Genomic DNA, 112,165 nt, shown 5'->3' on the forward strand with positions numbered 1-112,165 from the left:
AAAAGTTAAATTCAGTGTCTGCTCGTACAAAAATGCTGTACATGAATGAATGAATCACTTAAGGCCTATTTCAATAGTGAAAAATAGCAAATGGGATGTGTTCTGAGCTTGTAGAGTGTCTATTTTCACTAAGAAATATTTTTGGGGATCCGGATCCACAGTTTGGGAAACACTGCGTATAGAAAGACAGCTGCATGCTGCTGAAATAATCTCAGCTGACGAGAGGCCGACGGGCCCATGACTTGTCCAGTCTCAAATTATAATGGTTGGGCATTGGAAAATGTTCAGTAAAAAAATACAAAATATGAACAATATGTTGTAAAGTATTAAAAAGGCACATTTCTTTTGATGCATGTACTGTCTGATTCCTTGAATAAGCTCACATAGAAACTCACTCGTTATCGCTCTTACTGTGCAGCTGTGCTGTGAAATAATAACATTGCTTTGATGCTATTTTTTTCAGAAGAAGTATGAACTAGCCTTTGACTACACATTGATTGCCAGGTATTAAATAATCACTTCCGGTATCTTGACGAAGAGCGCCCTCTAGCGTAATCAGTGAAAACACTGCCATTGACGTCCCCGGACGTCGATGGCAGTCAAGTGTTTGAATTGGTATAACGTCGAGGGACATCCATGGCAGTCAATGTATTAAACCAGTGCAGTAGACAATTTGACGCAGTCCTTTGAAAAGAGTGGTATTGTTTACATTCGGACGATCGTGATAATGTATACTGCACCTTGCATATGTTCCCAACAATGTATAGATTGAGGATTTACAGCAGAAACGTATATTTTGTTTTGACAAAAAATGTTTTGAACAATGCAATAAAGTGGTATGTTTTGGAAATGTTGCATGGTGTGCAATGAGGTCAGGTCACGTTTCTCAACAAATAAGAGTATCATCATAATCGTTGCTGTCGGGCAGAAACCATGTATTTCCACATTTCAACATTTTATGTTTGGAAATGTTTATACAAGCTAGGATACAATTTACACCAGTATTGCTGCTGAGCAACCATATAGTTTCTGTCGGGTGGTATAGCCTCAGAAACCCATGACGTTTTTATTTCCAGGTTGAGTCCACTTCAATTCGGCATAGAGTAGCACACTCTCTGCTGACTTCTGATCGTCTGCACCTTTGTTAAATTGACATACACACACACTCCTCTCTCTCTCTCTCTCTCTCTCTCTCTCTCTCTGTCGCTCTAATGAATTAGTCTCATGTCCTGCAGCTGTGCCTAGTTTCTCCCGGATCTTGCCTATGCCATAAAAAGCATAGGTGAGTTCCAGTCTAGTCGGGACTCGGGTGGAAACCTCATACGGTATGTTCAAATCAGTTTACTATTCAGAATTCAAAAGTAGGGCGTTAATTTTACTAAAAGACACCTAAAGTTAAAACATGTAGATAAGAAGTTTCTGCCCGACAGGCAGCAACGATGTACAATTGTGCTTGCTTACGTTTCCAGCCACTCAGGTTTGAGGAAGAACCATGGTGGCTCGAAATGATACCAAGTGAAGTTGCACAATGGGAGTGGCAATACTATGTGTATACATTGTTGATAGTGGGAATGAAAACATAGGCGCACCACAGGAAGAGGAGGGCTGTGGGCGGACCAAACGAGCCAACATCAGCTGTATAATATAGAGCGTCGCAGTCCCGCCCCCTCGAGAGACCCGGAAAATAATTCCCCGTTTCCTCATAGACTTTTCAAAAAGTATTTATTTAAAGACGTTTACACCGTGGACAAAGCCAACTCGAGTTGTGACACATCATGACAATAAACACAATGTTTTGGGCTGATCAAATAAGAAAAAGGCAGGATATACAACACTTTTTGTTTTGTTTTTCTTCTTACAAATTATTTGATCGGCCCAAAACATTGTGTTTATTGTCATTATTTGTCACAACTCCAGTTGGCTTTGTCCGCGGCGTAAACGTCTTTAAATAAAATACTTTTTGAAAAGTCTATGAGGAAAATGAACGGGGAATTATTTTCCGGGTCTCTCATCGTCATGAAAGGGGGCGGGACTGCAATGCTCTATTGGGGCCAAATTCAAAGGAAACAAACGGTAGAGTGTGCTGTTTTTCCTTTTTCTTTGGCCGATGGGTTTCCAGATTGGCTTCTTGATATACTCATCTTGAAAAAAATGCACACTGCTGTTTTCTGTGGTCAGTTGGGTGGGCAGAGAACAGCCTTGGTGATTTTCAAGTAGGCCCCTAAATAATCCAGAGAAGGTTGAGAACCACCGGCCACCGCGGGTATGAAAAGGAGAGTGTGGATATTGAGACGGCGTTGCAACGTTGCTCGGTTACAATGGAGAGAGAGTCAACATCACCGCCTCCTCCTCCATCCGTGCATCACTCAAATGCCTCACTTTGCAAATATAACCTTTAGAATGGCTCCTCACGTACCACCGACGACTTGCAGTCAGATCACGTCATCATGGCTCACAGTCAAGAAATGAGAGTTGTGCGTCAATAAAATATATCGCTGTCGGGCAGAAAACCTTGTATCTTCTTCTAGATCTTACAGTATTTCATATGTTTATGTTTTTCTTTTATCTTTTTCATAAATCAATGTAGGATTTTATACTTTGTCGTATGACAGTGTTGGTTGCACAACATTGGGCAGAAATAGCCGACCTACGCTTCTACTATTTCTTTGAAAGGTTTTTTTTAATTTGATGGAGGTACCTGTCATGGATTCTGTGAGAGGTCCATGACGGCCGTTCAGTGCTGTGAGAGGGGCCTGATGTCAGTCGTGTGACACGGCCTGGCATCCATTATACAATACTTGTATATAAGTATCGCAAAAGTTTTTGGTGTTCATAATTTATCCAGTGTAATGTCAAATCTGATATTTGGAAATTAATTAGATGTTTTCTAAATTACCGTATATGAGAAACACAATACAAATAACGTTTTTACATTTTAATTCACCCGGCCCGACCCGGCCTCTCCCACTTTAGACATTCCCACTTGGACACTTTCCAGCCGGGATAATTCATTCCAATGTAAATATCATGGATTTTACACATTAAATCATTCATTTTTGGAACCAGACCTTCAAAATCTCTTCCAAATCCGTCAACAATAAGCCTGCCATATGCACTGGAGAAATATGTGCGTGGCATTTCTCTTTTTACAACAGTGTGTGTGTGTGTGTGTGTGTGTGTGTATGCTCTCTGTCTGTGTGTGTGTGTGTGTGTGTGTGTGTGTGTGTGTGTGTGTGTGTGTGTGTGTGTGTGTGTGTGTGTGTGTGTGTGTGTGTGTGTGTGCACGTGTGTGTGCATGCGTGCATGTGTGTAAACAAAATATTAATCAGAGCAGAGTATATTTGCATAGCCTACTAAACATGTCTGAGACTGGGAGGAATTGGCAAATAGACTATAATAGCAAATGATGAGTAGGCCTAATGTGTTGTGTATAAAATCCCCTCTCTGGCTGGGAGTGGGTGGAGTTAGATTATGTGGTTGTAATCATTTTGGCACTGCATGGTAGGCGTTAGCCTAATCTGGTACACCTGAGGTAGGCCTACATAAACAGGTAGAACTCCCAGAACAAACTTTTGGTCTGAACTGCAGTGAACTCAGGGTGAAGACGTAGAACATAATGTCCTTGTCCACCGTTTGATGCATTGTCATCATTTCTATCAGTGCCAACATTGTTCAAACCCATTTTATGACAACCTGAAAACCCAGCTGGGTCCTAATGCTTTGGCTGGCATACTGGTGTAGGACTTTGAAGTGTATATAGCCAGTGAACTTTACATGTTTAACTCTCAAACAGTAACACCCTGTTCTATAAAATGGAATCTGTTCCAGTCTTTATTACAATATACAGTACAGTACAAAGTGTATCATTTTCCAATTACAAATATAGCATTCATTTAGAAAAGCACCAATCTACTGGGTAACACTGGTCTGCGTCAAGTCAATATATTTCAGTTCAAATTTTCAATAATTTAGGAGTGTAAATCATAACCCTACTGTATATCTGGCACAGTCGGCCTATACGTACAAATACACCATGAAATCTATGATGAGTCACACTGAAATAAAACATCCAATCTGATACAATTTAAACCCAGTCATGAGACAATAAGCATTTACAAGACCAAGCTAAATCAATACTGCTTTGGTTGGATTGTGCAACATGTAACACAGTATAGACAGAGAACAAGCCATCAGACATGTTAGATAGCATGTACTGTAGCACCATGGAAAACATTGTAATCCACAATAATTCAACTCCCATTCCTGGCGAAGAGTCTGAATTACACGAAAAATAAAAATAAATGAAACTGAATGTGGTGAAACCTTTAAAGGTCTTGTGGGTGCAGTGCCTACTGTAGAATACACATATACATTCCATAATAACACTCAAGAACGAAGCATGAAAAACAGATCTGGTTTATCATGAATGTAACATTGTAACATATCGTTGCTGTCGGGTGGAAACCTCATACTATTATGTTACTTTTCAGGATTCAAATAACAATACAAATAAAATAGAAATTGCCGAAGTTGTGTGCTATTTTTGCTGCTTTTGTGGGACACTGTAGTATGACGAAGAAGTGTATTCATTTACAAACAAATCAAAAAGTTGAAATAGGCGGTTTCTGCCCGACAGCGACAATGTACTGTAAAATGTATGTATTTTAATCTCCACTCCGTATTTCTTTAGAGGTCAGAAGCCGTCGCAAGCTGAAACTCACAAAGCCCTGATCAATTTATCTATACTGTAAAACCTCAAATGCCCCTCATAAAAATACCGTGGTTGGGTTCCCTGAAAGATTTTCCTCTTTCTTCTGTTTAAAAACCAAGCACATTGAGGTTTCGGGAGAGGGGAGTAAATTGGTCCAGGCGGGACATGAGGGCAAGACATTGTTCAGAATGCTTCACACAACAATGGTCCGCTCCATCAGCATTCAGGGAAGGAACTCTCTAATTTTGTGGCTCCGAGGTACAAAATAACAAAAGCGATGCCGAGAGCGAAGAGAGCACGGAGCCTGTCTGTGTCACAGGGCTGCTGGTTAATGAGCTACACACACCAGAAAGGAAGTGGCAAATCCATAGAAGAGCAGCTTGGAACAGGGAGCTTTTAAAGTAAAATGTGAACAGAGGCAGAAAGATAATAACCCAGCTTTCCGTCAATAACAATCTCGAAGTTCTCTGCTGCTAAAGCTGCATGCTAACATGAACTCATTTTATAATACATAAAAGAAAGAAAGAAAAAAAAACTTAAACAAAAACAGAAATAGGTTTCTCTTCTTTTATCTTTAGATGATTACTCTCCTGAATGTGATCAAAGTTTCTTTGCTTTCTGGAATAAGCAGTGACAATATCATGTTAAAGCTGCAATCTGGGACCTTTTTGAATAAATAAAATGTTATTTTAACAAATCTGTATTGAAGAATACAGTATATATGTTAGCTACCGCAACACATCAGAACACTGCGCACTCTGTCCTGTGCTGGACATTTCAGGTCCTCAACTCAAAGACAAGGAAATGCACAATTCTTTCAGCACAATTATTTCTACAACACACTCCACCGCACATCCCATCACTGTCGGGTGATTGGAAATTATGCTCCTCACCGTTCTTCTCTTCTGGACTGATCGAATTTGGATTGCCTTGATTGGATAATTACCAGTACACTCACCGGTCGACCGTTTTGCGGTTATTTATGCGACTGAAGCTCAGCTCGAGGCAGGGAAAGATGCACATAAACCCCAGCAAGAGACATAAAGGGAGGGGGGGGGGGGGGGTATTGGTGGGACGTACCTTTGAAATAAATACTGACATGATACAAAACCACTCCCCCAAATCCTCACTCCCAGGGGGGTGGATTGAGAAGGAATTGTTGGTCTAAAAAGCCCTTGTTTCTTAACATGGCGTCCCCCAGGGGTGCTTTGGGGGTTTGCAGGGGGTCCCCAGCAAATTGATCAATATTTAGGAGCCAAATAAATACCCCATACATATGCTTGAAAATAGTTCGACCGATGTCCGAACTTATTTCGGACGGGCCTGTCCGCAAAAACTTCATGGAGAGACAAAATGCAGATACTGCCACCGAACTCTTGTGAGTTCTGAACACCAGTAATCTGAACAATTAATCTGTTTGTACCGGAAGTTCGGCTTATGAGACTCAGTACCTCTCCTCCGCAGCCAATCATGTCTCTTCAAAAGAACCACTTTCACTAGAGAACAAAGCCTTATATGGGCTTGAATGAATGTGGAAACAAAACGAAAATAAATCACTGCACATCCCAACTTCTGACCAATCATTGAACTTCCTCTGGATAGAACATGTCGGGGATGTAATAGCATCCGAAGACAGTTCTGAGAGACCCATCCAAAGTTCTGAATGACGTGGTTTTGCCTTTTGATAGCGTTCGGGCGTCGGACGGAGTATGTTATGTATTGGCCTTAAGTCTGAGGGTGTGTACACATACACACGGCACCATATATGCTCCGATGTGGTTCCATAGAGTTACATTAAAAACCCAATAAGACCTGAGGCAGTTTCTACGAAGGCCTTCTAAATCAGTATCACACTTTTCAAGATTTTTTCCAAAATAGCAGATCCACAAGCTTGCAGCATGGCACGAAGTGACACGCTGTGAGCTTGTAGATCTCCTATTTTTGCATAGTCAGCGAAAATCTAAAATGACACTGTGCTTTCCCATTTTTAAATAAGGTAAGGTGGTTGAATCAATGCATATCAAAACTGGGGGCATTGATATGATAAGGTTGAGACTCAGTGGTCTAAAAATGATTAAACAAATCTCTCAATAATGTAATTATGGGAAATACGAGAACGGAGGGAGGGAGGGGGGGAAATAATCCAAACCTTCATACACAAACAAAAAACAAAAGAAATAATCTGACCGACCGGCAGCTCCTCATATTGCTTCAGCCTCTAATTCCACATTGAGGTTATCATCCTTACAAAGTAAAAAGTTCTTGATCCAACATCGTGACATGTCCAAGTTCATAAATATAGCTGGACTTCAAGCCTCCTTGTGTCTGTATGTGTGTGTGTGTGTGTGTGTGTGTGTGTGTGTGTGTGTGTGTGTGTGTGTGTGTGTGTGTGTGTGTGTGTGTGTGTGTGTGTGTGTGTGTGTGTGTGTGTGTGAGTGGAGGGGTGTTTTTTTGTGGGTTTTTCTTCATTTCTTTTAATGCCCCTTGACGTTCTTGGTGTGGGGTCTGTTGGCCAGGCTGGCATAGTAAGCACACTGGCTGGGGTCACACTGACCCGTGGGTCCGGTGGGGCCGGGTGGCCCGTGGGGCCCCTGGTTCCCTGCCTCTCCCTGCGCTCCGGCTTGTCCCGGGCTCCCGTCCTTGCCGTAGCCCGGCATGCCAGCGGGACCTGTAGCGGGCGCAACACAGAGGTGGAGAGAGACTCAGCCTGACATAGTGACATAACACCACGCACGCACACACACACACACACACACACACACACACACACACACACTAATACAGGGGTTCTCAACGTCTCAAACTCTTCATTTCCATTTTCCAGACATTCAGTTTGAAAATAATTTGGCGACCCCCCGAGGGGTCGCGACCCACGGGTTGAGAACCCCTGCACTAATACACTGACCAAAGATCATAACACCACCACAAGAGCTACAAATCAGACACATGTCCAGTAGGGGTGTGTGATCTTACTGTAGCTTGGAATCCACGATCTCTACGTTTGGCAGATAATTTCTTTTCTCCTCACTTCACTATTCAGTCTGGCCAGGTTCCTATTTGACTAATTCCAAATGTCACCAATTATGTAGGCAAGGGACTCGAGTTTTACATAATGGAAAACACTGCCACATTGCATTGAAAAATTATAATAACATCTGCTGAACGTAGTGAAATCAGTCTGGATTCATTTCCATGCAGGCTAGTGTGATCTGGGCTCTGATTAATCTTGTAGTTCACTTGGCTAAAATCAGCTGTCTTTAACAACAACAACAACATGCTACGGAGGTTATTAGCTGACCAACAGGATTTGGCATCCAGGAAAAGGAGCAGTAGATTGGAAAATGCATTGTCCACATAAGAGAATAGTACTATGAATGAACAGTAAGAAGGTTGAACTTACCCATAGGACCAATGGGGCCTTGCTCTCCTCTGTCACCCGCACCGGCCTCTCCCTTCTCTCCATGGGATCCCTTCTCGCCTGCAAGGAGTCAACAAACCAACCATGATCACTATGATTACTGCATTACTGCCTACTGCACTAGTGTCAACGATGGACAGCCATGATGAGTGATGCAAAATGATGTAGATTTGGTTCAATGTTAACTAATGTAATTGTGAAAGGTCTATGAAATCTGTATACAATCTATGAACATGAACCCATTAAGACCTGATGGCCTATTCTATTCTACAAATGTCTTCTAAATCCTAACAGTAAAAAAAATAAAAAAATAAAATAAAATAACATGTTGCTAGCATATCAGTGGTGCTCCCAAAAAACTATTATGTATTTGGCCGTGGACCCAATCTCAACTTATTTTGATCCATGCAGTTACCGTCAGAAACAAAGTTTTGAGTAAAACAATAGGCCTATGCTTTAAAACATATGTGACCACATTTTACTGCCATTGGATTTTTCTCAGGGAATCATAGCTTCAAATTGACATATTGGTTGTTCAGTTTGACCCACCGGTTTTGGAGATATGGCTTATAGAGTAATGTCTTGCAGAAAACAGCGAGTTGAGAAAACAGGCTTGAAATGTTCACTTCTGTGGTCTCTAACATTACACCTAGCTACATGTTTGAGCATTTATTTCATATTTACATGTCGATTTCAGCTCTGACACTTATTTCAGACATGCTCTAGTATACAGTATGTGAAGAGTCTGCCAGTGCTATTAACTAATTTAATAACACTGGTGAAAAGCTGGAATTTGCACGATGGCAGTCTCTCAGTCAAATCTGGTCACATATATATTAAAAGATTTGCAAACATTTTATACAAGATGTTGTATAAAATAGCAAATCTACAAGCTCATAGCGCAGCACGAAGTGACGTGCTATGAGCTGGTATATTTTTTCATTTTATCGTGACACCACTATTTAAAATGACTCTTTTCTCCAGACTGGAACGGGTTCAGCTCTGACCTTTAGGGCCCATGGGTCCTCTGATTCCGTCTCCTCCGTTCTGTCCGGGCATGCCAGGCTCTCCCGGAGGGCCCGGTCGCCCGCTGGTGCCGTCCTTGCCCGATGACCCCGGCGGCCCTGGCCGACCCGCTGTGTTCTTCACGTGGGCCGGCTGGATCTGAGCCATGATGTACGCCAGTTTGGCTAGAGAGGGATGCAGTGCACGCACACACACACACACACACGCATACACACGCATGCACGCGCACGCACACACACGCACGCACGCACGCACGCACGCGCGCACACACACACACACACACACACACACACACACAGTCACACACGTTTACTACAGGTACAAATGGAAGTCCTGCGTGCTTCAGCCAGTTGAAGGTAGAAGGGCTTTGTCGATCGATGCTCAACAGGGACAACTTGAATCAGAGAGAATAATACATGGGGACTTCACGAGAAAGTCACCGCTGCAAAATAACAAAATATGTGCAGACCGGTCGAGTGCTCCAGCATTGTATTTGGGTAGCTCTCTCCTGACGTGCCCAGCACGGTAGTATTATTTTGTTTGTCGTTTGTATCACTATACTTATGAGGACATCAACATTTTAGGACAGCATTGAAAAGGTTGGTTTGTGATATCAGCGTACAACTAACTCACTATGTCCCCCCAACAACCGAAAACCTAACTAACTAACTAACTAACCTAACTCTAAATGTCCAATTCTTATATCCTAACTAAAGCTACCCTGAATAATTTCCACATTTGTAATCCTAACTTTTAACATCTTTTATTTTTAACATGGGGACATTTGTCCCTCACACACACACACACACGTATGCACGCATACACAGACGCACGCACACACACACAGATAACACACAAAGAACAGACGTGCCGTGACCCTCAAATAACACTATAAAAACATCATAACAAGACGTCACAAACCACAACGAGCTCTGACTGTGCAGGTATAATTGAATGAGGCGGAGGTCACATGACTCCTCTTACCGTCTAATTGTTTGGAGAGCTCCTCCTGAATGAGCCTCCTCATCTGTTCCAGTGATACCGACTCTCCCTGCACAGGGTCACAAGGTCAAAGTTCAATTATACACAGGGTTGTTAATGCAGGGCACAAGGTCAAAGTTCAATTAGACACAGGGTTGTTGATGCAGGTCACAAGGTCAAAGTTCAATTAGACATTAGGGCTTTCACTTCTAGTCATTTTTACTAGTTGACTACCTATTATGTAAAAATAAATATATATATATTTGTACATTTAAAAACTGTGTGCATTGGGGACTATAACTATAATCTAGCTGATCTTGAGGCCTATTAAATCTGGTACTAGTTGGTACTACTCAACTAGTTGGTACTAGTCAACTAGTACCAACAAGGTGGATTTAGTCGACTAGTTCAATAGTTGCTTAAAGCCCTATTAGACATTTCTGCTTTCTGTCCTAAACTGTAATAAATCCCTCTCGTCTCTCATTATAACAATACGAATCTGAAAATAGTTGCATTTATTTAGTTATTTATTTTGAATTCTTTTGTTGTGATTATTTTTTTATTTCAAGGGCCCCGATTTGAGTAAAAGCACCCTAATCTACACTGTAAATTCCTCTGGGACCTTTTTTGTGCAGCGACACACTGTGCACTTGTAGATCAAATATTTTCACTATTTTAAAATGTTTTCCCAAATAATAGAAATTGAACTATAAGATGCCTAATAAAATAGGGCCCTCTGTGTTAATTTAACTCTGAGCGTATACAGGTCCATTTGGTTCCATTTTGTACCCTCTCAGAGTTAACTTACAGACCTTACAGACCTGAACCTGATGGTTCAAAAGAAAAACGAGGCTGAGAATGCTGACTGTGTGTGAATGCATGTGACTCACCCTTGGCCCTGGTTGACCAGGGTTTCCAGAAGACCCCTGTGACCCCGGGGGCCCCATATCTCCCGGGGGACCTGACATGCCCATCATGCCCGTGTGGCCCTTCCTGCCAGGCATGCCCGGGTTTCCAGGCATACCGGACTCTCCCGCTTGTCCCTTATCGCCCTTTGTACCGTGGTCGCCCTGAAAAACAGATACATGTGATGAGTGACCAGTTGAACATCGCTGTGGCGATCTCATCCGAGGCAGGAACCCCTTTTGGTGTTTTAAGCATTACTTTATACTTTAGCTATTGAAAAGTAGCAGATCTACAAGCTAGCTCGTAGCGCAGCACTGAGTGCCGCGCTACGAGCTAGCTTGTCGGTCTGCTATTTTCTTTTAATCGAGAAAATGTGGCGCAAATCTTTCAATATATGCTTTCAGAGCGAGCGTTTTTAACTCAAATCTTTGTTTCTGGGGGAGTCCCTGGAACAACATATTTTCAGATGGGGGTCGATGGCCAATTACATATATTTTTTGGGGTCCTTGACATGGAAATGTTTGAGAACCACTGACATAGAAACATGAGGTTTTTCAGAAAACTGATTACTACAGAATGTTTGTTCTATTACTGGAGTCTATCCCCGTCTCTCCAGTTCTTTATAGTAAACAGGAAATACATGATAGGATATTTTACCCAGTCAGGAGAGAGAATTTATACAGGATACAGGGTAACGAAATGAAATTGGAAGCGATGAGCAGACGGAAATTGGAACTGGAATACTATAACGTTGATCAACAACACCTCTCCTGCTGGGATGAAATTGGCAAACCCGTCTGAAAATGTACTTTCTGTTTATTAAATGCTGGAGAGACATGAAGACCCTTTACTGAACTCAACGCACAAGCCACGGCTTTCCAATTATAGCAGCGGGATGAGAATATAACAGTAGCTTGCCAGATGACAGTTGGTTTGCGGCCATGATGACAAATCACCTTCAAATGTTTCACCCTGTTTGGAGGATAATGAGGAACCAGGATCTATTCTACGCTCATGCACACATACTCACCCTTTCTCCTTTGAGGCCCCGGTCGCCAGGTCTGCCCGACATCCCCTGGAAAAACACACAATAAAATAAATACAGAGACGAAATCATTTTAAATGTATGGATTCACAACTTTGTCAGTGGTGGGAAAAAAAAGTACTCAAGTTATTTATAATAAGTACAAGTAGTCATCAATACTGCTATGTAGAAATACTCTGTTACAAGTCAGGAATTCTACATTTACTTGAGTAAAAGTATAAAAGCATTGTAAAAAGCTGTACTATTTTGAAATAGCAGAAGCATAGGGCTGAAGTTGTTAATGTTTTGTAATAATAATAATACAAAATCTATAAGGCACCTAGTAGCTAAAGTTTTCAAATAATTGTAGTGGAGTAAAAGTATGGTATTTGCCCCTAAGATGTAGTTGAGTATAAGTAAAATATTGAAAATTGGAAATACTTGGAATTAAAAATACCTCAAAATATTACAGTACTTGAGTACTGTAGCCTACTTTACTTGAATACTTGTACAATTTACATTATAGGCATTTAGCAGACACTCTTAATCCAGAGCTATTTACAGTAAGCAAGAACAACACAACAAAGGTAATACTGTACATCAAATGCATAGAAATAGTCATCTAGTCTAGGCTCATAATAAGTAAACCAAAAACCTATCATCCGTCTAACAGTAGAATGTCCATTAAAACTATGAACTGTAAAACTCTAGGTCCTGCTCACCTGCTTTCCCTCTGGACCGGATGGACCGGAAGGACCCTGAGGATTGAAATAAACACTCAAGTGGAGAATGGAGATGGAGAATGGACCAGTGTTGATTTCGTCGAAACTAAATGAAAACTAAGCTATGGTGACTAAAACTGAGACTAAATATACGGACAATTTCGTCAGCAAATAAAAACTAGACTAAAATGTTAGGAAGGGACAAGAGATCCACTGTAAGTCATTTTACAATTAGCTGCATGCTGAAAATAGCCGATCAACAAGCCCACAACGCATTGCAGCGCGACGTGTTGTGGGCTTGTAGATCGGCTATTTTTAGCAAGTGAAAAAAAAAACAGTCGTTATGACGGCATCAAGGCCCGCCAAAATACATTTTGTTCGACTAAATCAACTGTAGATTTAGTCGACTAAAATCTTACGATGTTTAGTCGACTAAAACTAGACTAACCCTAAAACATTCCAAGTGACTAAAATGTGACTAAAACTAAATGAAAACTATTCAAGAGACTATGACTAAAATCAAAATGTGCTGCCAAAAACAACACTGGAATGGACACAACTTTATTTATTTTATAAACGGACGACTTACCGCAGGGCCTTTAGGTCCACTGAAGCCAGGTAACCCTGGACTCCCTGGCTCTCCTTTGGTTCCCAACTGACCCTGTTATGGAAGCAGACAACATGGCTGCTCATCACACTGCATCCCACAGTCATTACACACTAGGATTGAGACTGATTAACATTTTGGCTGTTCTCATCAAAAGATCTTAAAATAATCTTGCGGTGGGGACATTCCACCCTGTAGCAGATGGATTATATATATATTATATGCAGTGTACATTTATAATGTACACTGCAAGGGACTCCATTGACCTCATGCAGAGCGCAGCCATCTTGCCATTAAGTTAATTAATTGCAGGGTGGCAACTATTGACAGACCACACATCCAAACAGAAAAGTCTGATTGTATTAAATGACGTCAAAGTCACCAACACTGCAGCTGTATGAAAAGCTTAAATTATCCTCTTTCTATCTGCAAAGTGTTTGTTTCATAAAAATCCACCGTAGACATGCTATGAGCTACTTCCTGTCAAGAAATTCCTTGCAGGTGATTGCAAGTGTTTGCAAGTGTATTTTGGAAGTGCTTGTTGGTAATCACTTAGTCTTGCGTTGCCAGACTGTTGCCTCTCGCAATTTCCACTCCACACTTCTGCTTCGTCTTTACAGGCGCGCACATTTATCCTAATATAAATAGAAATAATCTAAGCATATAATAGCTTGCTGCTCAGCAGAAATGGAAATGAGATAAATAAGCTCTAAGGATATTTTTAAACTAAATGTCAGATTCCTTACTCAGATTTCGGGAGGTGTAGTTCCAGACTCTATATAGCATTCGGAAATTGTGGAATAGTTGTCTGGATACGCAAAACTATTGATCACGCTACGGCCCTGCATAAGCCCTGTTTGCAACGGCCCTGCATAACACCTTATTATTATTATGTCCCTAATAATCTAACCTGTACCTCTTACTGATGTAATGTTGCTGCTACGACACCTGAATTATCTCATGGGGATCAATAAATGTCTTATCTTATTTTGATTAAATGCTCGCTTGGATCAAATCAGTCACTGGACTAATATGTTATGCACATTATACTGCACATCTTTCTCAAGGCATCTCTCTCTTTTTAATAATATAATCGACTCCCCCGGCCTATAGCCTCTAGAAATGTATATATATACAGTAGGACTGAAGTGGTTACTGTATGTTTTGTACAAAGTAACTACCGGTAGTACTGTAACTAACAAACGTTTTCAAGTAGTTGTAGTGGAGTAAAAAAATACAATATTTGCCCTTGAGATGTAGTGGAGTAGAAGTAAAAGTACTGAAAGTTGGAAATACTTCCGTACAGTACTCAGTAAATTTGTACTTAGTTACTTTACGCCACTGCCCTCCCCCCCCCCCCCCCCCCCCCCACACACACACATGCTGTAAACCCGCTCTTCTTTCTGACTACTGCCTTCAGTTCCTCTTTGATCTTCTGCTTTCATCATTGTCATGAATAATAATTAGTTCCAGGAGCGACCATGACACCTTGACATTCATTCCTAATTTATATTGCGAGATATAACTTGCGTCATGTTGCTGGTTTCAGAATTGTAAGCGCGCTTGAACGACACCTCCAGTGCTCGATCCAGGCGGATGGAGCACTGGCCCTGCGTCCCCACATCGTTCCATCTCCTCTCTAACCTCAGACGTTCCCCCGTCTTCTCAACAACTCCCAATTCCATCTAAATGAAGCAAAAGGAGATGACTCACCGGAGGTCCAGCCGTGCCTGGCTTTCCTCCTGGCCCGTGTTCACCTGCTTTGCCCTGAGGAGATGGGAGAGAGAGAGAAAGAGAGAGATTCAATGGGACATCAGTGCTACTTACTGTCATTATGTGTCTGTCTTTAAGACATGTGCGCTTCACTCACCGGTTCTCCTCTCGGACCGTTCATCCCCTCCGGCCCTGGAGGACCCTTACTGCCCTTCACAAGAACACAAAGACAAACCATTACAATGTGTTGCTTGACGTAAATGCAGATTTAAAAAATAATAATTCTATACGGTACTACTGCAGTGGTTTTCAAACTTTTTCACGTCAACGATCCCGAATTTGATATCTATTAGAACCACCCCCATGATCTGAAAACATTCTGAAAACATTTTGAAAACATGTTTCAAAATCAAAATCACGGCGCGTCATGGCGTTGTGAGATTGCTTATTTCCGAATAGCTGAAGTATTGAAATAGGATTAAAGTGGTTAAACTGTTCCTCATTTTGCTGGGGACCCCCTGGAACTCCCCCAAAGACCTCTGGGGGTCCCCCAGACCCCCTGGAACTCCCCCAAGGACCTCTGGGGGTCCCCCAGACTCCCCCAAGGACCTCTGGGGGTCCCCCAGACTCCCCCAAGGACCTCTGGGGGTCCCCCAGACCCCCTGGAACTCCCCCAAGGACCTCTGGGGGTCCCCCAGACCCCCTGGAACTCCCCCAAGGACCTCTGGGGGTCCCCCAGACTCCCCCAAGGACCTCTGGGGGTCCCCCAGACTCCCCCAAGGACCTCTGGGGGTCCCCCAGACCCCCTGGAACTCCCCCAAGGACCTCTGGGGGTCCCCCAGACCCCCTGGAACTCCCCCAAGGACCTCTGGGGGTCCCCCAGACCCCTATTTTCCACCAAAAGAACTTTGGTTCTAGAACTGGTTCCATACGATGAAAATAAAAATTTGCTGCCAAAAACAACACTGATTGGACTTACTTCTTTCCCAGATTTTCCCTCGCGCCCTGGCAACCCAGGCTTTCCATCTTCACCCTGTTTGAAAACCAAAAGAGAGAGAAAGTTCGGTGAAGAAGTTCAAGTTAAAGTTCAGGTTCTTCTTTATTCGACAGCATGGGACGAAGTTACAATGACTCTGTTGAAAAACAGCACAATTCTGTGACCTCAACTGAAATGAAATAGAATAAACTCTAATAATAAATCACTACGGTAGCACTAAAATAATTGGCCAAACCATTTAAAATAAAAAGATTGACTTGACGTATTATACATATCCCTATTCAATTAGTGTGTGCGTGCGTGTGTGTGTGTGTGTGTGTGTGTGTGTGTGTGTGTGTGTGTGTGTGTGTGTGTGTGAAAAAAAAGAAGAAAAAAAAAAAACTTTTGGGCAATATCTTTTCCAATACCAAATAAATCACACAGTCAAAGTTTGTAGTGCGGGGTTTCCAAAACGATTTCCGCCACATAAATCAAAGTGAACGAGCTAAATCTAATCGAATACTGCATCAATTTGATTGACGTTAATTGGATCAAATTCGCAAAAGGGGAACGGGGTGGATTCTGCCACAATCTACAAGACAGGTTTTTGGGTGAGAAGAAACTCACGTCACAGCTAGTTTCTCTAGTTAAGTTTGCCATGCTGTCAGAGAGCTGTAACCATCCTCGTTGCACAGAGCTCGCTCCAGGGCTGAAGTGTCTGTCTGCCTGGCACGTTGTGTGACTCAGAGCTGGCAATAATGAGCCGTGCTATTGGTCATGGTGCGGTGGCAGACATCCTGAGGGTTCCTGATGGTGTGTGTGTGTTGACAGTGTGTTTGTGTGTGTGTGTTTGTGTGTGTGTGTGTGTGTGTGTGTGTGTGTGTGTGTGTGTGTGTGTGTGTGTGTGTGTGTGTGTGTGTGTGTGTGTGTGTGTGTGTGTGTGCGTCTGCGCTGAAGGGCAGACCAACCCAGCAGGTGTGATGCCGCCTCTCAAAGAGTAAAGTATGTGTAAGAACGAACAGTCTTGAAAACGTCTTGACATGGTTTCATCTTGACATGTGATGATAGCCTAGATGCCCGATGCTGTATGCACACATTATGGGTGTATGATTCTGTTCTCATTCATCTGCATTGGATGATTAACTGTTAATGGCTCTTAAATCTACAATGTGGGATTCATGTTAATTGTTAAGTGTTTTATTTAACTAATCTACATGCATGGCTGAGTATATGTTGTGTAAGACAATATAACTAGTGATTTGCAGCGGTTGTTGTTGGTGGTCTCACCTGCTCTTCTATTGAGAAAGTTAGGTCCTACTGGAGACCTATTATGTACTGTACGCTCTATGAAGCTTGCATCTCCACTAGAGGACATGCCTTAATAACACATAATCTGTTGTATGTGAGGGTCCTATATGGTACAAGGACAAGCTTACAGTAAGCCTAAACAAATTGTCGTTGAGAGATTTGAACTATATTCGGTTATAATTTCCATGGCCTATTGGCACGTGAAATACGATGCTGATCATCAGTCAACTTATTTGACTGAAATAAGCTCTCTTGCTCTCACCGGAGGCGGTCTCGAGATGCAAGAAAGCTGAGGGCAGCGCCGAAATAGGGCTGCAGCTATGTAGTAGTTCTAATTGTTGTCTCTATCCCCTGTTACTGCAATGGGTGCCACTGAAACAAATTCCAATCAACTCTGTTGACATGGCAATAAAGTATTGAATCTTGAATCGTGAACACAGACACAGATACAGGGACAAACGTAAGATCCTCCGCTCTGGTCTGGCTTACCTGACAAAGATAATAAAGCAATCTGTAGCAGATGGCTGCGCAGTGTTGTGCACTGGATTGAACAATACAGTAAGTCTGCTTTATTGTAGTTCAGACATCTGAACCGAACATATCAGGAGAGATCTGACAATACAACCTGTGGATGGTAACTATAATATACTGACCTTTGATCCAGGAGGGCCGGGCTCTCCTCTATGTCCCTTGAAGCCCTGTATGGACACAGTGATGATTACCACTCCATCCATAAATGCTTTCACGGTTCAATTTGCATCGAATAAGAACAGTTTGTGAGTATATATACTGTACTTACTGGGAGACCTCTGAGTCCAGGGTTTCCTTGTGTGCCAGGCTCTCCCTGCTTGCCCTGAAATGACAGCAAAGGCATTGTTAGTGAACCTCTGAAGATATGGACTGTACTGTATCGCTTCTAGTGCTTTTGCACGACACAAATAAACAGGGCATTCAATTATGAAAACACATGCAGTTGAAATGGAGAGATGATCAGAGCACAGGGGTCCAGATCCACTGTGATGGTTTTATATTATAAGGCAGCTCTTATCCCAGGTTGTTGTTGGTTTCAATCATAAACTGAGCTTTCAGGACAACAATGAACATATAACTGGAGCAAAACTAACTTTAATGATGTTGCTAACTCATAAGCAACATAAGCAAGAACAGTAAGAACAGCAAGTACTTATGTACAGCCTTGAAACATGCCGACTCAACTTCCTATCTCTGTTTTTTGCCTCGCTCACTGGTGGTGGCCACCTAACGTCGTGGAGAGTGTACAGCTCCTTCAACTACACTGAATTGAAGATAGTCCAGGGCCTAACCAACATAGTTTTAATATATAGTATGGACATAATCAATGGAATGAAATAAGGCTGTCTACAGAATGTGTGATTCTGTCAGTTTTCTGTTTCTTTTAAATGCCAGATTGTGTCAACAAGCTTCTCCATTGGCATAATTGTGTGATTGGTTGCCTACTGTACTAGTACTGTATCAACTGATACACCCGAGCCAAGGAGGACTGGAATGGATCGGCTTACAGTCGACTGTCCTTGACCCAATTAGGACAGCTAACCATCGTTCACTATACTGTATCAGTGTCGCACCCACAGCTGTAGCTGAATGGTAAAGGGGGATGGGTTAGGGGAAAGGATGATATTGTGATGTCACTATATCACTGTTTTTTTCATTGGCATGTTTGACTGTCAAGGTTTCAGCCTCCAGGAAGAAACCCTAAATACAAAGGGAAGACATCATTGCACATAACAACCATACCAAGGGGTCTAATGAAGTACTGTCTAACTCACATAGACACGTGAAAAACTGGAAAAAAATACAAAAATCACAACACTCCATCTTTAATGAGGGGTTCAAGTTCTTAATGAGCGTCATTGAGCGAGTGGTTTTCGTTGCATTGAAGTTTACTCACCGACTCTCCAGGTTCTCCGGCTCTGCCATCTTTTCCCATTTTACCAGGCTGACCCTGAAGGACAAAGACAATCACTTTAGCTCAGTGGTTCCCGGCCTGGGGGGCTGAGAGGATCGCGCAAGTGGGCCCCCAAATAACTGGCAAATTAAGTAGTAGTAATTACTAATTATGTAGTAGTACAAAAAAAGTTTTCTTTGTGATTACAGATAAAAAGGATATTAAGGTATACTATAGAGCAGAAGAAGGAAGCGCTGCCTGGGTTCAGTCACAGTGGAAAACAGGTTGATAAAACATCTACGGAGCAATGGAGGCTGTGACAGTGACACTGTTTAATTTGCATTACATCTGTGCATCAGATCCATTTCCCTCCACATACCATCACGCCAGGGAGACCTGGAGGTCCTTGGATTCCCTTGAGACCCTCCTTGCCCTAGTAAATAAAGAAAAGCAGACCAACAAACACAAAAGATCAGCGCAAAAACAAACAACAACAACCGATGATGAATGGCCACTATTACCCCAGCCTGGTTGGCCTCCGTGCCAGAGGGACCGCCAGGTCTGGACAATAATGACACATATGGGTGACGATGTGTTCTCTGGGGTTACAGTGCACATGGCTAACCTTCTCTCCAGGGGATCCCGGGGGCCCCAAGGGGCCAGGCTGTCCATCATTTCCCTGAAGGGAGAGAAAAGGTGGATCGCGTTGGAAGGAGTGGGGAAATAATCATGGATGGAATAACGTTACATCGCTTTGTGTTTTTAAAGGAGTGAAAAGTTCCTGACATTAGCAGACAACCAGGGGCGCCGGAGAGGGGGTCAGAAGGGCCAAAATGCCCCCCCCCCCCCCCCCCCTGCAAACAAATAAATACAAATTGTCTGTGCTCTTTTGAGAGCGTGACGGCGCCCCTGCAGACAACGGTGTCTTGTTTGCACAGTTCTTCATCATCGTCATCATTTTATTTAACTCACGGCCATGATCTGGTCAGGTATGGAGCACAGATTCATAAATAGTATACAATAAAAAAAAGTATACAATACAATACACAATATACATAGACATATTCTACACACAATAGGCCAGGAGGACAATATGTCACTTACAGGTTGTCCCATCAGGCCAGCAGCTCCTGGGTGGCCCGGCGGCCCTGGGTGTCCCTGTCAAACACACATGAAAACCAGAAGACATTTAGCACAACTTTCAAATTCCATAATCATGAATGTAATCTGTATATTTACAGTACAGTATATGATCAATGTTCAGACCTTGTCTCCTTTGTCTCCAGGTCCGCCTGCAGGGCCTCGGTCACCTTTGATGCCCTGCGGTGAGAAATGAGGCAACATGTAAGGAGTTTTATTCCAGGAATAGATAAGACACTGTGGCCGTTTCAAACGGCTAGACTTAACAGGAACAATCATTGTGTTGTATTCAATAAAATATCCTTTTATTGTTTTCAATACAATATATTTTTTACTAGTGCATTCAAGAAAATATCCTTTTATTGTTTTCAATAAAAATATATTTTTACTAGTGTATTCAAGAAAATATCCTTGTTATATCCTTGTTTTCAATGAAGAAACATTTTGTAAAAAATCATTCAAAAGCAACATTCAAATAAAATACAAATAATTTCAAGTACATTGAAAGTATCCAATTCCCTACAACACCCTGTGTTTCCCTGTCCACAAAATATTCAAATATTCCAACATACAGCCCCCTAATTGGCTTTTTGGGGACTCACCTTGGCTCCTTCTGCTCCGGTAGGCCCTGAGGGTCCGACCGGCCCGGCTGGTCCCTGTAATAAAATGACACAGAACACGCTGCAATCAGCGTCCTATACTACTATTACAAGCAGTTTCATGTCATTAACAGCCTTTTTGTCATTACTTGGTAGCCGTCTTGTCCACTTTTCCCTGCTGTTCCGGTTAGTCCTTTGTCCCCCGGTATGCCAGGGAGACCGGGGGACCCGGGGGGTCCGGCGGGGCAGTCATTACACACATCCTAGAAGACAGCAGCAGAAGCATGGTGATAATGCTACTAGTGTCAATAATAACGTTTTTTTTTTTTTTAATACTTGACCCGACAGAGACGATACTATACAATGCATGTCACTTGAATAACATGTCAGCTTCATCCTTAGACAACACACACAATAGTACACACACCCCTTACACAAAGTGCTAGGCCTGCAGTGGCTCTTAACCCATTTCGACCTGAGGACGATTCTACAAAATGTCTTCTAAATCCTGACAGTTTTCTTTCTTTCAAAAATAGCAGACCTACAAGCTTGTAGCGCGGCACTTCGAGCTTGTAGATCTGCTATTTTTCAATAGCTAAAGTGTAACATGATGTTAAAACACCAAAAGGGGTTCCCGCCCAGAATGTGGGTTTCAGGGACCCCCAGGGTTCCTTGAGGGGGCCAAATTAACTTTGTAACCTATCGTATAGCATCGTCCTGATGGCATGCAGAGGAATTGGTTGTACAGTCAGTGAGTGTGTTGAGTCACTAGTAATAATAACTGTCCTTTTTTGTAAGGTGCCTGCTGGGTTATTGACATCATACTGTCAACTCTGATGATTGTAACTGAATGACTGATTACTAATTATCATCAGCTTGTGTGAGAGAGGAACGGGTGGAAGAGCTCCTTACCTTGAGGTTCAAGTCAGACAGGTCTGCTCCTTTCCCCTGAGAAACAGGTATGGATGAACACATGAATGGATGAACACATGAATGGATGAACGCATGAATGGATGAACACATGAACGATTAATTCATGATTAATTCATGAATGATGAATTAAATCAATTGTATCAATACTACATTTTTGTGCGTGGTATTTAGCAATTTTTAGAAGATAAAAGAAAAAGAGGGGTTTAATTACTTAGTTTAAAATAATGTCAATGAATTTTAAATGGATACTGTATCGATTTCAAATCATTGAATCGTATCTGATCGTATGGCCATAATGAACCAATATCGCCCATGTATCGTATCGTCAACCATGTATCGTGATACGTATCGTATCGCTGTTAAAATGTATCGTTACACCCCTATAGTCTACTATATCATTCTAATCTTGCACTTGTGCCTGTTTGGTGCTATTATACGGTACTTCAATAAATGCGCGATAATCATAGTGGTACTTGTGAATGAAGACTCATGGTTAAAGGTGCAATGCCTCCAGACACATTTGAGGAGTTGGTCGTGGCTTTGAGGTAGAAGTGGGGGACAATGTCATTACTTACAGGCTCTCCTTGCGATCCTTTCTCTCCTGGTCTGCCCGGCAACCCCTTCATTTGGGACAAAGACAAGATTGTGGTGTTTTCATGACGTGATATGCAACAGATTAAGGAACTACTGCTTAGGATTCCTTTCAGACCTCTAATGCAATTTAATTAAATAACATAATAAGACAATATAGTACAACATAATGGTAAATGCTCATCATACTGTATATTATCTGAACCCCAACAGACATCTTAATAATTTACGGTACATTATGTTTACTCAGCATTGAAAAAACATAACATTTCAAAGTATCAGATTTGCAGATGGACAGAGAGACTGTTCTGGACTCCTCTCAAATCTCGCGAGAGTTTGTTGTTGGGATAAAGAAAGGTCGATAACAAAGTAGATCTTCTCCTGATTTGTCTCGCTAAAAGAAGCCATTTTAGTATGAATATCTTTGAAATATTGTATGCCTTGTGATGATTTGTGTCCAGCATTTAGTTCAGTGACTATGGAGCTAAAGAATGGATCATAATTGCTCTGTTCACATTCATTCTTCCATTGGAAATATAGACTCCAACATTCTTCCCGTCTCCTAATAATGTTACCGCCCACCTCACGCAGATACAGGAAGTAATGCAAAGTTGGCCCCTCTTGCAATTGGCCTCTTGGGTATAGTTCTGGTGTTCTGTAGTGTTTCCTGTCCTGTATGTATTCCTGAGTTTTGGGTGAATAAATCCCATTTATAAATCCCATTTGACCTCTCTTGCCTTTACCAGTCTGTTCTGCATTTTGGGTCCTACATCTGAGTCGCATCGTGACCACGCTGTGGTATGATCAAGGAAATAAGAGGTTTTTTGCCCGACAGCAACGGTAGGCTATTCTTTGTCTGTATACTCACATTGTGTCCAGCGGGACCCTGAGGTCCAGCGATGCCTGCCGGACCCCTCTGGCCCTAAAGCAGAAAATAGCCAGAAAGGCACAGTGTTAGAGTAATATTATCAACTTTAGACACAGCTAGTTTTGTCAAAGTGGTAAAAGTGCTTACAGCAAGTCCAGTATTCCCTGCAGCTCCTGGCGCGCCCTGTGTGTGAGAGAGAGATGCCATAGATTACACATAAGACCACAGGCATCATTTTACTACTGTACGTGGTATGATGGTATCGCTCACCAAAACAATAATACAGTATATATCAGGCTTAAAAATTGTCAAGTTAATTTAATTCATAAAGCACATTTAAAACGAAGTGCTGCACAGCATGACATTTTATTTTTTAAACAATTAGGAAAGCAGTAAAATGATAATGATGTTTTTAGATTTGAGAGTTCTTACCGGAAGCCCCATCTTGCCTTCCCCTTGCTGGCCTCGGTCGCCGGGCAGCCCCTGTAGCCCCTGTGATCCTGGTTGACCCTGCAGAAGACAGGACAGACAGTTCAACCGGGGAAACCCCCCCCTGTCAGGTGAAAAGAAGCAGCTTGGAATCCTCCTCATGCATAGAAGGAAGCATGCCACCCCCAGGTTGGCAGAGGAAGTGTAGTGCCCAGGATTACATTAGATAATTGACACTGGGTGAAAAAATGGGTTGCAAAATCGGTCTTCAGGTACTCAGAAGGTCACTGCTTCGACCGCCGGGGCACACGCTGGCGCCTAAATGCGGGTGTGTGTCCCTGAGCAAACACCGATCACCGAAGTCATCCGAGCATAGCAGGGTGAATGCAGAAAAGTAATCAAACACCTCTGGCTTAGAATCGATTTGGTGGGGATTCTGTCGGATCCCTCCCAAACATTATGGAAATAATTCTGTACTGGCCATATATGGAGCGTGTCTTGAGTGTACAGGGTTTGATCAACATACATTACGTATGGAATGTCAAAACAGGTCAGCTCCATATATGGATTTCTAAGGGAGGCAGCAGGGGAAGTGTCTTGAGTATACAGGGTTTGATGAGGGCCCTGAGGGATCTGCATATTGAGACGGCCATATTGTGAGCGCGTCACAAGGCGTGATGGACTGACGGCCATATATGGTGGCGTGACGTGTTCGCAAGGTGTGATGTCACGAGGCGTGACGGACTGACGGACCCGTCGCTCCGTCAGTCACGCCATATATGGCCTGGTTTTGCAGGTTTTCATAGTAATCTGCGACCTACAGTCGCAACAATTATTTGTATTATTATTATTATTATTTATTATTATTATTATTTATTATTATTATTATTATCGATTCATAAGTTGTACTGAGTACACTCAGTGTTGTGAGGTTGAACAATTTAACACCATAAATCTAGAAAGTAATCTTTGTCTTGACTTTCCTTTCCCATGACCCCAAGATCAAGCTCTTCACAACAAAGCTGTGGCTATAATCAATGCAGCGGCCACAGCATGCTGCTCATAGAAATTGCTTTTGGTGCGTGCCTCCAACGAAAAAAAGGGGGGAAAAAAAGAAAAAAATTATTCACCCCATGTGGGTGGTAGTGCATGATTAAAAAAAAGACAAACACCTCAGGAAACCTACATAAATCACACACGCACGCACACGTGCACACGCACACACCAGAACAGACCTTCAAACATGCATGCCTGCATGCAGAGTGCAAACGCAATGTTAACACACACACGCGCACTGCACGCACGCACACAAGTACGCAGGCAGGCACACACGCACAAACACAGACACACATCCACCATTGAACAAACGCACGCACACACGCACAGTCGCGCACACACACACACACACACACACACACACACACACACACACACACACACGCACACACGCAGTCGTGCACACACACACACAGTCGTGCACACACACACACACACACACACACACACACACACACACACACTAAAACAAACTCCCTTTACCTTTAGCCCTGGAGGACCCTGAATTCCTGGAGGTCCCGGTTCCCCCTGTAAGAAGCATGACATCCATCAATTCATGACAGCATCTAACTACTGGAATTATTATTATTATTATTATTATAAGCTCCTCTGACAATAAATCAATTGCATTTGAACCTCTGTATAGGTTTAACTGTATCATTCTTTACTGTAATGCACATAATTGCATGGCTGGGGGGGACCCTAGGGGTCCTTGACAGGGTTTCATGGGGGGTCCCCAGCTAAATGATTGATAGTTACTTAGGAACTAGTTTCACATAGCCAGACTCTGAGAGTGTGCATGTAAAACCAAATGGACCCTTACAGGTCTGTAACTCTGAGAGTGTGCATGTAAAACCAAATGGACCCTTACAGGTCTGTAACTCTGAGAGTGTGAATGTGGAACCAAATGGACCCTTACAGTCTGTAACTGTGAGAGTGTGAATGTGGAACCAAATGGACCCTTACAGGTCTGTAACTCTGAGAGTGTGCATATGGAACCAAATGGACCCTTACAGGTCTGTAACTCTGAGAGTGTGAATGTGGAACCAAATGGACCCTTACAGGTCTGTAACTCTGAGAGTGTGAATGTGGAACCAAATGGACCCTCACAGGTCTGTAACTCTGAGAGTGTGAATGTGGAACCAAATGGACCCTTACAGGTCTGTAACTCTGAGAGTGTGAATGTGGAACCAGATGGAGTATACTCCTGGAGTACAGTTTTGATATAAAACATTTCATAAAACATAATGTTAAATTTTACACTTTTTTTCTCACGTGCCCCATGTGGGGCTGCGGGGGTTGTTGAAATTCTAAAAAGTTTGAGAACCCACCATGTTACAGTAGTCAGATAATTGCATGGCACAGCCTGAGGGCTAGCACCTGGCAACAGTAAAGCACACGCACGCACGCATGCACGCACGCACGCACGGATCTCTGTGGTGTAGCTGATAATCTTAACAATGTTCTTCCTGTTTGCTGTGTCAGCACATTGACCACATGTCTGAGCCTCAGAATGATCAGCAGACTCGTTGCGCTGCACTGCAGTGCAGCAGCAGCTGCAGTAAATGTGCCCAGGTGAACGCGACGAAGGCACGGCCAGCTGCGCTCGCTTATTGGGCCTCCATTGTGATTACAGAGCTAGTCTGGTGTAACCACTCTATTAAAGAATAAATCTAAATGTAAATAGCAGATTTGATATCTGCTATTTGACATTTTGGGGAGGAAAGGTAAACATACATGAAATGTTCGCTTATAATTCACCCGTGGCCATACGTGGAGAAGATTACATCTTATGAAATGTAGGACACTATACGCCTACGGTATGTTGTCACTGTCTGTAATAGATAACTATTCTAGTCTAGATGTGCTACTTTTAACAAGTTTTCTGAACAACATATATAGTCTGAGCTTTATCCTTACCTTCTTTCAAAAACAGCGGGTAAATACTAAGTGAGAACCATCAGTTTGAAATAGAATGCTCCATTCAGATTTAGAAAACTGTGGTTATAAATGGAGTGAGAACACACAAAAAGCTACCACAGATGCAAGGCCATCACATTTTCCTAGCACTAGGGGTGTCCCCAAAATAACTATGAGAATTATTCCCCCCAGTTGATACCGATGACCCCAATTCCGGGGCTCTGGCTCACGGACTAAAGGCTCATACATAGTCTGGATTTACGGTGGTGGGGTGACCACCGAACTACAACATGACGTCACGAGCCGCGGTGAAGAGCAAACAACCGCCACCGCTCCAGCCCTTCTCTCTGTTTTTACTCACCACCACTCAATGTTATTTCAGCTCCGGTGGTCAGCTCACCACCGGAGCGGTGGTCACCTCATCACCGAAAATCCAGACTATGAATAGGCCTTAAGACTGGATCATCACCTAGATCTGCATATATGGAGCCGGGCAGCAACTCTACATCTGACCAGCAAACTGGAACCACTTTTTTCTTTTCTTTTTTCAGTATCCGTGGCCTAGCCCTAAACACGGATTTTGAAACGAATACCCGGTTTTCCTCCGTGGTGGAAGATTTGGTGACATGTGAGTGTCATGGGACATGCTGATTGGCCAAAATGTATTTTAAGTAAAAAAATGCACGGAAGAATTGCACCCGTAGACACTTTTCTAACTTGAAAAGACATTGTTTTTGATGATACATCACATGACACTTCATCGCCGGAGCATAAGTCAGGCTTTAACGTGACACGTCGTTTCCATGTGAATCACACGGGGAGGGCGTAGACTAGAGCAATACAAAGTGCTAAATGGCAGGAAGAGCTAATTGACAGACGTACTTAACCCATTTAGGCCTGACGTCGAAATTAAAAAAGACCCATGTTTCTGTATCAGTGGTTCTCAATATTTCATGTCAAGGACCTCAAAAATTTATGTAATCTGCCCCACCGACCTGGAAATATGTTATTCCAGGAACCCCTCAGAAGCAAAGACTTGAGTTAAAAACGTTCGCTCTGAAAGAATATATTCAATGATTTGTGCCACATTTTCACGATTAAAAAAAAATAGCAGACCTACAAGAGCTTGTAAATCTGCTATTTTTCAACAGCTAAAGTATAACATAATGTTTAAAACACCAAAAGGGGTAACCGCCCAGAATGGGTTAACACTGCGGCCTATTCCTTAATTGGCTAATTGGAAGTGAGCCAAGCGAACGTGTTCACATTTCTCCAGTCTTGACACAAAGTTCCACTCAACACACTACAGTGTGCCTACATGAGGGACAGTCAAAGTGTATTGGCATTTTCAAATCGACTGCAATAGAAATGAATTATCCGTGCTTACATTTTGTCCATCCTTGCCCTTCCCTGTTGGTCCAGGAGGTCCGGTCGCGCCTGGGTCTCCAGGTGGTCCCGAGGGACCCACTTTCCCCTCTTTACCCGCTTCACCCTAGATCCAATCACACAGTCATTTAATAATAGCATTAATCACTTAAATCACTTGTATTCTGTACTGTGCTGTTTTGTTTTGCTGTGGGTGTTGAGACCTGTGAACATGAATATCCTTCGTGACAATAAAGATTATTATTATTTCGGTGGTCCTCAGAGTCACCCCACAGGGGCCACCGAATCTTGGCCCAATAGACCAGCCAATCTAAGCTAAAAAGGGTCGTGGCCCAAAAATACATTGCAAAAGTAATGTGATATAGTTTTTATTGGCCCTAATACCCTCCTACATCATTATATTAAAAAGTGTTTTGTTTTTCGTGCCGGCTATGGCTGTTTTTAGGCCAAGGAGTGTTTTTCAAGTATCCACTAATAATGTTATTTGGATGACCCTATAAAAAAAAAAACCTTGAACTTACTATTGCAATTCAAATGTGAAGATTATCTTGTTGAACAAAACGTGTGAATATCATAAGCTTTTGTTTGCTAGTAGTCTACAGGGCTTATCGTCTGTCTGCCTGCCTGCTTGCCTGTCTGCCTGCCTGCCTGCCTGCCTGCCTTGCATTACTTGTGTGACCTCTAACTACTTTTGACTCATGATTTATGTTATACATGGAATATGAATGCATTGTCATGGAAGGCTATCCATGTCGTCTCTGTCGGGTGGAAAACTCATACGTCCAAAACTGTTACTTTTCAGGAGTCTAATGCAAAAGTAGCATCAGTACATCACTGGGTCAGCTATGATATAAAATGATGTATTGGTAAAAACATTCATACATTTTACCACCTCATGAAAAGAGCAAAACACACAAGATTGAATATCACATTTCATTCTGAAGGCCACGTCTATTGATCAAAATTATGGCTTGAAAGAGATTTGAGAACAAGCTCTCCTGAAGGCTCAATGTCTCAGTGCGTAAAGCTTTGAGTAAAACACTTTGAATTAGCCTAAACCAATAAATCTGCCTTCCCTTGAAGGACGTACAAAGTCAAACATTAATTTTCATTGAAGTTGGACTCTCTCCCTATTACTTTTAATTTCCTTGTGCTATACAAATAAGCATGCACTGCCTTGAAGGACAAACAAGATGGAACACTCAAGTCTCTCTCTCTCTCTCTCTCTCTCTCTCTCTCACTGCGGTGATGTAACCACATTGAAAGCCGTCTCGGATGTGTTGTTCAATACCAAAACATGGCCTCAGCCTTGAGGAAAGTGATGGGTAACTGACCTTGTCTCCTCTCTGGCCAGCTGGGCCGGGGGGGCCCATGATTCCAGGGATGCCCTGCATGGAAGAAGACAGAACAGTGTTATTGTCGGTCGTCATCATCAGTCACTGTCATGTCACGCTTGCAATAGACGATCATGGTTCATCAGTTCAATTATCCATCTATCAACACGACCCAGGGGCTAGAGGCTGCTTTCTGAAGGTAAAAGGGGCAAAGCTTTGCTAAAAAGAGCAACAATGCAGGGGGTGCAATTCAGGAGAGATGATGCTGGTTGACATATTGACTGACATATGTTTTTTTTTCCCCAATCTATTTGTCGTCAATCGCCCTGGGTACTGCAGTGTCTGTCACTGCTTTCACTCCCAAGAAGTCACAGTTTGACTGTGAGGGGGGGGGGGGGGGGGGGGGGGGTTTGACTGTGACGACTCACTGCGTTGCCAGCGCACCTCTGTCGTTTTAACAGTTTATTGGTGGACCCGTCATCCTTTTACGCCTTGGCTTTGAGAACTGCACTTCTCTGGGTACCCCTTCTCAGGGTACACCTTCTCAGGGTACACCTTCTCAGGGTACACCTTCTCAGGGTACCCATTCTCAGGGTACACCTTCTCAGGGTACACCTTCTCAGGGTACCCCTTCTCAGGGTACACCTTCTCAGGGTACTGCACTTCTCCAGTCAAACGTTTGACGTTTGGCCACATGAAGTCACAGTATGCATTTTGGGGAGTGACATTTTGGTAGATGACCACATGCCCTCCACTCATACACATGGAGCTGTCAGACACAATCCCCTTTGTTGGCTTCCCACCTATAGTCCTACCTGAATGGTTTGCCTCTATGCGGCTTTGTATGCCAACCAGACTATTTTCATGTCATTGTAACCCCCCCCCACTGTTATTAATCCCTCAGCACAAATTAATGACTCACCACACTGCCTGGCAATCCACGGCCACCTTGAGCACCGGTCACTCCAGGGGGGCCCTATAGAAGGAACACATGATTCATTGAGATGACACCAGTATATCAGAACATATGCATGTGTTCAATTAATGAAAACAGGTGTGACAACTCACAGGGTCACCGACACGTCCCGTCTCTCCTTGGGGTCCGGTTTCACCTTTTGGCCCCTGATTTTAACGAGAGCAATCACAATATTATGCAGTAATAGCACGCATTCTGTAAGAGTTCGGGGGAAAACGTGTGATTTCAGTTTACAAATTGAAAATATGTATTCTGAGGGCTGGAGCGACGGGGTGGAGCTAGCCTTCCTTACCTGAGGTCCTGGAAGTCCCTTAAAGCCTTGTTCGCCAGGTAACCCTCGCTGACCCTGTATCAAAGACACACCACAAGCAGTGGTCCAAAAGGTTTTTACTTAAGTAAAAGTATCAATAATGCAACGTACGTAGCTGCAGTAAAAGTCCGGAATTCAACATTTAGAACAAAAGAATTGGTAGCAAAATGTACCAAAAGTATAAAGTAGGTTTTACAGGTTCTAATTCTAATGTATAAAATGGCAGATTACAAGCTCACAATGTGTCGCGATTTTTGTCAACAGAATCAAGTCTTTAGTCGACAAAAATCATATGATATTTGGGAAACTCACGGCACACACCAGCAGTGAGTGCACATACGGTTCTACTGTGGAAAGGACACATTTTCTCTCCTCCTATAATGGCAGTAATTTGGTGGTATATATAGGATCACAATCACATTGCAGAATGGTAATGTAAAATGAAGGGGTGTCATATACCATAATAGTAACACATAATAATGTCCACATCATATGAAAGGCCTGTGTGAGGTGGTCCGTGACAGGAATAATCATTACCTCCCACAGGGTTCCATCACACCACCAGAGGCAGTTTGGGTTTGAAATTAAAAGAGGTTGACATGTCCTGTTTTTGAGCTTTGCGTGTGTGCGAAGCAGTTTGTTGTGTTTATTTGGATCTCTACTGACATCAGGTGGACTTTTCAGCACATTACAACTTTGACCATTATCCCTCTAACACCCGCATTAATTTCTACTTGCAAAAAATTGATTTAAACCTTACTACTACTTTGTACTACTAGGACTAAGACTAAAAAATATGTTAAAAAAAAAAAAAAAAAAGTTTGATGAAAAATTTATAATAATTATATAATAATGATATAATAATATAATAATTTACATTTTGGGGATATCTTTCACAATAATGAATAAAACATGTTCTAGACATTCTAATGATCACAAAAAAACATATATTACAATTATTTTACCTACTTTTATTAGGGTAAAGGTCAAAAGTCTTAGGTTAAAAAATGTTCAAAAAAGTCCAGACATTTTTTATTTGTGTGAATTTCAGCCTCTGTGGGGGGTATTTATATGCAAATATCATGACCAATGGCATTGAAATGGCATTGCAATGAACATCACTGATGACGTTTAGGTGAAAAAAGAACAGAAAAAAAAAAAAAAATAGTAATTAAATTAAATATAATTGTTGCTAAAAAGCAACGCTGGGTCTTAGAGGGTTATAGGTCTAAAAAGACAGTTTGGCATACTGTATAAAGCAGCCACAACTCACCACTAAACCAGGTCGTCCTTCGTCTCCCTTCTCTCCCTTTACTCCAGGTGTTCCCTGAAGGTGGAGACAAACATTAATTAACTGAGTCGAGGTATCAACCGATATCGGTAGCAACCATCAAATTATATCAAAAATAGCCTGCACAGAAAAATCACGGTGCAATTACCTGTTTTAACTGTTACAGTCAGTGTACCTCTAACATTACACCTAGCTACATGTTTAAGCATTTATTTCATATTTACATGTAAATTTCAGCTCTGACACTTATTTCAGACAAGCTCTATAGTATGTGAAGAGTCTGCTTGTGTTATTAACTCATTTTGGCAAATGAACCAGATCTTTTTACAAAATCATTACAAAACACCAGTACCACAGGAAAGTAATGTGAACTTTTAGGCTTAGGCTTTTTGTTTTTCAGGGCATTCATCTCATTTTACTGGCCCAAGTGGGCAAGTGGACGTTACATTCTGCTGGCCCAGAGAGTCAGAAAACTCTAAATAGTACTTCTTGGCCGGCCAGCGGGTCATTTATAAAGTTTATCCCTGGTTTGTTATTACTGAGCAAGTTTGGACAAGAGACAAAAAAATATAAGTTGAATACTTACTGGCTCACCAGGCTCAGGCGTAACACTGGCCACCTAGGAGGGCAATGATATATTACAGCAGCGATTCTCAACCATTTTCATTTCAAGGACCCACAGTTTCATATGCATTAGGCCAATGACCCTCATTTATACCCTCATCTACACTGTGAAATCTGCAGTGTAATGCTGACAGTGTAAAAATAATGTACATTTGTACTCTCTCAGAGATACAGGTGCTAGTTGAGAAAAAGTGTTAGTTGAGGTTGAGTGGTTCTCAACCTGTGGGTCCCAACATGAGTGAAGGGGCTTAAAACATTAAAAAAAATCTAATAAAAAGACCATTGTCTTTATATGTATCTGTGGAACTGAGTCAAACTAAATGGAATGGCTCAACTCCTACATTTCCAAGCGCTTGTCAGGGACAGGTTTGAGGGTCCCCAGTTCAAATATGATTATTTTGCAGGGTCACAGCCTGAAAAGGTTGAGAAGTGAGAACCACTGCTAATACAGTATCACACAGACATGACAGTCATTATTAATTTGTAACAATTACAAGAAAGGGCAGCAACTTTTACTCACATTTCCTGGTACACCGGGAACCCCCCTGCCACCAACGTCACCCTGAGGGGAGAGAAACAGAGTGTTTCATTCGCTGCATGATAATTACCTTATTACAGCCTTGTGTACCTCAGGGCGGCCATTACTGTCACAGAGTGATGAGCGAGGATGATGTCTGGTGCATAATGACCCGGCGGTACGATGCGGAACACGGGTTCTGCCATTAGCGCAGCATATGCTCCTCGAATTAATCCACCTTAACCCATCAAAGACCTGAGGCCGATTCTACTACATTAATGCCTTCTAAAATCAGTAGTTCTTGCACTTTCAAGAGCTTTAAAAAATGTTCAAAAATAGCAGATGTACAAGGAGGTTGTATATCTGTTTTTTTAAAGTAATTTCTCTCTTACCTTGTCACCCTTGTCACCTTTTGTCCCGGTTGCTCCGTTTATGCCTCTTTCTCCCTGTAATGATGCAAGTTTTCAGAATAAATTCATACTTTAGCTCTACAGTATAACTCTATATTCGTAGCACAATGAATAGCGAATATAGCCGCTCTACAAGCTATCTTTTTTTACAACTTTTTGAAAGAAGTTAAACTTTATAAAATGTCTTATTTTTTTTCCCTATATGTCCCAAATAGGTAGCCTGGAATCTAGACATAGGCGCTCGTTCAGCGCTTGATTTGTTCCGTTCTGCAGAATTTGTTTTTATAGTGGAAAAACACCAGTCTGGCTTTCCCGGCTACCAAAGTTAGGGAAGCCAGGTTGAAATGTTCAAGGACCCCCATAACGCTGAGTGTGCAAATGTGGTTCCATTTGTACAATCTGAGTTACAGACCTGTAAGGCAGATATCTGGACTTCTATATCATGCTCCCTTGTTTTTTATTAGATGCAATTGTGAACAATAAAAGTAGGATGATGTATCCATTGGACAATCATATGGTTCACTGCAGCTCAGCAGTCAGTGTGAGGGGTGGTCAGGAGATGTTTACTAACTCTGCGTATAAAGCTGCTATAAGCAATAATATGTAAAAATAAAAATAAAATCCGACAGCCGACAGTCAATGAGTAAAACACTCCCAAAAAAGTCTCTGTGACACATCTAGGGTCCGCAATCTGCATTCAAAGATTTTCCTAGAAGCTTTGTCATTGGTCTATTTGCCTGTCTACTTCCTGATCATTGCGACCGGGTTTTTTCGACCAATGACAAAGCTTCTAGGAACATCTTTGAATGCAGATTGTGGCCTCTAGATGTGTCACAGAGACTACATTTTTTGGGAGCCTTTTACTCATTGCTGGCTGTCTGAATACCAAAAAATAAATATAAAAAAAGTTAATTAAAATTTTGACATATTGCTTATAGCAGCTGTAAAGCCTTGAAGGCCATGGAATGGAGGATTGAACTTCCTGGAGGATCTAAATACTCGAGGGATCCCATGAGCTATCTAGTGCCACCCTCAGAACAAGATTTTGTGCAAGACATCTCATAATCTAATTGACAGAATGCAGCATAAGCCCTACTGATTTTGGCACCTCCATCCGTGGTCTTTCCTCTAGTGCCACCCTTTGGCCAAAATATCTGGTTGCAGGGATGTGCAAAGAATGTTGGAGAGGAAGGAGCTTATATTCCCTAAAAGGACACTTTTAGTAGCCTCGGTACCAGGCTTTCATTTTTGTTGGTGCAAAAATTTAAAGCCTGGAGGAACACATTGGCCGCTCTGATCTAAAAGTGTGAGTCAACCCTTCCGGGTGGGCGTCGCTCCAAATGATGTGACGTAGCGCTGCACCAGGGGGGAGAGGAGGGGCCGGGGGTGACGGACAGATCGATGAGATCCAATCAGGGCGTGCGCAAATCTGAGCCGCGACCCGCCCCTCTAGACCAGAAACCTAACACGTTAGCTCAGGCTACACTTTTAGCAAATTATTGCAAAAATAGCTCTTTAGCTACTGATCGATGTAGCGTACAACATGGATTTCTACACAGAGGACAAATTATTTCAACACAAAATGCTACATTCAAGTTCAGGCGAGAAAGGAAATTCTCCTGAATACAAGGCATGGAAAAAGCTGCATTCATGGTCTGGAGAGGGCAGTGTTTTACTGATGGGTAAAAGGTCAGGGGCTCAAGCCCCCTTTGATGTCTATGTGTGGACATGCCTGTCTGGTTGTGTGTACAAGGAGCTGCTTTAGGCCGGCCGTAGTCACCCAGCAATCAGAAGGTCACCTCCCCCTGGGCGCTCATCATAACCATAGATATATCTTTTTTAAATAGATGCCTCATTGGCCGCTGCATTTCTTTGGAGCCATGAGTGTCGACGGGAGGGCAGCGCATCTTGTCCGCGCATCTCGTCCGGGACTAAGTCAGCCCCGGACATACACTCTGTGATGCACACGGAAGCTTCTCTGAAGCACCAACACGGAAGCTTGCCCTCTCTTTCTTGAGAGCATTCGCCCCAGAGCCGGAAGAGGCGACTGTATACCTTTCTATGTCTATGATCATATCCATCTGAGCGACCCCCTACTGGATGAAGCTGAAACTGTTCCCATTGCGGGACTAATACAGTAATCAAAACAATTGAATAAAATTGCCTCTAGGGGCTGCTAGTGGGGCTTTTAGACTCTTTGACTGGTTTTTATAGTTGTAAAACCTTCCTTTCCCCAAAGCACCATAATAATAAAAATAATGATAGTAGTAAGTAGCCTTGCCGAGCCATGAGGCCCATAGGGGAGGAGCCTATCTCCTGTTTCTCCGCGAGGCAGCTTGATGTACAAGTACACCCCCTGGACATGACACTAGTACCCCCAATCCAACCCTTGATGCTGAGTGTCAAGCAGGGAGGCACTGGGTCCCATTTTTTGAGTCTTTGGTATGACCCGGCCGGGGATTGAACCCCGACCTCCCAGTCTCAGGGCGGACACTCTAACCACAAGGCCACCGAGCTGGTAATAATAATGATAACATACTGATAAAAACACAACCCACCGGCATTCCTCTGTCTCCTCTTCCTCCAACAATTCCATGTTGTCCTGGCGGCCCAGATGCACCCTGTAACACATATGTTCATATGTGAATAATATAATAATAGTGCACGACATGACAAAACATTATGAAAGAATGAACAAACTCACTCTCTCCCCTAGAGGTCCTCTGGGCCCAGGAGGTCCCTCCTCGCCCTGGAAACAAGACAAGAGCATCCAGCAAGTCAATACCTCTCTTCCACATCCTTTCAACCTGCATGAAGACCTGAGACCGATTCTACAAATGCAGTCTGTCTAAACCAGCAGTTCTAATACCAGCAGTTCTCACACTTTATTTTCTCCAAAATGTTCACAAATAGCAGATGTACAAGCTCGCAGTGCTGTGAGCTTGTACGTCTGCTATTTTTGAATAGCCAACGCATTAATCTAAAATGACACAACGTTGTTCTCGGTTTTATTTACACCTGTGGCCGATTCTAAAAAAGCCCTCTCCTGACTTCTGAAAAACCTTTAATTTGTATTAAAAAGTAAAAGAAATACGTTGCTATAATAGTATATACTGTATATAAGAAAAATTGTGTTCCCATCATGAAAGGTATAATAATAATAACGTCTTGGTGTTCCAGGTCTAAATGGGTTAAAAGCTGTTTGGATGCAGGATATTATTTTCTTTTTGTATAATTTTTTAATAAAAATGTTATCTTCAAAATATCAAATACACCTTTTCATCATTAAATCTGCTGCTGCAAAAAATTTTTACTGCCTCATCTCACTCACATTAACCTTGCATCTTATATGTTTTTCACCCTGCTATATCTGATATTTTAAGACTTTCTGTTGCTTTCCTCTTGCTGCCTTTCTTGAAACTGCCAATGATGCATTCATGTGTACAAGAATCTAAACCTGTGATGTGACAACGAGTTGAGTTGAGTTACAGTGTACTTTTATGATGAGGTGTACTTGTTATGCGGAGCACATCGTGCCTGCACTCTGTGGGCAAGTCACCAACCATACCTTAGGGCCAGCTTTGCCAGGAAATCCATCTGTTCCACGCTGTCCCGGTGGTCCCTTTGGAGACACAACAATTCTATCAATATTAAGTGTATAATACAGTTATACTGAACCCTCCAGAGGGGTGGAGGATGACACATTCTGTCACTGCAGCAGTTGGAGGGAGAGGAACGGAGGGGTAATGCATAACTTACTGTATATACCCCGTCGTACGATGGTGTCGCGTGCCATAAATAGCCGATCTACAAGCTCACACCATGTTGCATCGCTTGCTGCGCCGCATGAGCTTGCCTTGTTGTATAGATCAGCTATTTTCGGCATGCGACACCGTTGTACAATGTAGTATAAATAAATCACTCAAACTTCGACACTTTACTGCACACATCTTGTGTGCAAACATATTTTTCACTGCATGTGAAAATATGTATTTTTGTTTCTTTTTACTGAAATATTGTCTTCCATGTAAGGACATTGGAGGATGGCTGTTTGTTTCCAAGCTGTTCAACTGAAAAGACTGATGTCCACTGAAGGATATATTGAAAGCAGAGTCACTGATGGGCACACTGTTGTTTTGTCATGCAGTGTCATTGTCTTATTCCTGGAGACATATTTGGAGCATGGCCAAATCCAGGCATCTGTAGCACTGTGTTCTGTTTGTGCAGGTCGTATATCTTTTTCTGTCCTCATAGAGCCTGCAACCACCACCATTATGAAAAATGAAGATGGTGTAAATATTCGTTTTTCAATCTCCTGGGCCACAAAAAGGATCCAAATCCAAGCAAATCCTATTTACACGTATTATCCAAATTATTGTAACTGTATGAAAAGGTGTCATATAATCCCATGAGCGATGGGCCACGAGGTAAATAAAGTCATTCATTCATATTGTATACTGTGCCAGGGTGTGACGTCACTGTACCTTAAACTAAGAATTGTAGGCTACCACGTTTCATGTGGTAAATTAATACTGGCAGTTCGCAAACGTGGCACAAAGTGACGTGCTGTGAGCTTGTATATCTGCTATTTTTTAATCGCCAACACTAAAATCTAAGATGCTCTCCCGGTTTTAAGGGGTTAATGGGAGTTTATTATCCTTGCCTGATTGAGGGTCTATCTATGGACAAGCTGCCTGGATGTTGGTTGTTTCCTTACTTTAAATGTGTGTAACAGTGACTGAAGATTGAAGTGCTGTCCACATCAAGAACTATATAACAATTCATAACTAATACCGGTAAATATTGTTTTAAAAGTGGTTCTAACTCAAGTGGATGGCAGACGACAGTGTTCAACAATATCGTTGGGATCAGTTACAGAACGATTTTGGTGAATGAGATGGAGGATGCCTGATTTAAGCAGTCACACCTGTCAAACTAGAACTGGACTCAGAGCAGGGTGTGGCTGCGCACCTGTTGTGCATGGACCTGATCAAGGCACGACAGGATAAATCAGTCATCTCCACAGACACTCAAGAGAGTGCCTCTGTCCGCACAGTGGAGAGCCATATCTGTTCTCCTGTGTAAACATTATTCCCTGCACATGGAGGAATAAAGTTACAAACTTAAGGAAGCTGCCTTGTGGTACTACTAGTCGGGCACAGACAGAAATACTGACAGCCATTAAAATTCCATTAAAATGTGCAGGTTGTTACAGGCAGCACATTGCTCTTGTGCTCACGCCTCATGGGTCTCTGAAGTTCATTTAAACTAGACTTTATTGCCATTTGCACAAGTGCATAGAACATTTGGTAGCAGTGCTGGATAAAGTACTATCAATACTGCAATGTAAAAACACTAAAAGTTGGGTAATCAAATTTGACTTGAGTAAAATTACAAAAGCCTTGGTATCAAAATCATTAGGCCCATTTCACAAGGTATACTGTATGTACCGTAATTTCCGGACTATAAGCCGCGGCTTTTTACCCATGATTTGAACCCTGCGGCTTATACAACGGTGCGGCTAATCTATGGATTTTTACTAGCCTGGTTAATAAACCAGACCGAATCAGCCGTTGGCAACAAAAATTGCCTACCGGCGGATTTCGGTCTGGAGAGGCTCAATTTTACGCCCATTTCCTACACACGAGAATGTGGGCGCCCAATAGGGACACGGTATGCAATATGGGCAGGCTTTGGTACAGTGACGTTCAATGCTTGAGACCTTTGACTGACAGTAGCTCTGACCAATTGCGTCAAAGAGAAAATGTTTCCCTGGAAATGAAATCCAAGCTGAGCCTCCCCAGACTAATATCCCGCGGATCCGTGCGATATTAGTCTGGTTTATTAACCAGGCTAGATTTTTACAGCTAACACAGAGCCATCTAAGGCTCTGAGCTAACGTAACGGCCACTAGGGGGCCACCTGCGGCTTATAGTCCGGTGCGGATTTTCCCTAAATTTGGCTGGTGCGGCTTATATTCAGGTGCACCTTATAGTCCGGAAATTACGGTAATTTTTTAGAAAATAGCTCACAGTGTCTCGTTGTTGTGGTTAATGTATGTTTTGTAATAATTCTAATCAAATCTAATCTAAGTAACTTCTTAGTTTTCAAATAATTCTAGTAGAGTAAGAAGTACAATATTTGCCACTGAGATGTAGTGGAGTTGAAGTATTGTATTGAAAATTGGAAGTACTCCAGTAAAGTAAAAGTACCAAACTTTTACTCAAGTACAGTACTAATAATTAGAATACTCTCCACCACTGTTTGGTAGCTTACTGATGTCCTCTTTGACAATTGGCAGCTCTATACCATCAAATTGATATGGACATTTATGAATAAAAGTATATACTGTAGCCTATAATCTCTAATGTGAGTTTTCACTCAGGCAGTGCTAACAGCCTACTAACGGCCCACAGAGAGAGAGAGTGGAGGAGAGAGATTGAGTGAGTGCTACAACTGATACGATGACATCCTTTTACATCCTACTACATGCAGTATTGGCCTCGACCTTCCATCTGTCTCCTTTATCTACTCCACTGGCACCAAGCGTAGGATGCAGAAGGTGATTGCCCACCCTGCCAGTTCTCTTTTTGTACCCCTGCCCTCAGGTAAATGACTATACGGTCTCTAAAGTGCAATACCTCCCGCTTTAAGAACATCACTTATCCTGAGGCTGTTCGCCTCCTGAATGCTGACCCTCTTCTCACTCGCACTTTACAGCGTGAAGCTGCTTTGTAAGAAGGATGATCTGCGAGGAATTGCTATTCATTTACCATGAATTGTAAGGTTGCATTCTTCCTATTTATTGGTCTCTCTCTCATGAATTGTAAGGTTTTGCATTCTTCTTATTTATTGGTCTCTCTCATATGATGTTTGTACTTTTGTATCTTTTTCTACCGTCTGAATATATATATTGAATATGTGATGTTGACTATGTGTCTATTTGTATGTCTGTTTTTAGAGCACTGAAACAAATTCCAATCAACTCTGTTGACATGGCAATAAAGTATTGAATCTTGTATGATAGATTCATTTCCTCTCACACAGGCAGGAACAGAGCAGATCCAAAATTTGAGAGAACCTGTGATGTCATGACATACTTTTCTTTTAGTTCTTGAGTGGTGCAACCACTCCAAGGAACAGCAATGTCCGTGTGTCTGTGTCTATGTGACCCGTGTCTGTGTCTGTGCACCTATCTACAGTATGTGACGTTAATGAGCACCAGTATAATGAGTACCAGTAGGGGCGCTGTTTTTCAGAAACAGAGAGAGAGAGACAGTGCCAGGGAGTGTTTTTTGTGGAAAGCTTGAATGCTTGGAATGGATTCAGAATCATGAAAACCCCCTAGTTTGACATGTCACATTCTACTTAAAGTATGATGAAATGTTGCTTTATATTGGTTGTCTATGCCATAGAAAAAGGTTATGGACATATTTTATACCACACCATAGACTCTATGGTGTGGTATACAAAAATGTCCATAACTCTTTTTTTCAAGATGTTTTCGGCAAAGCAGACCTCTCATTCTGTGGACCTTAATGACCAAGTGAATAGAAAAAACACAAATAAAAAGTATGTCATGACATCACAGGTTAATCTCTATTCCTTGAGCTTTTGGGCCTGTGGCTCCCCGGCTACATAGCTTTATGGTCTTAATCATTCAAGTTTGCTCATTTATTTAGTTACAATACTTATGTTTAGTTTTGGAGAATGTATTTGTTTGGGTTTCCCTATGCTATCAATAGTCATACCTCTCCTGGGTCTGACTTTCCCTACTCACCCGTCTTGTCTTGCCTTGTCACTGTTGTCAGTCCTGTCCTGTGTTTTGCCTGTCACACCCCCTAGTCCGCTTGTTACACAATTCTCATGTTTCGCAGCTAATTCTGGTCCCTGTACACTCCAGCTGTATAGTATATACGGTATATCCCTGAGTGCTTGTCAGTTGGTTGTCAAATGTTCCAATGTTCTGTTTGTTTATGTTTCCAGTGTGCCAGTAGTTTCTATTCTCTAGGTCAGGAGTGCCCACACTTTTTTTTTTTTCTAATATATTTTTTATCCCACGATTCTGTAACCCATTTTTCACCCCTGTGTCAATCATCTAATGTGATCCTGGGCTCTACACACCCTCCACCAACCTGGGGAGAGCAACGGACTTGAACTCATGCTTCCTTCATGCCTGAGTGTCCAAGTTGCTCCTTTACACCTGACAGGGGGGAGTTTCCCTGGTTGGACGTAGCGCGTGGAAGGAACACGTTATTTAAACCAGTTCCTTTCCCCTCCATCAGGCGCCCCGGCTGGCCAGGGGGAGGCAGTTTAGTGACCAGGATTACTGCATGTTTTTGTGAGGGTATCTACCCTAGGGGACACGGGGAGAACATGCAAACCCCACATAGAAAGGCCCTTTCGCCAACCCCGCCTTCGGGTATGGGCACTGATGACGCGGAGGAGGAAACACGCCGCCAGCACCCATCATTTTTTTGACTTGAGAGCTACTTTCAAAATGACCAGCTCAACAAGATCTACCCACCGAAAACATTATAATACCATTGCTGACATTGCTTTGGAATAGCAGCGCTGGCTTTACATTTAAGACAAATGCACTTGGAATGGGAAATAGAGGGGGAGAAATGGAATAGGTAGAGTTTTTTTGTATTTCATTTGTAATTGTGCGCAGCAACACTCTTGATTATTATTATGGGTTTGAGCTGACAGGCCCTTTTTTATGTCAATCAATCAAGTCAACTTCAATCAAGTGGCTAGAGTCTAGGTTCACGACAGCCTGAACTCCATTAGCTGTCTCTACTTGGGTCCACTGAATTGGACCCAATCAGTGTGGAATGGATGCGTCATCGTAGTTATCGTTGTAATTATAATTCTTGGTGTGGAAAGGCCTTTAACCACTTGAACACTAGCATACCTACTGTGAGGCAAACATTGTTGATGAATTAAACCAGGAGATAAGGGCCCAGTATAGAGCCCAAAGGGAATTTCGGTGAACTAAGTAAAGTGTTTTTTTTAAGGAAAAACTGTTCTGAATTCTGAATTGCATCCGTTGGCAATGCAGTAATGCGCCATGCTGGTCAGAACACAGTGGTAACTGACAGGGCTCCCAGCTACAGACTATAGTCTCCTGTCAAGTCATGTTTATTTACTTATATTATAGCCCATTTCATACGACAGGCATCTGCGCCTGTAATACCAACGTGGGCTGCAAAGGCAGTGCTACTGTACTCACTGTAGATCCATCGTTTCCAGAAAGGCCATCCAAGCCGTCTTTGCCAGGCATACCCTTTGGAAGACAAAGATAAATGTTACTACTGCACAGTCATGTCAGCGTGATTCACTTCATGCATGAAAAGAATAGCGCATGTTTTTGAGGAGACAGGACCAACTCACAGGCTTTCCCGACTCTCCTGGTTTGCCCGAAAATCCAATCTCACCAGGGAGGCCCTTGGTAAAGAAAGAAAGTATTAAATAATATTGTCATGTGTTTTGTAAGATAATTTATATACAGATAGTTTTGTTAAACTTACGGGAGGTCCAGTGTGTCCTGGATTTCCTTGTGGCCCAGCAGGCCCCTGGGGGCCCTAACAAATGAAGAAGAGAAATATTATATGTATGTGTATGTATGTATGTATGTATGTATGTATGTATGTATGTATGTATGTATGTATGTATGTATGTATGTATATCCATATATAACTCTGGATACTTTTGGCATCAAACTACATGCAAAGTTAAGGACGCAAACAAAATTGGGCTGATAAAAACACCCCAAATGTGCCTATATGTATGGCTGGAGAAGGCCATTCCAGATTTCACCAATTCATTATACTAGAGCGGCACTGGCCTATTTGGAACGATGCAAGTTGGAAATGAATGTGGCCCCACCCAGATTTGTGTGTGTACTTTTATGCCCATATATGGAGTTCTTTGTCAGGCATGCCAAATATGGAGTCTATGCAGATGTCAGAATGATGTCAGGACAAGCCAGCTCCATATATGGACGCTGGGCAGGGCCCTGTCCAGAGCCCGAGCAGAGGCCTTTTTGGGGCGGTTCTAGACAACCGTGGGTCCGCCCGTCTCGACACCGGGCACTGCACCCCATGTGGCGATGTGGAAGTCTGTGAAGTCTGTGACAAGCTGAACAAGTTTCTTTCTAACTTCAGGGGCATGTTATGAAAGAAAAATGTGAACAACGCAAGTTTATAAACTGATATTGATATTAACTTAATGTTGTGGTAAAATATTACAGTAGCAATCACATTCAGTCATAAAGCAGAGTAATAGAGCAGAGTAGCCTAGAACTGGAGAATGTTGAGATTAATACAATAAAGAAAATGTGCAACACAGTGTACTGTACTGTACTGTATAACTAGCTATGGTGCAGGCTTGCAGCAAAGACACAGCATCAGTGCAAAGTAAATGAAGCAGTACCAAGCAGTAGCCACTAGAGGGGGATATTGGCCTAATTTGGAAGTTCAGCGCGCCTGCATTCATTTTGCCTAATGCCGACATGACCCATGACTAGGTCAATTTCCCATGTCTATCATGCACACGGCAGCCACATAGGGGGTGTGTGTGTGTGTGTGTGTGTGTGTGTGTGTGTGTGTGTGTGTGTGTGTGTGTGTGTGTGTGTGTGTGTGTGTGTGTGTGTGTGTGTGTGTGTGTGTGTGTGTGTGTGTGTGTGTGTGTGTGTGTGTGTGTGTGTGCGTGCGTGCGTGCGTGCGTGCGTGCGTGCGTGCGTGCGTGCATAATTAAATGTTGTTCTTACAGGTGGTCCAGGAAGCCCGTCCACTCCAGGTAACCCACTTTCACCTTTCTTTCCCTAAAAGACAAAGAAAGTTGCACATTTATATACCTTTCAAGTTAAGTACCAGTAGCTGTTTGTTTCTTTGCACAACAGTCAGGGGGGGCAGCGGTGGCCGAACGGTTTGCGGAGCGGTCTTGATATCGGAAGGTCGCTAGTTCGTATCCCCGGACCGGCACGTTAAAATTACCACCGTTGAAGTGCCCTTGAGCAAGGCATTGAACCCCTACCATGAAATGTTCTATGAATTGAGCAGGGCCTGGCTGTAAACAAGTTCTTGAGCTTAGTCCAGTTACCCTGGGTAAACATGGTAACTTTAGTAGCAAGCTAACATGCTATTATAAATCTGTGTTGGGTTAGGGTTGGAAATACACTGCCATCTGCTGGAGACTCCCCGCACTGCAACTGAGATTGCCCGTGGAGAGGCTGTGTGTGTACGGTACGTGAAGCAACAAGCTTGAGCACAACAGTTGTTTGAGCTTGTGGTAAAACAAGCAGAAAAAAACAGAATCTAGGTCATTGCTCATCTGTTTCTTTTTCACCCCTCCAACAGACCGTGTGGTGGATTCACTTGGAAAGCCCTTTGGAGCAATAAAACGCTGGGCTGAGACCTCCAGTGAAAACTACAAAAATAGGAGGAACGGACTGGGGGTTGGCCCGGGCCAAACACGCCGCCGCAGAGGAAATAGGGTGTTTTTCTAATCTAAACACACTGACACTGTAGCCACACTCACTGTAAATTTACAAACTGTAAAATCCACTTGATGTCCGTGGGGGCATGCTTCTGAGAATATAAACTATTATATATATATCTTCATTCCAAGAAAAGAATGTACGGCACTGTATGCTACTTGTATGGCCGCATCACTTGTGGTCAGCTGAGCTGAAGTTCCTGGTGAAATTGGTTTCACAGCTGAGAAGCGGTTGAACAGTGCATGTTGCTGACTTGAACCTTGTCGCTAACAGTACACTTTTCAAGGACCCACAGTTCGATTAGAGCATTAGATTAGAGCGTGTCTGATGAGAGTGTATACAAATGGAACCAAATGGACCTGTAAGTGACGGTGTGCCGTACATTCTTGAGAGTTACAGACCTGTAAAGGGTCCATTTGGAAACCCCTCAAGGAACCTTGAGGGATCCTAAGCTGGACCCTATACTTAAATTGGGAACCATGCACTGCATTAGGCCACGGAAGCCCAATCAATACCGTTTTCATCTCTGATCGACCGCAATCTACGCATCTGGTTCCATCTGTATACACTATCAGAGTTACAGACCATTATTTGTTCCCAAATATCCATCATGTAGCTGGCGGCCCCCTGGAACCGCCTCATTCTGGACGGGAACCCCTTTTGGTGTTTTAACTAAGCATTATGTTATGCTTTAGCTATTGAAAAATAGCAGATCTACAAGCTTATAGTGCTATACGAGTTTGTAGATCTGCTATTTTAGAAAAATCTTAAAAATGCGGCACAAATCTTTTAATATATATTCTTTCAGAGTGAATGTTTTTTTTTATTTCGACGTCAGGCCTAAATGTAGGGGGGGGGGGGGGGGGGGGGGAGTACTTGGACCGCATGTTGAGAATATGGAGATGAAGCCCACAAACAAGAGGCAGCTAAATATTCTGACATTTAAAATGCACAACCTTAAAGAGCTCCAGCTGTTATTGTCTTATAAGCATCAAGAAGAGTTGTTAAAAATAGTAAATAAAGAGGCTAATTGGAAACTGCTAAAAATAGCAAAGCTTTCGCTATAGACTCTATACCAATTACTGCGTACTGAGCTGTAAAATCTAGGACCACAGTACTTTAATATAAAGTAGCGCGCCAGCTAACAGAAGCTTTACGGAACATGTGGCCTTTTATGATAATAGTGGCAGTGAATTATCCACTTCTCTGAACACTCCCACCGATGACCGAAATGATTGGCTTTAGGAATGTGACAAAAACAAAGAAATCTCTGCGAATTCAAGGCTTCATGGGGTGGGTAAATGATAGAAAATAAGTATGGCCCAGGCCGTGGCGTAACGGTCTGGGCACCGGACTGGTAATCCAGTCGCAGTGTGCCGCGGGTTCGACTCCCGAGCCCGACACGGCCTTTACTGCATGTCATCCCCCCCATCTCTCTCCCGTTTCCTGTCAGCCTACTGTCTGTCCCTTCAAAAATCAATAAAAGGCGTAAGCCGCAAAAAAATATCTTAAAAAAAAAAGAAAATAAGTATTTTTTCTCCTTTAAAGAGATGGAACATGGAACTTTAGTTTAGGGACTCGGGGGGGTTCACAGGGGGACCTGTCGACGGGTCACTGATTAGGAAGGAGAGGTGTTTGACGGGTCAATAATCGAGACGGGAGATGGTGATGCTTTGTGCTTTGAATTCAGTAACTGACTACATGCGTACACTGCAGGGAAGCCATGCATGCTTATTGCTTACAGAACCATGACACCATATTGTTGTACCAGGATGAGCATCTTACCCTCTGTCCGAACTCTCCGGGTTCTCCGGGTAAACCTAGTTGACCGGGTGGTCCCTGGGGGCACAAACAAACATGTTCACAGTCAAACACAGTTCATACCATGCACCAATGGTGGAAGAAGAAAGTGCTTACATTTTGGACATAAAAGTATAGCCATACCATACTACTGCATTCAATAATATATGTACGTACTGTAAGTAACAATTACATAAATATATCATGTTATTGAAAAAGAAAAATGTAGTTGTGATCAACACTTTTATTAAATATTAATAGTGTAAGGGCTCCATTTTCGTCACCGCTAAAACCCTTATCCCTAAACTTCTTTGTCTTTTTTTTTACTATTTTGAAAAACATTTTTGAATAGTTCAACTAGCCAATCTACGTTGTGAGCTTGTAGACTGGCCATTTTAACTATTCAAAAATGTTTTGCAAAATAGTAAAAAAAAGGCAAAGAAGTTTAGGGATAAGGGGTTTAGCAGTGACGAAAAGGGAGCCCTAAAATCTACAAAGTAACCGGTAACTATAAAGCTGTCAAGTACAAGCAGCATGAGTAAAAAGTATACATTTGCCCCCAGAGATGTAGTGGGGTGGAAGTATAAAGTATCAAGAAATGGAAGTACCTCCAAATTTACTAGAGTAAATGTACGTAGTTACTTGCGTGCAGTGCATTTAGGACACATGACTGCATGGCCTGTGTGATGAACCTCTCTGTTGCAACATGCAGATGAACAGGTGGTTTTTCTACAAAGCGAGACGACGTGCAGGTCGTGTCCAAGAAAGACATGCACAGAACAGGAAGCGTCTGGACAGGAAGCAATAGATCAAGATGCTTACAGGTGGTCCCGCGGGTCCTTCGGCCCCTGGAGGTCCGTGGGGTCCGGGAGGGCCCTGGAGGAGAGGTCACAGAGAGGTCAGGTACATGGAAAACATGTTTCAGCGTTTCCTCCACTAAAACTAAGATGAAAAATGTTTCGTCAACGACCTTTTTCCACTGACGAAAACTAAATGGAGACTAAATAAAAACTACGCTATGATGATTAAAACTAAGACTACGATATACTGACAATTTCGTCAACAGTTAAAAACTAGACTAAAATGTCAGGAAGGGACTAGTGGACGAGAGATCCAGTCATTTTACAATTAGTTGCATGCTGAAAATAGCAGATCTACAAGCTCAAAACGGGTTGTGAGCTTGTAGATCGGCTATTTTCAACAAGTGTAAAATCACATCAAATCACCAAAATACATTTTAGTCGACTAAATCAACTGTAGATTTAGTCGACTAAAATCGTATGATATTTAGTCGACTAAAACTAGACACTAACACATTCCAGTTGACTAAAATGTGACAAAAACTAAATGAAAACTATTCAAGAGACTATGACTAAAACTAAAATCAAAAGTCGCTGCTAAAAACAACACTGCAGCGTTGTGATATATTTAACACAGTTCAAGTTCATTGGTTGTCTTGTTCCCAACACTAATAGCCCCCCCCCCCATCTACTTTCACATTACGCTAAATATTTTCTACTATGGCGGGTATATTTTGTGTTGAAAAATCATCCAATTAACATGGGGGCACTCCACGTTGCTATTCTGAAAGAATACAAGGGCACAAAATGTAGGTATATGTACAGGATATTTGATAAATATTATTAAATAATTCCTCACGTTTGCTCCTTTTAATCCCTCTTGCCGAACCTAGAAATGAAAGCAACAATATGCAGGTAACAGTCAGTGCAATATGACGTGAATGAACAGCACACGTTTACGTTAAATCCATGTGAACATTTTAGCTGGTCCATGTATTATTGGCTCTATATTTGGTACTCACAACATCCCCAGGCATTCCGGCAGGTCCCCTCTCTCCCTGTGAGACGATTCAGAAATAAATAAAATAAAATAAACACAATATTAGAGCCAATAATGGACAATATGGATGACAATAGCATCCCTTTGGTGATGATAATAATACTAATAATAAGGAGGTGTGTACATTGTTTATCTCTCACTGTAGGCCTGATGGGTGTGTATAGCAATATTAGGGGTGTGTGTGCGTGCGTGTGCGTGCGTGCGTGTGTGCACACACATGTGCATGTGGGTGTGGTACATGCATGTGTGTGTGTGCGTGTGTGTGTGCGTGTCACTGGCACCATCGTCACTCAGTAATTATAGACAGGCAAATTAACTCGGCTATAATTTTTATTTTGTCAGGCAAACGAGTGGGCCGTCTTTGATGGCAGATGGGGAGACAGAGGAATGTCTGGAAAGTAGAGACAGTAGCCTAGGAACCGAAGATAATGTCTTTCTTCTTGCCGTGATTTATGACTGCACGACTTTAATAACGCAACGATTCAGTCGTTTGTCTTTCCTGGATGTATCAAGGTGCCGGGCGAACGTTTACACAGTACACACCGAAGACAGTCAGACACTGTACCTTTTCCAGTGGTGGAAAAAGTACTCAAACGTATCAATATTGCAATATAGAAATACTATATACTACTAAAAGTACTCATTATGCAGAATGTATGTTTTCAAATCAAAATAAAAATCTCTAGTAACTAATGTTTTCAAATAATTGAAAAAGTACAATATTTTGGCTCTGAGATGTTCTGGAGTAGAAGTATTGGAAATTGGAAATACTCAAGTAAAGTACAAATACCCCCAAATTATACTTAAGTACAATACTTAAGCAAATGTACTTTACACCACTGACCTTTTCTCCTTTGACCCCACTGGGCCCAGGTGTGCCAATCAGTCCTCTTAAACCCTGAGAATAGTAGAGAAGATATGGACCGTTAACATCACAGACAAATGGCAGGTGTACATAGATTCGTTTTGAGGGTTCGTTTTGTGACATTAAAATAATTAGAGGGGATGGGGATGGATGGGGGGGGCATTTTCTTAACCACTTAAGCCATATTGATTGATCGGATACTTTATTAACAGGCTTATATTAACAATACAGGTAGTACAGTCAAAGATTATGCTATAAGAGGATCGCACAAAAAAAGGATCTGTATCCATTGTGGTCCTTTGTACTCAATTCATTAGTATGATACAGCCAATACGATACAAATACAGGGATTCTAACAAGGTGTTCAAGGAGTTAAACCATGTTCACTAGCTTGTATTTTTGACAGTGGTGAAAAAAGTAGTCAATTGTTTTACTTAAGTAAAAGTACCAATACTGCAATTTAGAACTACTTCGTTACAAGTAAAAGTACTGAATTGAAAATTGAAAAAGTATCGGCATCAAAAAAGTAAAGTACTAAAAGTAAAAGTACTCATCCATTTCCAAGTTCAAAATGTGTACAAAATCTATTGAAAATAGCAGAGCTACAAGCTCACAATGAGTCGCAACGCGACGCATTGTGAGCAAGTACTGGAAATTGGAAATACTCAAGTAAAGTTGTTTACTTAAGTACAGTACGCCAGATTTGGTTTGATTTGTTTAACACACGTCAGTCTGCATTTCCCAAAAGGGGAAGCATGAGCTTCGGTCTGACCAGAAGCATGAGGTAAAACATAATCCCCCCCACCGGCTGTATGAATGAATGACCAGAGGGGGGATGTCAAAAGCAGAGGGCCTGACAGCATTTAGCTGTCAGGTTTAGAGCTTCAAAACGTACATCTTTCCCCGAAGTGCCGGATTTCCCAGACACTCCATCCACGCCTGCCGGCCCCTGCAATTTGAAACAAAAGTACAACAAATTATGTATTACATCTTGAAGCCGAGAGGGAGAGAGAGAGAGAGAGAGAGAGAGAGAGAGAGAGAGAGATAGAGAGAGAGAGAGAGAGAGAGAGAGAGAGAGAGAGAGAGAGAGAGGTGGGGGGTCAGAATAAAAGTCCAAAAAATCTCCAGAGGTCAGAACAAAGTTTAAACAGTTGACGACGTCAAGACAATGTGGCGTTTGTGAGTCACATCCCGTTCAGGTGTGGGACGGGTTGTTTGGAGAGCGGTCGGTCACCTTGGCTGAACAGAGGTGCTGAACGCATGGCACCTGTCTGTCAAGCACATCTTCCTTCCTTCACGCCTCGTTCGACCGACAGCGCGCTGACCCCATCCTGACACCCCCCCCCCCTCCCTCCCTCCCTCCCCCCAAGGACGTGGGCTCAGCTAAAACCACCACTTCCCCTCTCTCACCTTTACTGAGGTAAAGTGTTTTCACAGACAGGAAACTTTCACTGAACTGCTTGCAACGAGTATACCTGTCAACTGACAGCTTGTGACGTGACAGCTGAAACCATCCATAGCACCTGGCTGGCATCAGCAGCACATTATAGCATCGTTATAGTCCGGCAGAAACCTTGTATCTCCCATTATTTTCACGTTTTCAAGTTTTATGTTTTGCTCATAAATGTAACGCTCTACTACTTTGTTGTATGTATGACAGTGTGTCATGCATAGTAGTGCATTTCACTACTACAAATAGTAGTGAAAAAAATCTTTAAGATGTGACACGTTATAATCTTAAAGATTGGCTATTTTTGAAAAAAAAATATAAATAAAAATAAATAAATAAACAATTTAAAAAAAAGAATGTAAAGCAAAACTGAATGAAAAGTATTAACAAGAGCTTGTAAATAATAACCACATTAGTTATTTTTTCCATTTCCTGAAAAGCGATTGTGTTGATTGGGGAACATACAAGATTTATAGAAACAGTCCTCAATCACAAGGTTGATTTATTTTATTTTATTTACTGCAGCAGCATGACAAACCGATGCATTATGTTCAGCATTCAAATGCTGTTGAATGCCGGTAAGCAGAAAAAAAACGTGTCCATTAAGTGAAGTCATAACTGATGCCGCAAAGAAAATTCACCTTCACTTCTCTTAATTAATTGACAGTAGAGCACAATCAGCTTGGGACTTCTGTCCCATAGTATTTGGGAACATACAAGGTTTCCATAGAACAACAACAACAACGTTATCGTAATGGAAAGCCAACCTCCTGCTTCGTGCTTCAGAACACGGGGGTCAGAGAGGAGAGAGAGAGATTGCGCAGACATACGGCAAACCAATCCCCGCAGACAGTGCAGCTGATGTTTATATCTGCAGGTGAACCGAGGAGGACATTCACAGCCACCATGACATGTCCTCATGACAGAACTTTGGACACACTCTGCCTGTGTTGCCAGATGTTGTGAGAGAAACCAGCGGGAAGCAAGCCTAAAGGAAGCGACTGCAGGGGTTCAACAACAAGTGTGAAATATGTTTTTGAAACATTTTAACTAGGCCTACACAAATCTAGTCAAAACTAGTGTGTGTGTGTGTGTGTGTGTGTGTGTGTGTGTGTGTGTGTGTGTGTGTGTGTGTGTGTGTGTGTGTGTGTGTGTGTGTGTGTGTGTGTGTGTGTGTGCGTGCGTGTGCGTGCGTGCGTGCGTGCGTGCGTGCGTGTGTGTGTGTGTCTGTCTGTCTAGCTCGCACAACATATTTTCAGATATGTGTCTGTGGAAAAATGCCTAATAAGTTGGGGGGCCTTTGACATTTAAATGTTTTAAACCCAATGGTTTAAATAACCTTTAAGGACGCAAGAACCAACAAAAATACTACACTTTAGGAACAAGCCCAAAAAACAAAAACAACCCATAGTGTGTGTTCTGTACCGTGACTTTACAGAAAACAAACACAACCCAGTGTGTGTGTTCTGTACCGTGACTTTACAGAAAACAAGCCCGAAGTCGCTCATAATAAGCAGACTTTGCAACGACTTGACTCTTTCCGTTTTGCTCGTCCGTCCAGGTAATGTCATGGACATGCGAGCCACATCAAACAAAAAAATCGAATATCGCCCGCGCCTCGGAGGTCATCGAACAACGCTGGGAAATAAAACGCTTGGCTTTGATTTAGTGGCGCGTCGCTCCGTATTGCACTCTGGACCCCCGGGACGGAGGGAAACTATCGTTTTTTGGAAGTCTCGAGGAAAGACATCAACAAAAAAGCTGTGTGGTGCATGCAGGCCTTCAATGAGGTGCATTATGGTCCAAAAACGCCCCCACAGGTTCCCAGACAGGAAGCTTGGAGAGTGAATGAAGGAAGAACCACATCTGTTTGTGCCATTACAGCCTCTCAGCTCTCCCTCTCCTCTGAAACACATGTTAACCCTGTCTTCAGTTTAACGTCTGACGTGTGAGCACTCCATTCACGCATTCAGTGCAGATGGAACACTTAGAGAACCATTTTGTAGTCAGTGGTTTTCTAACTTTTACATGTCAAGGACCCCCAAATGTAGGTTTGGCTCCCATCTCACAAATATTTTGTGCCAAGGGACCCCCAGAAGCAAAGCTTTGAGTTTCAAACACATACACACAATGTCATGTACACACTTTGAGAACCAATGCTCTTACTAAACTTGACCAGGGGGTTGGCTCTATAGTCTGTATTTTGTTCCACTCTTTCCTATACACCACATCTCTTTGGTCAGAACGTCTCTTTGGTCAGAACGTTCAAGGAGCATGTGAGGGCTTGATTAAATGAAGATTGAACCAGTTAATAGAACATTATATCCTGACCCCAGTGAAGCCAAAAAAGGACATATTATTTACCCTGGTTCCAGGAAGTCCATTCTGTCCGTTGGTTCCACGCTCGCCCTGGGGAAAGAAAACACGACGTAACACACAGATTATAGTGTCATTCATTATTTGGTTCTCTAATACCCGGTCGGGACCCATGGTTGGGTTGCAGACCAATTTTTTCTTCACTGACGGAAACTAAATGGAAACTAAATTAAAACTAAGCTATGATGACTGATGACTAAGACTAAATATACTGCCAATAAAATGTTAGGAAGGGACTAGTGGACAAGAGATCCAGTATTTAAGTCATTTTACAAATAGTTGTATGCTGAAAATAGCCGATCTACCAGCCCACAATACGTCTCGCTGCGACGTGTTGTGGGCTTGTAGATCGGCTATTTTCAGCAAGCGAAGAAAACAGCCAATACGTCGGCATCAAGGACCGACAAAATACATTTTGTTCGACTAAATCAACTGTAGATTTAGTCGACTAAAATCTTATGATATTTATAGTCGACTAAAACTAGACTGACACTAAAACATTCCAGGTGCCTGAAATGTGACTAAAACTAAAATCTAAATTTGCTGCCAAAAACAACACTGGTACTCACAGCTACACCTTTAGGACCGGGACCACCCGCACGCCCGCCATCTCCTTGCATGCCCTGTAGAGCGAAAACACCAAATCAGTTCAAATCTGAACTTAACAAAATAACTTTTTCATGCTGTTTATTATAATTGTGTGTTGCAACCAGGCCTGGAATCTCATTCTTTTAGGGGAAAGGACACTTGGCCTTTAGTGTGGTCAACTTTTTGAGGGCACAAGGCCAAGTGCCAGGGCATGAAGGCCATCAATTAAAAAATGATTTTAAGTCCCTGGTCATAATTATTTTAGCTTAAATGTTAAGGATTACATTGGCGAACATTGGTTCAGAACAGTGCTTCTTAAATAAATAATCACAGCATTAAATAACAAAATATAAGTAGCTACTGTTGTAAAATATTGTAAACATGTTTTGGGGTCCCAGTCGAAAATCATAATGAAATGGCCTAGGAGTTGCAACTATGAGAATTATTAATTAATTTCCCTGTAAAAAAAGATGAGACCAATTAATGCACTCTTACGGAGCCCCCTAGGGGACATTTCTAGGTAGATTATTTAAGAGATGGTGGTTTATGTTTTCTGGTATGGAAAAACATTTTAGATGTTGGCAGGAAAAAACAAGGCTATAACATTTTTCTTTTAGGAGATGGAAATGTTTTGAAAGGGGAAAGATCTTTTTTTTGGAGGGGATGACAATTTTCGAGGGGGTGACAAAAATAAATCAAGGCTGTGACTTTTTTTTTTAGGAGATGAAAATGTTTTTAAAGTGGAAAGATATGTTTTTTGGAGGGGATGACAATTTTTTTTTAGGAGATGGAAATGTTTTTAAAGTGGAAAGATATGTTTTTTGGAGGGGATGACATTTTTTTTTAGGAGATGAAAATGTTTTGAAAGGGGAAAGATATATTTTTTTGAGGGGATGACAAATCTTTTTTAGGAGATGAAAATGTTTTTAAAGGGGAAATATATATTTTTTGGAGGGGATGACTTTTTTTTTTGTTAAAGTTTTTTTTTTTTTCACTTCCAAGTTTTCTTTTCAAACTTTGAAAAAAAAAAAACTTTGAAAAAAAAAAAAAACTTTGAAAAAAAAAAAAAGTCATCCCCTCCAAAAAACATTCTCATCCCCTCCAAAAAACATTCTCATCTCCTAAAAAAAACCACCTCTTTTTCCAAATGGCTATAAATAGAACAACAACAGAAGCACATGGCTACTTGACCCCCAGTGACTCCCAAATGGTAACTCTGTCATTCCTCTACCGTTTTGGACGGGGGTGGTCTCATTTGAATCGTGTGGCCCCCCCGGGGGCGTCTATGGGGGTCTCGAGGTTCGGGGACCCCTGGGGGCCCCCAGGGACCCCCACATTGTAACTCTGTCATTTCTCTACCGTTTTGGACGGGGGTGGTCTCATTTGAATCGTGTCGCCCCCCTGGAGGTATCTTTGGGGGTCTTAAGGTTCGGGGACCCCTGGGGACCCCCAGGGACCCCCAAATGGTAACTCTGTAATTGATGTACCATTTTGAACGTGGGTGGTCTCATTTGAATCGTGTCGCCCCCCTGGAGGTTTCTTTGGGGGTCTCAAGGTTCGGGGACCCCTGGGGACCCCTGGGGACCCCCAAATTGTAACTCTGTCATTTCTCTACCGTTTTGGACGGGGGTGGTCTCATTTGAATCGTGTCGCCCCCCTGGAGGTATCTTTGGGGGTCTTAAGGTTCGGGGACCCCTGGGGACCCCCAGGGACCCCCAAATGGTAACTCTGTAATTGATGTACCATTTTGAACGTGGGTGGTCTCATTTGAATCGTGTCGCCCCCCTGGAGGTTTCTTTGGGGGTCTCAAGGTTCGGGGACCCCCAGGGACCCCTAAATGGTAACTCTGTCATTTCTCTACCGTTTTGGACGGGGGTGGGCTCATTTGAATCGTGTCGCCCCCCTGGGGGCGTCTTTGGGGGTCTCAAGGTTCGGGGACCCCTGGGGACCCCCAGGGACCCCCAAATGGTAACTCTGTCATTTCTCTAGCGTTTTGGACGGGGGTGGTCTCATTTGAATCGTGTCGCCCCCCTGGAGGTTTCTTTGGGGGTCTCAAGGTTCGGGGACCCCTGGGGACCCCCAGGGACCCCCAAATGGTAACTCTGTCATTTCTCTACCGTTTTGGACGGGGGTGGGCTCATTTGAATCGTGTCGCCCCCCTGGGGGCGTCTTTGGGGGTCTCAAGGTTCTGGGACCCCCAGGGCCCCCCAGGGACCCCCAAATGGTAACTCTGTCATTTCTCTACCGTTTTGGACGGGGGTGGGCTCATTTGAATCGTGTCGCCCCCCTGGGGGCGTCTTTGGGGGTCTCAAGGTTCTGGGACCCCCAGGGACCCCCAGGGACCCCCAAATGGTAACTCTGTCATTTCTCTACCGTTTTGGACGGGGGTGGTCTCATTTGAATCGTGTCGCCCCCCTGGAGGTTTCTTTGGGGGTCTCAAGGTTCGGGGACCCCTGGGGACCCCCAGGGACCCCCAAATGGTAACTCTGTCATTTCTCTACCGTTTTGGACGGGGGTGGTCTCATTTGAATCGTGTCGCCCCCCTGGAGGTTTCTTTGGGGGTCTCAAGGTTCGGGGACCCCTGGGGATTAATAATAATAAAAATATTAATAATAATAATAATAATAATAATAATAATAATAATATTAATACTAATAATAATAATAATAATAATAATACAAAGTAGTATTAGTAATAATAATAATAATAATAATAATAATAATAATAATACAAAGTAGTAGTAATAATAATAATAATAATAATAATAATAATAATAATACAAAGTAGTAGTAGTAATAATAATAATAATAATGATAATAATAAAAATAAAAATAAAAATAAAAATAAAAATAAAAATAAAAATAAAAATAAAAATATTAATAATAATAATAATAATAATAAAAATATTAATAATAATAATAATAATAATAATAATAATACTAATAATAATAATAATAATAATAATACAAAGTAGTAGTAATAATAATAATAATAATAATACTAATAATAATAATAATAATAATAATAATAATAATAATAATAATAATAATAAAAATATTATTAATAATAATAATAATAATAATAATATTAATACTAATAATAATAATAATACAAAGTAGTAGTAATAATAATAATAATAATAATAATAATAATACTAATAATAATACTAATAATAATAATAATACAAAGTAGTAGTAATAATAATAATAATAATAATACAAAGTAGTAGTAATAATAATAATAATAATAATAATACTACTACTAATAATAATAATAAAAATATTAATAATACTACTAATAATAATAATAATAATAATAATAATAAATACGATGACGCACACGCACGCACGCACGCACGCGCGCGCACACAAGCACCCGTATACGCATGCACGCAAGCGCACACGCATGCACGCGCGCACACGCACAAGCACCCGTATACGCATGCACGCAAGCGCACACGCACGCACGCGCCCGCGCACACGCACAAGCACCCGTATACGCATGCACGCACGCGCACACGCACGCACGCACGCACCCCCAGGGGTCCCTGAACCTCGAGACCCCCATAGAAACCTCCAGGGGGGCGACACGATTCAAATGAGACCACCCCCGTCCAAAACGCTAGAGAAATGACAGAGTTACCATTTGGGGGTCCCTGGGGGTCCCCAGGGGTCCCCGAACCTTGAGACCCCCAAAGAAACCTCCAGGGGGGCGACACGATTCAAATGAGACCACCCCCGTCCAAAACGGTAGAGAAATGACAGAGTTACCATTTGGGGGTCCCTGGGGGTCCCCAGGGGTCCCCGAACCTTGAGACCCCCAAAGAAACCTCCAGGGGGGCGACACGATTCAAATGAGACCACCCCCGTCCAAAACGGTAGAGAAATGACAGAGTTACAATTTGGGGGTCCCTGGGGGTCCCCAGGGGTCCCCAGGGGTCCCCGAACCTTGAGACCCCCAAAGAAACCTCCAGGGGGGCGACACGATTCAAATGAGACCACCCACGTTCAAAATGGTACATCAATTACAGAGTTACCATTTGGGGGTCCCTGGGGGTCCCCAGGGGTCCCCGAACCTTAAGAACCCCAAAGATACCTCCAGGGGGGCGACACGATTCAAATGAGACCACCCCCGTCCAAAACGGTAGAGAAATGACAGAGTTACAATTTGGGGGTCCCCAGGGGTCCCCAGGGGTCCCCGAACCTTGAGACCCCCAAAGAAACCTCCAGGGGGGCGACACGATTCAAATGAGACCACCCACGTTCAAAATGGTACATCAATTACAGAGTTACCATTTGGGGGTCCCTGGGGGTCCCCAGGGGTCCCCGAACCTTAAGACCCCCAAAGATACCTCCAGGGGGGCGACACGATTCAAATGAGACCACCCCCGTCCAAAACGGTAGAGAAATGACAGAGTTACAATGTGGGGGTCCCTGGGGGCCCCCAGGGGTCCCCGAACCTCGAGACCCCCATAGACGCCCCCGGGGGGGCCACACGATTCAAATGAGACCACCCCCGTCCAAAACGGTAGAGGAATGACAGAGTTACCATTTGGGAGTCACTGGGGGTCAAGTAGCCATGTGCTTCTGTTGTTGTTCTATTTATAGCCATTTGGAAAAAGAGGTGTTTTTTTTTAGGAGATGAGAATGTTTTTTGGAGGGGATGAGAATGTTTTTTGGAGGGGATGACTTTTTTTTTTTTTCAAAGTTTTTTTTTTTTTTCAAAGTTTTTTTTTTTTCAAAGTTTGAAAAGAAAACTTGGAAGTGAAAAAAAAAAAAACTTTAACAAAAAAAAAAGTCATCCCCTCCAAAAAATATATATTTCCCCTTTAAAAACATTTTCATCTCCTAAAAAAGATTTGTCATCCCCTCAAAAAAATATATCTTTCCCCTTTCAAAACATTTTCATCTCCTAAAAAAAAATGTCATCCCCTCCAAAAAACATATCTTTCCACTTTAAAAACATTTCCATCTCCTAAAAAAAAATTGTCATCCCCTCCAAAAAACATATCTTTCCACTTTAAAAACATTTTCATCTCCTAAAAAAAAAAGTCACAGCCTTGATTTATTTTTGTCACCCCCTCGAAAATTGTCATCCCCTCCAAAAAAAAGATCTTTCCCCTTTCAAAACATTTCCATCTCCTAAAAGAAAAATGTTATAGCCTTGTTTTTTCCTGCCAACATCTAAAATGTTTTTCCATACCAGAAAACATAAACCACCATCTCTTAAATAATCTACCTAGAAATGTCCCCTAGGGGGCTCCGTACACTCTTGTAGAAAAGTAGAACAAGCCTAATAAAGTGGCTAATGCATCGCAGAATAAAATGCGTTTCAGCACAACTCGATCCTTCATCAGGGTGACTAACTATTATCACTATTATCCCTCATCAAAACAGAATACGTCTGTGAGTGACCAGCAATTCTGTAGTATTCAAAAATGCTTTTTGATATGTTATATATATGTTATAGCAAATATAATTATAACTAATTATAAAATACAATAACATTTATTATGAGTGCATTATAGTCTTATAATGGTCATTATACAGAGTTATGGGTACATTATAATGCATTACTTGACCTTATGAGTCACTAAAATACTTTACAATGTGTTAATTATATTGTTCATGATTTTTGTTATTCTGGGTGCTTATAACTATAACGTATAGCCTACGAGGATGCATTATAAATTGTGTTGCAAACGGTAAGTTTGGGGTTCGAACTGGGAACCTTGCGGTTGCCATCCTCTACCGGCCACCGAGCCACTATATCACTCCTTGCATTGTAGATATGCATGGCTTCATATGGAAAGTGTTACCGAAAACAGGCTAACAAATGCACATCCGTTCAAATCCAAACAGTCCATGCTGCCTATATTGAGAGCATTGTGTCACGATCCGTGACGTTTTCTGCTGTGTTCTCTAGTGTTCCTTGTTCCTAGTTTGCGTTAATGTTTTACTGTTCTGTTGTGCTCTTTTATTTTGTAGTATTTAGTGCCCTGGTTTCCTTTGTGGTTACTGTTACCTGTCTTGTCTCACCTGTGATTATTAGTTTGCTCCACCTGTGTCTTGTTGGTCTCTTAGCCAATCCCTGTCTTGATTTTGAGTTATGTTCACCATTTATACGCCCTGGTTTTTTGAGTTCCTTGTCAGTTGTCAGTTCATTGTTTGATGTCAAGTGTGCTTGTTCCCGGACTTTGGTGAACATATCTGCCTCTGCGCCTCCCTGTCTGCATTTGGGTCCTACCTTATTGATTCACACCATGACACTATAACCTTGAGGTGCTGCTGTGTCAGGGTTGAACTATAGTAACTAACCAATAAAGACCCAAAAGGGCAACAGCAGCTGCCACCTGACCGCAGGGGACATCCGCTATTAGAGCTGTGATCCCCCACCCCCACTGACCTCTGGCCTCAGTCTGAACTCACTCTCTATACTCTCTTCTCGTGCAAAACCCTTTTTTAGGAGGGAGAACGTACATCTGCTAGCATTCAAACAGTGGTTGCTCCAGGGTTTGAGCCTCGTTGTTAGTTTGAGTATCAAAGCACGCTGTCTAAACAGGAGGGACAGTGTGCAAATGGAACCAAATGTACCCAAGGGTCCATTTGGTTCCATTTGCACACTGTTAGAGTTACACACCTGTAAGGGACCGTTTGTTTCCTACAAATGAATAATTTAGCTATAGGGACCCCATGAAATCCCCTTAGTGGCCGCTGGGGGTCCCAAGACCCCACTTTGAGAACCACTTGTCTAAATAAGAAAAGCCCTAGCTCCTATTTCTCCAATATGGTATTTCCTGTTCAAGAGAGAGGGAAGAAGAATATGCCAGGAAGGCATAAACAATCCAGGTCCAGGCACTCAAGGTGGATTTTGTAGGTAGAGGCCTTTATTAAAATGGCTGGAAGTACCACACCCTGAAAAAGGCAAGCCTTTTCAGGGTGTGGTATTTCCTGTGTTTGAACATGAGAGGGCGCTCATTCCCTCTAAGCCTGAGCTCCTCTGTTTGACAGAGGAATGGTCCATTTATTTCATCTTTCAATATTATTTTCCTTTTCCTGGATTCACAATGTTCACTAATGTTCACAATTAGTGGATTTGTTATAATTCGCCACCTACAAAGACCGAGTACAGCACAGTAACCAAAATCACAATCTTCAAATAAACGATATACCGCCTGAGGACAACGTGAAGTTCACAAAAAGGAAAGCTTAATTAATTATGTGAGGGCATATTAAATCAATGAGCTTTCCTTTTAGCAAACACAAAAATTAAAGTGGCTTGCGTTCTAAACACAGGTATAGCGAGAGGCCAGCATAGAAGTCCACAAAAAAGCAGGCACTGAGCACACCACTCAGCACTCCATCATATGGTCCTTTTTCACTATGTAAAATTAAATACCTATATACTTTTGCATGCCAAGAGCCTCACCCCGCGTTTTTGTTTTCTGATTAAATATTTTGTTTCACCTCTCACTGCCGCCAAACATGGGCCAACCTAGCACTCTCTCTCTCTCTCTCTCTCTCTCTCTGTCTCTCTTTCCATCCGAGGCGAAAGACCAACCAAGCCACCCCATTCCCACAGGAAATCGATAGTAGACCGGAGAGGTAATTGTCCAGAAAGAAATGTGAGAAGAATACACTCTGATGGTAGCGCAGACAAACGCTGCCTTTTGACTGTGCATCAAAATTACCCCCCCATCCCATCATCGTGCCAAACACATGTGCACTAGTGGGCTTGTGAATAGATTAAAAGTGGAGGACCAACGTTGTATTGGCTCACCTTCTGTCCTGCTAGGCCAGGCAGTCCTGAAGCGCCAGGGTTTCCTACTGCACCCTGGGTAAATAAACAAAAACAAGAAAGACAATCAAGCCAGTTGGTGTGATGCAACATCTAGGTTGTGTTTAGTTTTAGTTTGAACTCTTAACCTACTGTATTTAGACCTGAGCTCGATTCTACAAAATGTCTTCTAAATCCTGATAGTTTTCTGAAAAACCTACCAGTGGTTCTCAAACTATTTCATGTCAAGGACCCCCCAAAAAAAATGTAATATTTGGCCGCCAACCCCCATCTGAAAATATGTTGTTCCAGGGAGTCCTCGTCAGGAGGAGCACACATCTACCGCTGGACTAAGAGGGAATGTATTTTCTTGCTTTTTTGCTTTTATTGTTGCACCAGTAATACAGAGGTGCCAACCCCAGTGGTTCTGAAACGTTTTAAAATTCAAGGAACCCTATAACTTTGAGAGGGTACAAGTGAAACCAAATGGACCCTTGTACACTCTCAGAGTTGTACAGACCTGTAAGGGTATACTTTTGAGAACCACTGTCCTATATGCGACCGACACCAGTACTGTAATGTCTCAATGGAAGAGCACACCTGCTAAGTTATTACATATTCTACCACACAGATTGCTTCAAATACAGCTTTGTTAATTAAAACAACTTATTTAAGACTGAACGTGCTGTGTGCACGGATGATTTGATGTCTTACTCTCTCTCCTGAGTCCCCTTGCAGCCCGTCAATACCTGGTATACCACCGTTTCCCTGTCGAATACATGACCACAACTATTAGTACGACGGTCATCATCATATACAGATTACAGAAACACAACAGTTATAGTTCATCATGTCCACTTGGGGTCGTCCACAACCTTCTCGCCTTTCAGTCCGGCGCTGCCTTGCAAGCCTCCGCTGCCTGAGTCGCCCTGTAGAAGGAAAGACGCGTGCTCGTTAAGACCTGTCAGGCGATTGATGTCATGCACGTGTAAATGGCGGGAATGGCGATGTCGGGCGACGATGACACGTGCTGTGAGAACATCTCAGCCAACCCGCGGTTACTTATACCTAATACAGTTATATGGCAGAACGTGGTTTAGTTCATATAATTAGTACCTTCTTCATCACAAATGGCAGCACAGGAGTATTGACACAATAACATGGGGTTAGAGGTGAATGGACAAATTACAAACATGCTGACAGTATCAGCATGAGACAATAAGAGAAATTTAACCATTTTAACCCTACACGAATATCGTTGTTGTCAGAAAACCTTGTATGTATGTTTCAACCCTTTTGGGGTGGGGGGGGGGGCCCTACAGTGTCGTAAAGCAAAGATAGCAGATCTACAAGCTCAAAACGTATCACGTTTGAGCTTTGTAGATCTGATACTTTGGCTATTTTGGAATTTGAATCCTGAAAAGTAACAGTTTTGGACATTTTCACTGGACACACTGACTTATACTTTGTTGCATGTGTCCCGCCAGGGGTTTACACTTGGCCCCCTCCTTTTTCCCCTTCTCAATTGTCCTTGCCAAAATAAATAGTAGATCTACACGCTCACAACATGTCACACTGCGACATGCTGTGAGCTATCTTTTGGCAAATGTCAGGGACAGTATAGGGTTGAAGTGGTCAAATTCACACACAAAACGCCTCTTACAAAGGCGAAACGTGACACACACACAAACAAAACATGGAAGTAAGGGTTAGAGAGCCAGACAATGCTGTCGAGATGGCCCACTGAGAATCCACGGCGGTCAAACTCAAACGCCTTTCAAACAATGACAACTCAAGGAACAATGCCTTTCTATTGTCTCTGCCTAACGTCGCACGTTTCGGTTTTTTGTACACTGATGTCATGTCCCGCGCCAAAGGAATCTCTTGGAATGCAAAAATGAGAAAAAGCAACGAGTCGTGCTTTAATTGCATAGTACCACGATGTCTGTTTCCCCCACCGCAAGACTTCACCGCGCTTCATAAACCACTTTACAAGTCACCAAATGCGGCCCTCTAATTATTTTAGGGGCTTGTATCATTTTAACGCACGTCATTTCATCTGCACAGATCAGTAAAGGTCCCTTATCCCGCAGCACCCTGTAATGAAAACACTGTCACACAAAATAAAATAAAAATAAGCCTCCACTAGTATTACACGGGGAAATGCTTGTGCTTGTCTCTTAAAGAAATAATTAGAGGCGATGAAAGTGAGAGTGGGGGAGTGTATGGGAGGACGCGCTCACTCTCTCCCCCCCCCCCCCCCCCCCCCCCCCCACACACACACACACAACTCTACAAACACTGAACTTTTTTTTTTTTTAACCACACCACACAGGCTGCTTTTGCACCGGACCGGTGTTTAATACGTTTAAACATTGACAAAAACAACAGGGTTCTCTGTCCGGGTGGGTGTGTGGGTGGGGGGTGGATTGAAGGCTCATGCAGGGATATAGAAATAGAAACGGAACAGAGCAACGGGGGATACTGTGCAACATTATGAACTGTGTTTAAAACCTTCAAGTTTTGTAACGCAGCTTGTTGGAGAAGTAAAAAATATGCAAACACAGCATATGGTGAAATGAGTGTCACTCTTTTGAGTCACGTACTGGCATTTCACTTTTGTTAGTGTGAGAACTTTCTTGAGGAAATAAAAAGCCATGTCTTTATTAGCCCCCCATCTGCCATGTCAACATGGCAGATGCTCATGCGAGTGTTGGTGACTTCGTGTATAAACTTGATTTCAGTGCCACAACGTCATACTTCAACAGTACAACCAAGTACTAGCTTGTAGATCTGCTGTTTTTGCTACTTTTGAGAATCTAGAAAATCTGGACAATTTTAGACATTTTCTTTTCCTACAGACCAAATTGTGACACCAGGTTAAAAGCGGATAAAGCCAACAGCATGAGCCATGTACTGTACACCGCAACTAATTATTATAACTATACGCTATTATTGCATAATCACCCGTATTATTAAGCAATAATAATAGCATAAATTACAGGTGCATTTCTCACCACTATGTCAACCTAGGCGGATAAGGTGAAACAGTGGGTGGAGCGGAGAGCGAGAGAGACTGAGAGAGAGAGAGAGAGAGAGAGAGAGAGAGAGAGAGAGAGAGAGAGAGAGAGAGAGAGAAAGCTGGTCTTCCAGACCACTTGTGGCCGTCGTTAAGTGTCCTTCTCTTGGACAGCTGCTATGATGCATGCCTAGGATTTAGTCTGAGGGGGGAGAAATTATACCGCCAGGCTCCCAGCTGGCACTGCCACGGGAGCACACAGAGTATGTGATTTGAAACAGACTGGGTGGGCGTGAGCGTGGGCAATGCTCTCTCTGCTATACACATCCTCTGTGGTAAAACCTGTCCTGTAATTCTGACAATGACACACTGGAATCTATAAGTAATCGCCCTCTCCTCGCCGCCACTCCCCACCGAGCGGGGAGAGAGAGGTACAATAATGGAAAATGCAAAGTATGATATCCATTTTCGGCATTTTCTTTTCTTATAGTTGCTTTAAGTCTGCAGTGGTGGAACGTTAACGTACTGTACTTTAGACTTGAGTGCAATTTTGAGGTACTTTTTATAAAATATTGTAGCCTCCACTACAATTATTTGAAAACTTTAGTTTCGAGTTACTTTGTAGATTCACTATTATTATTATTATTATTATCACAAAACAAACATTAACCAATTAAGCCCTATTTTATAATGAATCCATTTGAAAATGCTCTACAAGCACACAACTTGTTGCATTGCAAGATCAGTCTTTTTTTTAAATAATTTCTACAATGAGTATATTCTTATGCCAACATTTTTGTACTTTTACTACTTTAATCTGAAAACAGAACTTTTCGTACATTGTGGTACTATTAACGACTCAACATATTTATCCCCTTACACTTGATTTCATTTCATTGTCTCCATGGGGGAATTGGTCCTCTGCATTTTAATCCATTCATAAGGAGCAGTGAGCAGCCACAGTGCAGCGCTCAGGGACCAACTCCAGATGTAATGCCAGTACCTTGCGGTCAAGCTGGGCACTGGCAGGAGTATATGTATTTAGCATTCATCTCTTTTGGTTTCTGAGGAAACCGGAGTACCCAAAGGAAGCGCAACGCAAACAAGAACATGCAAACTCCACACAGAAAGGACCCCCCCTGGCAGGGTTCGAACACGGGACCTTCCTATGCAGCATTTAGACCTATTTGATTCTTAATTGATGTGAGCACGCAATTGGGGATTAAGTGCCTTTCTTCAGGGACACCTTGATAAGTTACCGGAGGCCGGGAATCGAACCTGGGGGGCCATCTCTACCCATTCAGTTATGGACGCTTACTGTGTGAGGCAACAGTAGTGCTATGGTCAAGAGGTGCACGCACATTGACACATTTCAACGGGTGCAGGATCAAAAAGGATAACTGAGAAAGAAAAGAAGAGATCCGCACACCGAGTATACCTGACGAAGGCCCCTGAGGCCGAAACGTTGCATTGTTTTCCGCTCTGTTGTCATTTAATTATTTTGGGAACAGTAGTGCTAACCACTTCTAAGCCAGTTATAAGCACTTCATAATGTGAACCCGTAGCGGAAGTATCTCAAACTGCCTGTAAGCAACACGCTGCATCGTTCGCAAAACACAATTTATGACAAAAATGATGACATGATGTCCCAAAATAAGGATGCCAGGTTGAAACTAAGTGTTTTCCAACTGAGGTTCTCTGTTAAATGTATATTGTGAATGTACATGCAGACACAAAAACAGAAAATGAAAGGTATTTGGGTTAAGCTCATGCACTGTCAGGAGGAGAGCGGGGAGAGTGCTTTTGCCCGGCCGGCGAAAGGCTTCCTTACCTTCTCGCCTCTGTCACCTTTGACAGAGATGACTTTGCCCTGCAAATAATTCATCGACAAGGATCAATTATTATCGAGGCGCGAAAAAAAGCAGGGGTGGATTGTATAGAGGAAATACATGCATGCACTCTGACATGACTGAAAAGTACACATACTCTACATTATGTAACTTTACAGATTTATATATTAAATGACCTTTTCCAAAATAATATAAAAAATCGACAGCTTTTCGTAATAATCTAGCATGCATTAAAGGAGCACTAAACCTATTTCCAACTCTACCGTTTCTTCTCAAAATTGGTCCTCACTAATTCTCATTATATGATGGTATAACCTCTGTCTACACGCTCTCTGCATGTCAGAGGTGGGCTGTTCAGAAACCTGCCTGGCCTCTCCCTCTGTATCCTCGTTCTAAATGTCTAGGAATACAAAGGCTGTAGCTTCCATTAACTTGGAATCCCATCCAATGATGTCATTGGTACAGACAGAGACAGCCCACCTGTGAGAAGCAAAGCGAGTAGACATAAATGTTAAGGAAGTATATAGCCTTGGGAACCAACGGTTCCTGAGCCACTTGGCCCATATTGTAGGTCTGGAGCCTTTCTGCTGTTTCCGTATAGTATGCGACAGCTTGATACAGCTTGACATGATACTAGTATGTCACAGGGACTTCAACCCCAATACAACCGTTGATACTGAGTGCCAAGCAGGGAGGCATTGGGTACTGTTTTTTATAGTCTCAGACGGGGATTGAACTCCGACCTCCCAGTCTCAGGGTGGACACTCTAACCACAAGGCCACTGAGTCGGTCAGAGACAGAAATGGTACCGTCCAATTGAACATGAGGTTGAAAATGCGTAACGATCTGTATGAATGTGAAATCCCAGGACTATTAAATAGTCCTGGGATTTCACATTCATACAGATCGTTACGTTTGTCGTAAAACGACAAGCTGGATTATACATAAGCAGCTATAGCTAATTTCTTCAGGATAAAAACAATAACTGTCCGCTACAATAAATAAGCACTTTTCCATACAACTTCTCCTTTTAGTCCTCTGGGGCCTGCAGCTCCGGTGGTGCCCTTAATGCCAGTGTCGCCCTAAAAAAAGGGTATAGGCACGTCACACAATGCAAAGGCATGGCAAAAGACCACAAAAAAAAACAAAAAAACAGCTGTTATTACAGAAAGAAATGTCACACAATATTACTTAAAAGGAGCGGTAGATGACCTTTTCACCCTTAGGACCTGCAACACCAGGAATGCCGGGCTCTCCCTGTATAGGAAATGGAAATAGAAACATCTTTGGAAATGCCGTGAAATGAAACATTTCCACTGATCTGCACACAAGGCTTATATATTATGCCGTATCGATTACGATCCAAAATATCAGACGATATCTATAGTCTCATATAGATATCGACATAATCGCGGCCCAGCCTTATAGGACGAAGGACAGCCGATGGAAGTGAGTCATGGACAGAAGAGGTACAACAGAACGTCACCTCCTCTCCAGCGGGACAGGAGCAGTTGATTTCGGGGCCTTTCTGTTGCTCCACGGCCGTCGGCGTGGGCGTGGGGATCTCCAAAGGGGGCGCCTCCGTCACCACTTTCTTGGGGCACTGCAGAAAAAAAATAGAACATGATGTCAACTTTGCGTGCATGCCACGGACGGTGACCGTGCTGTACAGTCACACCAAACCGCGGGCCGTTTCAGATGATGCCACATGGAAAGTTATTGGAGAGTGGCTCCGCAGCCACAAGGCCACTGCATGGCGGGGGATTCCTAAATAGCATCTCCGTTCCACCCGTACAATCAGGCATAGTATGAACAGGCTTAAAGTTAAAGGAGTATTTCACCCAAAACAATATTTAATTTGTATCAATTACACACTTCATGAAGCCTATATACACATTATAGGGGTTATTCAGAATTCATGGATATTTTTTTAAGTTATTTCAATAATATACATTTGGCCACAGCCGACAAATCTAAAACTATTAGCAGATCTACGCATCGCAGCCCATCTTTACCTGCTATTTTCAAATAGCCGATAGGGCAAAGCACGGCAAGTTTATTTGTATATCACATTTCAACAACCAGGCAATCCAATGTGTTTTGCAGAAAAGGGTTAAAGTGGTAAAACTGTGTTTTATAATACTATATCAACTCATTTTTGCTGAGGACCGACTTGAATGTCCCTCAAGGACCCCTGTGGGTCACTTTGAGGACCAACGGCACTAAGCACAGTGATGTGTTGGGAATACGTGACGAACATGATAGCACTGTGACTTGATAAAGATGATCCCAAGGGTCAAACTCACCGGTCCCGTGGGCAGATCACAGCAGGTCTCCAGCTCTGCATGCTTGGAATCGCAATAGATCATCATCCTCTGCAGGTCAAACTGGAGGAGCAGAGGAGAGAGAGCACGCTCAACCGCATGAACTGATCAAACACACCAGGATCACCTTGGACTTTATGCGGAAAGGACATCTCACCATGAGCTGAACATGAAGTACCCTGTAATGGGACTCTGTGCACTTTGCTGGAATTGTACCATGACACTGAACGTACTTCCATTTGATCATGGCACTGCCTTTCCCCATTTGCTACACTTTGCTACACACGACCGAAGCCAGATTGTTTGACTACAATCCCAATTTGTGGGATTACTCAGCCACCGATTTACTGATGTTTTGACCAATACTTTTTTTCAAAAAGTGCTGAATTAGTACTAATAATTTCATTTTAGTTTTAATTAAAAAAAACCTAGACAATAAAGAAAATAGCCAATATGCAAGCTCACCACGCAACACATTGCGATGCGATGGGTTGTCAGCTTGTAGACTGTCTATATTTGACATTTCTTTATATATTTTTAAATAACAAATGTGACTCACCAATAATGCCGTGCCTAAAATAGGAATGGCAGGTTAAAAGTGGTTAAAACATGGGCTGCATAATTGCTCATACTGATGTTATATAATTATATGTATTGTTATTGGTCTGGCCGATAGACTGTTTCAGACGACACTCCGTTTGGTGAATTTTGCTACACTTTTCACATTTTGCTTTGACATTTTTACTGTTTGTTTTTTAAGACTCACGTCAATCGGTACGCTGTCGTACAACCTCTTCCCAATGACCGTCTTCCCCTGGATGTCTATGTCCTCCCTGTCCTCGATGGGCAGGGTCTGGATGAGCTTGCAGTCCAGATACAGGGAGACGGCCTTGGAGTCCACGCTGAGGCCGATCTTGTGCCAGTTGCGGTCAAAGAGGTTGTCCACCTCTGGGTTCTTGAACACGGCTCTCACGGCGTCCTTGGTCAGCCCTACGGCGTTGTACTCCACCGCCTTGTTCTCGCCGTCCAGGCGGATTGACACCTGGTATGACACGCCGGCACAGAATGGGGAAAAAGACAAAATACATTCAAAGCTTAAAACACTCACTCGGTACAGAACGGCTGATCGAAATCCCAACAAATGGCAAGAGACACGACGAAGCTACCTTTGCCAGCTACGTACCAAGAATGTGGAACTCTCTTCCCTTACATATCAGAATGGCAACTTCAGTCGATGACTTTAAGAGGCGGCTAAAAATCAATTTCTATGACCTTGCTTTTAACATACAGTAAATGTCATCGGGAGTCGAACCCGTGGCACACTGCCAGGCTGGACTGCCAGCCACGGTGCCTGGACCATTACTGCCATTACTGTTATTATTATTAACATGACCTTTCTTCAGTGTCACCAACACTTAAGAGCGGTCAGACCTAGGCTTTACTCACACCTATACATCTAGCATACAACAATGTTGCATGGTAGATGTAAGCAAGTTGTAAGTGTCATGGCTGCCCCAATGCATTTCCAATGGAAGTCACATGGTTTGATACAACATTTTTGCCTACAAGCTGATGTATGTTGTTTTATGTGTTTCGACTGCCCCCATCCCCCTCATATAACACATTTGTCTCTTCAAACCACGTGACTCCCATTGGAAATGAATTGCAAGCTTGCAACAGTCAACAAGTCTCATGCATCAGCTATACAACATTCTGTTGTGACTGTGTGAGTGAAGTCTTAATGTAACTTATTACACTACTGAAGGCTATATGCTCTAATTTGATTATACTGTTAATTTCTCCCATAAGTTGGGATTTGAACCTGTGTCCCCCATGCGAGTGCTAAAAACTTCTATTGTTGCTCTATAATGTAAAGTCTATTTAGTTAGAAGATATATTTCATTTTGCATTTTGAACTTCATGCAGTACCACTTGTTAAGCAGTAATCAAGGTGCTACTATAAGGCCCGGCCAAATTTGGATACAAAAGGTTGAATGTATTCCTGTTATTTGGTGTACTACTCACCTGTGGGATTCCATATTTGTCAAAGACCTGCCACAGGTACCAGTCTTCACGCCGGGACGTTTTTCTGAATTTAAACGTCGTCACAAAAGCGTATTCATCTGGCAGTCCCTGAGGAAACACATCTCTGTGGAATGAAATAAATATTCATGTCATTGATGTTTCTTCATCACAAATTATTTTGGGTGTGAGGTTCGTCCATTTTGCTTTGGCATGACGTGGCCCAATGACAACACAACACAACACAACACAACACAACACAACGTACGGTATAAAAAAAACATAACATAACAAGACAACCATGGAGATTTGTCAGGCGCCAACTTTGGACTCTTTCAAGTCCGCACTGAAGAGACACTTGTACACTGCTTTTGGCACCTTTGTGTATTTTTGATAATGTAAAGTGTCCTTGAGTTCTTGAAAGGCACTATATAAATTCACGGTATTATTAATATTATTATTATTATTGTTATTATTGTTATTATTATTATTATTATTATTATTATTATTATTATTATTATTATTATTATTATTATTATTATTATTATTATTATTATTATTATTATTATTATATGAATTGGCTGCCTAGTGTAGCGGTTAGAGCATATGCCTTTCATATGGAAGGTTGTGGGTTTGAACCCTGCTTAGTGTCGACATCAAAAGGGGCATGCAGTTGCAATGGATTCCTAATGCCAAATCAAATGGGTTCAGATCTGACCCAAGTCTCTGGACGACTGTCTGAAGTATATGTACTGTGTGTATATATTACAACTGTTATGACCCTGGGTGATATGTGTAGTTCCTTGTGTTTTGTTTTTCTTGTGCATGTCTCTCCCCTTAATTGGTGTGTGGTTCAGTAGTGAATAGTGATGAGTAGTGATTGACTACCAGCTGGTGTGAGTGCCAGGCTGTGGACTATGAAGCTGGTTGACCATGCAGCCTCCAACCACACCAGGAGGTACAGTAGGATTGTGTTTGTTGCATTCGTACTGTAGGGGTGGTTGTCCCTTCTTTTTCTCTTACTAGTTTGTCAATATTCTTTATGGGTACGATGAAATCTTGTACTTTTACTTTACAATATGGGTAAACAGATTTGGAGTTTAGGGCCCACCAAATAGCCTACATGTCATGTTGGGGGTCCTTAATTGACATGAAAAAGTGAACTACTGGAATAACAGACTCAAGATACAAGTGAACTGGGCTGGCTGTACTGATAGCTAGCGCTAGCCTCTTCAATTCAGTCTGTACAACAGTCTCCACAAGTGGTAAGTTGCCTACAGTAACAATAATATAGGCCTGGAAAGGGTGCCGTGTCATTAGTCAGAAGGTTCATTGTTCCGAAACTACTATCCCTATCTCTAACCCTAACCTAAACCTAACCGCAAGCACGGGAGCAAACCTAAACCTAACCGCAAGCACGGGAGCAGTGCATGTTCGGACTAACGGGACTTCGGATCTATGGGCAGTTTCCCTGGAAAGTACACCTTAAGGGTGTACTTTTGGACTAAATTACGTTTTAAATGGTGAACATTACATCTTTCCAAAATACAAAAGCCATGTATGTTAGCTTGGTAGCTTGCCTTTAATGTTGGGGAGGCCTATAGTTTAGTGTATTTGTTGCGGTGCTAGGCTGTAGCATTAGAATGCCTTTGTGCACTCATATTCTGCCAGGATAAAGTGATTAGATTGCGTGGAAATCTACTTACTCCGTTTGCTGTACAATGGGCATGGTCCCCAGACGAACATACGCGCTTTGTCCTTCGCTTTGTCCTTCGTCAACTCTGGTCCCCAAAATGTCTCTGACGTTGAAGAATTCCATCAGGTCAAACCCTGCGGTGAACACAAACATCCATAATTGCTGTTGTGCCGTTAACAAACAAGGACACATAAACACAGACAGTTGTTTTTGCACACTTAAGTGGGGGTCATCGCATTGACTTGGATTTATTCATAAATTGATCCTATAGTGTCCCTATTCTTCATGGTCTTGGGTGAACATTCAATGAAAGTAGCAGATCTACAAGCATCACACCCAATGGAAATGTTTATCTGTACAGTAGCCAGAAAGCATTACTGTAGGTTTCTCTGTAAAATATTTTAAGTGGTAAATGGTGTATTTATATAGCACATTTATCCAAGTCGCATTACATTAACCCATTCACACACACATTCACACACCGATGGCGGAGGAAACCATGCAAGGCACCAACCTGCTCATCGAGAGCAATTAGGGCGTTTAGCATCTCGCTCGAGGACAATTCGACTATAACTCTGGGTGAGCCTGTGATTGAACTAGTAAAGTTCTGGTTCCCAAAGTGGCCGATATAGTTCGACCCCTGAGCCACTGCCGACCCCCGTCTAAGTGTGCTGCAATGACACCAGGAAGTTGAGTTGTGTGGAGTGGAGTGGAGTTGAGTTGTGGTCGTGTCAAACACCACGGTGCTGCCAGAGCTGAACTGGGTCAAAGGAACGCTACCACACCCTGCAGCAGCCTGCTGTATTTGTGGCTTCTTGGGCGAAGCTTAAACTCACACTATTACTGAATGGAAACCAGCCGGTTCGCTTAATGGTTCTTTAGATGTGCTGCCAGAAGATACAGCTACCACATACAATTATGTCACTGGTAACACTGTGTGTGTGTGTGTGTGTGTGTGTGTGTGTGTGTGTGTGTGTGTGTGTGTGTGTGTGTGTGTGTGTGTGTGTGTGTGTGTGTGTGTGTGTGTGTGTGTGTGTGTGTGTGTGAGGGTGTGTGTGTGTGTGTGTGTGTGTGTGTGTCCGAACACGTGTGAGAGTCCATGTGTGCACATGCCGGTGTCCAAAAGATTGACACGAAACTCTCTGAACTTAATGTCGGGTGTGGACTCTATAAACATGTGGGATTAAAAAGGCGAACATCCGCACGTTGTGGTGGAATTAACCACTTGCACCCCACATGGTTGACTGGAGTCCCTCAGGGCTCTATATTCTAGTGGCTTTTCTGTTATTGTTTGTGGGCAATTAAGTTTTTGCGGGAAATTAGCCTCATGATGATGATGATATTCTTGTAATGAAGAACCAAATAGACCTTAGAGTGTGGGTGTGTGTGTGAGTGTGTGTGTGTGTGTGTGTGTGTGTGTGTGTGTGTGTGTGTGTGTGTGTGCGTGCTTGCGCGCGCAGCACCACTCAGTTCAGACAGGTCTGATTTTTATCCGGACAAGTAAATGGGAAATGTACTTATCCAAAAGGACAAGTGCCTCAAAAAGTTAATGTCAAGCCCTGAGTACCATACCAGCCATGCGCATTTGATTTACAGTGGTCCCCCCCGCCCCCCAAACCACAGCCTGCTGTATATTTAGGAAAGGACACGCCTTTGTTTAAGAAACACACCGGTAGCCATGGCGATGATGATGATGGCATCAGGATGAAGGCTGCATGGTGCTCCTGTTGTGCTGTGTGTTGTTGTGTTGCAGATATCATTAACCACTTAAGTTAAAGGGGAACATATTTTTAACATTGAACAATGTCATTAATATAACTTAGTTGTTGTGTGGGGGGGAAAAATAAGTCCTCCCCCTCCCTTATGTTTAGCACGGAGGACATCTAGAACTTGATCGGTGACATCACAAAGGTGTACTCCATAGACATAATTATAAAGGTAGACGCCTCTTCCCGCTCTTGTCTGTATCTCAACGGAAGGCAACATGGAGGCAACGAGAGGCGATGGCGATGCGTGATTGCATTGGCAAGCTTTCCTGAGATTCCTTGTGAAGCATAGCGGAAGCAAAACGGAAGAACGGAACGGAATCTCCACCCACGCGGCAGATTGCCGCGTCGGCCAGATTCCCGGAAAGGCTTGCCCCACGCGGCATTCTGCCGTGTGGGTGGAGCTTAATTTCCATCCACCAGCTGTATAAAAAGACCGGAAGAGACCCGGCAGACAGCTTCTTTTGGCCGCGCATGGAAGCTTAGGTGTGCCCGACTGGTACACCGCAGTAATGGCTGCACCCAGGGCACCCCTCTGTGGATTCCTAGTCTATAATAATGACATAGTTCAAGGTTGAAAATGAGTGGTATCCCCCTTTAAACCAAAATAGCAGTGGCGGCCATTTTGTGGTGTTACGCATCGAAAGCCCATCCTTTTTTCCCGTATGTAGATACTAGATATTTCTGTAAATTTGTATATAAATTATTGTAAGCCTGGAACCAAGCCATCCAGGCTCCTGGTGAATATCTACATTATATCTTCGCTGAAAATAACCGATCTACAAGCTCACAGCGCGTCCCAGAGGGACATGTTGGTACTGTGAGCTTGTCACCTTTTTTTCTGCATGAGCTAGTTTCTTTGAGATCGGACGGAACATGTATATTGACCTTAAAGTGTCCACTGCTGTATACATTCCTTCCTGCTAAACCACTCTGAAACACTGCACACATGTCCTGCTATCTTTTCCATATGTAAAGCTCGGGATTCAAACTTGTGTCTCCCATGTGGAAAGGTAACAATTTAACCCTTGTGGGCCCGAGGGAGATGTTAGGCTTTTTTTCTCATCAGGCAGCCTCCCCTCCCCCCACCGGGAAACCTGACCTGAGTTCTGACCCGGCCCGGCTCGGTTGTGATTGGATTTCACTGACCCCGAAAGTTGTGGGGCACCAATCTGGGCCCCACCAAACTGGGCCCAGTATATCTAGCGGTGGAAATGCAGTTTCCACTCAGATTCCAGACTAATACCTATGCAGTGATATTAGTCTAGCCATGCCAGGTTAAATCTGCTACAGACTTTCTGCCCCTCTCTCTCTCTGTTATGGTGCATGTCTTATTGGCTTCTCAACCTACTGTGTTACCTCAGGTTATGTTGTCCCCTGCTGTGTGTTCTGACCTTTCCTGCATGTTATCCCTAGGATAGTGATTTATATCATATTATTTTTGCCAGCCTAGCTAGCTGCTCCCTTGGACTCGCGGTTGCTTGTTTGGTACTTCCTTTTTTGAGTTTGAACTGCTGTCCCTGCCCTTACTCGTCTGGATAGTGTGCTGCTTTTGCACTTCAAAGCCTCATGGTTCAGACCAAATTTTGGTTTGTGATGAGACAAAACCGTTTGAACCCAGTTTGGGCGCGGGAACCCCTTTTGGTGTTTTCAGCATTATGTTATACGTATTAGCTATTGAAAAATAGCAGATCTACAAGCTCGTAGTGCGGCACTGAGTGCCGCGCTACAAGCTTGTTGGTCTGCTATTTTTTTTTAATCGTGAAAATGTGGCGTCAATTGATAAAATAAATTGTACTCTGTTAAAAGTACCTTTTTTATTATTTTGCTAAATTATATAAACAAGTAATAGTTGCATAAAGTGCATAAATGAGAAGGCTCCGGCGCGTGCTGTAGGCCTATAGATATACACTTTCCATATAGCTACAGTAGTATTGTCTAGACTGTGGGACATCAACAGTGCAAACCAGGGGCACGGTGGCACAGTCGGTAGTGCTGTCGCCTCACAGCTAGAAGGTCCTGGGTTCGATTCTCGCTGGGGACGCTGAGGGTGCTGGCGGCGTGTTCTCTCCTCTGTGTCATCAGTGCCCATACCCGAGCCAGGGTTGGCGAAAGGGCCTTTCTTTGTGGAGTTTGCATGTTCTCCCCATGTCCCCTAGGGTAGGTACCCTCACAAAAAACATGCAGTAATCCTGGTCTCTAAACTGCCTCCCCCTGGCCAGCCGTGGTGCCTGATGGAGGGAAAAGGAACTGGTCGAAATAACGTGTTCCTTCCACGCGCTACGTCCGGCCGGGGAAACTCCCCCCTGTCAGGTGAAAAGAAGCAGCTTGAACTCCTCATGCATAGAAGGAGTCATGAGGTCAGTCTGCTGCCCCCCCCCCCCCCCCCAGGTTGGCAGAGGAAGTGTAGTGCCCAGGATTACATTAGGTAAATGACACTGGGTGAAAACAATGGGTTGCAAAAAATCGTGGGATAAAAACTATATTAAAAAAAAAGAAAACTGTGCAAACCACCACATGTTGAAGGCGGTAACGTGAGAGTCCTCCACATGCAGGGCTTATTACTGTGTGGGTGTTTTTGGAAATAGGCCTAAGCCTGGAAACAGGTGGCCCGACGACGAAACATACTGTAGAGGCTGTATAGGCAGGCTACCCCTGCGTGCCATTAGCAACAGGGTAGAAAATAACAACCGGAAACGATGGCGTCACAACAAACGGAATACGAGAGGACGAAAAGAAACGGCACGGCAACCATCTTATCAGCCGCTAAGTACCATTGAGTCTGCCGGAGCAGCTGAGCTCTATAGTCCTGCTGTTAACTGATACAGCACTTCTCGGTCTGACAGTGACGCGTGACGCGTCCCCCCCCAGCCCCCTCATCATGATCCTAGCGTGTGGGAGGCAGGGTTGCCAAGTCCGCTTATTATCAGTGGTGGATTAATGCAGTGGTTCTCAACCTGTATAGGTCGGGACTCGGGACCCTCAGGGGTTCCCCATATATCATTTTCTTTGGGGGGGGGGGGGGGGGGGGGGGGGAGTGACTACTTAAATGCATCAAAAGTAATCAACAAACTATACTATAAAAACTGGTCAAACATTGGCCAAATTGTCAAATCACATAAGAAAGAGGCTACAAGCTACAAGCCGATCTACAAGCTCCCAACCCCTTGTGTTGTAAGGCGATTGTGAGCTTGTAGAGTGGATATTCTCACAATATTTGTTCTGTGGAACTGGGGTCCCCAGTTCAAATATGATTCTTTTGGGGGGTCGATCACGGCCTGAAAACCACTGGAGGCTAAAGAAAAGGCTAAACCATCAGCAAAATATTAATATTGAAACAATGGCTGTGGAAGAAGCGGTATAGAACTGGGCTTGCTGTCTAATGTTAAAAAACCAGTGGTTCTCAAACATTTTCCTGTCAAATTGACAATGCATTTGTGTGTGTGTGCTTCTTTTGGGCTTGTTTTTTGTATAGACCTGTCTGCTTGTCTCTCTCACAAAACCTGGCAACAGTGGGCGGGAGGAGGGCTGCATGGGTCGAAGTCCCCATGCCAGCTGTGTCTTTAGAAGCCCTGTGTTCCCTTCTGTCACCATGCAAAATATGCTCTCTCTCTCTCTCTCTCTCTCTCTCTCTCTCACCCCCCCCCCCCCCCCCCCCCCTGTGTCTGTGGCTGTTTGCGACAATCTGCAAGCACAGACCTGTAATTTCAGCTCCTGGCGAGGGATAATGTATAATCAACCAGAAAAAAAAAGTTATTTTGGAACGACCAAAAACGACCAAAGGGGCGATCTGTGGGAAAATCCAGATGAGTTCACTGACTGGGAAAAAGGCTAAATAAGCGTATATACACGGTGCATTCTTTTGATGGGGACAGCTGGCAGCATGTGTGTACCCTCATGATGCTAAGCTATAGCTGCAGCCACCAACCCACTGTGGGGACAGAGCTCTCTAACAACTATTCCACAATTAGGGATGTTCCGATACCGAATAACGATACCAGAGAATAATATTTATAATAATACAAAAAGAAAAATAATCTTATTTTGAAGTCCACCGACTGGGGAATAGTGTTTATAGCTATCTAGCTATATAGACAGTTTGGGCATCTCCAAAGCAAACTCTACATGCCCCAACATTTTATTTACCTGCCATAGTGTCAACCCCTTACCCCTGTGTCGGATCTGTGGTTAGACTGGCATATTTGCCGATACCGATATGAACCGATATGACCAAATAGGGGCCGATCTGATAGTTTTTACGATAACGATACAGTATCGGGACATCTCTATCCAGAACGGCACACCCGGGACCCCGAGGCCCTAGGAGGTCCTCAGAGTCACTAAAAGGGGGCCAAATTGTAGTGTGATAGGCTATACTATAGGCTATAGCCGCTATAGCCTATCACACACACACACACACAAAATAAAAGAAGAAAAAAGAGAAAATCCAATAATATAAGTGTTTAATACCAGGGGCAGGGTGTCATTGTGATTGCATCACAATCATTTTAACCACACCATATATTTTATACTTTGGCTGTTAAAAAATAACAGATCTACCATATCATAGTGTGCTACTTCGTGCTGTGCTACAGTATGAGCTTGCACTGTAGATCTGCCATTTTTTTTTAAATCATGAAACTTTGTGCAAATCTCATCACAAGATGCGGGTCCGCAGCCACTGAAACCAGATATAATGGGCCTATTAAGGAATGTGTACTATGTATTTCTTCATTTAGATTTTCCAGCCATTCTGTTGCAAAAAAAGTGGTTAGTATAGTGGTTGTCTATAGGCCAGGGGTTCTCAACCTGGGGGTCGGTAAAAAGAAAAGAAAGAAAATATCTATCTATCTTTTTCTTTTCTGGGGGGTCGCGAGTCGCGACCCTCAGGTTGAGAACCACTGGCCTAGACAACCACTAGTGCAGATTAAGAGCCTCAATGACCATGGGGCTCTATCTCTCTCTCTCTTGTCAATATTCACAAGTCTGCCTCGATCTGCCCACTGGTTTCCTTGGCTGTCAGAATATAATCACGTCCAATTAGACTTGACATTTCTTTTATAGAAATGTCAGGCCAAGAGTTGCAGCCTTTCAGAAGCTTGGTTCATAATGACAAGGGATATTTTTGTGTCCAGTGCTTCTGACTACAGGGACAAAATCCAAGCTCTCAGCCACAAATTACTGATCTTAACTTTTTTAAATGCTCGTCTTTGATTTGCCTAATTCAAATATTTTGCGATGGTGAGTAAAGCTCAGACTGAGCACTCAGTGAATTAAGAAGGGGTATGATTAGATTTAGTACCAAAGAGCCACTTAAAGGATCTCTGTAGGCTATGAATGCTGAACATTAAAAAGGGTAATGTCTCTCTTATTTAATTTTCTTTATCCCTCAAGCTTTTTCTTTTCTTTTATCGTGAAACTATGTTTGCTGTGCAAAGGGATTTGGATGTTGTGCTGGCTTAGACTAAAGAAACAATGATTTATCTAAATTAAAATGTCTTTACTGCACAATCGACAAAGTTCTCAGGCTGCTTTAAAAACACTGTTGGGTTTTAGTGGTTCATCTTGACTCATCGTTATTCCGTAAATCATAAATCATAAATCATGATGTAATTGGCACTGGGCCTAGAGACGATGTGATATCGTGTCTCGTCAGTGGGAACCAGTTCTTTTTTTTTTTTAAGTAAATTTTATTCAAAGAGAAAGATTTCACAGGTTTCACAGACAGAGAATATGACTCTTTGTTTCTTTTTACATTTTCTCCCACAACTCCCCTCCCAGTCATCCCCAAGTGGGAACCAGTTCTGTCTTCCCTGCACAACAAACACCAAGTCAGAATAGCTATATTTTCAAATCAACACTACTATATGGACTGGTCATTAACTTTTGACCCAAAGCCATTTCAATCTGTAGCTACAAATCAACACTACTATATGGACTGGTCATTAACTTTTGACCCAAATCAACACTACTATATGGACTGGTCATTAACTTTGGACCCAAAGCCCAAACCCAACACTACTATATGGATATGGACTGGTCATTAACTTTTGACCCAAAGCCATTTCAATCTGTAGCTACAAATTCTGGGGTGTGAAAAAATGTCACCATCAAAACCCAACCCCTAGGTTTCTGGTGTTACACTCAAAACCTTCCCTTTGGCCAACATCAATTTAACAATTTGCACATCCTTGTGTCCGTCCGTCTGTCTGTCTGTCTGTCTGTCTGTCTGTCTGTCTGTCTGTCTGTCTGTCTGTCTGTCTGTCTGTCTGTCTGTCTGTCTGTCTGTCTGTCTGTCTGCAACATAGCTATGTAACTGACTCTACTACCCAGATGAAGCAATAGGTTGTGAGCATAATGTGCAGTCTAACTTGAAGAGATATACATGCACATTGTAAAACATTATTTTATTTACTGTATTGAGCATTGTCAATTCTATGAAGTCCTATACAGTAGCAGAGGAGTCGTGCGTGCGTCTGTTTTTTCTCTTAGCGTGATGAATGTGCGTGGGCGGTACAGACAGGAACCCACATCCCCCATAGACATTCTTATGACAACATTCTACCTATCTGGCTGTGCTACTAAAGATTTCTGAGAAACTCATGAAGACAGTCATGACACGATTACATCTACAGTAAAGAGATCGATCTGCTCATAGTGTGCTGCAGGGGGCTGTAGTCCTGATCTCCTGAGTGCATAAATGGACCTTTTGGGTCTTGAAAAAGGCTGATTCTACGAATGCCTTCTAAATCAGCAAAAGGATTTTGCATAATTGTTCAAAAATAGCAGATGTACAAGATGAAGTGACACGCTGTGAGCTTGTACATCTGCTATTTTTGAATAGCCAATGTAAAATGACATGGATGCTTTCCCGGTTTTAATGGGTCAAGAATAAGTAAAAGTTGCAAAAAAACAAACAAAAAAACTCTGTTACAAGTAAAAGTCCTGTAGGCTATTACAAAAATGAGTAAAATTACAAAAGTATTGGCATCAAAATAGTCATAGTACCAAATATATAGTACAACATCCGATGATCGACGATGTAGATTATTTTCAATCGCAAAGTAGTAAAAAAAAGTACAGCATTTGGCTCTGAGATGGAGTAGTAGTATAAAGTAATGGAATGTAAATGTACCTCAAAGTTGTACTTCCAGTAAGTACAGTGCTTGAGTGAAAGTACTGTAGTTACTTTCCACCTTACGTCAAAAATAAATAAAAATGTCTTCTAAATAATCACAATCTTCGGAAAGATTTGAGGCACATTTTAACGATTTAAAAAAAATAGCAGATCTACAAGCTTGTAGATCTGCTATTTTTCAATAGCTAAATTATAACATAATGTATGTAACCACCAACAGGGGTTCCCGCTCAAAATGAGTTAACACTCAGGATCATAAACAACAAAAAGGCAAAACTAGTCCACAATCGTGACATGGTGAAATGTGTCTATTGAGTCTATTGTCCAAATTTCTCTACCTCTTAAAAGGTTATCCCCATGCGTCTATTTATTAGTTTGTGATGTATCGCTCCCCCAAGGAAGTCCGCAACTTGTTTTACGCAAGTTATTTTGTAGGCCTACACATTTACAGGACTTAAGCATTTCTTTACTCCGGTGGCAGCAATGACACATCTGTTAAACAAACTTAATGAATGCACCTGAGCTACCTTAAATCATTTGGAGATACCGCAAGTAATGTTTTTCTGAGTGTTCTTTTTTTTCCCCTTCCTCCAAAAGAATAATAAACTGTCTACCATCTGTAACTCTGCACATCCTTTTGTGTTGCCTCTGAATGCTTGTCCTCAGCATTCGTATCGCTGTTGTTCTGCATGCAGGAAAAAGGGAGGGTTGTGGAAATGTTTCAAGAAATAAGCGGCCATTTTTCACATACCTGGAACCTCTTCAAGACCATAACTGGTACTGTTGGGCTTAAAGCGATCCGGTTGCACCTTCATGTTTGGACACAGCACATCTGAGGGGGGGAAAAAATCAAAATAGTTTAGTAAAACAAGCCCTAAGTGGCAATCCATCTGTCAGGAAATGAACAAGATAAGCTCCAGCTGCATGCTTATGAATCGTGCTTTCTTAATCACCAGAGCCCCAGCAGCATCCCTAATTCTGGAGGAAACATTCTGCAAACATATCTGATATAAAAACTCACAGCTTGAACTTCGGCAGAGATTTGGTGTAGACGGGGGGACTTCCAGGCAATGAAGTTTAGTATTCTGCTGTATAAGGTTTAAGTGGGTGAACGAACGTGAGGTTGTTAGGCCTATATCTTTATAGCTTTTACATGCCTTTGAAATAAATAACAGTGACTATGTACCATTTTACAATAAGCAAACAAGCTCTTGAAAATGTTTACAAGCAGTTTGACTGACCGTGTTACACTATCATCACTGTCAGGGCAGAATTAAACCTTGTAATCTCCATATACTTTTTTGTTTTCTTTTTCTTCTTAAATGAATGCTTATGTCATCATACAAGCGTGCCGCACAAAAGCAGTGAAAATAGCCGATGTAAAAGCTCATGCAGTGAGCTACTAGATCACTGCATGTCATTGTTTTTCTTGTTTTTTATATAATAAAAAGGAGCCGTTTTGGACATGTGAGGTTTTCAGCCGACAGCGACACTATGTTTTTGATGGTTTCAGGAAGCAGGTGTCCCACTTGGAGCAGTGTCATGTGATCCGACCCGACCCGACGTGGCCCCCAGGCCCAGACAGACTGAGAGAATGTCCCCTGGGGAGTCGAGGGCACAGACCCCTGGAGGCAACACTTTTAGATGTCCATCACCACACAGGCATAGCTCAAAAGCTTGGCCTGCCCAAGCGATGCTGGTGGTGACAGTGAGAAAGCCAAAACCATGGGATGCCATGTGGGGTGAGTTTATGTTGGCGGCACCTTTTCTGTCTATTTGTGTCAAGGTGCCACGTTTATTGGCTAAAGACACTTTTGAACAACTGCTTAAGCCTTGCTATTAAAAACTGACTTGAGTAAAAAGTGCAAAAGTATTTGCATCACTTACAATACCAAATAATTATATTATATATATATATATATAACAAGAACAAGATATATATGTTTATATATATTATAATTATATTGTAGTTTATGTTTGTGGCGGCTCTTCAGTCTATTTGTGTCAATGTGCCACATTTATGGCTAAAGACACTTTTGAACAACTGCTTAAGCCTTAGAGGCTTTGATTGATATTGTTACACTAGCACTTAGCCTATTAACTTGAATTAGAAACAGTCTCTGTGCATAGCTTGAGTCCAAGGTTTTTAGGAGGTGATGGCATATCTGTTTAGTTTTGGCTTGAACCGGAAAAAACATGACACTTATGCACAGCTAGAGTCCATTAGGTCTGCACTTTCCCTGCACAACTCTTCGGACAAAAAGTAACAGGATCTACAAGCTCAAATCACGTCACAGAACTTTCACCCCAGGCAGTATTGGGACACGATATAGGGTGTTAAATAAGTAAATTAACACGATGGACAAATTAAGTGCAGTACAACCACGTCATTCAGTTCCCCTTCAACCAATGCCTTCTGTATTTTTGAACGTACAAGAATGATTTGGGTTATTTTAACACGTGCAAGGAGGGGTGGGCGATTTCCCACCACAGAACCAGTGGTGGGAAAAGTACTCAATACTCAATACAGTACTCATATCAATACTGCAATACCAGAATTAAACATTTACTTGAGTAAAAGTACAAATGTATTGGTATCAAACTGTACTTAAAGTAACAAAAGTAGAAAGTAAATGTACAATATTTGGATCTGAGATGTATAGTGGAGTCGACGTAAAAGTATTGGAAATACTCAAGTAAATTACAGATACCTCAAAATTGTACTTAATAAGTGCAGTACTTAAGTAAATGTACTTTCCACCACTGCACAGAACCTGAACACAACTGTCATTACAGTATACATTACATACCGTACACGTACAGCATACATAGGTATGTTCTCATTATTCTCATTCAATGTACGCACAACATTTTGTTGACAGTGTCTATTGTTGAAATAAAATACTCAGACACCCAGAAGTGCTGTAGTGGATCACGTATCTGCCGAAATATGTGCCGTCGAACCCTGTAATTTCCATAAATCACAGGCGTGTAAAATTGTCAAGTTTGAAGTCTTCAACCTTTGCGGTGTCTGTTTTATGGGGAAGATTCTGTTGATATGGCTTGTTTTCCTGTGACACTGCTATGTCTATTTCTAGAGAATCCAAGCATTTCACTGCAGCCTTAACGTATCTGTATTCAGGCTGACTTTGGTGAAGAGATAGAGATGTGTTTTTCTTTTGTACCGTACAGTAAAATCTCATTGTCTGATCTGATCTGATCTATTGTGATATTTGTTTCTGCCGGTTTCATCTACTTATAACTGAAATTGAAGGTGTGCTTTTTTTCCTTCTTCCTCTGTCTGCGTAAAAAAACCCTTTAAAAGTCTTTTAAAAGAGATAATGGCAGGCTCTCGGGAAGAACACTGTAGGGATTCTTGGTTTGTATTGTTTATAAAGCCAGAGTTTTACCGAAAATTACACTTCCGTGAATGGGTGCGAGTGCGTCACTCGTCGCTTATAGCTGAACACTGAGACCTACATAGCAAAGCATGCAGCATAGCTGAGCAACTCCCTGCTTTTGTGGCCCTAAAGCTATAATTTACGAATGTGCCCTAGAGTTAAAATGGAAGAAATGTAAAGCCATGCTGCCTGCTGGATGTGTAGAACGGGTCCAGCGTTGGTTTCGCTGGGGGAGGACCAGTGATCCATGCTTTTGATATCCCCTCCTCTGGTAATTCATTGTTATGGCCATTAGGGATATCGTTGCTGTCAGGCAGAAATCTCCTATCTCCATACTAGATCATACTACATTGTCACACAAAAGCTCGAAACGAGGTGTGAAGCGGCGCGTTCTGACCTTACCGATCTGCTACTGTTGCTATTGTTTGAATTTAAATCCTGAAAAAGTTACAGTTTTTGGACATAATGAGGTTTCCAGAGACGATATATGTTAATGGTCCCTGCTTCAGGTCAGACTGAATTAAATGCATCCATTTCAATGTCAAGTTGATGCAAGCAATTTCTTTTTAACTTTAGGCCATCTTTGATCTAGCATGAAGTCAGCATTGGACAATTGCTGCGTCTTTTGTGGCGCTGGCTGCATGTGGCAACTGGTCAGATTGCTGGGTTATTTAGGGTAAAACATGTCCGTTTATATGACCTAGTTTTGTGATGCTAAGCCAGCTAGCTCTCCATGGCACGGGTAAGCAAGCATAGGACTGAGTAAATAGAGGCCTGTAGTTAAAGAGCTTTTGATTAAAAAGTGAGAGCGTTTAAAACATGCATGGACATGGAGATGGCTAAATGTTAAGAAGACCCACTTGAAACATTAGAGCTGTAATTTTCCAGGGCAAAAATAACCAATGCGTTGCTTGGCAAGCCAGAGTTACACTGACCACTGGTATACTTAGCATTACACTCAAAACATGGTGATCTTAGAGATTACAGAAGGAAAACACTGGATGACCATGAAGCTTTTTTCGTCTTGTCTTGAGATATATTTTTAAGTCGTGGATCAACTTTACACCAGTGGATCTCAAACATTTTCATGTCAAGGACCCTAGAGTTGATATAGTTATATTCTTGCATAGAGCCGTGGACCCCCATTTGAAAATATGTAAGGACAGGGAAGATTTAATTTGTCACAATCGTTCAAAATAAAGTCCAATAGCTGAAATATATAATGGGGTCTTTAAGAAGGCTTAAGTAGGGCTTAACTCTTCCTCATTTTGCTGCTGGGGACCGCCTGGAACACCCTAAGGATCCCTATAGGGGGTCCCTGGACCCCACTTTGTCAACACAGCTCCCTAATGTGCAATGGCTTCCTCTACACACCATGTCACTATAAATAATGGACAGGCTGCTTTTATTGAGCCCTTGGTACTATGATTGGAATGGATCGGAGTCTATGGTGTCAAGGGGCAAGGTCAGAGGTTAAGGGCTTTCAAATGAATACACAGCACCTCTCCTGGGGCTCAAGTGACACTGTGGTTTATCATTATCAGTGACTTGTAAACTCTCTGCTCCACGTGGAGTTCCACTGGTACAGTGGGTCAGGTTGTAGTGTAGACAGACTGTTGACTCTGTCAAATTCAAAGGAAAAGAGGGCACCTTTATTTTTTGACGATGGGTTCTCACATTGGTCGGGTTGTGAAGTCTCTCCCATTTCGCCAGTGGGTTATCAGTCTAGTTGTGAACTCTCTCCCAGTGGATCAGTGTTTTAATTTGTTTTGTGTTTTTGTGTGTGTGCACTCTCTCTCTCCAGTGGATCAGAGGGTTATCATAGTTGTGAACTCTCCTCAGTGGACCAGATCGACGGTTATCAGTCTAGTTGTGAATGTGAACTCTCTCCGCACTCATTTTCCCTCTGCCATGTCAAACGAACATCAGAGCTAGATTAGAGTGCAAGTTGACAGTGTGTCACCGCTTATCTATACACTAAACCATGCAATCATTTCGTTTCCTCCTTTCCGCTTTATTTAGTGTTTGTGGCGAGGAGTGGCGAGGCATCCTTTGCTTTTCTGTCCGGCTAATTTTAGTCAGGAATTTGAAAGTGTAGAGCATCTATCTTCTTCAAGAGAGCGCACTGTACACACAAACACACACACACACACACACACACACACACACACACACACACACACACACACTCTTTGCCACTTCTCCGCACAGCTATTTGAGGACAGAAAAGTCCACATTTGTCTTTTGTTCTTCGCTTATTATTTCTAATTTGTAGTACTTGCCCAACAAAAGCACTGTTAGATTATTTTTCTGTAAGTGTGTGTGTATCTGTGCTGAGAGATGTTCTTAGTGTGCTCTGCTCTGGGGAGAATAGAATTGAGGTTACAGTATAACTAAGGCTTTCCAGTGTTTCACACCTCCAGACATAGGGGGCAAGCTCATACCACAGAAATGTCCCTGGTTTAGAAAATTGTCATTTACAAGGCACTTTCTTGTGTGCATCCCACCACCCTCTCACGATTCATCTCTTGTCAGCAAAGCATGGGAGCAGCGGGGAAACATGGACGCTGCAGTCGAGACAGGATGGAAGCCAGTGTGCGCTAATGCATGTGCAGTGGTGGAAAACATTACTCACATGTTTTACTTAAGTAAAAGTGTCAATACTGCAATGCAGACTACTGTTACAATACAAGTACAAGTATTCAAAATGTAATTGAGTAAAATTATAAAAGTATAATTGGCATAAAAATGTACCAAAAGTACTCATTATGCAGAATGTCAAGTTTTCAAATGAATACAAATCTTTTGAAAATGTCGACACAGGTGAGGGGCGCTCTTATCATCATGACGTACAGTAACATGTCAATTTGCTTGTCCACATAATCGTAAATTCTCCATTCATTGTCGATGGGAATTTAATGTTTGTGTAAGACGAAAATCCACACTAAGCCAATTTGCTCAGCCACTATAACGTAAAATTGTCCATTCATTGTCAATGGGAATTTAATGTTTGTGTGGACAAGAATAGACACTAAGCCAATTTGCTCAGACACATACTGTATGATGCAAATTCTCCATTCAATGTTAATGGGAATTTAATATTTGTGTAGGACAAATATACAGATTTGTCAATGAGAATTGTATGTTTGTGTAAGACGAATATCGACGAATAGCGCCCCTCAAAAATCACACTTGTGAAGTGAGGGGCGCTCTTATCATCATACATCATCACATTCCGGCCAATCACTTTTGGCGTCCTCACTTTTTATCCTCGCATTTCGTGCTCAGCCAATCAAATCATCACTATGGGGTGCACACAAACACAAAGCTGGGCATAGGAGGGGCTAGAGCCCCTCAAAAATACCCCAAAGTTATACTTAAGTACAGTACTTGAGTAAATGTACTTAGTTACTTTCCACCACTGTGCATGTGCAGTCCTGCACCACCACATCTTTCGGGGTGGGGTTTGGTGGTTAAGCTTGGTCGGTGGTTAAGGGGTAAAATAAGAGTCAAACTCAATTACATGTGTGCTCTGAGCCATCTGCCCACTTCACAACAAGCTGTGAGTGATGCCACCAATCAATTCTTTGAGGGGCGTGGCCGGGTCCGCTGTTGTTTTTGTTCTGCAGTGGCGGCTACAGTATCGGGGTATGTTCTGTGCCATGAATACTGTGATGACACAGCTTTTTTAATAGTGCAGGCAATTTGCATAGGTATACTATTGCATAAGACCTGCAACATGGAAAATTAACACAGGACCTCCAAATATTTGTTCCTCCGAGCTGCTGAGCCACAAAAAGTACCTTTTTGTTTGCACTGACTCAAAATGTACGCTCTCAGAGTTAGAGACCTGTAAGTGTCCATTTGGACCACATTAAAGTAACCCTGAGCGTCCCTGGTCGACCACACTTTTAGAACCACTCGCTGTAGCTAATTGAATGTCATCTCGATCGGGTCACTTACTCTCGCAGAGTCTCCTCCTCAGGCGGACCCGGATCTTGTCCATGGCGTCGAAATCTGCGACGTGGAAGACGTGCGCGCTCTTGGGCTCGGCGGCGATCTCCTCCAGCTCCACGCGCAGCGCCTCCCCAATGCCCACGGCGAACATCCTGATCCCGGCCTTAGCGGCCGCCTTGGAAGGCTCCAGAACGTAATCCTGGCTCCTGCCGTCCGTGAGCAGGATGGCCACCTTCTGGATGCCCCGTGCCTTGGGCCTGGCGCCGTTCCTCTCGGTGAAGATGTTGGTGACGGTGTAGCTGATGGCGTCCCCGGTCATGGTGTTCCCCCCCAGGTAGCGTATGTTGCGGGCGGCCTGCTTCACCTCCGCCAGCGTCTTGTGCCTGCCCAGCTGGAACTCTGTGGTGGGCCGGTCGCTGTAGCGGACCACGGCCACTCGCGTCTTGTCGGCCGCGACGTCGAAAGACTCCACCAGGTTGGAAACCCACTGCCGGATCTTCTCGAAGTTTTCTTTCCCGACGCTGGAGGAGGTATCCAGGATGAAGGCCAAGTCGTAGTGGACATTTTTACACCCTGGAAAAAGAAAAGGGCATATTTTGTATCCACTTAAACCCTATACTTTATGTTCAATCCAGAATAGGGATGCTATAGGGTTAATGAAGAATTTTGGTTAAATACGTAGCACACATAAACAACCAATTTATTTAGTGAATGGTTTGTAAATTGTGCTCCTCATAATTATGGCTCTAGAGAAAGGGTTAATTCCAATTTTGGCCATGTCTTAATACAGTAAGCAAAGTAGGTGTAGAGGAGAAAAACGAGCATACCAGGAACGGAGCCCTGCAGACGCTTGTCAATAGGGTTTACGTGTGTGTGTGTGTGTGTGTGTGTGTGTGTGTGTGTGTGTGTGTGTGTGTGTGTGTGTGTGTGTGGGGGGGGGGGGGGGCTTTATTTTGTCTGTGTGTACAGTAATGTTCATTCATGCAGAATCAATGGTCTTACCTGCCCTGCTCTGTGCCTCTGCTCTCTCTCCTAAAAGAGTTACGGCGAGAGTGATCAAAACCAGGCTAATCCTAAATCCCAGTCGTACTTCCATCTTCTTGGCCTCGGGTCAGTTCCTTTTCCTCTAGGCTGCGACCACCATCAAGTTTTCCAAGCTGTGAAGATGTCATTGGACATAATCAGTGATTTATACCATTGCAGGTTCTCAGTCAAGTTTATAACCGCACTGTACAATTGGCTTAAAGGTTGATGTTGATAACCATTGTCTTAACCCATTAACACTTGAAACTCAGCTACTGTACCACGTACACAAGCAGATTTCAGATGCATTTCATGGTCAACTTGACCGTGTTTTTTTCTGCGATCCCATTGGCCACTATCGCCCCCAGCGCTTAAGACCTGAGGCTGATTCCAGTCTTCTGAATCACAGTTTTCCGAAAAGGTTACGCTGCTTGTTCTTAAACTCTTTCATGGCAAGGACCCCCAAAATGACCATCCAACATCCAAGGATCCCCCAGAAAGACCCCCAAAATGACCACCCAACATCCAGGGATCCCCAAGATACAAAGATTTGAGTTAAACCTTTTGTGCTGCTATTTTGAATTGTCAAATTATAAAATATGGCTAAAATAGCACAGATGCTTTCTCAGTTTTGTTGGACATATTGTTGGAATACATAGTTAACGTGTTCTCAATATTGTTTGATATCCTCTCCATTTTTTGGCACATGCTCTAAAAAAGCAAAGGGAACAACGTTTTTTATTGCAAACGATGTCTCTCTAGCGAGGAAGCCAACACAAAGGAAGCACTTGCAGTAAACCTGCAGTAAATGCTACAGGACTACTGCAAACTTTTACGTGCCAAGGAGGCAAGGACCCCTACATTGATATTGCCGCATGTTTTACCCATGAGGCACCCCAAGAAGAGAAGACATGTGTTCAAAAAATATCAAAATTATTCAACAATTTCAATGTTATTCAAAAAACTGATCAAATCTTCTATTCTGGGGGTCTCTGACACATTTCTTTTCAAATCCGCGGCCAAGTAGCTACATATCAATTTGGCTGTCATTGACATGAAAAAGATGGAGAATTCCTGGTCAAATAAACACATTACAATGTATTGTACAGTAGTGGTTGTTGTGCAGCCTTGGCATTGGGACGGATGTGTCACCGACCACAGCACAGACACAACGGGAACTCATCCTCAAGCAGAACACTGTCTCTCTGCCTCGGGTCCTAAAATTACAGCTTGCTGTATACACTCACTAGATGTCTGTGGTGTGGGGTGCAAAGACTGAGTCTGTGTTATGCACAGCATGTGAAACATTTATACACCCTCCTAAATTTGTTATCGCGGTTGATATTTACAATTTAATTGAATCTGGTTCATTTTCAGAGCGTGAACGCACACGGATTAGTTTCCAAATAAAGTCGTTGCACTGTCAACGGTTTGCTTCACAGCACGCAGTGGTTCTCAAACTTTTTGGGCCACAGAACCCCCTTTTCCTGATGTGATTACTGAAGCCAAGTACCCCCTTTGATCGACAACAACATTTTGATACTTTTATGTCAATGTTGAAAATAAATGTAGCCTAATTGTTTTCTATTTAGTAACAGTTGTGCTATAGTCAAAATGTTGGTTTAAAGCTTTACAGAGCAGCGTGTTCACATACATTTGTCAATGTTTTATCAATGGTAAAATCAATGTTTCTCAGCGGTGGCCGAACGGTTTGCGGAGCGGTCTTGATATCGGAAGGTCGCTAGTTCGTATCCCCGGACCGGCACGTTAAAACTACCACCGCTGAAGTGCCCTTGGACAAGGCATTGAACCTCTACCATGAAATGTTCTATGAGCAGGGCCTGGCTGTAAACAAGTTCTTGAGCTTAGTCCAGTTACCCTAGGTAAACATAGTACCTTTCCTTTCTCTCAAATACCCCCTGTAGTACCTCTGCATACCCCTAGGGGGTACACAGGTACACGTACCCCCATTTGAGAAACACTGGAGTAGAGGACTGTGTGAATTAGAGTGACTATATCCTAACAAAACAAAGGATTCCAGGACTACACTGTATGATTGTTCTTCTTTGAGATATGAAGGCTCTTCCTTATGCATCGCACAAAGGTTGTCACACGCCAAAGATACCAGATCTACAGGATCACAATTACGTGAAACCGCAGTGCATCTTGAGCTTGTTGACCTGCTATTTTTGGCGAGCAACACCGTCGTAGGGACAAACTATGCAGTATTCCTCCATCCCCCTTCCTTGAGCTACAGTATTAGGAGGAGCTGTAAAGCCTGACATTATGTCAATTTCAATAACTAAAACATATCGCTTAGGCTGACTCTTTCATTGCTTTTGCTGGATGAATGATGACCTGTGTTTTACAATTTGAAGCCTGCAAAAATGAAAAGAGTGTTTTGTTCAGTAGGCCTATAGTAATTGTAATCTTTGTCCCTCGTGCGAGTGACCTTATCTGATATCCCAGCAGGCTATTTTAGCCACGTGGTTTCGCCCGTGCCATTAACGGGGCTACTCGCTGAATCACTGTAATTGCCTATAATGAGAGTACATTTATTGTCTCCACCAGGCCGAAGGCATGTGGGGAGAGTATGTTTTGCACTCCGTCCGTCCGTCCGTCCGTCCGTCCGTGTGTGTGTCCGTGAACAGCTAATCTCGGCCACCGTTAACCCGGTCGATGCCATATTTTGCACACACACTCCCTGGATGCCAACCATGAACCTCTGCCCCAAACTTTCCAGAACGGCCTGTTATAGCGCCACCAGGAGGCCGCTTTGTGCAAAACAAGTTTTTCAATGCCATATTTTGCACACACACTCCCTGGATGCCAACCATGAACCTCTGCCCCAAACTTTCCAGAACGGCCTGTTATAGCGCCACCAGGAGGCCGCTTTGTGCAAAACAAGTTTTTGCACAGTACACCTACAGATTTTGTCCAAACATCACGCAAATTGGTACACAGTCTCTCTAGAGCCATTCAACGAAACGGGTCTTTCACATTTATCAGACTCCATCCTGATTGGTTAAGATTGGCTTCCAAAGTTCACAGGAGTGCTCAGTTTCAAACAAAATGCTGCAAATCATGAACACATCGCGTGATTTCCGTGAAACTGTGCACCCACATTCCCACTAGGCCGAGGACGAAATGCCACATGAACAATTTCAACTCAGCCTCAAGGTGGCGCTATAACTGGCCGAAAAGTGTTTTTACCTCTAACTGCACGGATCTGTTGATAACCTGGTGGAGACCTGTGCCCGGAAGGGCACTTTTTCTAGTTCTTTTTAAAATCTGAGCACTTTCACTCTGGCACAAAGTCAGTGAAAATACCTCTTCACTGCCCCTCTGAATGCAACTGAAGAGAAACCAGTTTAGTGCATAATTGTTTCTTTTTTGTATTCAACTTAGCACACTTGTCACATAGCCTGCATGATTTCTCTTTAATCTACGGTAATACAATGAATGGTTTTCCTTTTCCACTTTCCGACCAGATAAAGGCCCATTCATTATAATCATTGACTGCAATTGAATCCAATCCACATACTGTAGCAGAGAAAGGAGAGGAAGGCTGGATGCATACTCCACTTTTAGGTGATGCACCTTAGTTAGTAAAAAGAGAGAGATGTGTTGGGGTGAGAGTCGCTTATCATTGCGGCTTAAGTGACGTCATGTTGTAGTTTTCCCAGCCACTGCAGTGAGTCGGGTTATCTCTTTAAACCGTATGCGTGGGCCTTTAAGGATCATGTACTGTTACTGTGCACGTGCACTTGATTCAAGGTAGAAAGCTGTCAATTTTGCCTTTAGGCTATAACAAAGCTGCATTAAGTCTCACTTCCTCCTCTACAAAGTGGAGGTCTCGAACCCCAGGCCCTGTTTCCATTTCCTCTCTCTCAACGGTAGACCACCTGGGACTGCAATCTAGATGTCTCTACCAGAAACCGGCCCCCCGTTCATCATCCACCAAAATGGGAAAAACAGAGGCGGTTTGTTTCCGACATGCAATCCAAACGTTTCTCCTCTGATGATGATGGGGCATGCACAATTTACAATATACAATTTAGCCATTTAAGCTCTTCCAAAGCAACTTAGGCTACAATAAGCAAAGTAATCACATACATCAAATGCAGAGAGACAGTGCCTAAGAAAATTATTATTGCAGGTATACCAAGAACCAGTCTAAATCTAATATACTCTCAAAACAATAATTTGTACATTTAAACTATAGGATACCAGCTAAAAAATGAACTTAGCTTCTATGTAAGTAACATGCTATGTACATTGAATTTTAACATTGTGGTCAAGAAAAACAATGACAAAAAAGCAAGCCAAAAACATGAGAACTAATTAATGACCAAGGACTGTCTGTCTATATCCAATTCACTGTAAAACCCCGGTGAGGGTTCATTTGGGACCCAGAAGAGTCCCTCTGCATTATAAAAAATCCTGAGGGTTCATTTAACTCTGAGAGTATCATTAGCATCTACAAAGCACTTCTCAATATTCTCACAGCTCAAAACTGCTAAACAACCCAAAATACACTGTATACATTTTCTCCACATTCTTCTTTCCAAAGAAAGCATCACATAGATGGTGTTCATTACACACACACACACACACACACACACACACACACACACACACACACACACACACACACACACCTCGTTGATTCCCATCCTTACCTGACGTATCAATTAATGTCACCGAAGGTCACCTCTGCTCCTCTCTGCTTCTCCCTGTGACACCCTGCCTCTGAGCCAGCCTCGCATACACTCAGGGGGGGGGGTCCCTAGATCAGCAGCATTGGAGGGGCCTGCATCTTGTCTCCAGGTGTTATTAATCCAATATCTCCTTTATGGCAGGCGGGGACATGCAGGAGTCGGAATCAGGGGACAAGTAAACGGTTATAATCCAGGGGGTGTCAATCCCAGTGCACGGCGCTCTGTTTGTTGAAAAGTGAGGTGAGAGACCTCAGAAGCCGTCTTGGATGGTGTTGGTTTTGACTCAGTGGGAGTGACCTGAGTGGGGAGAGTGTAAGGTTTCACTAGTGTGTGTGTGTGTGTGTGTGTGTGTGTGTGTGTGTGTGTGTGTGTGTGTGTGTGTGTGTGTGTGTGTGTGTGTGTGTGTGTGTGTGTGTTCTGCTGGGCAAAAGTAGTGGCAATTAAGTCAATATGTTTTGTATTAATCATTCAAATGAAGTGCTAGCTAGTAACTAAATATACACAGATATTTGCGAGGTAGGCCTATTTTAGATGTAGTGTGGTGGAAATAAAGGAAAATACTGAAGTAAATCAAAATTGCACTCAAGTACATGTACTTTGTCACATAAGTCCACCACTGTGGCTTGGTTTCCGCTCACAGCACAGACACACAAAGAAAGAAAATGCCTGAGACACCAGGCCAATTATAGAACCAACTTTCTTGGATATTTCTGTCCCTCCACTTTTTTTCCTCCCCCCTCCTCCCTTTCCTTTCCTTCATGGCTGCACCCGTCCCGTCTGAAGTGTTGCCCTCCGAAAGAAAAGGCACAGCTTTGTTGGCGACTGCATGCTGCCGCCCTCCGCTCTGCCGTCCAACCCTGCCCACTGGAGATAGATAGCCACAGCGGAGCCGCCGCCCGCCCTGAGGCTTTTCTGGTGGGCCCCGGGGATGGGCTGGGCTGCACACTCCTGGAGAAGGCTGTAGTTATGTTGGCCAATTGATTAGAGGAACGCGTGGAGAGAGGTGGCATTACTGCTGCGCGTGACGTGTTATTACCGCTTCCACCGTGATCGTGTTCCGCTAATTTTGGTGACTTACAGTACCTTTATTGTAGGGTGTCTTTGAAAGCACTTTCTTAAACCATTTGCACTTTTAGGCAGGCAGACAGACAATGCATGAAATATACAGTATAGCTCTGCTGTCAGGAGGACACCTCATAACTCCAAAATGTTCATTTTTCAGAAAATGAAGAGAACCATATATTTTTTAAAACGTATAGCAATACAGCCTCATCAAAGTTGGTGTTGTAACTTTATATATTGTCAATTACTTCCATGAGAGGGGGAGAGGTGGTGGTCACTGGTGGAGTTGCTTTAGCAGACATTTTGAGGGTCCAATGGAGGTTTTGTCCAAAGCACTTTTTACTACTTTCCTAGCCCTGGAACATGACTGCCATGATGATTATCATGACAGTCATGCAGTAACTTTGCCCTGTTTTTTGCGCTCGCTGCATTTACAAGATTTCCGTATATATAAACATTCAGATTTCAAATATAAAGTACTCACAAAGTGTCCCACGGGTGTTAGTTAGTAGCAGCGCCAGCGATTAGAATTGCTGCGTCCCGCGTTGTTTAATAAAAAGCATTTTTGTCCGAGCTCCCCGGCTACTTTTTTCAAACGGGGTTCGTTTGGGAAATCCACAGTTGCACACCGGGAGCGCACTCGCCTATTAGTCTGTATTGGCAGGGCGGTCAGCCTACCTATATCGAACACACCGAGTGCCACCCTCCTCCCGACCGATAGGGGCGCTTAGTTGAAAGCCAATGGCAAAATAACACCTCGGATAAAAATGCTTTTTATTAAACAACGCGGGATGCAGAAATTCTAATCGCTGGCGCTGCTACTAACTAACACCCGTGGGACACTTTGTGAGTACTTTATATTTGAAATGCGAATGTTTATATATTTTAATTATTTGTAAATGTAGCGTTCGCAAAAACCAGGGTGAAGTTACGTCATGACTCTCGTATGAATACGAGAGTCATGTTCCAGGGCTACTACTTTCCATTGGTTCAATATTTTCGAAACAACACACAGGCTTAAAGGGTGCTCAATAGCACTGATTTATGCCAAAAAAATTACCAAAAAAATTGAGTTATGAGGTTTCCTCCCGACAGCAATGTTTATGCATGATGAGGCATCAGCAAGTTTCCTCTCTCTCTCTCTCTCTCTCTCTCTCTCTCTCTCTCTCTCTCTCTCTCTCTCTCTCTCTCTCTCTCTCAAACGGACGTCTGCACTGTATGACTACTGTACTGACACATACACACACTTGTATAATTTATATAACATGTAGTACTTCTCAAACTTCATGTGTCGTATGTCATGTGGAGAACGATAATAAATTTGACTATCGTTAAGAAATCGTTGACTATTGGCCCACCCATCTTGACCTAAATGGATGGAAGAGTGGGCTATAGGGCTGCATATTACTTTTACTTATTGCATGAGGTTATTTAACTTGTTTTCAGGATTTTATTCATATCAACAATCCCAGCTTTAAAGAATGTTTTTGTGGATTTGAAGAAAATACTTTAAGCTGAGCAGTGAGAAATTGTAATGCTAAGATGGTGGTACTTTATACCTGTCCGGTAGAAACGTCCAAAACTGTTTCTGGGACCTTTTCAGGATTCAAATTCAAAGGTAGCAAAAGTAGCAGATTTACAAGCTCGAAGCGCGTCACTTCATACCACGTTTTGAGCTTGCAGATCTGCTACTTTTGATGCATTTGAGTGACACTGTAGTATGATCATGCAAGTACAGTAGGGCGTTAATTTCCGAACAACAAACAAAACGTTAGAATATGGAGATACGAGGTTTCTGCCCGACAATATATAGCCGCAGGCGCATTGTTTTCCTGTAAAACCATGCTGTTGGAATTGAAATCTTATCATAAATGGCCATCATCATCATCGTCACATCCGGTCCTATTTCTAGGGTGTTTGTATAGCCAGGGCAGACAGACTGTGGGACTGCAGGGCCCATGCACGAGGCTATGTATAGGCTCAGTGTGAAGTGAATGAGAGGTGTGCTGCTGATGAACTGGGGCAGATGTACTGTACACTACAGTATATGTATGAGCGATGGTGTCAGTGCAAGGAGCCGTCTGTCGCCTGGTGTGTGAGAGAGAGCTGAGGCTGTGCCCAGCGTGGCAGGAGAGACCGATAATACAGTAGAGAGATAGACCTCCTGCACTGTGAGGCTGTCATCTGTCTGCCAGACAGGAAGGAATCATCTGGCCCAGTGGTTCCAAAACTTTTTCATTAAGGACCCCCAAAAAGTCTGAGCACGAAAACAGCATGGTTGTTTTTCACCACCTGTGCGCAACCTAACACACACACAAACACACACACACACACACACACACACATATTAACTGTATATATGGTGATTTCGGGTGTGCCAGTACAGTACAGTACAGTACAGAGGTATACAGTAGAGGGACCTTCACACGGTAACTCTGTCATTTCCCAACCGTTTCGGATGCGGGGCGGCTCGCCGGAATCGGGCCGGCACCCTGGGTGCGTTCCTGTCGGTCTGGAACTTCCGCCCCCTAGCTTTTCCTCTCCAAGTCTGACTTCCTCTCACAGGACGGAAAGACGTGGGGAAAAGCCAGGGGATTATTTCTAACCTATACAGAACCTATGTAGGCCTACATATTTTAGCATGATGATTAAGTTAAAACGAGTAACACACTGTCTGGATGTCATCTTGAATGAGATTAAAAACGGAATAGTTCTTTAATCAAAACCAGCTGTGGAGGAGGACAAAGAAGCAATGGGAATCAAACCGGTGAGCTTCATTTTTATTGGCTTTTATAGATGTGGGCCTCGACACGTCATCACGCAGCACGTTTTCAATTTTTCAATTAAAAAAAATATTTTTATGGACTTCTATGAAACACACAACAATGAGAATGTTCCCATTTTTTGACATCCTTTGTTAGGTATGCCCATATGATGGCCACAGATATGGTCTAAAGGTTTTCACTACACCTTTAAATGCCTTGGCCGAACCCCCTCTACACTAATTTGCTTTTGATATGCCACCACCTGCACCTGCTCTGTCTAATTGAATCAGTAGCTACAAACGTCTGATCTGGAGAAGGGACAACAAGACGCACAGCTAACATGGATTCCTGGCAAGTGTTTTGATGCAATTTACTTTACCTAATTTTATTTATTTATTTTCTATTGTCTTGCCAACCCTGCCGTGGTAGCCAAATGTTTGTTTAAGTGTGGGGAAAATGTCGGGTCTCTGCTCAATTATGTAAAGATTCTTGAGACAGCTTGTTGTGGTTTGGCACTGTAATACAATTAATTTTTTATCTGATTTAATGTAATAACACTGGGGTGAACATCGTTACTAAACGGAACAGACGCTTTTGATGCCAATGGCTTATTGGTGGCGAGTTATATTAAGAACTGCCATCAGTTTCTTTTCCATGACTATACAACAACCACTCCCCAGTGGTTCTCACAGTGGCGTTGGGGACCAAGGGGAGTCCTCAAAGGGGTTCCATGCAGGTGTCACCATACTAATGATGATTAGGAAGTAAGGAACAAAATGGATCATGGACCAGTGTTGTTTTTGGCAGCAAATTTTAGTTTTAGTCAATAGTTTTCATTTAGTTTCAGTCACATTTTAGTCACCTGGAATGTTTTAGTGATAGTCTAGTTTCAGTCAAGTAAATATAAGATTTTAGTCGACTAAATCTACAGTTGATTTAGTATTGTATTTTAGTGGGCCTTGATGTTTTTACAAGTTTGCTGAAAATAGCCGTTCTACAAGCTCACAACACGACGCAACACGACGCGTTGTGAGCTTGTAGATCTGCTATTTTCAGCATGCAACCTACTGTAAAATGACTTATACTGGATCTCTTGTCCACTAGTCCCTTCCTAACATTTTAAATAGTTTTTATTTGTTGACGAAATTGTCAGTATATTTACTCTCAGTTTTAGTCATCATAGCTTAGTTTTCATTTAGTTTCCATTTAGTTTTTCGTCAGTGACAAAAGGTAGTCGACAAAAATTTTCGTCTTAGTTTTAGTCGACGAAAACAACACTGTCATGGACCCTTAAAGGTTTATTAGTCCACATCAGACCACAGCAACAGCCGTGTTATGGCCGATTCATACTCCTATTTTACCGCTGTTTCGGCGCTGTAGTGCCGAAATGATTTCGGCTCGTCAGGAGTTTTCAGTAGCACCGAAGAGCCGACTTTAGGACGGTACCCGCCCCCCGAACCTCAAATGACGTCACATTGTAGGCACTACAGAGCCGAACCGACTTTTATTCGGCTCTAAAATAGGAGTATGAATCGGCCCTTAGGAGGTCAGATGGGTAGGAGAGAACACCTTCAAGATTTTCAAGTGAGAGAACAAAAAGTTGGGAACCACTGAAAGGTAACCTCAGGATTTAAGAATAGATTACTTTAAATAACATTCAAAAGAGGATCATTTCCTTTATTCACTTTTGTCAACACTCGATACTGTAGGCCTACATATACTGCTTCAGCTGCTATGAACTGCTGTATGCACATTCACCGACATACCAGCAGTTTAGGCAGCAACTCCGATACTGGCATGTTTTCATTGTGTTCATTGCATCTGTCAACCACCCCCAATGTAGATGTGATAGTTAAAAGTGGATAAACACACCACATAGATGGTTTACAATAATCTTGTATTCATTCAAATAAGTCCCGGATTGAAACTTTCAAACCCTGTTTTGTGACTACAGAGTGAGGGTTAGCTCTCTCTCTCTCCAGAGCAAGACAAACTAGTGTATTAACACTATTTAGCTAGATAGAGTTACTGTTAATTATGGCTCCTGGCTGATGGACTGCATCGCTATGCTTTTGTCAGCGGCCCCGGGCAGGGCTTTTCCTCTCTAATCTCCAGTTAGAAGCGTCACTTTCACACTCGGCTTAACGCGGTCAAGTGCATTCCCACTACTTCCAAGCGTGGTTTTACAGGGGTCAGAGTTGACTGCAGTCCTCCTGGGCTCTCCGTAGGGCTGGGTGATAAGACTTCAATATCTCCATTATTTCCAGGTTTTGCCTGGATTGCGATTACTGAATCATATATATTTATTTTCTTTTTTTTATGGTGAATATAGGTGATCTACAAGCCCACAAAAGGCTGCGATGCGTAGTGAGCTATTTTTGCGATGTTTGTCCGTCACCATTGTACAGTACAACAAAGTATGATACTGGGCGACATGACATGGTTAATCACACTAATCAATTTAGTAGTCGATTCATGTTGATTTGTTGAAAGAAAACTTCGGGTTCATTTCTCAGTCCTTATATCCCCGTGAACTCACACAGTGTGCTGGTGGTTACACAGCGAGAGGACTTGCACCCTGCGGATTGCTGACTGCAATCCTCCTGAGTGCTCTCCCTGACACCTCCATCATATTCCCAGGCTGCTGGGGCACCGGGTTTCTCTTTGATGCCTTCTCCAGAAGCCTCAGAGTCCCTAGCTCTGTCCGCTGCTGCTGCCCTCTGCGTTGCTGGAGCCCTTGGGCCACCTTGCTTTCATCTGCAGATAATCCCCCTGTTGACACGTTTGATTTGCCCTGATCCTCTTCCAGCCGTTCAGCCCTTCTGAGACGCAGTCGCCTCCTGCCAGCCTCCTCCTGCTGCTGTGGCTCCTGCTGCTGATAATACAGCGCGCTGGCATTCCGGCACGTGCCCACTGCACCGCGGGCAGCGGAGGTCCTCGTGTTGGCGTTGACGCTGGGGAAAAGAGAGGGCGGGGCAGGCTTGCTGGGGGCCGGGGTCCCCCTGCACACCACGGCCCCCAGATGATCTGCGGACAGCTCCACCGGTCGTGCTCGCGCCAGCCGGGCCCGTGGAGCCACCCCTTGCTGCGGTGGTGGCAGGCCTTCGACCGGCTCGGACGGCATCAGTGACGGGCACGCGGGGGCCTTGACCGGACCCTTTCGAGCGCAGGCCTTCACTTTGCGGGGACACGGCCCGTTCCCTCCCGTGTCCAGTTTCCGGGACGCGGCCTTCGTGGCTTCCTGCGGGAGGCCTCGGGTTTTCTCCCTCTGAGATTCCCTCACCACCTCCGGCAGCTCCAGCGGCGCCAGCTTCAGCGGGCGTCGCGGAGGCAGGTTCTCGGAGTCGGGCACGGGGGACCTGAGCAGAGAGAAAGTCATGGTCATGACATTTCTGTTGACGCAAACTACAAAACTACAAACTACAAAAAAGAATGATGAAGGCCGATGATCGCTAGCAATATTCAAAATTGAATGACGTACTGTGGCCAAAACAGGCCATGCATTTCAATATTGCATACTTTCAGAATGTAGGCATACAGATGCAAAATAATTGCAATGATCTCAAATAATGGCGATCAGTACTATCAATGAATTAATATAATAGAAGCTTTTAGAAGGAAGTGGCTACAATAGTTGAGGAATGCATAAGGGAACAAACATGACAGATGCAGCTATGTAGTCATTGTGACTGGCCTATGCAGAAGAATGATTAATTATAGTATATTGTTATCATGGTTTATATCTAACCTTTATATTTTTGCCATCACTTATTGTAGGCCTACTTACATAAAACAGCCTAGATGTCTCGAACAAGGTGGACCCTCTTGTAAACAAGTGTAATGCTTTATTGGGTCGTCCACTCACAGTTAACAGTCTTTGTATTGAGTTGTGCTTGAATTCCACGACACCTACCTGAGAGGCATCTGTGACGCGCACTCAAGGGTCGGGAATGCCGGCGTAAGACGAGCCTCGTCCCGGTGCGGCGTGGCTGATAGACGGGTGCCAGGTGCTTTTGGATTGTGGCCACTTTTAGGCGTGAGCCGGAAGTGCTGACCTCTGAGACAGGCGGGGGTATTTTTTATGTGGGGGGAGGGCAGCTCTTCTGGCCGAGGCGCCCCCTGAAACAAAAGAGACGACGTGCTTCAGTTCAAAGGTTCCAATTCCAAGGTTCAGTAACATCAAAGAAAAATACTTGGCATTGCAATGACAATTATAGCCCAAGTGGTTCTCAAAACCCTTTTTAATTTCAAGGAACCCCATAAATCTTGTTTCAGTAGACCAAATAAATGGTGCCTCAAGGTGGGACAGTTACATTGAAATGTTTTTTTTTGCGATTGTATTTATTCATTACAGGTTTTATCTGAAAAGGCTATGTGTTCAGCAATCGCAACATCTCTTCATCTGCTTCAATGGAGATGAGAATATACCTTAAACTCCTGTATGCTGCACTGTATTGTAAACAGTTACTGTATTATGTCCTGAATAGCTATTCACAGTGCAAACATACAGTATCAGAAGACCCATACAGACTATTGGTATAAGTCTCATACATTATGTCCAAAACTGTTAATACTAACACAAGTATCGGATCGACAGCTCAAAACCGTCCCTTCGAGCTCGAAGGGACGGTTTTTCGAGCTCGCAGATCTGCTACTTGTAAACTTATGTGTAACACTGTAGTATGATAAACACAGAAAGGTAAAATATTGATATAGATATCAGTGGTGGGAAGTAACCCAGTACATTTACTTAAGTACTGTATACGTAAGTACATTTTTTAGGTATTTGTACTTTATTGGAGTATAATTTCCAGTACTTTCCATTACATCTCAGAGGCAAGTATTATACTTGACCACTTCAGCCCAATACATTTCGGCCATGAAATCTATACAAGCTCACAATACAAGCTCACAATGCGTTGCGATTCGGTGCATTGAGAGCTTGTAGATCTGCTACTTTCAAAATATTTTTTTATACATTTGAAAACTTGAATTTGAACGCCCTGCACAATGAGTACTTTTACTTTTGGTACTTTAAGTATACATTTTGATGCCGATACTTTTGAACTCTTTCTCAATTGCATTTTGAATTCCAATGGAGTAGTTCTACATTGCAGTATTGATACTTTTACTTATAGGTAAACTTAAGTTTAACTTTTGACTACTTTTTTCCACCACTGATATAGCTGAGAGGTTTCTGCCCGACAGCATTGATATTCTCCCATCAACACCTTTAGCGTGGGAAGCAAGTTAACTTTCACTGGCGCTCTCAATCACATTAGCATCAACTCTCAGACCCAGTGACAAAGGAAAGCCTTTGGAACACAGTGGACAGGCTGGACTAAGGTTCGATTGAAAATAGCAGATCTACAAGCTTCTGCTATTCAGTGTTGTTTTTGGCAGCAAATTTACCTGGAATGTTTTAGTTTTAGTCTATAGTTTTAGTCGATTAAATGTCATAATATTTTAGTCGACTAAATCTACAGGTGATTTAGTCGAACAAAATGCATTTTGGCGGGCCTTGATGCCTTCGTAATGACTGTTTTTTCACTTGCTGAAAATAGACGATCTACAGGCCCACAACCTGTGGGCTTGTAGATCTGCTATTTTCCGCATGCAACCAAGTGTACAATGACTTATACTGGATCTCTTGTCCACTAGTCCCTTCTAACATTTTAGTCTAGTTTCTATCTGTTGACGAAATTGTCAATACATTTAGCTGAGTTTTAGTCAAAATAGTTTAGTTTTCATTTAGTTTCCATTTAGTTTGTCAGTGAAAAAAGGTAGTCGACGAACATTTTTCGTCTTAGTTTTAGTCGACAAAAACAACACTGCTGCTATTTCCCCTATAGTTTGGGTCCCGCAGGCAAACCTCATTTCTCTTTTTGTTTTGGGAACCACTGCTGGTCCTTAGCGGGGTTCCAGGTGGTCCCCAGCTAAATGATGGAAAGTTTAACCAAATGGACCCTTTGACTCGTAAAATCATTTTGACATTATTGTTAAATATCTGCATTAGTTAATTTACAAGAAGTCTACACAATTACAGAATGTAGAAGTTTTTTTTTAATCATTTGCCTATTGTCTCTCCTAATTGTACCAACATCAATACAGCATGGAAAAGTGGGTCTGAGAGGCTAAATCTCATCAAATGGTGGTCCGTGGCTCAAATAATGGGCCTCGATATGAAAAGGAAACCTAGTTTATAGATAACACTCACCGGTTTGGCAAAGACTTCTTGCTTGATTTTTTGTTGCATCATGTTTGTTGCTCCCTGCTTGCAGAGGAGAATGTTTGTTTTTCTTCTCCACGTTGCTCCTACTATCACCTGCCCTTCTGTCAATGCCAGGCAGGGACACATAACACTGGAAGGTTTTAGCAGCCTAAGATAATTAAAGAGATTAGGGTCACCGTGCAGAAGGGTGATCTCCATTGATCTCCAATCCAGCTTAGAAGCAGCTGGCGTATGCTATGCATGCCCACCACTGTTGTTCTAAATTCATGGACTCGTGGTAATACAATTCAAAGTAACTAATTTCCTCAATTGGCCTACTACTAGTCCAATTTTACTTTATACTAGTCTTGACTCCATCACATCTCAGAGGCACGTACGTATATACATTATATAGGTATTGTCAGTATATTAGTTAATTTACTATACGGAGCCCACTTCAGCCCCTTTTGTGTGTAAAATAAATCACACCCGTGTGAAGTGAGGGGCGCTCTTATCATTATACAACATAAATACGTGCATCTCATGAATGAAGAGCACTGTAGGCAGCATTAACAATACTTTTGTACTTTTACTTGCAACAGAGCTATAACAACTACATTGTGATTTAGCTTCCGAGCAAAACGTCTGAGTAGGCAACTTCTTCCACCACTGTAAATCAATTGCATGGCCTTTGCTTTGGCTAAAAATAGCCTAATAATATTGAGTCTTGTTGTGTTTTGTTGTTTCGCCACTAGATGGAGCCAGAGACGCCTCCACTGTGTGGCGGCAGGCAGCCTACAGTCTCACCTTCATTATTATGGCAGACCACAGCCTCTGTCGATGTCAAGGTATTGTATAGTTATACAGAGGCAACAAAGCTTTATCTTAACTCTCTGAAATGGATTTTGTATATGGCTAGACTATGGATCTGTGCAAATTAAAGCTGCGAGCCAGGCTGCACGCGTTTCCATTATTCTTTTGTTGAAACAGATCAATATGGCGCTGCCTTCAAGGTATGATAACGATAATAAATAATACATTTTCTATTACGACCCGCAGTGTATCTAATCGAGTCGGATGTTGCAAGACTATATATACGCAGTCTGCATCAAGAGTCAAGATGCTGCATAGCCTACAATATTGCTGTCTGGCTGAAGTCTTGCATCTCCATTATTTCACGTATAGCGCAAAGGTAGTGAAAATAGCAGTCAGGCCATGCAATCTACCAGCATACCAGCTATTTTCACTATTTTACCTCATAGAAGGTTTCCACCTGACAGCTATGTATTGTAGTTTCCAGATCCATACTTCCAGATTCATACTTATATGTAAATAAGTTACAAACAAAATGTCATACTAACATGGTGGAAGAGATTATTTCTTCTAGCATATTCTATTCTATATATTTCTATACCACAATGTACTCTAGTAGTTAGTAGTTGTGTATTTTAGTTGAGTAAAAGTACAAAAAAGGCATCAAAACATACTTGCATATATAGCCTATACTGTCTGTACATATTGCATACCAAAGTCAAATTCACACATTTTTCGCAATCTTTCAAAAATAATAATGTCCAACTTAAGCTTGCCTTGTCACACGTTGTGAGCTTGTACTGTGTATCTATTTTTGAATAGCCCACAATAGGGCTTAATTGGTTAATGCAGGCATGAGCAGGCCTATGTTTTGTTATAATCTACTGTATCTGCGAAGTAGTCAAAGCTGTCAAATAATTGGAGTAAAAAGTTAAAATGTTTCCTCTGAGAATGATGTAGTGGGGTAAAAGTACTTAAAAGGTGCATTCAATACAGTATCTATGCAAACGTCCTTACAGGGTGTACTGTACAGGCCTACTTGACAACAGGGTCTACATTTCTTAATGAAATATTAAACCACTGCAGTCTGCAGACATACTATACAAATACAGATTAAATCAAAATCAAAGTTTTATTCACTAAAATTTAAAGATGGAGTGCCACAATTTTTTTCTCCAGTTTTTCATGTGTCTATGAGGTGACAGTACTTCATTAGACACCGTGGAGTCGTTTTTATGTGCAATGGTGTATTAATTTTGTATTTAGGGTTTCTTCCTGGAGGCTGAACCCTTGACCCTTATCATACAACTACAGCTGTGGGTGTGGCTTCAGTTCAGGTGGATCACCACCCATCACCACCCACCAGGCAAACCACTAAACCAGGCATACTTAATGAACTGGTGGGCGTGTCCAAATAAAAGCATGATTTTAACAAATACTGTACACTTTTTGGAAAAAAATCGTGGCACTCCATCTTTAAATAAGTTCATATATATTATTTTAGCATTTTGATTATATCTATAGCATCAGCTTATTCCTATCCAGTTCCGACTTCTCTAGTCTATGGGTTGATTTATAGCAGATCTTAATCTTTTTTCCCTCGTTGCATTGCTTCCCTTTAAGTAGCTCCATCTTTCATTTGACAGTCAGACCTCAACTCTTCTCAATCTCATCCCCCACCCCCGTGGTTCCTTCTACTTCTATCACCCCCCCCCCCCACCCCCCAAAAAATGGAGTAGAGTGCAACGCCGACACCTGCTTATTGCAAAGCTCCATTATATCACTGGGTGCGTGTTGGAGAATATACATAGTCCCGCAACAGAACAACTTGGCTCCGCTTACATGATCATTTAAGATGTGAAATTACAGGCTTTGACGCCGTGAGAGGGGCCTGAGCGCACGCCTCTTCGCTCTCTGTTCTTATTGTGTCGCCCTTCTCTGCGATCCCTGACGTTCATGGCTGACAGTATAATTACCGAGGTGTGGGTAGCGATGAAAAGCGATGTCGTGCGCCTCACATCGCCTCGCATCGCCTCGCATCCCAGCAGCTGCACACAAGCTTTGGGGTGCCGATGAGACAGAGATGCAGCCATAGGGCATGGCACTGGCAGGCGGGCAGGAGTGACTGAGTTTGTCTGTCAACGTCCTTGCTCCCCACCCACACGACCTATAATGCAGTTCTCTGTATAATGTCATGGTTTCATTTAGTAATTCCAGAGTGTTTGTGTGAATACTCATACAAGGCATTCTGAAGTAGAGGCTGGCTGCGACTATTGATATTTTCTTTAGCAATTATTCTATCTTTTTATTCATCTAAACATATTTAACGAAAACCTTTCGCCTATACTGATATGCCCCAAATGGGGATCAAGTATCAATCTATTATTTTATTAAATCACTGATTATAGAGGATATTATATAATCAATAGAATGGATTGGTTCCATCAACTGTTGCACCATTATGCTTTATGCTGGATATATTACAGCTCCGTACTGGCTCTGTGAATCGTTCTACTCTACAGACTTGCATGTGATAAAGTCCCACAGGACTCTGTCACCTTTCCCCCTCTTCTCTCTAAAGATTTGATTTCACTGTGTTCTAATTCATGCCTGGAGGCGCTGAAGAGCGGCTCCATATCTAACCTCTCTCCTATATTAATCGGTGAAGACTCTCATGTCATCCTCCTAAAGGCAGGAAAAGTTAATTTGTTGTAAGAGAACCGGCTTTTAAGACCCCATGTCGTTATCAAACATTGATAACGACATGGACGTCTTGAACACGTTTTAGCTTAATTGTAGTTAACCTGAGGGGAGTAATTCCTAATGAACTTCAGGGTGATCAGCGCAAGTATACTGTAAGTGAAAGGTTCATTGTAGAATTTGGTTCAATATCAGGAATCATATAGTTTTGATTTTTTTATTATTCTTATTTAGTTTTGACCTAATTGTTTCTGTCTCAGTAAGTTTTAATGGTTTTAATTAATTTGTTTTACATTTTTTGATTGGTTTGTTTAGGTGTTAGTTTTAATTTTTAAATTGTAATGTGGGGGTATAGTCAGGATGAGAGAGATTAAAAACAGAAGCAATGATAGCAGATCTACAAGCTCACAATGTGTGGCATTACCATGACACGTAGATTTGGTGTAGACTTGGAAGGAAGCAGCAGAAGAAAGGATTTAGCAGGTCGTGTTGGAAGGAGGATCACTGTTTGTTTGTTTTTTTCCTTTTTATTCAAGTGTGTAATCATGACATCATCATCCTGCTCACACGAGCCAGAGAGTCAGCCACACCAAACCATGCACACACACACACACACAAACAAACAAACAAACAAAATCTAACAGAACAGACAAAACAAACGGGAAAAAAATAAAATAAAATCATACAAATGTAGAATGGTTGCTTACACCAGTAGTTCTCAACCGTTTTCATGTCAAGGACACCCAAATTAGTATGCATTATTTTGGCAACATACCCCCCCCCCCATCTCAAAATATGTTGTGCCAGGTACCCCCCCCCCCCCCCCCCCCGCTATACAAGATTTGTGTTAAAACGTTTCAAAAAGATTCTCAATTATATATATATTTTTTTTAAATGGCAGAACTACAAGCTCACAGTGCATTGGCATCCCGACGAGTTGTGAGCTTGTAGTTTATATATGGGTTTAAAGTGGATGTCGGTGCAATCTATTTATTCTTTGGGGGGGGGGGGGGGGGTTGAGGGATGAGGGTCTCTGGACCCTACTTTGAGAACCACTGGTTTACACTTTGGAAACGATCCTCCACAATCATCTTGAGCACAAAGAAACCCAACCAACACTTTGCAGCTGTCACCCACTGCGCGCGAACATCAGGGGAGTTCAAAGTTTTATTCCGTTGACAGAAAACGCCAAACGGTTCGACAGAAACAAAGGGTATTGAACCCACCTCGACGTGATGAGGGGTCGCTGATATTTTCACCCGCTATACAAAGAAACATAGGACGTGTGTTTTTTTGTTCATTTAGAGAAGATTAAAGAATAACCTATATTGCAAAGGATGCATTTACTTTTTTTGTTTTTGTACAGAAATTGAATTATGAAATCATAAACCTTATACAGCCTTCAGTAGCGTATTGTCTTATACACAGATAGTAGTGCAATATGTGTCTCCTTGATCCCTGCTGTGGGAATAGTAGGGCGCTGTTGACAGAAATGGACAGCATGGGAATATTTTAACTGTATCCCCGGAGGCCAAACGCCATGGAAATGAGAAATGCACGAGGGAATGATTGCCAGTCACCCTCCGAATTGAAATCAAGTTCGTCTACAGCACTGATTCTTAGCAATTCTTTTTTCAAGGACCCCCAGTAGTATGACTTGTAACAGGCCAGTAGTTCTCCAACATTTTAATTTCAAGGACCCTCAGTTTGATATGCAACAGGCCACAATTCCCCTCACGGGTCAATTTCGTTCCATGTGTACGCTCTCAGAGTTACAGGCCCACAAGGGTCCATCTATTTTTAACAAGGTGTAAAGTGATATTTTTGGGTTCTATTACTATAGTATAGACTATACTAGAGTGTTAAGTAACAGGGGTCTCTGTATCTCCTGCTCTTTAATAAACAAATGACAAATAAGATGTACATTTGGATCACCTGATTTGATACTTATTGGTATCCCAACCGGGAAATGTATTTTCTGTATTCTAAAGAGCTGAAAAAATGGACTCCTGTTACTGAAAAATCTATTACTATCATAATAGAACAAAGAACTATTCAACGTATCGCTTACATTACTTTAATCCCCACAAAATCCTTACTGTTAATTTAGCTCTGAGAGTGTACAAAATGGAACATTGAACCCTTACAGGTCTGTACACTCGGATTTACAGACCCCGTAAGGGTCTATTTGCAACCCCTGGGTGGGGACCTCACATTGAGAAGCAGCGACAGTACAGTATGCTTGGTTTAGTGCCGCATAGCATTGGAGATGACACAAAACTATAAAATGTCGCACGCCTGACACGGACGATGTATGGTTCTCTTCCGTGGCACCGTCTGGGAATGAGCGAGGGATGACAGACTATCAGTACGGCAAAGACCCTCTCTCAGCACGACAAACACATCTTCCGTCTGCCCTGAAAAACGACGCAATTTGACATGCCGCTCATCACGACGCACAAATGAGCTCATTTGTTTTCTTATTCCCGTTACAGAAATCCGATATGATATGGCTAATACATTCCACCGAGGAAATAAAAATGTCTCTGAGAGTTTTACTGGTTGAGCAGAACAGGGAGGTGGGTGGTGTGGGGAGGATGTGGTTATAGCCACCGTTGACAACGTAGGCAGTTGCTCCTATATGGTACTGCGCCCCCCCCCCCCCCCCACTCCAACCCCTATAGCCCGACAGGCAAAATAAAAGCTTTTGAATGCCCCACCCCCATCATCGCTCCCCCCCCCCCTCGCTAGATAGATGGTATAGATGTTAGGTGTTGTATTATTGTCTTGTTATGTTTACATCCTCATGTACTTGTAACTTTGCGTGGACCTGGATTTGGCTGCATACGTTTAGCACACACACACTATCTGCTTGAACACCAGCATCCCCTTGATGCCTGGGGGGCAAACGGTGTATCTGGAAAAAAATAACCCCAAGAAAGTCTAGTTAAGTATGTCTACAGTTGTAACTCAGGTCCATTTCACTAAGACATGAGGGTTTAAGTGGCTAAACAGATCTGCTGCTAGGAGTCAATGCAACGTGCCTGCTTACATAGAAACCTTCAATGTTTCTCAAAAGGCACATACGTATATATGCCAACATGTGAAAAAACATCGCATCCGTGGATATATTATAGGCCTCTTTATTCCAAAGTGTGTTATCGATATTGTACAGTCATGTATGTTCAGATAAGCCAGCTATGGGTTTCACAAATGAAACAATGCTTATCTCTGACATTAAGCATTATTATTCCTGTCGAGGCTGGCATTTGGCCATTTGCCTGAATAATACGCGACTCACTGAGGTACAGTATGCACATGTAGATTCCCCATATTAAGGTGGAAGCCTATTTGTGTAGTGAAAACTGAAATGGATTCTTTAGTCCTGTAAAGATCCGATCATGATGATTGTTTTCTTTTATAAACATTATTTGAATGTTGACGGATAGGATTTACAAATGGATAATAATCTCTTTGCAGTTTTCAAGGGTAACTCCAGTGTAACTCAAAGGTCCATTCTGCTCCAGTGTTTTCTTTTTGTTGAAAGAATACAAATCTAAAATAGACATTTACAACCCCCAAGAAACGTTTATAAATTGGTCACATTATGTCAGTCCTGTTATGTAGAGTTTGGTGACTAAGAAAATATTGTCTCAAGTCTGGTAAAATCAGTCAACTGTCTGAGCTGTCTGCTGTCTTATCTAGGCCACTGCTGCATGTTATCTGGTTTAATAGGCATTCAAATGGACTAATTGCTAAAATGGTGTCCAGAATTGCTC

At 42.6% G+C, this 112,165-nt stretch overlaps 1 protein-coding gene across 3 annotated transcripts; it reads right to left on the reverse strand.

Moving 5' to 3' along the window:
- Positions 1–5,914: 5,914 nt before the first annotated feature.
- col22a1 (collagen, type XXII, alpha 1) lies at positions 5,915–95,102 on the reverse strand. 3 transcript variants are annotated; one of them, XM_083771120.1, is made up of 65 exons: positions 94,797–95,102; positions 90,094–90,248; positions 89,098–89,664; positions 82,485–82,565; positions 72,840–72,963; positions 71,137–71,260; positions 69,878–70,153; positions 69,094–69,174; positions 68,274–68,390; positions 68,000–68,044; positions 67,807–67,869; positions 66,769–66,807; positions 62,794–62,847; positions 62,633–62,686; positions 61,922–61,975; positions 54,124–54,177; positions 53,543–53,587; positions 50,624–50,677; positions 49,708–49,761; positions 48,826–48,861; positions 48,663–48,692; positions 47,826–47,879; positions 46,989–47,042; positions 44,475–44,528; positions 43,234–43,287; positions 43,097–43,150; positions 42,936–42,989; positions 37,269–37,322; positions 36,405–36,449; positions 36,259–36,321; positions 33,683–33,736; positions 33,294–33,335; positions 32,736–32,768; positions 32,132–32,185; positions 30,841–30,894; positions 30,641–30,694; positions 30,495–30,548; positions 29,573–29,626; positions 28,240–28,344; positions 25,416–25,460; positions 23,880–23,957; positions 23,595–23,630; positions 23,448–23,501; positions 22,564–22,608; positions 21,968–22,003; positions 21,205–21,318; positions 21,059–21,112; positions 20,583–20,636; positions 20,421–20,474; positions 19,942–19,995; positions 19,696–19,749; positions 19,320–19,373; positions 18,192–18,245; positions 18,046–18,090; positions 16,088–16,141; positions 15,266–15,319; positions 15,109–15,162; positions 13,378–13,449; positions 12,789–12,824; positions 12,073–12,117; positions 11,027–11,206; positions 10,140–10,206; positions 9,137–9,319; positions 8,112–8,189; positions 5,915–7,379 (listed from the first exon to the last, which is right to left on the reverse strand). In XM_083771120.1, exons 2-65 carry the CDS (start codon positions 90,185–90,187, stop codon positions 7,186–7,188), a joined length of 4,884 nt encoding a protein of 1,627 aa, XP_083627246.1. In that variant the 5' UTR covers positions 90,188–90,248; positions 94,797–95,102; the 3' UTR covers positions 5,915–7,185. The 3 variants fall into 3 exon arrangements, with proteins under 3 accessions (XP_083627246.1, XP_083627247.1, XP_083627248.1); XM_083771121.1 differs by lacking the exons at positions 66,769–66,807; positions 67,807–67,869; positions 68,000–68,044 and having other exon boundaries at positions 94,797–95,101; XM_083771122.1 differs by lacking the exons at positions 62,794–62,847; positions 66,769–66,807; positions 67,807–67,869; positions 68,000–68,044 and having other exon boundaries at positions 94,797–95,100.
- Between the last annotated feature and the right edge of the window lie 17,063 nt (positions 95,103–112,165).

The sequence above is a fragment of the Protomyctophum parallelum genome (genome assembly GCF_964188405.1).
Source record: "Protomyctophum parallelum genome assembly, chromosome: 1".
In the NCBI taxonomy this organism is placed as follows: domain Eukaryota; kingdom Metazoa; phylum Chordata; class Actinopteri; order Myctophiformes; family Myctophidae; genus Protomyctophum; species Protomyctophum parallelum.

Excerpts from the sequence above, each read along its gene's own strand:
- col22a1 (XM_083771120.1), bottom strand. The coding sequence starts at position 90,187 with ATGGAAGTACGACTGGGATTTAGGATTAGCCTGGTTTTGATCACTCTC. Across the intron at positions 50,678-53,542 it reads ATGGACTTCCTGGAACCAGG|GGGCCGGCAGGCGTGGATGG; the intron begins GTAAATAATATG and ends TTCAAATTGCAG. Across the intron at positions 32,769-33,293 it reads TTCCCGGTGTACCAGGAAAT|GTGGCCAGTGTTACGCCTGA; the intron begins GTGAGTAAAAGT and ends TTGCCCTCCTAG.